The sequence below is a fragment of the Rana temporaria genome, chromosome 3, assembly GCF_905171775.1.
Source record: "Rana temporaria chromosome 3, aRanTem1.1, whole genome shotgun sequence".
In the NCBI taxonomy this organism is placed as follows: Eukaryota; Metazoa; Chordata; class Amphibia; order Anura; family Ranidae; genus Rana; species Rana temporaria.
The window spans coordinates 378,067,395-378,211,573 of NC_053491.1; the positions used below are offsets into that span (position 1 = coordinate 378,067,395).

Below are 144,179 nucleotides of genomic sequence, written 5' to 3' on the forward strand. Positions count from 1 at the left end.
ACAAAAGGTGAACTTAGCCTTTCAAGATAAACATATGTACCACTTTATAAAAAAAATTGTCCAGATTCACGTAGAGCCGCGTATCTTTTCGCCGGCGTAGCGCATCCCATTTGCACTACGCCGACGTAACATAGTGAGGCTAGGCCAGTATTCACAAAGCACTTGCTCCGTAAGTTACGTCGGCATAGCGCAAATGGGCCGGCGTAACCCCACCTAATTCAAAGTAGGCATGTAGTGGGCGGGCTGCATTTAAATGAACCGTGACCCCATGTAAATGAAGGCCGTTCGTACGGCGCATGCGCGCGCATGCTCAGAATCACGTCGCAAATACTCAATGCTTTCGACGTGAACGTCACCTACGCCCAGCCCCATTCACCTACGGCTTACGCAAACGACGTAAAATACGACGGCACTTCCGACGTCCATACCTTGCATGGTCTGTGGCATCTTTTTGATGGTTTATCTTTACGCCGGAAAAACGACTTTAGCGTAAAAAAACGACTTTAGCCAGCGTAAATAGGCAGCCAAGATACGACGGCGTAGGAGACTTACGTCGGTCGTATCTTGGCCAAATTCAGGCGTATCTGGTTTCCAGAATACGCCTAAAGATACGACGGCGCACATTCAGACTTATGACGGCGTATCTACTGATACGCCGTCGTAAGTCTACGTGAATCTGGCAAATAGTGTTTTCCTTTAGCTGCAGAATTCATGGTTCCTTGAATAGCATGCACCCAGAATCCAGGGGATCACCAGATGCACAAAGTTCATTTAGAAGGTTGTTTGAGGGTACTTGCAGTTCAGTTTTTACTTCTATTTAGTGTTCATGGAGTACCTTAGAAAAATCTTACCATGGAAAGAGCTAGCAAACGTTTCTAAAAACAAAAGGCAAACATTAAATAAATGACACACTATTTTGAATTATTTTTACTTTATTTTTTTGCAAGCACGTTTAAAAATATATAACATTTCAAAGAGTGTTAAAAGGATTAAATCACAGTTTTGTTACCAATGCAGTGCAGAGAGGGATATCAGCCTTATGTTCATATTCCTTTAACAATACAGCAAATTAAGGTTTCCAGAAAAAATACAATGAAACACATCAGTAGAGTAATGGGTGGAGTATATCTTTAAGGATCACCAGGGGTAAGCGAGGTCATGCAATTTCAAAATATGGCCCTTCAATACTCATCGTGGAAAGGACATTTCGGGTGGTCAGGCCATCTACGAAGCAATTTAACAGCTTAGATAAAAAAATAAATCCTTTAGAAATTTCATTTTGTGCAGGGACAGTTCTAAACATGGGGAAAATGCGCCACTTTACAGGCATACTATAGACACCCCCCAGGTATGTAAATTTTATTGTTTCACTTTAAGCATTATTAAAATCCCTGCTCCCGAAAAAAATTATGTTTTTAAAACTTTTTTTGCATTGATACATGTCCCCAAAACACTTTTTATGACAATAACTTACATATTAACCTTTAAAATTAGCACTTTTGATTTTTCACATTCGTGTCCCATAGACTTTAACGGTGTTCGCATGTTTGAACACATTTTTTGCCTGTTCGCATGTTCTGCTGCGAACCGAACCGAGGGGTGTTCGGCTCATCCTTATTGCCCACATCCAAAGACCTGGGATTCATTTCTGCTCGAGAGATCTTTTGGTTTCATGGGCAACCTAAGGTTATCATCTCTGACAGGGGTACCCAGTTTGTCTCTAGGTTTTGGCGAACCTTTTGTGCACAGTTAGGGATTCAGCTTACCTTCTCTGCGTATCACCCGCTGTCCAATGGGGACGCAGAACAAGCCAACCAAGCCTTGGAGCAGTTTCCACGCTGCTATATTTCTGACCACCAGAACAACTGGTCAGACCTCCTACCTTGGGTGGAATTTGCTCACAACTGTGCCGTCAATAACACTTCCCAATTGTCTCCGCTTATGGCGAATTATGGTTTTTAATCATCCATGTTACCTGACTCATTTGTTCCTCAAAAAATTCCTGTGTTAGAGGAGCATCTCCACGATCTTCGTTGCACTTGGGTGCAGGTCCAAGAGTCCTTGCAACGTGCCAGTGAGAGGTACAGACTCCATGCAGACCACTGACACCTACCTGCGCCTTCCTACCAGGTTGGGGAGAGGGTCTGGCTGTCATCTCTCCTCCTGAACCGTACCAGGCCACATGCGCTCAACAAGGGAAGGATGTCCCCATGTTGATGGGAACAAGGGCCTCATCCCTACAACCCTTGCCCGGTGGTTGTGGGGGTCTGCGGGTGGGGGGCTTATCAGAATCTGGAAGCCCCCTTTAACAAAGGGTACCCTCAGATCCCGCCCCCCTATGTGAATTGGTAACGGGGTACATTGTACCATTTCACAAAAAAGCGTCACAAATGGTAAAAAAACACACATACACAGCTTGGGACAAGTCCTTTTTAAAAAAAAAAAAAAATTCCAGTGATGTAATCCATTCTCGAGCGGAGGATACAGAGAAAAAGAAACTCTGACACAATCCGCCTCCATGGAAGGCGCCCACCCAATTACACTAGCCCCAACGGGAAACCCCTGTTGCTTCAGAGGGGGGTGGGGTCCCCCGTACATGTCACTGGGTAACCCTGCAGCGTTTCCCCGTTGCATCAGAGGGGGCGGGGTCACCCAGGCATGTGACGGGTGGCTCCGCCCTCAGCTATTTAAGAGCTGTCACGGCGGGGGCTAGCATCATTCGGTGGGCCCCTCCCATGGAGGAGGATCGTGTCAGCGTTTTTTTTCTCTCCGTATCCTCCGCTCGAGAATGGATTACATTGCTGGAATTTTTGCTTGTCCCAAGCTGTCTACTGTGTTTTTTAAAAATGTTGACACTTTTTTGTGAAATGGTAGGGGTACAATGTACCCCGTTACCAATTCACACAGGGGGGCCGGGATCTGGGGGTCCCCTTTGTGAAAGGGGGCTTCCAGATTCCGATAAGTCCCCCGCCCACAGACCCCCACAACCACCGGGCAAGGTTTGTGGGGATGAGGCCCCTGTCCCCATCAACATGGGCATGTGGCCTGGTACGGTTCAGGAGGGGGGGCGCTCTCTTGTCCCCCCTCTTTTCCTGCGGCCTGCCAGGATGTGTGCTCGGATAAGGGTCTGGTATGGATTTTTGGGGGATCCCCACGCCATTTTTGTTTTATTTTGATGCTGGGTTCCCCTTAAAATCCATACCAGACCTGAAGGGCCTGGTAATGGACTGGGGGGGAGCCCATGCAGTTTTCCGGGACCCGACAATTCATTATAGCCGCGAGTGGTTTTACATGACTTTTTTCCTTTAGAAATTTCATTTTGTGCAGGGACTGTTCTAAACACGGGAAACATGCGCCACTTTACAGGCATACTATAGACACCCCCCAGGTACAACATTTAAAGGAATAGCTCACTTTTATTGTTTCACTTTAAGCATTATTAAAATCGCTGCTCCAGAAAAAACGTCCGTTTTTAAAAAGTTTTTTTTTTGCATTGATACATGTCCACTGGGGCAGGACCCAGGTCCCCAAACATTTTTTTATGACAATAAATTGCATATTAACCTTTAAAATTAGCACTTTTGATTTCTCCCATAGACTTTTAAAGGGTGTTCCGCGGCTTTCGAATTTCCCTCGAACACCCAAATTTGTTCACTATTCAGCGAATAACCAGCGACTCAAACATCGGGCTCATCCCTAGTGGGCAACTTCTTTCATGGAATACAATGTGCCATTTTTGAGAACCGGTCGACCACCATAAGAATAACTGTGTTGCCCTGGGAGTTGGGCAATTCCACAATAAAATCCATAGACAGGTGGGTCCAAGGCTCCTCTCCATTGGGTATTGGTTGTAGGAGGCCCACTGGAAGGTGTCGTGGTGTCTTACTCTGCAACCCTAACCCTAGCCATAGCCCCAACCACTAACCCCCAACCCTAACTCCTAGCCATAACCCTAACCCCTAACCATCTAACCCTAACCCCAACCCTAACCCTAGCCCCAACTCGATTTTTCAAATTTTCGAGTTTGGAATTTTCGAATTTTGCAATTTGGAATTTTTGAAGCTCGAATAGTTTGAAATGTCCTATTTTCAATTTCCAAATTTCCAAATTTTTCAATTTCCCAATTTCCGAAATTCCGAATTTTTCAATTTCCGAAATGTGAAATTTCGGAAATTCGGAAATTAGAAATTTCGGAAATCCGAACATTTTGAAAAATTCAGAAATTTAAAAATTCAGAAATGTTTACATTTTTTGTAATAGTAATAAATGTGATAAAAAAAATTAATGTAAAAAAAAGTGTAAAAAAAATTAATAAAAGTATCTAAAACGCCCCTGTCCACGATAGCTCATGCTCAGAAGCGAACACACGCAAGTCCCACCCACACATGTAACCGCTGTTAAAACCACACATGTGAGGTATCGCCGCGTGCGTTAGAGCGCAATTCTAGCACTGGACCTCCTCTGTAACTTTAAACTGGTAACCTGTAACACAAATTTTAAAGTGTCGCCTATGGAGATTTTTAAGTACCGAAGTTTGGCACCATTCCATGAGTGTGCGCACAATTTTAAAGCGTGACATGTTGGGTATCTATTTACTCAGCGTAACATCATCTTTCACATTATACAAAAAAATTGAGCTAACTTTACTGTTTTGTTATTTTTTAATTCATGAAACCGGTTTTCCCCCCAAAAAATGCATTTGAAAAATTATTGCGCAAATACTGTGCAAGATAAAAAGTTGCGATGACCGCCATTTTTTCCATAGGGTGTCTGATAAAGAAACATATATAATGTTTGGGGGTTCTGAATAATTTTCTAGCAAAAAAAAATTAGGGCTGTGCAAATTACCTTTTAATTAATCGATTAATCTTTAATTTTTTTGATCGATCAAAATCTTTTTGATCGATTAAAATTCTTTTGAATGGTACTCACCTCTCAGCCAGGTTCTGGGCCTTCAGGGAGTTCCGTCGGAGATCCAGTAACGTCATGGACACCGGCGGGGCTTGCCGTGTCCATCTGAAGGGCTCCTTTGCTGTGCCTTCATATCTGCATGCCGGCGGGACCTTACTATCTGCCACACGCAAGGGCTGTTACACTTCCCTCTATCACTTCCCTCTATCAACCTGGGATTCTACAACCATCCACCCATCCACTGGGAATTGTGATAGTTCCCTTCATGGGACATCTACATGCCGACGGACTGATGTTAACCTCTCCTCATCTGGATTCAGCAGTGGTATCGTTATACACATTTTTATGCCAGTATCATACTTAGCTACATATTTGTATGACTGCTTTTGCTACCGTTTGGTATTGCTCACACCATTTTTACATTTTATGTAGCTACATCGATTTTATCTCCAGTGCAATATTTATTTTGTTACCTACTTGAAGACTATAAAATTTTTAATGCTATTCCCATTGAGTGTGTGTTTTTTGTATCCTGCTATCTATTTTTCCAGTTGTTGGTAGCTGCACTGGGAATCAGCCTGCAAAAAGATCAGCTAAAAGTAGTTGGATCTGTATGTGCGTTATAATTAATCGAAATTAGTCGATTAATCAATTAAAATAAAAAACGATTAATCGAACAGAAAATTTTTGATCAGTAACAGCACTAAAAAAAATATGATTTTTATTTTTTACATGTAGGAGAGAAGTGCCAGAATAGGCCCGGTATTTAAGTGGTTAAAGCCCACTCACCACAATGTGGATTTAGTTAAGATTTAAACATTATTATTTATTTTATATAATTAAATCACTGTATGTGGAGACTTGTAGACATGGGCGTCCGCTGAAATTTTTTCGGGGGGGGGGGGGGCGCTTCGGCAGCGGCGATACACAGTCGCATTTAACCCTTTCTTCGAACGCTAGCGGGGGGTTAAAAACGCGCCCCCCACATTAAAATGTAAAAACACCGGACTGTGCCCCCTGCATCTTTCAATATCTCTTTGTCATTACTGTGTACCCCTCTCCACAACTGCACCTCTGGACTCCTTTACATTACACAGCTCTGGACCCCTTTACATTACACAACCCCCTGCACCTCTGGACTCCTTTACATTACACAACCCCCTGCACCTCTGGACTCCTTTACATTACACAACCCCCTGCACCTCTGGACCCCTTTACATTACACAGCACCCTGCACCTCTGGACTCCTTTACATTACACAGCACCCTGCACCTCTGGACTCCTTTACATTACACAGCTCTGGACCCCTTTACATTACACAACCCCCTGCACCTCTGGACCCCTTTACATTACACAGCACTCTGCACCTCTGGAACCCTTTACATTACACAGCACCCTGCACCTCTGGACTCCTTTACATTACACAGCACCCTACACCTCTGGACTCCTTTACATTACACAGCACCCTACACCTCTGGACTCCTTTACATTACACAACCCCCTGCACCTCTGGACTCCTTTACATTACACAGCACCCTGCACCTCTGGACTCCTTTACATTACACAGCACCCTACACCTCTGGACGCCTTCACATTACACAGCATCCTGAAGCCTTTGGGTTCACATTGGTGTCCTGGAGTTTGTCGCAGTGTATATGCAGTTTTCTGCATTTAATCCCTACTTGTATTAGCTTGTGTAATTTTACTGTGTTTTCTGAAAGCAAAGATTCAGTATAGAGAACATTTGGTGCGCTTTCAGAAAATGTTGCAAAAATGTGTAATCTAATAGAAGTCTGTGGGACTGTAGTGAAAATGGAGATAAATGCAGGAAATATGTGTATACACCGGCACTGCAACTGAACCACAGTACATCAGTGTAAACCCACTTGAGTCCTAGTTCCCATATATGCGATGCAGGAATCGTCGCGATTCCAGTGCGATTCCTGCATTGCATGTTGCTTGTCGGCCATTCACGCAGCCCTTTGCAAACTGTTATGGGTGTCAATGTAAAATTAATGACACCCCCATATCAGTTTGCAGATTGCAGTGAGAACTGTGAAATTGTGCAGGAATTGGATTGCATAGGTGTAGAGAAATTACACAAGCTAATACAAGTAGGGATTAAATGCAGAAAAACTGCATATACACTGCGACAAACTCCAGGACACCAGTGTGAACCCAAAGGCTTCAGGATGCTGTGTAATGTGAAGGCGTCCAGAGGTGTAGGGTGCTGTGTAAAAACCCATCCACTCCAAAAAAAAGGGTCCTGCACAGTTTTGGTGCAAATGCCATTTCAGCCATACAGTTTGCATTGCACAGACATCCCATGTGATTTAGACAGCAATGCGGTGCAAATCACATACAATGTCTATGATCACACAAGTGAAAACCCTGGCTAAAGGAACATGATGGGGCCAACTATCAGCATAGGGTTAATGAAAGACTGCTGGAGGACAACAGAGGAAAGAGGGGGAGTGAAAGATTTGGGAGAGAGAGGGCAGAGTACACAGTGACAATGCTGATAACTCACTTGATGTTCCCAGGATGCTCACAGTAGTAGTTTAAGGGAGGGAGGGGGCAGAGCCGATGCTGCCTCTTCCATTTCTGTGGAAGGGGGGTGGTTGTACTTACTGGGATGTTACAATCTAACAGAGTGAGACACACAGCAATGGGTCAGTCCACCTGAGCTCTCCCTGCGCTGTCAGCATGTCTCATTGCTGCTGCACTGCCAAGCCTGTCCTGCTCTCACTGTTTCAAGTGTCTTCTCTTACGATCTTAGGGGGGGTCAAATGCCCCCCCTTGCCCTATGGAGCGGACGCCCATGCTTGTAGAGTAACCACTATTGGCAGAAAGGATTAAAAACTGCAATTACTCTATTTCTCTCTACAAAGTAAAATTTCCACCTAAACCTAACAAGCCCTAACATTTGTTGACTGCACCCTTCTAACACCTATGCTGACTTAGTGTAAAAAAGACACACACACAATATATATATATATATATATATATATATATATATATATATATATATATATATATACCCATTTTCATTCTGCTCCAGTTCAGTCACATGATCTGACTACCCTCTGTCAGCCAGCACGACAATGGATGGGATATGGGAGCCCATGGGTGGTTCTGCTATGGGTGGTTATGGGTGAATTCTGCTCCAGGAATTCCACCCACTATACAGCATGCTCCTCTCCCCCTGCAGCCAATTCTAGCTGACACAGGGGGATCAGCTGACCAGGTTCTGAAGTGGGCTGAAAATTTGTAAATATACATCTCAATTTTTTAGACTAGTTAGGTGGAATTTGGAATGAAAATTCTTAGGAAAAAAAAAGTTCTAAAAAAGTTTGTTTTTCTAATTATTTTGATTTTTTGCTTTCAAAAAATGAATGGTTTACTTCCACTCTGGACCAGAAGTGACGTCATGACGTTGCTCTGGTCCTCGAATGCCATAGAGGCAATCAAAGACGATCTAGTGTTTTATTGTCTCTGACCAGCCAGCTGTCTCGGGTGCGCCACTAAAAACTGTAAGCCAGAGAAACACCAAAGGGGGGGAGGGGGCAGATGGAGGCGTTGTATCCTGAAAGCATTCAACCGGCCATAACCGCAATAAACCAATTGCAAACTGCAACATATATATACATATTCCAGGTCGACAAGTGGTAAAAGCTAACCTCAGATGAACACAGATTTACTATTAGCATACTAAAAGTGATCAGACCTTTTTACTGAGGTAATCTTCAAGGCCATCTATACTGGGACATATACAGGACTAACTAATTATATACTCACTTGTTTCCATTGCAATAGCGCATGTTTCTGTCAAGCTCATTCAGCGTTTTCATGTCTTCATCACTTAACTCAAAGTCAAATACCTGTAAAGCAAAATGAAAAGTAACATGGCATGCTGGAAGCAAAATAATTATACAATAATAAGCTGTTCCTATAAAGTATGCCTATGGAGGTATACCAATGGTGCTTTAGGTATTTTAAATAATCCTCATTAATTTCTCTGAAAGCAAAAGGCCTCAACTTCTGCCCAACCTAAGGCCAAACTATACCTCCTCCTGGAAAGGGATGAGGTTCAGGTTTGCAGTTACCATTGGATAGTGGTGAATCCTATATTTTTGAGGTCTGCAGGTCCAGCAAAGTGAAATGGAAATTTAAAACAGTAACCAAGAAAAAGAATGCGTTAATTCAAACTAGTAACCATAATGCACTTTAAACCAAAGTCAATTGGATTAGAAGGGCTAAAAATGCAACTTTTGGCTAAGCCAGCAACCTCACCATGAATGTGTAAGGTCACAGCAGACATATTGACAAGATTTATTATCTGTGCAGCACTACTCTCAGGCCCCGTACACACGACCGAGTTTCTCGGCAGAATTCAGCCAGAAACTCGGTTCAGAGCTGAATTCTGCTGAGAAACCCGGCCGTGTGTACACTTTCGGCCGAGGAAGCCGACGAGGACCTCGGCGAGGAACTAGAGAACATTTATTATCTATTTCCTCGTTGTTCAATTGCAAAAGTCGGTCCGCCGAGTTCCTCGGCGGCTTCCACACTGAATTTGACGAGGAACTCGATGTGTTTGGCACGTCGAGTTCCGCGGTCGTGTGTACGGGGCCTCAGAGAAGCGGCTTGGTTTAAATGGGTCCTCTGTTCTGCCATGACTCCTTAAACTGCTTAGTCCCCACTGACACACCTGCTTAAAGCAGAGCTTCACCCAAAAGGGGAAGTTTCTGCTTTAAGGCCTCCTCCCCGAGCTCCTTTTTAAGAAATGGCACTTTTTTAAGGGGGGGGGGGTAGTACCTGGTTTTGACAGGAACCCGCCCCCACTTCCACCCACCACTAGGCGAGCCAAGCAGAAGTTCTCCTATCCCCCTCCCCACAGTCTTCTGGGACATGTCACAGGTCCTAGAAGACTGAGGGACCATTCACAATGCACAGTCCAGCTCACGCATTCGCAGTGAGCAGCCAGCTGTGGAAAAAACGGCTTGGGTAGGTTTTTTTCATATGATCACTGAAAATTGGGGGGTGGGGAATGGTTTCTACCATTTTCCATCCTTTGTTATATCTCAGTGCAGCAGATGTACAGTACTGCAGCCTCCTTACAGCCTGTACCTGTCCACATGCACTACAGTGACAAAAGATTGCGTGTGTTTTTTTTCACAGGGCTTAGTTCCTTATTAAGTATATAAACTAAAAAGCGCCTTTGGATATGAATGAGTACACAAAGTACCTGATATCAGCTGCAAAATAAACTTGCTGCTATGTACCAACAGAGCAATATAGATTGAAAGAAAGAAAAATCCGCTAGAAATCAACTACTAGGATATATAACAAAATGGTAGACAAATATATGTATATGCAACATAAATGATAACATATGATGATCCCATATGGTGCTCGTGCTCTTTATTGAGCACGAGCACCATATGGGATCATCATATGTTATCATTTATGTTGCATATACGTATATTTGTCTACCAGTTTGTTATATATCCTAGTAGTTGATTTCTTTCTTTCAACTTAGTTCCTTATTGTTGATGTGAAAAAAATATATTTACTTTAGCATAGCTTCCCACACTTATGGGACTGGAAGATGATATAATCATGCCCTATCCCTACCTTCTATGAAAACTGGGTGCTAGCAAATATGCGAGAATGCACATCAGCCCAATGCAGGGGCATATTGTTACAGGGTTTTGGTCGCCAAACAGTCCCTATTTTTAAGTTAAAATTAAGGAGATAGGGGTGCACTGCTGTATTTAAGCCAAACTAAATATAACAAAAAATACACATTTGAAATATGTCATTGCAGAATAAGGGTCCATGAAAACTGTACTGTTTTGCAACACCTCCACTGTTCCTTTGCATCTCCCAAGCATGTCAATTTAAGAATAGTCCCTCCCCCATGTTGCCCATTTATAAAAATGGTTTTGCTTTGTTAAAATGTCCCTCATGACAGTACCAAGCTCCCCATGTCTATTATCCTTGAAAAATCGCTAGAGTTTAGTATGAAGATTCGTCCCACATATAAACTTTAATGGGGTTCGCAGTGAAGTTTCGTTTTTACAGAATTTAGCTTGTGGGTGGAGGCTTGCCTTTGAGTCAGGCAGGAGTTCACTGTCTGCTCCAGGGACATCAGAGTACAGACATACAGTAAATTATTATTGAAGTTACTTGTAGGCACCACTTAAGGCAGTACTTTTAGTTGAACACATTGAGGTACACCATAGGTTCACTTTAAACATCAGCAGTATTAGGCGTTAGCTCTTCAGGCCTGTGTAGACCAAACAGCTCTAGTGACCTCCATGTTATATAAAACTTAGTACATGTAAGAGAATTTTTTTTTACAATACAAATAGGCTTTTGGAGCAAAATAGAGCTGCTGCAGGGTTGAACAAAATTGTATCCAATCAGAATATGAAAGTTAAGACTCTTGACCAAACTTTTTTCCTTAAAAGATCTAAAAAGCATACTACTTACAGCTGGTTACTGAGGTTTTGATGCCTTGTGACTAAAGGTTGTCACTCTCATCCTCTATTGTCTACCTAGTGAGTCATCAACCTGGAACAAGCACACTCCCAGTGAAGTCTGAAATCCCGTCCTGCATGCTTGCCTAGGTCAAAATATTCATTAGGCAGTGAAGTCAGAATTGGGATGAGGGTCCCTTATTGTACAGCTTAAAACAATAAATCAAATTCAGAAATCACAGCCTCCATTATTTCTTTCCTCAGAGACATTTAGGGAACACACACAGTACCTGAAAGTTCTCTTTAATCCTCTCTGGGTTAAAGCTCTTAGCAAGGACTACAGTTTCCCTCTGAAGGAGGTGCCTCATGGCCACTTGAGCTGGAGTTCGGCTATATTTCTTAGCCACAGCAATCAAGGTGGGGTCTTTCAGAATATATGGGCTATCTTGATCGACCCTGGAACAGAAACTCAGGTTAGTTTTGAACAACATTCATAATCTGAATGAGCGAAATTAAGTAGGACATTAAAATGTGCAAAGATTCTCCAAATGGGGGGGAACCTCCTGCTGTAATTAATGTGGGCTCACTGCTCCTCTTATAGTCCCCCCCCCACCACACCTCTATCATCGTAGTGATCACGTATCATATTGTGGTGCAGGCCCACACGAGACAAAAAGGTGAAAAGTGCTCCTATCCAGTCTGTTAGCCCTCAAATGCTTAGAGCAGCTGCAGATAACATACAGTCATACGTGAATGGCACAGATACATATACTTTAAATAAATAAAATCATTTAAATTCAAAACATAGTAGTTCTGCATACCCAAATACCTAGCAAAAGGACATCCAAATATACCTAAGGAATACAGAATAGGTATTCTGTATACTGCTATGCCATATCTGGATAAAGACAGTCCATAAAAAAATCCATAAAGAGGGTGGTAGATCAAATGAAGGGTATGTAACCAATGGCTCATTTAAACCAGGGACTTGAGTTGCTTTTAAAGATTGTATCCAACAGCTTCATTCCCAATGATTTAATTTGTTAAATTTCTTGCCTCTTGGGTCCTCATCCATACAATCCAAAGCCGCAAAACGAATCCACAGTGTGTTGTAATTGTGGCATATTCCTACTGGAATTGAATTATTTCTAATTTTCGATCAAATAGATCTTATATACAATGACTCGGTTTCCTACATAAAAAGCACTGCAACAGCAGTGCATCAAATAAACAAAAACTTGTAGGTTTACAATTAACATAATGTAATTTATATTCAAATCCATTTCTCAAAATAGTCATTTCACTTTGTTTATCCAGGGACACTGCCTACACATTCACATTCATATTCATTCAAATGTGCTATTATTATTGGTGAAAGAATTGCCCCTATTCTAACCCTGGTAATTATTCTGTACTATCTGTCTTCAATCAAAGTTCATTGCATAAATACTATATTTGGACTAACTCTGTACACAAATTAAATTTCTTGATTTTTTGGAGACATATAGAGCTTTCTTTTGGTGGTGTTTAATTACCACTGGGTTTTTCATTTTTTTGCTAAACAAACGTAAAAAAAAAAGTTCTTAGTTTCCGTTTTAAAATTTTGCACATAAATAATTTTTGTTCTTCACTGATATGCGATAATGAGGCTGCGCTGATGGCCACTGATGAGGCTGCACTGATGAGGCGGGACTGATGGATAAGCTGTACTGATGGTCACTGATGGGGCTGCACTGATTATCTCTCCTCATTGGCTAAATTACTTTTATTGATAGCAGCGGGTACACTTCTTGAATGCAAAAGAGGTTTTATTTCTTTTAACAGTCCTTTTTGTATTTTTGGGGGGAGAGAGGGTTGGGGCCAGGACACCCTTAGGTAGTTGCAAGATTAATTGGCAGACTCAGAAACTTCGATAGAAAGACAGCCATGCAGGGAAAGGCATCCAGCAAGACGCCACATCTGCATGTGCAGAAATGCTGTCTCCTATGGCAACAGTCTTTAACAGTTCCTAACACCGAGCGAAAAAACGAAAACACACAGACAGGTGTAGCGCCCCCTTGCTTTCAGCATGGGCACTATGCTAAAGTTAGTGGTAATGGGAGAGTTATTTTGCTCCCATTCACAATTTGTTTAAATTGTGACTTCTGTAATTTCAGAAAATGTCCACTGGGTCAGTCTGTATTCCAGGGATGTGATACCATCCCTGGCCAGCAGTTGGCGCCAGAGGGGTTCTGGCAGAGCAAGTCCTCCCCAGCAGCCAATTAGAGGAGCTTTTCCCTCACGGGGCATGCTGGGGAGGGGTATATCTGTGACAGGGTTCATGTGTTCTAAAATCTTCGCAGGGTCCCTGTTCCAGGTGCGGCATCCACCTTCAGGGTGCGCGCATCCATGGACCCCACCGGCGCGGCCCACCTGGCCAAAGTTGCAGACTACTTAGAATCTCAACCGGAGGCACAAGGGGATCCCAGTGACTTACTGGGTTTCCGGTTCTATTGAAAGGATCCCAGGCTGGGTGCTGTTCGATTGGGGAGTCAGTTTGAGGAGGACCCCGGAGGCAGGTTGTCCAACAGAGCCTAAACGAACCAATTGGGGATCTGGTGACCAGAGTACTGACAGGTATGCTTGCTGTCATCTGGTAACAAATGCAGAAAATCTACTGGGAGGATTCGCTCCATTTGTCCATCTAGCTCAGTTATTGTAATTGGCCCGTGGCGGGGGCCCTAGAGCCAGGTCTGTGAGAGAGGCCTGTTCCTCCCAGAAATCCTAAGTGACATCTCGGCTGCCAGGCTCTTGAGAGGGGTCTGTCCGGGGGCACTTTACCCACTCCAACTGGAGTGGCGACGAGTTACAACTTGGTACTATACAGAGCAGTATTGACTGTTCCATTCAATATCCAAGCCTGATACTGCAAGGTTCTCTCTCTCTCTCTCTCTCTTGTCGTCAACCTTGTCCTTCCCAATTAATGTTGATGTTGGCCATGCTAGCCTGGAAAATAAAGCATTGGAAAAACCCTTTATTCACTGTCTGGACATTCGCTCACTGTTTTGACTCACTGCTATCACCCCTAGACATACTGCAGGGTAACTTAATACGCCGATCCCAAAACAAATCAGCGGCTCCTGCGGGGGTAGCGATACACAGGAAATACAGGAACACAGCCCCTTTGTAGGAACCTATCTACACATCTCTGATTTCTGGGATTCAGCCTGGGACAAGGACATATTGAAAATGCAGGACAGTTGGCAACTAAGCAACAGCAAACAGTTACCCATTTCCTGCTCTGAGTTGTATCTCTTTTCTAAGTTCTAAATTTGAAAAGTGTGACTGCTGGTGCATTAGAACTTAGAGTGGTTGTTAACCCTTAAAAAAAAAAAAAAAAAACCTGCTAGACAAAGACATAATGAGCTAGTATGCATAGCATACTGCAGAGCATACTAGCTCAATATGTATTACTTACCTTAGATCGAAGCTTCCGCAGCTGTCCTCGACCCCCCCTCCGCACACAAACATCTCTCCCGGAGCTTACTTCTGGGTATCGCGGGTCCGGCGCTGTGATTGGCCGGAGCCACGATGATGTCACTGCTGCGCATGCATGCGCGGGAGCCGCCGGTAATGGCACATCTAACTGAAGCAACGGCACGGCCTGCCATTGCTTCAGTGCGCATGTGCCAATCCCTTTGGCACATGCAGATACAGGGGGATATCTCCTAAACCGTACAGGTAAGCCTTAATATAGGCTTACCTGTAGCATAAAGTTGTTAAAATGGGTTTACAACCACTTTAAAGTTTCTGAACTGCTGGTAGCACAGTAGCTGGTAAAAGCCTGCTCTGGGTTCTGTTGTGAACAGCTGAGCTAACACTTTCATAAATATTACATACTGGATTTGTGTCTATATGGTAGACCAAGGAATCAAACGCTACACAAACACCCTAGCTATAAAAGAACACAAGAAATATAATAGTTTGGTACAGTATAGTATAATTCTACCAACAATATTTACCAGCCCTTATCCCGACTGGATCCCAAGACAGCGAACGCCACCAATACAATGTCATGTGACTTGCAGAATCCTAACAGTTTTGTCTGGTTGAAGTAGATGTGGCACTCCACCTGCAGAGGACATTAAAAAGGGGAAGTATAACATTACTTTTTACAACAGGTAAATTTCATCAGTTGATCTTCTATAATTTAATCATTTAGGGCCAGATTCTTGTAGATCGCTGCATCTTTGCGGCGGCGTAACGTATCTCATTTACGTTACGCCGCCGCAAGTTTTACGGGCAAGTGCGCATTGCGCCGTCCCTAAAATTTCCCGACGTGCATTGCGCTAAATGACGTCGCAAGGACGTCATTGGTTTCGACGTAAATGGCGTCCAACGCCATTCACGGACGACTTACGCAAACAACGTAAATTTACAAATTTCGATGCGGGAACGACGGCCATACTTAACATTGACTGCACCTCATATACCCAGGGACAACTTTACGTGTCGCAAATCTTACGTAAACGTGGTAACTTCACTGCGTCGGTCGGGCGTACGTTCGGGAATTTGCGTATTTTGCTAATTTGCATACTCGATCGGAAAAACGACGTCGGCGACACCTAGCGCCGAAAAAAAATTGAATTTAAGATCCGACAGCGTAAGAGCCTTACGCCTGTCGGATCTAATGCTTATCTATGCGTAACTGATTCTATGAATCAGGCGCATAGATACGACGGGCAGAGGGTGTCTAGGGTCACCCTGTGCCCCTTTTGGGCATAGGGTGACTGGGAAATATTAATTATAAATTACATGAGATGGGACATTACTGTTAATTCATGTATTGCAGGAGATCTGGACATATTACAGGTGATTTCATTCTGACCCCCAACCGGTCAATAAGAGTGTCTCCTTCAATGTGAGGACACATGCTTTTGAGGTGTTAATTGGTTCTGCTCCAAGACCTTTCATTATGTATGCTAATAACAATGTTTGTGTGAAGATGCTATGGATGATAGATATGTGTTATGAGTTAGCATTCTAAGGGTCAGATGTCTCCTTTCAGGGGTAGGGAATTAGCATGTCAATTATGTTTAGTAAAGGAATGTGACTTCTCAGCTGTAGTAAGTATGTCATGTTAAATCAGTGCCAAAACGTCTGACATAGAAATGTGTATTATGCAGGTGAATCACTTAGTATCGGAGCCCGGACGTCTGGGGAATAATTAGCTCAACTGGATGTCATTGTCTAAAATAATGTGATTGAAACCCCATTGTGTGATGTGTGGGTGGAGAGTTCTTTGTTCCTTTGATTACTGTAACATGTTGTACTGTATTTAAGCAAGCTAAGATACCATTAACCCCCCTGGCGGTATCCCCGAGCGTGACTCGGGGTTGATTTTTTCTACCAAAATCGGTAACCCCGAGTCACGCTCGGGGTAGATATGCAGAGCCTGCAGCGCGCGCTGGCTTACCTTCTCCTGGATCCAGCGATGTCACCACGCTGTGTGAGCGAGCGGGACCTCGCTCGATTCACACAGCGTCCTCCTGTGCCGCCGATCTCCGTTCCCTGCGACGTTACGACGCACGGGAGCGGAGATCGGCGCCAAATTCAAAAAAGTAAACAAACACTATACATACAGTATACTGTAATCTTATAGATTACAGTACTGTATGTAAAAAAAAACACACACCCTTTGTCCCTAGTGGTCTGCCCAGTGCCCTACATGTCATTTTATATAATAAAAACCTTTCTTTCTGCCTGAAAACTGTAGATTGTCCATAGCAACCAAAAGTGTCTTTTTATGTCAAAAATGGTTTTAGATCAGCTAGAAAACAGCGATAATAAATTATAATCACTTGCAGAATTGTGCGATAGCGATTTGCGGGGAAATTCGTCATAAAAAAAAAAAAATAATGACAGCGACAATTCTGCAACTGAGCAAATTTCAGTGATTTTGAGTTGATTACATTATTGAATAATTTTTATTTTTATTATATTATTACTTGCTATAATTATTTATAATTATTTATTATATTATAATTTAAAATTTTGTTTTTAAAAAAATGTCATACCCGGGATGCCTATTAGATTCTTGTTTGGTCAGATTTAAGTGAGTTATTCCTAAAAATCACGGGCCAAATTCTCAAAAAGTCTGCCTAACTTAAATTTCAGCAGTTAAGTTACACTGACTTAAAATTTCTACCTAAGTGCCCGATCGTCAAAGCACTTAGGTAGAAATTTCAGGCTGTGTAACTTAAGTGCCGCCGTCGTAAGGCGGTCCTCCTCTCCTGGGGGCGTTTAAAATTTAAATGAGGCGCGCTCCCGCGCCGGCCGTAGTGCGCATGCGTGTGACGTAATTTTCCCGACGTGCAGCGCGCGAACGTAATTAACGCCGGGCGGCTTTGAGAATTTCGACGGGACACTAAAGTTGCGACGGGTGAAAAAAAAAGACGCGCCGGGAAAACAAATAATTATAAAAAAAAATGACAGTGTCGCTCAGCATGCATTCCTGAGAGGGAGAACTCCATGCCAATTTTCAAAGAAAAAAACGGCATGGGTTCCCCCCCAGGAGCATACCAGGCCCTTAGGTCTGGTATGGGTTGTAAGGAGACCCCCCCACGCCAAAAAATTGACGTAGGGGGTCCCCCTACAATCCATACCAGACCCGTATCCAAAGCACGCTACCCGGCCGGTCAGGAATGGGAGTGGGGACGAGCGAGCGTCCCCCCCCTCCTGAGCCGTGCCAGGCCGCATGCCCTCAACATGGGGGGGTTGGGTGCTCTGGGGCAGGGGGGCGCACTGCGGGCCCCCCCACCCCAGAGCACCCTGTCCCCATGTTGATGAGGACAGGACCTCTTCCCGACAACCCTTGCCATTGGTTGTCGGGGTCTGCGGGCGGGGTGCTTATCGGAATCTGGGAGTCCCCTTTAATAAGGGGGCCCCCAGATACCGGCCCCCCACCCTAAGTGAATGGATATGGGGTACATCGTACCCCTATCCATTCACCTGGAGGCAAAAAGTAAAAGTTAGTAAACACACAACACAAGGCTTTTTAAAATAATTTATTATTCTGCTCCGGATGCCCCCCCTGTCTTCGTTATTAGCTCAATTACCAGGGGGGGCTTCTTCTTCCACACTCCGGGGGTCTTCTTCCACTCTCCGGGGGTCTTCTCCGCTCTCCGGGGGGGGTTTCTTCTTCCGCTCTCCGGGGGGGGGGCTTCTCCGGACTCCGGGGGGCTTCTTCCATCTTCTCCCCTCTTCCGCTGTTGACTCGGCGAACCCCGGTTCTTCTGCAGCTGTCCGGTGCCTTCTTCTTCAGCGCTGGCTGCCTGCTATGTTTGTGTGTTAGCTCAATTAGTAACAGGCAGCCGGCGCGGTCTTCTGTGACGTCAGGGTCTTCTGTTCTTCTCCCCTCTTCCGATGTTGACTCGTCGCCTGTTGTCGCTGTAATGATGGAAGCGCGCCTTGCATCCCATTTATATAGGCACCACCGTCCCATCATGCTCCGGTAGGTTCCCACGTGGTGGGTGCCTACCCACGTGCACCCACCACGTGGGTACCTGCCGGAGCATGATGGGACGGTGATGCCTATATAAATGGGATGCAAGGCGCGCTTCCATCATTACAGCGACAACAGGCGACGAGTCAACATCGGAAGAGGGGAGAAGAACAGAAGACCCTGACGTCACAGAAGACCGCGCCGGCTGCCTGTTACTAATTGAGCTAACACACAAACATAGCAGGCAGCCAGCGCTGAAGAAGAAGGCACCGGACAGCTGCAGAAGAACCGGGGTTCGCCGAGTCAACAGCGGAAGAGGGGAGAAGATGGAAGAAGCCCCCCAGAGTCCGGAGAAGCCCCCCCCCGGAGAGCGGAAGAAGAAACCCCCCCCGGAGAGCGGAGAAGACCCCCGGAGAGTGGAAGAAGACCCCCGGAGAGTGGAAGAAGAAGCCCCCCCTGGTAATTGAGCTAATAACGAAGACAGGGGGGGCATCCGGAGCAGAATAATAAATTATTTTAAAAAGCCTTGTGTTGTGTGTTTACTAACTTTTACTTTTTGCCTCCAGGTGAATGGATAGGGGTACGATGTACCCCATATCCATTCACTTAGGGTGGGGGGCCGGTATCTGGGGGCCCCCTTATTAAAGGGGACTCCCAGATTCCGATAAGCACCCCGCCCGCAGACCCCGACAACCAATGGCAAGGGTTGTCGGGAAGAGGTCCTGTCCTCATCAACATGGGGACAGGGTGCTCTGGGGTGGGGGGGCCCGCAGTGCGCCCCCCTGCCCCAGAGCACCCAACCCCCCCATGTTGAGGGCATGCGGCCTGGCACGGCTCAGGAGGGGGAGGGGCGCTCGCTCGTCCCCACTCCCTTCCTGACCGGCCGGGTAGCGTGCTTTGGATACGGGTCTGGTATGGATTGTAGGGGGACCCCCTACGTCAATTTTTCGGCGTGGGGGGGGTCTCCTTACAACCCATACCAGACCTAAGGGCCTGGTATGCTCCTGGGGGGGAACCCATGCCGGTTTTGAATTTTAAAATTGCCGTGGAGTTCTCCCTCGGGAATGCATACCAAATGCCGTCGCTGGAATGGGCCTTTACAATGTGTGACTAACTTTCCACATTATAAAACCAGCCCTAGTTTTGCGCAGGCAAATTCGGAACTTAGGCAGAAATCACAGTGATGAAATGCTTTGAAAATCTGCTTAAGTCCTCATTTGCATACGCAAAGCTGCATTTCAATGAGAAATGCCCCCAGTGGCGGATGCGGTACTGCATCCTAAAATCTGACCGTGTAAGTGTCTTACACATGTCAGATTTTCTGCCTAACTTTGGAAAAAGCCTTTTGAAAATCGTTTCCAAAGTTAGGTACAGGGATACGCAGGCTGAACAGCAGTTAAGTCTGCGTATCTCTTTTGAGAATCAGGCCCCACAGGCCTACAGTATAAAACACCAAATTTCCTTGCAAATAATTGTACCGCTTTCAGCATGTTTTTTCAGAAAGAATCATACCGCCAGGGAGGTTAAAAGTGTTCATACATTTTGACTCAGAGAACGGAGCTTGTCTCGTTTATTCTGGGGAAATCCATATGGATCGTGTCTGTTGGATTGTTGTAGTGTCAGATAAGCTGTCGTGGGTTGATGGAATGGGAATATCGTAAACGGTGGTGACCGTTACAGTTGTAAAGGTTCATGTTTTTTTAACTTAATACATCCTATGCATTAAGGTCAAAAAACATCTGACATTACCACCCCCCCCAGCCCCCCCTCCCCCATTTTACTTACCTGAGCCCTGGAAAGTCCCGCGTCGCGAACGATCTTTCATTTCTCAGATCTTCATTGGATAGATTGATAGCAGCGCAGCCATTGGCTTGCGCTGCTGTCAATCAATTCCAATGACGTGGGTCCTGGGGGGGAGGGTGACTATGGACGCCGAATGTATAATACAGGAGCGCGCCAACAAGGTAACCCCCTTGGGAGAGAGCTTCCAGGGGGGGTAGCTATTTCAGGGAGGAGCTGACAGAGTCGCCGAGGGACCCCAGAAGACGGCGTTTGGGGCCACTCTGTGCAAAACGAGCTGCACAGTGGAGGCAAGTATAACATGTTTGTTATTTTTAAATAATAACATTTGAACCTTTAGTGCCGGTTCACACTGGGGCGGAACAACTTGCCGCGCGATTTGGCAGGGCGATCTGCAGACGACTTCAGAGGCGACTTGCAAAATTACTTCTGTATTGAAGTCAATGGAAGTCGCCTCCAAAGTAATACAGGAACCTTTTTCTAAGTCGGAGCGACTTGAGTCGCTCCCATTAGAATGGTTCCATTGTACAGAACGGGACGTGACTTGTCAGGCGGCTGAGTTGCCTGACGAGTTTGCCCCTGTGTGAACCGGCTCTTAGTATAACTTTTAGGCCTCATTCACACTTGGCGGACTCCGTCGCTATGGAGTCCGCCTGCTCCCGTCGGCTCAGCGGGAGATCAGTCCGCAGATCTCCGCTGAGCCGACGGATGACAAGCTTCTCTCTGCTCACTGAGCGGGGAGGGGCTTGTTGGGCACCGCTGTGTCCTATGGAGCGATCTGATGAAAATGGACAGCATGTCCGTTTTCATCAGATCTTACCCGATCCGATCCGCATGGACGGATGGGGACATGGCCCCCATACGTCTGTTTTCAGCAGATCGGATCGGGTCGGATGTCAGCGGACATGTCTCCGCTGACATCCGACGCTCCATAGGAATGCATGGAGCGGCCGTTCAGGTCCGTGACAGACGGACTCGAACGGCCCGTAGTGTGAACGAGGCCTAAGAAAACATGATCTCCCTTTAACCTTTTTTTTTTTTTATCAGTCATAAGGGAATTCTCATATTTACACAAAGCCTCTATAAAGGTTATGAGAAAACTTTATATCTTTCACCCTTTTGCGAAATTTTTAGTCCTCTCGGTTTTGCCCCACCCTTAATACCTCACCCTTCTGACTACATGTCTGACCTGGACTGACTTAGGATCAACATACCCTGTGATGACTGACTGGCATGAGACAAGAGCACAGGCAAAACTTGAATTACTTGTTTGTTTCTGGTTTTTGTGGTGTCACATGCTGTTGTAGAATATACGTTATTTGTGTCAGTTACCTGGTTACAGACTGGTTTGTATCGCAGATCAGGCATATTAAGTATGAGTTCTAGCTGCCGTCGGTTAAAGCTTGATACTCCAATTGATTTGGTTAGACCGGCTGCCTTACAGTCCTCCATCACCTCAAATGAAAAAGACATACAATATACACATTAATAGATGTGAGTGGCCGTATCGCTTTTTAATACTATGGTAGTCGATCACAGCTGAAGGTATCACATGCTGGTAATCAGTAGGGGCCCGTCCATACATTTATGTGCCTGGCCACTAATCTACATGCGGGGCACTGGACGTATGGATTCCAATGGGGCTTTTTTTTTAAGCACTTCATTAGAGCCGGAGGCTCTAATTGGCCTCAAAAAAGGGTGGGCGCGGGGTGCAGAGCACTGTGCCCCAAGTTTGACAATAGTGAACTAATATTTGCTATTGTCTTCCTGATTCTCCTCCTGGCCAATCAGGAACCAGCTCCTGAGACCAGATTGGCCAGGGAGTCTTAGGACTCCTAATCAGGTCTCAGGACACACTGGCCAATCGTGACACTTCCTGTTCAGCCCGGAGTAGAACGGAAAGGAGAATGGTTTGGCTCTTAATTTCCCCTGCCTCCTATGTTAAGGTTAGTCTCTGCCAACGTCTTCTTGTCTGTCTCATGCTGACACTGCATGACATGTAATATTGGTAATTGTTTGTTGTGTTTTGTATGAGTAATTTATTTGCACAATTTTAAATCGGTCCTTGAAGCTAAAGTCCAGGCAAACAGCTATATATTATACACTGTATATTAGTGAGGTAAGACGTTTCTTGTAGACTCAGATTTTGGTCCACTCTTTACAGATCCTCTCTAAATCTGTAAGGTTTCTTGGCTATCGCTTGACATCTTGAAGTTTTAGTTCTATTCATACATTTTCTATAGGATTAAAGGGGTTGTAAAGGCAGTAGATTATTTTATCTTAATGCATTAAGATAAAGAAAAAGCCTTCTGTGTGCAGCAGCCCCCCTAACACTTATCTGAGGTCCCTCTCTGTCCAGCGATGTCCATACGAGTCTCAGTCATTCGCGATTATCCCTACTGATTGGCTGAGACACAGCAGCGGCGCCATTGGCTCCCACTGCTGTCAAAGTCCACTAGCCAATCAGGATAGGGAGGGGGTGGGGCCGGGCCTCCGTGTCTGAATGGACGCACAGAGTGGTGACTCGGCTCGCTGTGGGGGGCGCTAAATGGGAGGGAGGGGCCAGGATCACAAAAGAGGGACCCGAGAAGAGGAGGATCCGGACTGCTCTTTGAGCAGGTAAGTTCAAAATGTTTGTTATTTTTATAGAAACAAAAAACAACACTTTACAATCACTTTAAGGTTTGGAGACTGGCTAGGTCACTCCATGACCTTAAAGAGGAAGTAAACCTATCGCAATAATAAAAAAAAAAACCTGCAGGAGAAAGGCATAATGAGCTAGTATGCACAGCATACTAGCTCATTATGTGTCACTTACCTGAGAACGAAGCCCCTGAAGTCCGCCTCGGTCCCGTCCACCACCGCCTCCATGTCCCCTGGAGCTTCTTCCTTGTTTTCGCCGCTCCGGTGTGATTGGCCGGAGCGGCGATGACGTCACTCCCACGCATGCGCGTGGGATCCGCAGATCCCAGTGCATGCACGAAAACACGGCATTGACCCCATTAACAAAAACGGCACCGCTACGTTGCGTTTTTGTGAAAATATCTCCTTAACCGTGTAGGTTAAGGAGATATTTCTTCTACCTACAGGTAAGCCTTAATCTAGGCTTACCTGTAGGTGCAAGTTGGAACAGTGGGTTTACAACCATTTTAATGTGTTTCTTCTTGAGCCACTCCTTTCTTGCCTTGGCGGTATGTTTTGTGTCATTATCATGCTGGAGGCTCCAACCACGACCCATCTTCAGTGTTCTGGCCGAGGGAAGAAAGTTCTTATCGAAGATTTTACAATACATGGTCCCTTCTATTGGCCCCTCAATGCGGAAAAGTCGGCCTGTACCTTTACCAGAGAAACAACCCCAAAGCATAATTCTTCCACCTCCATGCTTGACTGTATGGATGTGTTCTTAGGGTCATAGTCAGCATTTTTCTTCCTCCAAACATGGAGAGTTGAGTTAATATCAAATAGCTCAACTTTTGGTCTCATCTGACCACAACAATTTCTGCCAATACTTCTCGGAATCATTTAGATTTTCATTAGCAAACTTCAGACGGGCCTGTACATTTGCCTTCTTGAGGAGAGGGAACTTGCGGGCGCTGCAGGATTTCAATCCATGGCAGCTTTTTGTAGCGGCTTTTTGTGTTAACAATGGTTTGGCGACTGTGGCTCCAACTGCCTTGAGATCATGATTTCTTTCTGCTACAGTTCAGAAACACTTATGCCGTGTACACACGATCGGTTCAACCGATTAAAACAGTCCGATGGACTTTTTTCATTGGACAAACCGATTGTGTGTGGGCCCCATCGGTCTTTTTTCTATCGGTGTAAAAAAATAGAACATGTTTTAAATTTTTCCAATGGGTAAAAAAACGATAGGAAATTACGATTGTCTGTGTGGAACTCCATCGGAGAAAAATCCATGCATGCTCAGAATCGAGTCGACGCATCCTAGGAAGCATTGAACTTCATTTTCTTCGGCTCGTCGTAGTGTTGTAAGTCACCGCGTTTTGGGACGGTCAGAATTTAGTCTGATAGTGTGTATGCAAGACTGATAAAAGTCAGCTTCATCGGATATCCGACGAAAAAATCTATTGGATCTTATACTATCAGAAATCCGATCGTGTGTACGCGGCATAACAGGTTTTGCCCTTCCCCCAGCCTGTAAATGGACAGTAAAAGGAGTTTCAGCTCCATGTTAGAAGCCAATCATAGGAAACACTGCTCTTAAAGCAGAGTTCCACCCATATAAAAGTCTGTCAGTACTTTGATAAGTTAATCTCCATATCACATTGCTCTCAGCTCCTTTAATCGTGTTCCTTATCGTGTTCCTTATTAGCACTGCAGCATGCTTAGTTTGTCTTTGTGCTGCTTCTTCCTTCCTCCCTCAATCTGAACTCTGCTGTACAGATATTGTAAGCGACAGATACCATTTCAAATTCAGGTACTTACAGTTAGCTAGATTCACATAGAGCTAGGCCGGCGTATCAGTAGATACGCCGACGTAACTCGGAATCGGCGCCGACCTAAGTTTAAGTGTATTCTCAAACAGAGATACACTTAAACCTATCTAAGATACGACGGCTTGTGCCGTCCTATCTTAGGGTGCAATATTTAGGCTGGCCGCTAGGTGGCGCTTCCATTGCGGTCGGCGTAGAATATGTAAATTACTAGATACGCCTATTCACGAACGTACGCCTGGCCGACGCAGTACAGATACGCCGTTTACATAACACATTATCAGGCCTAAAGTTATTTCAACAAATAGTTGGAATAGTAATGTTAAAGTATGGCCGCCGTTCCCGCGTCGAAATTCGAAAATTTTACGTTGTTTACGTAAGTCGTCCGTGAATAGGGATTTACGTCATTTACGTCCACGTCAAAACCAATAGGCCCGTGCGGCGTACGTTGCCGCAATACACACTGGGATATGTAGGCGGACGGCGCATGCGCCGTTCCAAAAAAAACGTCAATCACGTCAGGTCAAGCCCCATTAACATAAAAAATGCCCCCTCAGCTAAATTTGAATTAGGCGCCGTTACGCCCGCCCGATTTATGCTACGCCGCCGTAACTTAGCAGGCAAGTACTTTGTGAATCATGTACTTGCCTCGCGATCTTACGGCGGCGTAGTGTAAACACGCTAAGCTACGCCGCCGCAAAGTTAGGACACCCTCTCTGAATCTAGCTAAGTGTGTGTTAGAAAAAAATAAATACAAATACAATAAAAAACACACACTACAACAATACATGTAATTATGGATTAATGGATACAGAGCTGCAATAATGTATCTGTTCTGTCCTGAGTTCAGCAATACCTGCCAGCTTGTATTGAGCGGTGATTTTAAAATCTACTTGTGAGAAGTAAGAATAAGAAGGATAAATAAAAGTAAAGTATTTCACTTGCTTAGCATAGTAGAACTTTCCTGAAACAGTATCTTAGAACTGAATGTTCTGGACGTCCTGTTCCAGGGACAATGTCACATGGTTCATCCAGAGCGACTAGTTCACGGCACAGATACAGCTTATTATAGGGCCATTTATTCCAAACTGCATAAAGCTGTTTCATCATCCGTGTAGTTTAAAAAACTAGGCCATGTTTTCTATACATTACGCTGATGATGGCCCAACAAGTCTGAAACAGGTTTATGCAGTTTGCTTCATTGTTTATTGTAAACTTCCCCCAGTTCCTGAACTAGCTTTGTACCTTCCAAGTGTCACGAATGTCTGTGTTGTGATAGATGACTTTTCCATTCTCATCAATTGGATTAGGGTCATCGCCAGGCTGTTATGTGGAAGAAACAAAACAGATTTAGTAGTGATATGGAAAACGTTCATATGGGTAGTGTGTAAAATCTATCATGACTAGGGCAGTCAGATAACTTAGGCCCCATTCACTCCTGAGCGTAGCGTGTTTGAACGTTTTTCCGGCTGTTTGTCGCACGTTCTGTCGCTCATATTCGCATGTATTTGCACGTTTGCATACAGCATTGTCCGACGTTTTTGAACTTCGTCGTTTTTTATTTTAGCCAATAGGAAAAATTATCATCTCTTTCATCATTTGTTGCTATGTTTGTAGATTTTTTTTATCCTCTTCCTGGGTGAATATTCTATTTCACAGCACAGATTAAAGAGACAAAACACCAGTAGAAATGCTCGCTGACGCGCTAGTCGCTTGAATGGAGCGTTTCCATTAGTTTCTATGGGAATACAAACGTTCAAAAAAGCCCAAATCAGCCCAATTCGAGCGACAAAAAAGGGTCCAGAACTTGTTTGAGCTTCAGGCGTTCGGCTTCAGGCGTTTTGGAGTGGAGATGTGAACCATCTCCATTGAGAATAATGGATTTTTTCCCCTCTAGCGTTTTGTAGCTTCAGGCTTCAGGCTACAAAACGCTCAGGTGTGAATGGGCCCTTACTGTGCCTAAACACCCATGTATATAACCTTTTCTACCTACAAATAAAACGCTGACACCTGCTGGATTGAAATGGCCTATTCAGCCTTTTATTTACCAAACAACCAAAATAAAACATATATAATAATATATATATAATATATAATATATATATAATAATATATAATATATTAGGGCTGTTACTGATCAAAAATGTTCTGTTCGATTAATCGTTTTTTTATTTTAATCGATTAATCGACTAATTTCGATTAATTATAACGCACATACAGATTCAACTACTTTCAGCTGATCTTTTTGCAGGCTGATTCCCAGTGCAGCTACCAACAACTGGAAAAATGGATAGCAGGATACAAAAAACACACGCTCAATGGGAATAGCATTAAAACTTTTATAGTCTTCAAGTAGGTAACAAAATAAATATTGCACTGGAGATAAAATCAATGTAGCTGCATAAAATGTAAAAAGGGTGTGAGCAATACCAAACAGTAGCAAAAGCAGTCATAAAAATATGTAGCTAAGTATGATACTGGCATAAAAATGTGTACAACGATACCACTGCTGAATCCAGATGAGGAGAGGTTAACATCAGTACGTCGGCATGTAGAGAACTATCACAACTCCCAGTGGATGGTTGTAGAATCCCAGGTTGATAGAGGGAAGTGATAGAGGGAAGTGTAACAGCCCTTGCGTGTGGCAGATAGTAAGGTCCCGCCGGCATGCAGATATGAAGGCACAGGAAAGGAGCCCTTCAGATGGACACGGCAAGCCCTGCCGGTGTCCGTGACGTTACTAGATCTCCGACGGAACTCCCTGAAGGCCCAGAAGCCGGCGGAGAGGTGAGTACCATTCAAAAGAATTTTAATCGATCAAAAAGATTTAAGATTAATCGATTAATTAAAAGGTAATTTTCACAGCCCTAATATATATATATATATATATATATATATATATATATATATATATATATATATATATAAAAATGTATATATATATATATATATATATACATTAATTCAATATTTTAATAATACCTTTTAGTTAGCATCCGGTCCCCAGCTGCCAAAATCGCCTCAAGGACCACTAACTGACCACAGATCCACCAACTTATCACCAGTGGTCCAGACTAACACCAGACCAACTGGGAGGACTCCATACCAAAGATGGGTCCCACTGTTTTTCACATACCTCCCGCTTTCCACCAAAATCAGGGACCCAACCGCCACTGCAGCACAAGTGTGACACCTCCCACTTGTGCCCTCAGCCACACTAGAAAAGCCTTGCGGATCCCTTCCTGCAAGCCCAGGGCCCAAAGGTCAATCCCCACCGAGTTGAGATGAACCCCATCCCCTCTCAAATACCTCCAAGTGACCAGTTCCAGCTCAAGGTGACTGACCACCACCCAGTAGTGTATTTAGGTTTTGTGCTGCCCTAGACCAGACTAAACTCATGCACCCCCTAATTTAAATATGACCCACCCCTTCCTGTCAAGGCCACACCCTTTCTGTTTAAGACCCGTCCTGACATTTTCGAGTGGGAACACTAGTTCTGAGGGTCTGGGGGTGGCAATGGATTCCCTTAATTTGCAGCGATTTCCTCTCACTTCCTGTTTGGCTATGTGGCAGGAAGTGAAGGGAAATCTCTGCAATGGGACAGGGATGGCAAAAAAATAAACTGACAGGGGCTATAACCCTCCCTTACTCTATCCAAAATGAAAAAAAAAAGAAAAAAATGTTGCCTATAGTTCTACTTTAAATTTCTGAAAATGTTATGGAGAGGACTAAGAAGATATAACAATGCCAATGGTACATCAGAAAACATATAGCACAGTGAGGAAGGTTTGTGGTCCAGGATGATAAGACAGTCAAAATTAGAAGCAGCACAGACTTCTCACCTCGCTTCTCACTCCAACTGCTTGCCCCCACCCCTTCCTCTCCTTGTGATAACTCTGCCACTCCTCCCATAACTTCTCCTCCTTCCAATCCTGTACACACAAACCTTTCTAGGACACCCCCCTCTATTCCTTAACCTCTTCCTCTCCTGTCCATTCCTTCCACCCCGTCATGTCTATACTCCAACTACATTAAATTACAGCTCTGTACATGTCTTCTGTTTAAATATACATACAGAGATTCTTTAACATGTAGCACCTTACGTTTGCCCTGCCCTTCCATAAAGATGAACTCCACCCAAAAGGGGATGTGCCGTTTGTTTTTTGCCCTCCCCCTTCACTGCCACATTTGGCACTTTTTGTTTGGCTGATTTTTTTTCCGAGCGGGTACCTGGTTTTGACAGGTACCCGCTCCCACTTCCTGGTTAGATCATCGCACAGCGATCTATGTGATTTCTGGCCCCTCCTCCTTCCCTCCTACTTTCTGGGGGACACACACAGAGGTCCCAGAAGATGGGGGGACCATTCAGAAAGCACAGCGTGATTAGTGCATACGTAGTAGAAAACAGGCTGTGAAGCCTGCACCTGAAGCTGATTGATGAATCGACTAGGGGTGCTGACATCGCAGGATCCCTGGACAGGTGAGTGTCCTTATATTAAAAAAGACTCTAAGCTGTTATCAAAGATCTGTACAATTGCTTGGTTTACATTCAGTCTGTCTGCGTTTTCAGTAAAGAGACACAAACCCACAGACGAGGAAAGTTCCAGACTGGCCGCCTGAGGTTAGGGGTGGCAGTACTTACCAAAATAAGCAAATGATTACACAAGTGCACTGCAGCACCGAAATCATCCATTTCTGGCTTCGGACAGTGAAGACATTGGGGTTATTTAAGAAAGGCAAATCCACTTGGCACTACAAGTGAAAACTACAAGTGCAAAGTGCACTTGAAATTGCAGTCACTGTAAATCTGAGGGGTAGATCTGAAACAAGGGGAAGCTCTGCTGATTTTATTATCCAATCCTGTGCAAGCTAAAATGCTGTTTTTTAATTTTCCTTGCATTTCCCCCTCGGATCTACAGCAACTGCAGTTCCAAGTGCACTTTCAGTTTAATTTCAAGTGCACTTTGCACTTGTAGTTTGCACTTGTAGTGCAAAATGGATTTGCCTTTCGTAAATAACCCCCATTGATTGAAACAGGTACATAGAGGAGATGTCATCCATATTGTTCTTAGTAGTCCTTGTCTACAGTCACAGTGAAGACCGCAGACAGGGTAAATGGTTACAGACCAATAAGCTTTAGCCATTTCTCAAAGCACAGGGAAAGAAGAAGCAGAGATAAGAATCTTTTAAGCCTCGTACACACAACCGGTTTTCTCAGCAAAAACCAGCAAGAAAACTGCTTCTTGCCGAGAAAACCGTTCGTGTGTACGAGGTTTTCAGGTTTCTCGTCTGGAAATCTGGCCAGAATCTTGACGAGAAAAAAAGAGAACCTGCTCTCTTTTTTCTCGTCGAGATTCTCGTCTGCCTGTTTCCAGACGAGAAACCCGATAGTGTGTATACTTACCTGTCGCCATGGAAACCCACACATGCTCGAAATGACTTTGACGCATGCGTGGTAGCTTCCACAGCATAGGTAGGATGAAGCAAGATGGCGGCATCGAATGTGACAAGCGCATGCTCGTCGTACCACGATGACGTCACCGCGTTCTTGCCTTTCAAGAGAACCGCGGTTCTTTTAAAAGGTGAGTGTGTACACTCGGGCAGCAAGAGATTCTTGCCAAGAATCTCGTCAGGGAAAACAACGTTTTTTTCCTGATGAGATTCTTGCCCGTGTGTACGAGGCTTAAGCTGAAGAAACTTCAATTGGAAATACTTAAAGCGGAGTTCCAACCACAATTAGCATTTTTTAAATGTATGTCCTTTCATCCTGCGTTTTTAGAATATAAATCCGGTCACTTACTATTTTACAATCCGCCGCCGATCTGCATAGATATTCAAAAAAGATAGTTTATAAAACTATGTCTACACCATTGTCATTTTGCTTGTGGGCATTGTGAAGCCTACAAGCACTTACTTCCTGGAAGTCTTGGATGGGGAGTGATAATTGGACAGCGCACTGCATCCTGGGAAATGATGACACACGTTTCCCAGGAGCATTAGAGGGAGATGATGTCAGAGTCCTAGGTGGTTTCAAAGGCAGATTTCGTGGGAACGCATAGCAACAGGCATTTCCAGATGAGTAAAAAAAAAAGTTTTTTTTTTTTACTTTTTGAGGTCTAATGAGCACAATAATGAAAAAAAAAATTTGGGATGGAAACTCCACTTTAAATTGGTTCTACGAAAAGGGATGCTGGATTTACTGCCATTGTTTTTGACAACAACGGACCGATGGACATGCTTTATCGGACAATCCGACCGTGTGTATGCTCGGACAATTGTTTTCAGTTTTTCAGCGGACAAATGTTCGCTGTGAATGCTTTTAAACTTTTTGAAAATAAATGTCCGATGGAACATAATCCGATCTTGTGTACACAAGTCCATCGGACTAAAGTCAGATGGAAGTCTAATCTTGTGTATGAGGCTTTAGTGTATCTTCACGAATGACTGCTTTTGCCACCCTCCAAAAAATAGACTTCAATGGGGTTCTAAATATTTGCGCGAATGTTCGGTCCGTTCGAAAGTTCTGGTGCGAACCGAACGCGGGTATGTTCGGCTCATCCCTAGTAGCTAGCAGTACAATTATACACAATGAATGACAAAAGGAAACCATCCATTGTTTACAATTGTCATGTGATCTGCTGTGATTTTTAATCTTTACGCATTTTTAATTTTCGAAATTTCGAATTTATGAATTTTCGAAATTTCGAACTTTCGAAATTTCTAATTTTCAAAATTCCGAATTTTCGAATTTTCGAAATTCCGAATTTTCGAAATCCCGAATTTTCTAATTTTCGAAATTCCGAATTTTCTAATTTTCGAAATTTAGAATTTTCTAATTTTTGAATTTTTCATTTTCAAATTTTCGAAATTTTTCATTTTCTAAATTTCAAATTTTTCATTTTGGAATTTTTCATTTCCGAATTTTCTAATTTTCGAAATTCTGACTTTTCTTGTAAGATCGGTCAGTTCACAGGGAAGTATCTGTTAGACGATTTACACCAGACATTCAAAATAAATAAATGCTAAAATCAGGAGGAAAATATAAACCTTAAAAAAAAAAAAAAAAGGTAAGCCTGGACAGATACAATGAAAGACTGAGGGGCAGATCCACAGAGAGAGTACGCCGGCGTATCTACTGATACGCCGGCGTACTTTCAAATTTCCCGCGTCGTATCTTTAGTTTGAATCCTCAAACCAAGATACGGTGGCATCTGGGTTTGATCCGACAGGCGTACGGCTTCGTACGCCTTCGGATCGTAGATGCAATACTTCGGCGTCCGCTGGGTGGAGTTTGCATCGTTTTCTGCGTCGGGTATGCAAATTAGCTATTTCAGACGATCCACGAACGTACGCGCGGCCGTCGCATTCTCTTACGTTGTCTCTAGTCGGCTTTTTGCGGCGTATAGTTAAAGCTGCTTTTTTTGCGGCGTATAGTTAGATTTGCCATGTTAAGTATGGCCGTCGTTCCCGCGCCGAAATTTGAATATTTTCTTTTTTTTGCGTAAGTCGTCCGTGAATCAGGATGGACGTAAGTCACGTCTAAGTTTAAAAAATGACGTCCTTGCGACGTCATTTTGCGCAATGCACGGCGGGAAATTTGGGGACGGCGCATGTGCAGTTTATTCGGCACGGGGACGCGCTTCATTCAAATGAAACACACTCCCTACTCGCCGATTTGAATTAGGCGCCCTTACGCCGCGAGAGATAGACTACGCCGCCGTAACTTACGGCGCAAATTATTTGAGGATTCAAAGTTTAAACATGTAAGTTACAGCGGCGTAGCGTATCTACCATACGCTGCGCCCGTGCAGATCTCTGTGGATCTGCCCCTGAATATTTACATCTTTGCAGATGTCCAGTAATCATAAAGTTATACAAAAAAAAAAATTCATATGTTAGTAATAATTCAATGTTAGTTTACAGCAGTGTTTTTCAACCTTTTTTTTAACAAAGGCACCCTTTAAAATCTGTCAGAATCTCAAGGCACACCAAACCTGTGATACCTCACATGTGTGGTGCAAATACTGTTTACATATGCGTGTGCAACTTGCGCATCAACTTGCATAGGGATGGGGCGGGTGCTTAAAAAAAATGTTGTCTTATTTATAATTTTTTTTTTCCTTTTCACTTGTTACACTTTTACATTGACTCATTCCATTGCAGACATGGTGATTTAATATTTTTTTTATATATTACAGATGGGTTATGTGGGTTATTATTGATAATGCAAAAACAGGAAGCAGATCGCGATCTGCTTCCTGTTTTTGTATTTGTCTGGTGTGGTATAACACTTTTTGATCGCAGCTTTTTTATTTAATTTTCTACATTTAGAACCAGCGCAATAATTTTTTCCATTTATTATTGATAATGATAACTGTATACTTCAATACTGCAGTTTGGCCGCAGCGCAGGTGTAGCGGTTTTCATGTGGTTTCTCATAAACTTCTATTATGTCTATTAATTTTTGGTACATTTTCTGAAAGCACACCAAAAATGAGGGACATAATATAAGTCTGAGAAACCACATGAAAACCACAGGTACACTGCGCTACACCTGCACTGCGGCCAAACTGCAGTATTGAAGTATACAGTTATCATTATCAATAATAACCCACATAGCCCATGTAAATATATTACATTTAAAATAAATCACCATGCCTGTAATGAAGTGAGTCACTGTGAAAGTGCCAAGTGTTATGTAGTTTTTTTTTTTATATACACACCATGCCTGCAATAAAACTATTCACATTCACATTCATAGTGACAGGTACAAATACTTTCACCTCTATTACTCTCTCGTTCTTCTTCCCCCCCCAGGGAAAAGCGTGCCAGGCAGAGTCTGATCCCGGAACCCGCGGCTCTCACGTCACACGTAACAGTGCGTGCGCCCGAGCCTCCCATAGCAACTGATGACGTATTCGGTTGGGAAGACGCGGTCGGGAGGCCCGCACAGCTAGCACAGCTTCCCGAGTGTCGGGAAGTGAGTTTTACACAGCGGATTGGCACCGCTGTAAAGGCGAATAATAACGAAGTGCCCAGCAGTAGCTGTTACATCAGATAGCAGCCATAGCTGCCTATATTGGGGGTCATTTTGCCGCGGCACACCAGGGGACTCTTCACGGCACACCAGTGTGTCGCGGCACACTGGTTGAGAAACGTTGGTTTACAACATCATATACAGAAAAAGATGTGATCAGATGGAAGAATCTTACACCCCAAACATTTTTGGAGTCCTAGAAGAGGGAACATAAAAGTTGTGTTTTGGATCATTTTTTTTGTTTTTAAATAGTACCTTGAGTTCCATGGGATTGTGGATAAGGAAAAGATCCATATAATCTAGCTGAAGATCTCGCAGGGATCTTTCAATTGCGGGTCGTACTCTCTCAGGCGCTTGGTCAGTCAGCCAGAGCTAAAGAAAAAAAAAAACGTTGCAGATATATAATAAAAGTAATATAATAGAATTAACATAACTTTTCCAATAATTAGGGTGCTTTGGGAGTTTTTGGATGTTCCCGTCCACCTTTGTGTGTCCCAGCTCCTCCTGCTACATTCCTCATAACACAAAATAAATTAAAACCCAAGAGGGAACAGCTGTTGTGCAAACCTCGGAACTCAATGCAAGGATTATAGGAGTCCTCATAATGGGCACAGCAAGTGTTAAGACCACAGGGCTTAGTACAGGATTAGTGAATGCCCCACATAATGGGCAGAGCCTGTGTGCAGGCCCAGAATTTCAGCACAGGGATCATCGGAACCCCTCATAATGGGCAGAGCTGGTGTACAGAACCAGAATTCAGCAGGAGCAATCTCAAGAGACAGAAGAGACTTTTAGGGAGTTTAAAGGGGTTGTAAAGGTAAAAATGTTTTCCCTTTACCTTAGTGCAGTCCTCCTTCACTTACCTTATCCTTCCATTTTGCTTTTAAATGTCCTTATTTCTTCTGAGAAATCCTCACTTCCTGTTCTTCTGTCTGTAACTACACTCCGTAATGTGAGGCTTTCTCCCTGGTGTGGAGAAAGCCTCTTGAGGGGGGAGGGGGCGAGCAGGAGTGTCAGGACACTCTCTACTTTGCAGATAGAGAAAGGAACTGTGTGTTAGTGGGCGTCCTCACACTCCTGCTCGCCCCCTCAAAAGGCTTTTTCCACACCAGGGAGAAAGCCTTGCATCACTGTGTGTAGTTACAGACAGAAGAACAGGAAGTGAGGATTTCTCAGAAGAAATAAGGACATTTAAAAGCAAATTCGAAGGATGAGGTAAGTGAAGGAGGACTGAACCAAGGTAAACAAAGCTATTTAGGGGGGAAAAAACATTCTTTTACAACCCCTTTAACTCTCCGGCATCCACCACAACACGAAACATAGGTATTGGGTGGATCAGCTCTTTTGGTTATACTTCTTCTAGGGATTACATGAATGCAGTTCTTTCTGCATTCCAGAGGCCTGCTAAATCCCGCTGTCGGCCATGGTCACAGAGCTGGTCCAGGCTCTGAAAAGATCCTGACCATATGGTTGGGATCCCCTAGAAACCTGGACCGGCAGTTGGCTTAGCTTTTCAGAGAGCCTTCGAGAGCCTGAGCCAGCTGCTCCCTTCACAGCTCAGCGATCAGCAGTCTTGGACCGCTCAGTTCACAGTCTTTGAGCAAGCGGGGAAGAGATGCAGCATTCTGATGAATTCATCCACCTAGGTCAGTGTACTTTTTTTTGTAAACCCATACTTCTCTTGTGATACACACTTGTATCTACACAAGCCTTTTGGTCCTTGTGGAGTACCCTCTTCTCAGCTCTGCAGGATCGTCGATTCAATTTGGCTTCACCTGCTTGCTGCTATTGGGTTAGAGGCTTAGCCCCACAGGGAATGAGTTTGTGATCTACCCCCTTGCATTACCACCTTTGGGTGGTAGACGCTAAAGAGCCTCTGTAACGGCTGTAAAAAAGTAAAGACCCAGATGATGGGAATCAAGAAGTAAGCCGCCGATAACTCTTGGAAGCAACTTCTGGCAAAGCTCCTCAACATGGGGAAAAGCAAGACCAAGAAGAACCCTACACCCACCACTTCCACCAAGACATCGGATCAAGTCCCCTTCTCAAACCGTCCATAGATGGGCTTCCCCGCATTAGAGCCCTGGATGAAGCAGACAATCATGCTGAAGTTGAAAGGGGTGGAAGGCCGAGATCCCGACATGACCCTAGAAGTCTTTGGGAAGAGTATACCGGACCAGGGCTTCAGCAAGGCGGAGATGCTGTCTGTGAAGACCTTACAAGACAGATACAAGGTATATTTTATGTTACCTTTGTATTGTTAGAGGTCTGCAGGAGATACTGGGAGTTGGTTAAAAACTGCACCATTGTTAACCACTTCAATACCAGACACTTTTCCCCCTTACTGCCTATGGCAATTTTCAGCTTTCAGCGCTGTCACTTTTTAAACAATGACAATTGCGCGGCCATGCAACACTGTACCCAAACAAAATGTTTATAATTTTGTTCCCACAAATAGAGCTTTCTTTTGGTGGCATTTGATCACCTCTTGGGTTTTCATTTTTTTCTAAACAAATAAAAGACCAAAAATTTAAAATAAATAAATACTGTACATTTTTCTTTATTTCTGTTATAAAATTTAGTAAATAAGTGAGTTTTCTCCTTCACTGATGGGCACTGATAAGGCGGTACAGAGGAAGTGGCACTGATAATGGGCACTGATATGTGGCACTAAAGGGCATCACTGTACAGGAGGCACTGGCAGGCATTACTGATGGGCACTGATTGGCATTGCTGGGTATCTCTGGTGGCCATGGGTGGCATACTTGGTGGTCATCAGTGGTGGGCATCCCTGGTGGTCCTGGGTGGGCATCCTCAGGGAGGGGGCTGCGCTATATATCAATCAGCGCAGACCCCCCAGTCAGGAAAGCATCTGATCGGCTCTCCTCTACTCGCGTCTGACGCAAGTGAGGAAAAGCCGATACACGGCTCTTCCTCTTTTTTTTTTAATTCATATATTCTTTATTTGTTTTCTTCAATACAAAAAAATCTATTTAAGTTACATACATCTTTATATATAAAACACATCATATACCCCTTGAAGTGCACATTGTACCCATACCCCAACTCCCCCTCCCCTTCCCCCTATCATCTTATTTGTACCTCACGTACACACTCTCTCTACTACAATTTAAACTTTTCCCTCATCTCACTCTAGGTGAATTTATCCACATTATCTATAAAGTGCCTCTCTCTTTCTCTATTTCCTCTCTCTCGAAGGCTACTCTCTTGCTGCCAGTCTCAGTTCTTCTCCCCTTTCTAAGGTGGACACCCAATTCTACTCAACCAGGGCTCCCACAACGTTTTAAATTTGTTAAAATGGCCCTGTCTAGTTAGAGCTACTTTTTTCTTCCATACTGTAGTGTTTATCACATTGACCCATTCCGCTGATGTAGGCTCTTTCTCTGATTGCCAATTTTGTGCTATTAGTTTTCTGGCCTGGAACAGGCACCTTATAACTACTACTGTAATGCCCCTTTGCTCATGCCCCTCCTCTATACACCCCAATAAGCATACTCTGGCCTTCAGCTCCAGAGCAATCCCAAAGGTTGTATTTATAATCTCTAAAACCTTAACCCAGTATCTATGCAATTTCGGGCATTTCCACATCATGTGTATAAGGTCTCCTGTATTTTGACACCTAGGGCATTTGTCATCTAATTTCCCTCCAAATTTATATAGCCTCTTTGGGGTGTAATAAACTCTATGTAGTAAAAATAGATGAGATACTCTCTGTGACGGGGCGAGTGACACCGATGTCCCTAGCTCCAGTATCCGTTCCCATTGCTCAGTTGTTATGTGGCCTATATCCTCCTCCCACCTTTGTTTATTTTTTCCCAATCTCTCTCCCCCCCCATAGACCCATCACTAATCTGTGCATATAAGCTATGTTACCTGATTATCTATTTGTTAATGAAATTGTTAAATGGATCATATTGTACTTTGTTGATGTGTATTAATGACGTATAATTTTATGTCACACACAGACCACCATATCTATAAAGAAAAGAATGAATTGCAAGCCCTGACGAAGCACAACAGTGTGAAACTAGTTGGCAGTCTGCATTTATAATTCTCTTTTTTTCATCGTTTGTAATGTATTGTGGTCATATTATGTAAACTCTTTTTACATGGACATTTTTTATATTAAAATTAAATCCTTTTTTGATATTTTTCTAAAAACCTTGTGTTTTGTGCGCTTACCTTAAATACAACGAACAACACCTCACTTCAAAAATCCCTATATATGGAGGAGATCTCCTCTCTTCCGTATAATTTTGTTCTTTCTTTTCTGTGCATATAAGATACACGGCTCTTCCTGTTTATACTGTGATCAGCTGTGATTGGACACGATCATGTGGTAAAAAGTCTCCGGCAGATCTCTTTACCGAGATCGGTGTTGCGGTGTGTCAGACAGGATAACGGAACCACCGCCCGGCCATCATTTTTCTATAGGCCGGGCGGGAAGTGGTTAAAGACCCAGTCTGGATCCTCAATGCCAATGGATTTTGGACAGGTAGGTGGGCTGTCATTTGTAGGGTGAGGAGAGACCCTTTCTCGGGAGACCTCCAGCACCTGCAGCCCTGCTTCTCTCTGGGAGCATACGTGGGAATACTAAACTGCAATGTGGACAGCAAGGTCACGTAGGTAAGGACGGCAGTGAATCTGCTTGCAGGTTCTGCTGGGTTGCAAGCCACAAGACCAAGGACTGCCCGAGGTCAAAAGCCTACAACCTCTGCGGATTGGTAGAGCACCTCTACAGGGACTGCTCCAAAAGAACATGGTCCTATACTGGAGCCCTGATTCAAAAAAGTTTCCAATGGAATCCCGGAAGGCCACTGGTGGGAAAAAGGCCCCTCCCCTTCCCACTCTGCAGGTCCCCACTTCCATCCCTGCCTCTCTAGCAGGAAGCAAAAGACGGAGATCAGCCTGGGGGCAGAGGACACCACCACCACCAAGCAGCAGTTAGTGATCCAGGGACCTTCAGTCTGTGGGGGGGGGGGGGTAATGGCCAGGCAATAGAAGCAGTGGAAGAATCACCCCCTTCCCAGTTGAGGTAGGTTTGGCCCCTGCTGACTAGCCCTTCATCTCCTTTACATGATGACCGAGATCTCTATCTTTTCTGTTAATGTGAGGAACATCAAGGACGCATCCAGGAGGCAGGCTGTGCAGCTTGACTTTCACAAACTCCCATTAGTTGCTCACCTTCCCGAAAAATCTTTTCTCCTCCTGCTAGGTGATGTAGGCCTCCCTGAGTTCCTCCAGCAGTTCCTCATTTTCCAGCAGGGTGCAGTTAAACTTCCAGGAGCCTCGGCCAGGAGCGAACCCTTTGTCTAGGTTACCCTTAAAGTGAATGGACCTGTGGTCAAAAAAAAAAGCAAAAAAGCAAGGGACCATGGAGTGTCTGTGATGTTCGACTGTCCTGGAAGCGAAAACAAAGTTAATCCTGGAATGCAAAGATACATCTGGTTAGCACCAAGATAAGTCCAGGGCACTGAGTTGGAACCGCAGGGTCTAGAAAAGCTCAAGCCATACACTCTTCTCAGGGGAGGCACACATGTTGCTACTAATCAGCTCTCCTGCCCATGAACAATCTATGACCTAATGTTGGCCACAGACAAGCTCCTGGACAGAGGCAACCGTGAGACATCCACACCTCACAAAAAAATGGCTACCCCTTCAGACTTACAGTCCCCACCCCCAGACCAGTAGGAGAACCATGGGTCCACTGGGAGGACAAATGAGTGTATGCACAGTCCTAAAGCATGTAGACATCACACTGCTGGAAAGAAAGGTCAGCACAGCTTTATTTAGGCAAGGGGATGCCAGCAAGTGTGTGCTAGGAGGAGGGAACTCAGACTGAAGCGTCAGTTGCAGTCCATGCAGGATCTTCAACAATGTGGCCGGGACATAAGGCAGGACCTGGAGGACACAAATATGTGCCTGAAAGGAAACTGGGGAGGAATCCAGGCACAATCGCCCTCCATTCCAAGGTGGAGAATCTGGGAAAGGGTCAGAAGTGTAATTCTCTCACTCAGGGCATACACCCTTGTCAGAGTAAGCACTATGAGATTTGAACACTCTGGAAGGGGAAGGAGGCTATGATGCGAATGGTTAGCGAATACTAGACCAACCTCTATTCCCCAAAAGAAACAGACACTGCAGCAGCCAACAGGTTCTTGTCATGTATTACTAATATGTAGCGCTACCCCCGGAGGAGCCGCTGGTTAAATTTGGGATCAGCGTATTTAAGTTACCTCTGGGATGTGTCTAGGAATGATGACGGCAATGAGAGCAGTAATAGAATGTCCAGGCTGTTGGTTGACGTTTTCAATGCTTTATTTTCCCGGTCAACACGACCAACATGTCAACTTGAAGTAGACAGGACAGGTTGGTGAAAGAAGAATTAACTTTGCAGAATCAGGCTATGGATAAGTAAAAGCAGTCCTGCTTTTACAGCAACTCTTTCCTCGTCGCCACTTCAGCCGAAGTGGGTAAAGTGCCCCAGGACAGGTCCCCCTCACGAACCTGGCAGCCAGAGCCCCACTTAGAACTTCTGGGAAGGAACAAGTCTCTGCCACAGACTTGGCTCTAATTAAATTTTGGGTTTAAAGATGAGACCTCTGCCACAGGCCTAGTACTTGAAAGTTTGAGCGGTAGAGCAAATCCTCCCAGTGTATCTTTTTTTGGGGTCACTGACTGACAGTCTGAATACAACCTGTCAGTGTCCGGTCACCCAGATCCCCGATGGTTCGTTCAAGCCCTATTGGATCACCTGCCTCCGGGTTCTCCTCAGACCCATCCCCCACCGAACAGCACCCAGCTTGGGATCTTCTTAATAAAGATGGGGAATCCAGTAAGTCACTGGGCCCCCCTTTGTAGCACCAGTTTCTCCGGGCCTTTGGAGCCCAGAGTCAGGAACTCCACGTAGCACGTGCACCCCAGCCTGGTAGGCCATAACGCCGGGGCTTGTGATGTGCGCACACCCTAAAGGTGGGTGCCGCACCTGGAACTAGGAACCCGCGAAGAACCCAAAACAACGGCCTCCGCCACAGAAATACCCCTCCCCAGCATGCACAGCGAGGTCCAACTCCTCTCATTGGCTGCTGGGAAGAAGTGGCTCCGCCCGGACCCCTCTGGCGCCATCTGCCGTCCAGAGATGAAACTGCCTCCCTGGACGCATAGACTGACCCACAGGACAATCCAGGATTGGCGACAGCCAAATTTAGATAAATCAACACAGGTGAGAGCAAATAAGTCTCTCATCCTACTAAATTTAACCATAGCACCTGTACTGATAAGCACACAGGCGCTACACACACTTAAATCACAATATAATATAAAGGCAGCGCTGCAAAAGTGTATACACCAATAAATAAGTGCAATACAAAATTAATAAAAATATAAGTGAAAATATGAATATATGAATATATGAGAGTCCAAAGATCTGAGAGAAGTCCAAGAAAACACAAGAAAAAATCCCAGCTGATTAAAAACCAATTCCATTCATGTTTTGCGGTAATCTGCCACCAACACCACCACTCGTGAAAATTGCGGGGAGAATATGAAACCACCCCTGTTGAAATTGCTCTTACCAGACAGAGCTGAACAACAACAGGGGTGGTTTCATAGGGCGCGGTAGCAGCTACAGTCGTCATTTGGCATTAGTCTACTAGTTGGAGGGAGTTGTATTGCAGTCCCACCCTCTGACTGTACAACTCACCATAGTCTCACTGCTCCTATAAGCGCTTAGATTTAGCAAGGGCCACTGATTTTTTTGAACCACTATTACTAACACTATTGATCCTGCAGGTTCGTCAGCCAACATATCTCCCTTGACGTTGGAGGAGCTGCACTCTGCCATCAGATCCTTTAGGCAGGGCATAACCATGAACTGCATCAATCTCTCAGTGGAGCTCTATGTAGCACTGTGAGATCCCAGGCATGCTCAAGCTGTATGAGGAGATGGCAGTGGAGGTCAGAATGTTTCCTTCGCTCAGGGAGGGTATAATCAAGATCTTGTATAAACGGAAGGGGAGAGACGGGAGTTAAAAAATTGGCGTCCCATCTCTCTCTTGAACATGGACTACTCACCAAGGTACTGGTCAACAGACTGAAGGCTGTCATCGAACAGATCATCTACCCGGATCAGACTTGTAGCATTGCAGATCGCAGAGTTGTGGAAAGGCATGCGCTTATGCAGAAAACTGCCCAATACATCAAGGAGCGTCGTGTGCATGCTGCCCTGCTCAGTCTTGAAAAAGGCCTTTGACAGTGTCTCCCATTGGTTTACCATGACAATTGTAGTACATTGTTGGTGAATGGCTGGAAAACTGGTACCTTGCCATTTCTCCCTGGGGTCAGACAAGGCTGCACACTTTTACCTCTGCTTTTTGTATCCAGAGATCAGGGGGGATTACTGCACCGGGACCAGACAGAAGGAAAGTTAAGTGCTCACTCTACATGAATGGTGTGACAGTGTTCTGTGCTGATCGGCGCTCAATCAACTTACTCGTCCAGATCTGCAAGGACTTTGAACAAGCTTAAAGCGAAGTTCCAGCCTTTTTTGATGTTTATTAAAAGTCAGCATCTACAAAAAGCATAGCTGCTGGCTTTTAATAAACATACACTTACCTGCTCCACTGTCCAGCGACGCATGGAGCTCCGCTCCTCTCCCCACTCTCCGCCGGCGCCTCCATCCTAACTGTGGGTACCCGGCCGTGACAGCTTTTGGCTTCACGGCCGGGCTCTCACTGCGCATGCGCGAGCGGTGCTGCTCTACCTGGTTGGACATCGCCTACAGGGAGGGGCCGCCAAAAGGCGATATGACGTATCCCCTTAGCGGTCCCTGGGAGGAAGGAGGAAATGGGACAGAAAGTCCCACTCCTCCTGAAGCCCCCAACCCCACCCCCCCAAAAAAAAATGACATGCCAAATGTGGCATGTAAGGGGGTGAGGAGTGGATTAAGCGGAAGTTCCACTTTTTTCCGCTTTAAAGTGGTTGTAAAGCCACTATGTTATGTTATTTATATCTAAAGAGAGTGCACAAAGGGCATCAACAAAGGGGAAAACACAGTGCACTTCCCGACGCCAGAGAAAATATTTACTTGATAAAGAGATACTTAATGGGTAGAGGAAATAAATAAAATAAATGTGATAAAATATATATAACAATATCAGAAATTTGTAAAAACTATGCTGAAAAAATGGGATGATATATATATTAGCAGCTGTTTAAAAATAGATGAAATTCATCTATTCAAAAATGTAAAAAGGTATCAAAATATATATAGCCTAAAACAAATAGTTATAAAATGATAAAACAGCGCTTATGATGAATAAATCGTCCTGATCAGACTTCCAACCTCATTCCAGAAGCAGCAAGTTTTTTTTTTAAAAAACTCCAAATCACGGATCATAGAAAAAACAGAGGCACCAAAATAGTGTAATACTGCTTTAATTATTTAAAAACCTGTGTAAAAACACCCCGCTTCCTATCTACGTACATTAAAACAATTGTAAATGAGCATAAAAGAGTTTAGTCACTGCTCTCCTCCGCACACAGGGGGTCGCGCTTGTGCTGAATGCACGCTGTTGGAGGCGCCTGTCCTGGTAGCGATGGTACAGCGGTGGAACACACTTCTAATAGTTTGTGGATACGCCGTCGTAGCCACCCCCTTACAGCGGGGTGTTTTTACACAGGTTTTTTAAATAATTAAAGCAGGTTTACACTATTTTGGTGCCTCTGTTCTTTCTATGATCCGTGATTTGGAGTTTTTTTAAAAAAACCTTGCTGCTTCTGGAATGAGGTTGGAAGTCTGATCAGGACGATTTATTCTCAAGGCTTGATTTTGTTTGCCTTCTGGTGAGTTTGAACCCCAGAGGGGAGTGTGTCTCACGTTTTGGTGGAGATTGGAAGTTGGTGGAGGGTGTACTACCATTCCTTGAAGCATTTCTTACATCACTTTGAACTTTGCCTGATTTACTTAGCTATGGACTTTTTCAACATCTTGTATCTACATTGGACTATCCATCTTAAGCGCTGTTTTATCATTTGTTTTAGGCTATGTATATTTTGATACCTTTTTACATATATGTTATTTATATGATAGGGATTACTGGTGCGCAAACCACAACGGGTATACAAATCATATGCTCACACTAGTAGCAGCCACAACAAAAAGGTGTTCACGCACTAAATAAAGTTAATAAAAGAGGGGGTGAAGTGGCGCTTACTGGAATTAATCTAATATAAATAATTAATATATAACCAATGTTCATGTGTGAATAAACAATTCTAATAGTGCATGGAATCAAATGCAAATATCGTGCAAATAAACAATACCCTTAGAGCCGGTTCACACTTCCGCGGCACGACGACTTCAGAGGCGACCTGCAAAACGACTTCTGTATAGAAGTCAATGCAGGTCGCCCCGAGCCCCCGAAGTCGTGCAAGAACCTTTTTCGTCGCTCCTATTAGAATGGTTCCATTGCATTGAATGGGACACGACTCGTCAGGCGACGAGTCGCCCCAGGGTGAACCGTCTTAGTGTATGTAAACAAATGCAAATAAAGTGCAAATGAACAATACTCCTTCAGTTCCTTCCGTGCAAATAAGCAAATGCAAATGATGGTGCTAAAAACAAGCAAAAAAAAATGAGCAGCAATACTGTGCAAAATAAAAATAAAATTAGATATATATGTGCAAAAAAACGTTCAGTGTAAAACTGTCTTATGTGCAAACAGGCAATTTCCAAAAAACTTGCCAAAAAAGATCTATGTGCTGGTAAATTTAAGAAACAGTCCAAACGATGTGAATAAAGAATCCAAGTGCAAAATACAAAAATCCACTTTAACCACTTGCCGCCCGTCAATGACATATTGACGTCGGCAAAGTGGTTGTAGAATCCTGAGTGGACGTCATACGACGTCCTCAGGATTTTGAGCCGATGCGCGCCCCCGGGGGCGCGCATCGCGGCGATCGTTGTTGCAGGGTGTCAGTCTGACACCCCGCAACACCGATCAAGGTAAAGAGTATTTCATGGAGATGCTTTACCACGTGATCAGCCGTGTCCAATCACGGCTGATCACGATGTAAACAGGAAAAGCCGGTAATCGGCTTTCCCTCACTCGCGTCTGTCAGACGCGAGTAGAGGAGAGCCGATCGGCTGCTCCTGTGACAGGGGGGTTTGTGCTGATTGATTATCAGCACAGCCCCCCCGAGGATGCCCACTGGACCACCAGGGATGCCCACTAGACCACCAGGGATGCAAAATAAAAATAAAAAAGGTATGCCACCCTAGACCACCAGGGATGAGAAGGACACAAAAAATGGATGCCAATCAGTGCTGCAATGGATTCCAATCAGTGCCCACAATGGACATCACTGATTGGCAGGCATTGTTTGGCACTGATTGGCATCCATTAGTACAACACATACGATAGTGCCCATCTATGCCCATCCGTGCCACCTATCAGTGCCCATCCATGCCGCTTATCAGTGCCCATCCATGCCGCCTATCAGTGCCCATCCATGCTGCCTATCAGTGCCCATCCGTGAAGCCTATCCGTGCCCATCCGTGCCGTCTATCTGTGCTCATCTGTGCCACCTATCCGTGCCCATCCGTGCCGCCTATCCAATTCGACGCATGCGTGGGATTTCGGTCCGCTGATTAGACGTACTAACCAGCGGACATGTCCGACGAACAGGTTTCCACCGGACAAGTTTCTAAGCATGCTAAGAAACTTTTGTCCGCTGGAAAACGGTCTGATAGGCCGTACACACGACCGAACATGTCCGATGAAACTGGTCCGCGGACCAGTTTCATCGGACATGTTCGGTCGTGTGTACGGGGCCTGATAGAAGTGACAAGACTGCTGATGAAAGGTATTTAGCAGTTTATATTTACTAAAAGGATTGCATTTTCATGTTCTGTGTACAGTGGGAGACCAGATTTAGTGAACACAGAGTCTTGGGTTTAGTAACACTTTAAGGGGCAACAATCAACTGCAGGAACTCCATTCCATTCAGCATCAAGGTATACTTCATCAAAATTCTGGAAGTCTGGTTTGGAGCTGGGGGTTCAGCCCTAAAGTCTTGGAAGGAGAGACTAAGATGAAATAGAAGTTTGGACTATGGAGCCTCAGAACTTACCTCCAAAGAAAAGACAATGGTACTCTGAAGCGAGATTGTTGTGTTGCAGTACCTCACCCAGGCCTGCCTACTCCCCCTTTGGGTCAACGCCTGCAAGGCCATCACCAAGGCAGTGTATTTCTTCATCCAGGACTCCAAAATTGACAGGGTAAAGTGGGCAGTCATGTTCAAGGAGCCCCTCATAGGTGGTAAGGGAGTGCCTGAAATCACTACTAAAGGGTGTATGCAGGGTGTTCTTTGCCTGCAACTGCATTCACAACTTTGCTTGAACGAACAATGGACTCCATGTCCCATTTTTTCCTCCTGCCTCTTTTGAGGTCCATCAGATGGGACAATTTTATACCCTACATCTGGGGCACTCCTTGGTATTACTTTTAAGCTTATCAAGCAGAAGCTACATGGAGTCAAGCCCAACTTTTGGAAGCCAAAGACTATCTACGAGTTAATTAGAGCCAGGGACACTGGAAATGGTTCCAGGCCTACCCCTAGCCAATTGCAAGGTGGTCTGGAGGAATGTTTCTTCAAATAGACTCAAACACAGGCACAAAGATTTGGCATGGAAGGCAATCCAAGGGGGGTTGCCACGAAGGACATTTATGCATGCCAGAAACCTGTGCAGATACAGGCACTGCCCCTTTTTCATCATCAAGGTGTGTCATAGAATAATTAATAACGCACTTACATAATTAATAATCAGAGAAATATTAATATCGCACGTAAATAATTAAAATAAGCTATAAAAACCTTTTTGTCTATATAAAAATTAAAACAAAGAATAGCGCTGCGAAAAAGAGAAAAATATTACATTTATTGATACAGAGAAGAAACTTGTATTACTCCAATATTTCCAACCATAACATAAAGGATATCACTTGTTAAAACAGAGAGGATATTGCTGAATACTGATACAACATACATGATAATATGGCTATAGAGGAGTCAACAATAAGTAATGCTAAGTTGTAGAGAGAGACAGAGAGACAGAGGGCGAGAGAGAGAGAGACACACACAGAGAGAGACAGAGAGAGAGAGAGAGATAGAGAGACAGACAGAGAGACAGACAGATAGAGAGACAGACAGAGAGACAGACAGAGAGACAGACAGAGAGAGAGACAGAGAGAGACAGAGAGAGGGAGATAGAGAGGTTACATCACCACGCCTGGGTCAGCTCATCCATCATGCTTAAGTCTGCTTGGTCAAGGCATCATACACTGCTCTGTGTCAAGCTAGGACTGTCTTTTTATACCCTTCAGATGTAATTTTTCCCGCTCTAAGAATAAAAAAAAACCCTCTAATATGATTGGTTGACTATGTGTCTTTTCAGAATGACAGTTAAGGACCCACACCCAGTATTCCCCTGTAGGTAATGTCCTATTGTGGCCTGTAATCAGACAAGAGATGAATGTGGTTTTCAAACAGGAGATGGCAGGAAATTCTTGTACTTCAATGAGGGGACACTTCTTATCAGATCTCCCTCCCTTTGAGATAACCTCCCGATGCTACTATAGGTTCAAAAGCCTTTTGTTAGGTGAACTCTAACATCGAAAAACAGGACAGTCAACTAATGATATATCCCAGTCACATTATTAAGAAAAAAGCCTTGTAAAAGAATTACATATACATCTTCATACAACTCTTAGGCCTCGTACACACGACAGAGTTTCTCGGCAGAATTCACAAAGAAACTCGGTCAAAACCCGGATTCTGCCGAGAAACTCTGTCGTGTGTACACTTTTGGCTCGATGGAGCCGCCGAGGAGCTCGTCGAGAAAATAGAGAACATGTTCTCTATTTTCTCGTTGTTCTATGGGAGAAGGCGGCCCGCCGAGCTCCTCGGCGGCTTCATCCCAGAACTCGACGAGGAACTCGACGTGCTTGGCACGTCGAGTTCCTCGGCCGTGTGTACGGGGCCTTAGAAATATGGATTTGAAAAATCTCTACTACAGGTGGAAACTGCTCTGCATGTTTTCGGGGAGTGCCCTTTTGCACAGGAACCGTTGAGGGCCATGGAACCAGACCTCAAAGACTTTGTACCACAGACAGCCATCACACACTTGGTGTGCTGAATGGACTATTCTGTGGGACATTTACACAGGAGGACATTGATGGTGCTGGCAGGCGATTTGTTGCTTTAAAGCGGTTGTATAGTCTTTTATTTAACTTTTACCTACAGGTAAGCCTATACTAAGGCTAAAATCTCTTAAACCTTTATGGTTTATGAGATATTCCCCTCGCAATGCGCCGGTGCATGTGCACAGGGGAATCTAAGCTGAAGCCCCGGCAGAGGCCGGACCTTGCTGGAAATAAGTCTCCCGCACGCATGTGCGGGAGTGACGACATCGCGGCTCCAGCCACTCGCAGCGCTGGAGCCGAGATACCCCGAAGACACGTCGAGGCAAAATGTCAGCTGCCTCAGCATGGACCGGGAGGGACACCAACGCCTCGTTCTAAGGTAAGTATTTCATAATGAGTTAGTATGCAGTGCATACTAGCTCATTATGCCTTTTCCCTTAAAGGTGTAAAAAAAAGTCAGCGGGTTTACTACTGCTTTAAGGATGCTGTATGGTGTGCAGGGCTGGACTGGGACAAAAACATGGCCCTGGACTTCATCCAGACCGGCCCACTCTAATTTTGCAAATACGCCTAAAAACAGTATCCTGTGCACTTCCACGAGAGGGACGTCATCACGGCCCAGCTAGCCACACAGCAAGAGCACGCAAACCCAGAAGGAAGACCGGATGAAGGGGTAAGCCCCCCGTCAGCAGTCACCTGCCCCCTAGGACTAGGCCCGAAGCCTGGCTTTGCATTATATATTTTAAAATACACAACTAATGCGCAACATCAAACAGGTTACCACAAACCCACAGATAAATTGAATATATAGCAAAGGATAACTAAAATAACATAAAAAATCAATTTGGTGCAAATAATGATTCAAACAATATGCAAAATCCAACATAGCTAAAAATTCACCAAAAGTGTCAATTAATATTGAAATGTGCAAAAAATAAGTGGATAACAATATCTTCAGCAAAAAATCCATATATAAAACATTTTTTGCACTCTTTTTGCACTTTAATACCATGGACATAGATTGGATATAATGGTTTTAATATGCATGGTTTATATATGTTTTTTTGCTGAAAATATTTTTATGTATGTAGCGCCTGGTTACTTAAAAGTACCAGTGCTGTTTAAATTTAGAGGGGGATCAGAGTGTAAATTTACTCTGATCCAATTTAATGTGTTTAAAACAGGGTCTCTGTCTCAGCTTGGCTGTGCTGTGGGCTCATTCTGTTCTTCCTGGGGTGCTGTTTTACCCCAGAACACCAGGTGGCAGCAGTGGAGTCGAGACTTGGGTGCCTTTCCCCAGCAGCCAATCAGGAGGGGGTTTCCTCTCTGGGTATGGTGGGGGAGGGTATTTATGAGGCAGACACCATTGAGTCTGGGTCTTCTTCCAGTGTGGCACCCACCTTTAGGGTGACCACATCACGGCGCCCCGGCACTATGGTCTACCTGGCCCGTGTTCCTGGTTCCCGGGACCATGTTGGTCTGGAAGATTTGAGTTGTGGCGGGAGCCCAGTGGTCGACTAGGTTCCCATTCTTGAAGATCCCAATCGGTATAGCTGTTCGGTTGGGAGTCCATCTGAGGAGAGCCAATAAGAGGCTGGCGATCCAAAAGGATCTCGACAAACCACCGGGGGTCAAGGTACCTGGACACTGAAGGATTGATCACCTGTCAGTCGGTACCTGAGCGACTAGTTGAAGGAGATCCAGGCGTAATTCTTTCAAGGAGGATCATCTCCGCAATTACAATCAGTGAGGGCTTGTGGCAGAGGTTTCTCCGTGAAGTCCATTCTAGAGGGTCTGTGGTAGAGACTTTACCTCAAGCTCAAGTTCATTCCAGGAGGGTCTGTGGTTGGGACTTTTCCTCAAAAAAAGGTTTGAGTGATACTCCGGCTGCCAGGTCAGTGAGAGAGGCCTGTCCGGGTACACTAAGCCCACTCAGGCAGGAATGGCACAGAAAGTGTTACATGTGGGAGCAGGACTGTTTACCAATATTACGCCTGAATCTGCTGTTCTCCTTCTTCCTTCAACTCTATCCTTTCACCACAAGTTTATTGTTTTTACCCGGCAGGGTAATAAAGAGCACAGAAAAGACACTTGTCGCGGACATTCCATTACTATTGCTATATGCACCATACACCCCTAGGAATTCGGAGAGCCACAAGGTGAATGTGCCACCCAAAACAAACCAGCAGCTCCTCCAGGGGTAGTTCTACATGTACATTTCAATATTAATTGACACTTTTGATGAACTTTTAGCTATGTTGGATTTTGCATATTGTTTGAATAATTTTTTGCACCAAAATGTTTTTTTTATATTTATTTTAGTTAGCGCCACATCCTTTGCCATCTACAGTATGCAATGGCTGTTCCGGGCCGGCCGGTTACCTGGACGGGTTCCTGCAGCACCGTCATCCTCTGGCCTCCCTTGTCTGCTCTGAGGACCCCTCTGCCTGTCGGCACGTCACACGGGCGGCTCCGACTCATTTAAACTTACAGCGACCATTAACGTGGGGCGCGGGGACCGCTGGAGATAGCCGAGTAATGCTGGAGTGGGCAAGGTTGAAGAGCTGTCAGAAAGAAGGGGGCGGGGGAAGTCAAGGGGTGACGAAAAATTACGAGTGTGGGCCAGGAGGTGGCCGAAGATGTGTGCAGTTCTGAGCGGGGTGGAAAAGAAAAAGTGTGGGCCAGAGGTGGCCGAAGATGTGTGCATTGTTTTGAAAGAGCCGAGCGGGGGCAGAAGGGGCTGAAGTGCACCGGCTCTTTCTGAAGCTCGATACCTAGCCATGGGCAGCACAGCGGTGCTCAAATTAATGGCTGCGCGAGTAGCGCAGCCATTAATTTGACAGACTGTCACTAAAACTGGCCCACTGAGCCATCGGTCCACCGGGAAACTCCCGGTAGTCCCAATGACCAGTCCATCCCTGATGGTGTGCCAGAAAGTGCCTCATCCACCAGCGGGAGAGGATGTCCATTGTCACAGACTGGTCCACAGTCTGCTCAGAGATTATAACCTTGTGGACTTTGAAGGAAGAGGATGCCTGAAGATTTCCCCTTCTCACACTTTCCCTTGTGTGTCTTTGTCCTTTCAATATAGCTTTGGGTTTGTAAATTATTTTCCCCTCTGTTATCCCCAATCACACCCATTGCTTATTAAATTGTTTTTGAAACAGGGTAGACTGGGGATTTATGATGGACACGCTCCAATATCTGGGAATGGGACCTAAGATTAGACACTGGATACAAAGTCTGTACAGTGGACCAGCGGCAATGGTCAAGGTTAATGGTAAAATGTCAGTGCCCTTTGAAATGCATAATGGGACTAGACAAGGGTGCCCGCTCTCGCCACTATATGTACTAACGCTGGAACTTTTTCTGGCATCTCTGCGAAATAACCAAAATATAGAAGGGGCGAAAATAGGCAAAGAAGAACACAAGGTAGCGGCTTACGCCGATGATATTTTAATGTATATAACTAACCCAAGCGTGTCCTTGCCAAACATAGCTAAGGAAATAAAAAAGTATGGAGAACTTCAAAATAAATCCTATAAAAACAGAAATTTTAAATATAGGGGTGGAGAAGAAAGAAGAACTTGTGTTGAAAAAACAGTATCCATTTACGTGGGTAAGAGGAGAGTTGACCTATCTTGAGGTTAAACTGACATCTACGGTAGAGGGCCTGTACCGGGCTAACTATATCCCCCTCCTAAATGAGATAAAAACAGACTTAACCCAAAAATAACATACAAATTCCAGATGTTACCCATAGACATTCCCCGGAGTTTTTTTAATACTATTAACCACTTAAGCCCCGGACCTTTAAGCAGCTAAATGCCCAGGCCAGGTTTTGCGATTCGGCACTGCGTCGCTTTAACAGACAATTGCGCGGTTGTGCGACGTGGCTCCCAAACAAAATTGGCGTCCTTTTTTCCCCACAAATAGAGCTTTCTTTTGGTGGTATTTGATCACCTCTGCGGTTTTTATTTTTTGCGCTATAAACAAAAATAGAGCGGCAATTTTGAAAAAAATGCAATATTTTTTACTTTTTGCTATAATAAATATCCCCCAAAAACATATATAAAAAAAAATTTCCCTCAGTTTAGGCCGATACATATTCTTCTACCTATTTTTGGTAAAAAAAAATCGCAATAAGCGTTTATCGATTGGTTTTGCGCAAAATTTATAGCGTTTACAAAATAGGGGATAGTTTTATTGCATTTTTATAAAAAATATGTTTTTTTACTACTATTGGCGGCGATCATTATGGCGGACACTTCGGACAATTTTGACACATTTTTGGGACCATTGTCATTTTCACAGCAAAAAATGCATTTAAATTGCATTGTTTATTGTGAAAATGACAGTTGCAGTTTGGGAGTTAACCACAGGGGGCGCTGTAGGAGTTAGGGTTCACCTAGTGTGTGTTTACAACTGTAGGGGGGTGTGGCTGTAGGACTGACGTCATCGATCGAGTCTCCCTTATAAAAAGGATCACTCGATCGATACGCTGCCACAGTGAAGCAAGGGGAAGCCGTGCTTACATACGGCTCTCCCCGTTCTTCAGCTCCGGGGAGCGATCGCGACGGAGCGGCTATAAACGAATAGCCGCGCCGTCGTCCCGGATCGCTCCCCGAGGGAATCCGCCCGATGGCACGCAGCGGACGGGGTCCCGATCGGACCCCCCACCCGCTAGAAGGCAAGGACGTATATATACGTCCTTCTGCCTGTACGTGCCATTCTGTGGATGTAAATAGTCGTGCGGCGGGCGTTAAGGGGTTAAATCAATGCTGATAAAATACATATGGAAAAATAAAAAGCCGAGAGTAAATTTTGCCACAGTAACAAGAGGGAAAAAAACATGGAGGATTAGCAGCACCGGATATAAATATATATTACAAAGCCACGATTATTGCACGAATGGTAGAATGGGGGAATAAAGACAAAAAGAAAGAAAAAAAATGGATCCGAATAGAAAATATCATAAGTAAAACAGCACTGCACAAAAATGTATGGATACCACGAAAGTATAGAGTGTTGGATGAAGATACACACGGATTAACATTTTTTTTTTCAAAGTTTGGGATTTAATTTATAGACAGAATAAATGGACTTATAATTCACCTTTAATTTCACTCACGGAAACAAATTTTTTTATCCCTGGGAAAGGGACTCGGCTGGGAAATAAAATGGGAACAGCACAAATAAAGGACATCACAGAACAAGGAAAGAAAAAAACACACGGGATATTAGTGAATGGGAATATCTACAACTAAAACATCTGGTAAACTCAGTACCCTCGCCTATAAGAGACGAAAAGTAATTAACAGCTCTAGAAAAACTATGCTCTACACAAACCCCATTAAGGCATGTGATATCAAGAGTATATCAAACATTGACAGAATTAGATGTACAAGGAAACCCCTATTTTATAGGGAAATGGGAAAAAGAAATAAACAAGAAATTTGAGGAGCAACAAGTAGAAAGAATAATAGCATCCGTACATAACACCGCAACTGATATGAATACAATTGAAATGAACTATAAATGCATTTAGAGATGGCAACAGGACACCTAAAGTGATTCATAAATTCAGTAAAGATAAAACCCCATTGTGCTGGAGGGAATGTGGACAGCTAGGAAATATACACATATGGTGGGACTGTCCAAAAATAAAGGAATATTGGCAGGAAATCCTTGAATACATTGAAGTGATAATTGGGAAAAAGGTACCCAATACCATACAAGCTTGCCTGTTTCACAAATCAAAAGAATCAAATATTAGTTATAAGAAAACATTTCCACCATTGATAAATGCTGCAAAAGGTCTGATACCAAAAAACTGGCTAAGTACAAGGAACCAGACATAAAAAAAATGGTTAGAAAGGGTGGAAAACTATAATAAATTGGAATACCTATGTAGTTGTGATGAGGGCCAACTCAATATACACAATAAGAGATGGAGACAGTGGAAAGATTTTAAATTAATGGAGCAATATTTGGGAAAAATAATAGTAGACAGTGGGTAATTAAAGAAGACTAAAAGTAAAACAAGGGACAAACAATTAGGGCATGGGGGTGAGTATGGTTTATATTTTGAATTAAATTAGATATGTAAAATAATTAATACAATTTAGCAAATGATAAATACATAAAATAACATTTGGAATACCACAAATGATGTGAAACCAAAGTAGAGATGGAAATAATGAATAAAATTATGAGCAAGTCTCTTGCTGTGGTTGAGTCTGAAGTGGTTGAAAAAACATAAAAAACATAAACATAAAAAAAAAAGAAAGAAAAAAAAAATGTTTTTGAAATGTTACATGGTTTGTTTTAGTTGTGGTGCCATGTAGCAGTTGTGGGACAGGGGTTTAACTCCAGCACTGTATACCCGATACTGTGCCGCTAGGTATTTCGGTGGTACCTTAGGGGCCACATAATGCTTTCGGGGTAAGCAGCATCATGCATGACTTGATGGTTCAGGGAACTTTGCTCCTAACAACATGTAAGGCCCCTTTCACATGGGGCTGATCAGTAATGATCCGCCCCGTGAACCTCCGCTTGCTCAGCGGGGATCGCTCCGTTGATCCCCGCTGAGCCGGCGGATGACAGGGCGGTCCCCGCACACTGTGCAGGGACCTCCCTGTCTTTTCTCTGCTCTCCCCTATGTGGGGATCGGATGAACACGGACTGTCTGTCCGTGTTCACCCGATTCGATCCGCCAGATGGATGGAAAAGTAGGTTTTTCCTCTGTCACACTTTGGCGGATCGGAGCGGGTCGGATGTCAGTGGGCATGTCACCGCTGACATCCACGGCTCCATAGAGGAGCACGAAGCGCCCGTTCAGGTCTGCAAAAAAACTGTCAGGCGGACCTGAACGGGCCGCCCATATGAATGAGCCCTTAGACTTCATACCGCAGAGTCAATGTAATATTTGTGTGATTGGAACTGTATTTTAATGTAGTGTATTCAGGTGCTGCAGTGCCCCAATAAAGTATCTTGTTTATTTATTCTTTTATTTATAATTATATAAAATAAAAAAATAAAAATGTTTATTGGTTTAAATGTGTGGGCACCCCACTCCTAGCTTGATTTCTGATGTGCAGAGGACTATATAAGAAGGTATAAATATTTAGTTTGGAAAAACCCCATAATAAATGTACAGTCACCTTCCCGGTGTAGAAGATGTCCTCTCTTTTCAGTGTTCCTCCTGCAATCTTTTCTCTGATGGCTCGGCCCACCTCTACCTCATTACCATATATAAATGCACAGTCAATGTGACGATAGCCAACTTCAAGGGCAATTCTTACACTTTCTTCTGCCAAGCTCTTAGGAACCTGAGGAGTAAAAAAATATACAGTATATATAGTTGTCAAAATAAAGTATTTCATGGTTTTGTCAGCCATGTCCAATGTCAGTGAACCACCGTTGTTGTTTTTTAAGTGCCAGTACACCATTGCTACAGTATCCTATCAGGTACAGTACTCCAGTGTCATTATGCCTTTAACTCTGGACCCAGCCTTAAAATTTTGCCAGCTGGTCACTGGCCTGAGACGTAAATTGTCAGATTCATAGTTATCATTCTGTTGTGGAAAATGTTATATATGTGGACATTTTATTCTAGGATGTGTGTTTTATAGATTGTCATCTGTCTCCCTGTGTCGGATGTTTAATCGAGGATCGCTCTAGCAGAGCGCACTTGGGTTTGAATCGAGACCAGCAGTAAAACGGTCAGTATGAAAACCTTCTTATGGTATTGAAATGTGTTCTCTGTGTGTGTGTGGGCATTTATTGGTTTGTAGATATCAAGCGCAATGCGCTGGACTGCTTGCTTTCCAATGACTATACACATTAGAGAAGCGAAGTCCACATAACGAGAGAAACCTATTATATCTCTCTTGCAGACTTCGTTATCCCCTTATGGATACATATCTGTGTGAGAGGACATTGATATCTGCCTTGTTGGTGTACTTGTACCGTATATTGACAACAGCAGTAGCAATGTCCCCGCAGATTGTTTCAAGCCTGTAAGAACAAGTAGAATGATCTTAATTCAGATATTGTTTTACTTTGAACAGTGTCTGAATGGGATCCAAGCTGACTAAGATGGGGTGTGTGCACTTCCTCCCCCTGCCTTTCTTTGAGTGCCCTCCCCTTTTCTGTTTGTCATTTCCTGTCATGTGATTTTGGGAAGTGATTGGCTGTTGGGGCCATCACTTCCTGCTTTGTTATTCTTTTGTTTCATCCGACGCATCGTGGCTATTTTTGTAGGAACGGTAAAAGTAAGGGTTACAGAGGGTTTTTGTTTGAATTGGTTTTGAAGGAATGTCACTGACCATTAACAATGTACAGGAATGTCATTTTTGTTTGCCATTCTTTACAGGTTAAATATGAAGGATAGAGTAATGATTTTTGCTTATAAGTATTTTTCAGGTCCAAGGAGTTTATGAGTCTAAGGAGGTGAAAGTATCATAGGCTATTTCATTGTTTCTTTTTTCCTGCACCACACATTTCTTCCTTCAGTCTGTAATGAGGAAGAAAATGGGGGGATACATTTTAAGGGGGGATGAGAGAGTTATTAGCTCTCATCCATTTGATTTGGCTAAATTGGGCTTCTGCTTTAGCTGGGCTGGGCTGTGCTGTGGGTCCATTCTGTTGTTTCTGGGGTGCTATACCACCCCGGAGCGACAGGTGACGCCGGTGGTGTCCAGGCTAGGGTGCCTATTGCCAGCAGCCAATCAGGAGGGTTTTTCCCTCGCGGGGCATGCTGGGGGAGGGTACTTCTGGAGCAGACGCCAATGGACGGGAGTCGTTCGTTCTTCTGGTGCTAGTTCCGGGTGCGGCACCCACCTTCAGGGTGACCGCACATCACGGCCCCCGGCGAGATAGCCTACCAGGCTGGGGTGCGCGTGCCACGCGATGTTCCAGGCTGGGGTGCGCGTGCCATGCGATGTTCCTGGTTCCGGGACCACATTGGCCCGGAACATTTAAAGCTGTGGCGGGGCCCCAGTGTTCGACTGGGTCCCCAAGTTTTGAGGAGAGGATCCCAAGCGAGATAGCTGTTCGATGGGGAGTCAGCCTGAGGAGAGCCAAGAGAGGCAGGCAATCCAACAGGGCCTAGACAATCCATCAGGGATCAAGGTAACCGGACATTGAGAGGTTGGATGTCAGCAACCTGTCAGTCGGTAACCTGAGGGGAAAACTACCTGAGGAAAATTCAAGTGCAAATTCTACTAAGGAGGATTGTCTCCATGATCTAAGTTCTAGGGAGGGTCTGTGGCAGAGATCCTTTCCCTCGAAGTTCCGAGTGATACTCTGGCTGCCAGGTCGGTGTGAGAGGCCTGTCCAGGTACACTATACCCACTCCGGCTGGAGTGGCGATGAAAATAGAAGTGTCGTTGGAAGCAGGATTGCTTCTGTGTTGTTGGGCCTGAGTCTGCTATTTCTTCTCCTCATGCATCTCTACTGTCTACCTCAAGTTTGTCGTTTACCGTGTTGGGTAAAAATAAACCACAAGAAAAGACACTTGCTGTTTGAACATTCCATCATTGCTGCTCTCCTCGTCTACCCCTAGACGCTCACAGAGGTAACACGCCATCCCAATCTATAACCAGCGGCTCTTTCGGGGGTGAGCGCTACATATATATGCACTGCATTTGCTCCTCGACGCGCAGTAATGTGAACCAAGCCTTAAAATGGGTGCCTCAAGACTTAAAATACTTCTCAATGAGTAACAGTAAGTGGAGAAACACTGTCCTATAGTCTCCACTCAAGTTCAGGTACAGACAATAATGCATTAAAAATAGTATTCTAAAACCATGAAAATGCACACTCACATTCATCGTTGCACAGCCTTGCATCAGGATAACAGCGCTTAATCACACACACACACAAAAAACAATCCACCTAAAACTTTATGAAACAAAAAAAAAAAAAAACAATCCACAGAGCGAATGATGCTGTTCTCACAGATATTGCTCACCACAGTTTGCATCAGTGGGATAACGTCTCTTCCTATCCAGCATGCACAGAATTTCATCATGCTGCTGTCTTCAGGGGGTGTTACGGGAGGGGCATGCATCTCCCGCATCTTAATATGCACAATTCTTAACCCCTACTCTCCCATGATATATAGCAATCTTTCCTTCCACTATTTTCAGCCCCTCTCCCAGCTCATATGCTCACAGCAGATATGGCCAAATCAAAACGGCTACCTCCTGTGATTGCAATTAATTCAGAGTGTGATACAACAGATTAAGTCACTTTCCCCTGCAAGTTAGTCCAACATCCATACAGTCTCTTACCGTGTATGGGTCTTATATCAGGAAAAAAAGAATCAATCCAACCCATAATTTGTTGTGTCTGACAAAAAAAATAATAATAAAATATACACTTATAGGGATTGGTGTATATTCATCTGCTGCATGTTATATATGTCGCATAGGGTTGATACTAAAGGTATTATGTTGAATAGTTCATTGTTTCTTAAGTAAAGGTTTGGCTCCCTCTAGTGACTGCTGAAACTCTATCAGGATCTTTCTTTCATTTAAGTAGCAGACAGTTATGCATTGTGGGATATATAGTATAATGAGGAAGTGACTCATGTTGTTAAATCAGTCTGAGAACTACTGGACCCAAAATGCTAAGTCACAGACCCACAATGCCAAGTCACAGAACAGCCTGCTGGGTAAACAGATAAAAGGATAGGCGTTGCCTGCTTTGGGCCTCTCTGGACGCCATTCAACAGCCAGCAGGAGGTCTGTGTGTGTGACCAGGGCTGAGAGCCTGTGGCCTACAGCGAAGAGCAGATCGCCCGCCCCAGAGGGATCCTTGTGAACAGCCATGCTGATCCAGAAGGAGGATCAGCCTGCGCTTCGGAGCATTTGAAGCCATCTGCCTTCCAACACACCGGGAGGAGCAGCATGGCATGACAGCGCCATCTACACTGACGGAGACACCTGCAGGAGGTTCCGGACGGAGTCTGCAGCCAGCTGGGATCCATAGTGGTGAGAGGGCACCTGCATATCCAAATAGTGACTGCAGTATTGCTGAGTGAGTTTCTTCCATACAGACTGCCACTAAGACCTGAAGTTCCACTGCTGTGGCTCTGCTGCACCTGAGCATCTTACAACCAGACTTTGGGGCCTTGCTTTCCTTTCCCCCACGCTGTAAGGTTAGTACTGTATTACTCACACATAGAAGGAATTACAAGTGGGAATAGTTCTTCAGCTAAGGAATCCATAGCATCCTATTCCACAGTTATTGCTTTTTTCTGTCCTTGTGGATTACAATTAACCACACAACTCAACACTGCAGTATAAAATAAGCTAGCTGAAGACAGAACTGGAACTTGAGAGACATTCATCGCTGTATTCCTTTACAAAGTTCTAGATTGAAGAATTGCTGTGAACTGAAACCTAGAGGGAGCCATTTAGTGGAATATCATTAGGACTTGCATTGTATTATTGTATTCGCTGTTTGTGCATTCTTTTTATGCATTGGTCTGTGTGCTGAGGCCTCAGTGGGAAGGTATTCAATACATGTGTTAAAAGTATTGAGGATCTCTGTGCACCTGTTCACATATACCCCCATTAACTTGTTACTGGGTACAGGTGTATGATATTACTGCATTGAACAAATACCTCCTACCAATCATAACCTGTGTTTATTCATCGGTTACTGATATAATTTCCTTGTGTTATTCTTTAACATAGTAAACATTTACAAGCGGTTCATTGATATTTTGTGTGACTCTCTATTCACTAACACAGCTGGTGATGAACCACTAAGCACTGTTTTTGTCAGGGAACTCTACTTTGGTCTAGTTTATACATAATGAACATGTAAGTGGTCGTTTGCCCCTAGGTATAATTCCATCCTCTCCCCTCTTTGATATGTTCTTTTTTTGTTGGTTTATACGGTCAGGTTACTAATTAAGGGCTCTCTCTTTATACATATATAGTATTGGTTCCACCTAGAGCATTTGAAAAGGATCTCATTCCTTCACTCCTCTATACGCTGCAATACCCATTTTGACCATCCTAACGACCTCTGCCCACATTGTTTTTCCTTACTTTTCCTAATTGGAATGTAAGTAACCCTACAAACATCTTGATTGCCAACCTCACCTTGCTGTTACTGCATTTCAGCTTTATTTCATTTCATCGCATTTTATTGATTTACAAATTTCTTTTCACCTCTTCACTCTCTCTCTCCACTTTTGCTTCACTATTATGCTTTGTCCCAAGCACTTTTTCTTTGGACCCTCCTGGGGCCCACTTGGGGCAACTATATAGGTACATGTGAGAGCTTCATAATGTTTATTTTGTGGTTATTTATTGTCTGTTTATTACAAAACGTATTGTCATTATTATATCATTCTGTAGAATTTACTGTAAGCTCCTGAAGAAGCGTTCTTTCAACGCGCAAAACATGTCGGGCTAAACACCATGTGACACCCCACCTCCTGAGAACTCAACTGGTCTTCAAACTCTACAAATCAGTGGCTGCGAGTCTCCCACTCTTTGTCGATCCTTTGTATATGTATTTCTAGTTAGTAGGTGGTCTGTCACACCAATTTATTTATAATTTCAGGCCGTATCTATGGCACTTTTTTATGTAATCCTTGTTTCTTATCAATTTTGTATTTTATTTTTATATTAAATATCCATATTTTTAACTATACTACGCCTCCAAAGTCCATTATCCACCCTATGCACATGTGTATTTCTTTTCATACATATGTGTGTATATATTTTTTCTTACAGCTGGTGATGTGATGGAACCCAGGGCCTTGGGAAATATACTTCATGGTTTATCATTACTGTGTCTTCTCTCTGTTGCGGGGTTCCACACTAATATTATCAAGCAGGTGTGCCAGAGGGGTTGAGACCGTTCTTGGGGTTGAGAGTACAGAACCAAACATACATTAAGCGGCTCCTCCGGGGGTATCGCTCCATATAGCAATCTTTTTCTTCTACTGTTTTCAGACCCTCTCCCAGCTCTCTTTGCCTACAGCAGATACAAACAAATGGTAAACGGCTACCTCCTGTGATTGTAATGAATTCAGGGTGTGGTACATCAGATTAAGTAACTATCCCCTGCAAATTAGTCCAATCTCCATACAATCTTGTGCCATGTATGAGTCGTATACCAGGAAAAAACCCAACCCAAAATGTGTTCAATCAGTCTGAGTTACATCATCAGTGGCCACTTATTTGCCTAAGAAAAAATAAATAAAAAAACAAAAAACCCTTTCTATGAACATGGTAATAAGTGCAAACTCAGCAGGCTCGCTCATTTATCCCTGAACTACTGCACTTCAGCCAGCACAAAGTTCATGCTGCCTTTGTTATGCCCCAGTTGAAGAGCTCTTTTGCTCGAAACATGTCGGGTACATAGCCCATACGCTACCTGCTCAAGACGCCATTTTTAAATACGTGATCACTTGTACTTGCCCTTGATCCGGCTTGTACTATTTTTTATCTACCAATTTTTTATATGTTTTGTATCCAGTTTTCTGTTTTATTTGCTTGCCTTCCATGCCTAAATAAAAGGCTTTTTTAAGGATTTACTGCACCATGTGAGTCACTTTTTTCTTTACATGATTCCGTGACGGCTTCGCTCACTGCATATTTATGCTTGTGAACTTCTCCTGCAAGATTTGTTTTTCTGCCGCTCGGATTCTACCGACTCCCGGGGATTAAAGTTTGACATATTGGAACGTTTCCCATCAACACCACCTTTTCCTAGGAGTTCGTGCATGCCTGATCGACATACCGTCGCTGACGTGTATGTCCACATATTCTGGTAAGAGTATCCATTTATTTATCTTTTTGGATATCACTGTGAATCGTTGCTGAGGTTTTCACCATCCACACTGATCGTCTGATCGGCATACCAGAGAGGACAATCTTACATCAGTTCTTTTTGAGTGGCCGTTTTGTTTTTCCTTCATAAGAATTTCCGACCAATTCCATCTCTCAAAGACTGTACATATCGGTCCAATATCGGATTGCTATATATATATACATTTTTTGCTTGGACTTTGTGATTGGTTCACCCCATTTGTTATCACCTACAGGTGTCACATCACCCACTCTAGTGTGTTGCACACATTTCCTACAGGAACACCACCTCCTAGTGGCTTTCCACACTATTACATTGTTTCAGTTATATATTTTTTTTTTTTCACTCACCATATCATCTGGTGAGTGTCTCCTGGGTCCAATTCTAATTGAATTGTTTCACCGAATTGTACTACTTACCGTATTGTTTGAATTCCTTCACTCAATATTTAGTGCTGCACTTTTTCTTTCTCGCCTTTGTAATAGCTAATGTCTTCCAACACTTTTACGAGTCCCTCTATAATATTAAATCTGCAAAGTCGATGACCCAGAGTCTCATCTATTCGGGCATATTCATTCTTATCTCCAAGAGTCAGGGTTGTCCCCCTTCCTGCTTCCAAACTTACTGACCTGGATGCTCCACTGACAAAAGAGGAACTAGCAATTGCTAGTTTGTCTATATCATGGCCGGATATAGCCTGTCTGATGTGGGAGTGCAGTAAAAAAATGTCAGGCGGGCAGAGGATGAGAGGTCAGCAGGGTAGTGTAGAGTGAGATCCACTGTCAGCAAGGAAGTGTACAGGGAGTCAGCAGGGGAAAGCATAGGATGTCAGCAGGGAAGTGGGGGGCACACCACCCCAGCCCCCCCTAGATTCAGCCATGGTCTATATCCCTGACATTCACTTGGACAAAGTGAGATTTGTGCCCACTAGGCAAGCAAGGGATAATGCCAACAAGGCCCTCGCTATCCTTTATGTGGCCCATTCCAAAGGGGATTACTCTTACACCTATTCACAGATGCAGACACAGAGAAAGCATTTGATAGGGGGAGTTGGGTCTTCCTGGATGGGACCCTACGGAACGTGGTCATGGGACAAAGGGTGATGCATTGAATTAACACAATCTACTCTTTACCTTCCACCCAAATGAAAGTAAATGGAGATCTCTCTGCCCGGTTTCTATTCCAAATGGGACTCGACAAGGTTGCTGTCTGTCAGAATGTTAATATTTATATTGACGCTGGAGCTCCTCCTCCACCAAATTAGGGACAACCCAAATATTACCAGTCCTTTCATAGGGACTACTTTTCTTTTGAAAGTCACAGCATTGGTTTTATATTGTGAACCCAGTAATGTTGCTTTCGCAACCTCCTGGCAGGTTTGGAAAAATGTGTATATCTCCAACTTTTGCATGCATTTTAGAATTTTGATAAACATCTTATTATCTACATCTACCATGGTCAGAACATCTTCCAATTCAAAATGGGCTTCATCACACAGATACCTGGGCACCAACCTTCCCAGGAACCTAGGTGAGACTTTTGGGCTTAAATTTTCCCCTACTTTTCCCAGTAATCAAAAACGATTTGGATGTCTGGCACAGAGGCAATTAACACTATGCCTAGCTTTCTATACCTATTACAGGCACTTCCAGTTTGTATCCCAGGATCTTTTTTGAAGGCCATCAATAAAACATTTATGCAATTCCAACCTGCTCACATGCCACTATGAATGCCCCAGTCAATTTTATGTCTACCTAAAATACAGGATGATATGGCAATTCCAGATATTACTTCCTACTGGTTTGTGGGCAGGGTCTATTGTGCCCAGGCACATGGGGTAACACTTGAGCAAAGCACACTTCTCAATGCCCAGGACCAGGCAGAGACTGTGGTCATGTGAAGAATCCAACATTAAGGCAGTTCCCTGCCTTAGAGATGAGCTTTTACTGTGCGCAGCAGTTAAAGCACAGGGTTCCTCTGAAAAATTGTCCCATGTCACTACACACTGTAACTTGTAGGTTTGCATTAAGAGGGACAGGCTGAGCCTGCGCCCACTCCACCAACGTTCCTCTGTTACCTCCCAGTAACAGAATGGGTTCCACCGAGTACCGAACGTGGACCCTATGCATGCTCTCACTTAAATCTCTCCTTCCCATACCTTGTGACCAGGCCATAGATCTCCGTAAAGCAGTAAGTCTGCTCCCAGTTACCATAAGAGATAGACTGCTCGGGAGGGAGCCAGAACATCGACCCCTCACTATTGGAGGGCCTGTCACCTTATCCAGTACCACACATAATGACTGGTTGCTTGTTCTGTCACTTGGTTACCCATGGCAACTACACTGCTCTTTCTTGTCAAGTAAACCTTCTGTAGTAGTGTTACTCCATAACCCCATAGTGCAATTACAGACCCTGGTTCTTTGTAATTCCCCAGAACCAACATGCACCCCTTCGAATAACTTCAGGTCAGGCTTAGAATGGTTAATATAACTTTACTGTAGAAAGGCATCATGGCAATACAATATGAATAACGTCCTGCCTCTAAATCTATCTAAATTAGTGTAGAGTCCCAGGCATACCTCCATGTGAGGTGAGAGTCCATATAGACATTGTCCATGACTCAAGGTAACTCCAGCGCTATTGTCATGGATCTGCCACTTAAGGGTTAATGGTGCAGACTGATTTCAGTGATTAACAGCAGGCTGGCCTATTTAAACACCTCAGCAGCACAGTGTCTTTGCTGCCTGATCTGCAGTTCTGACGTGGATCCTATCTGAGACCTGTTTGCTATCTGAAACCTGATTTGAACACTGAACTTGGCTTGTTTTGACTACTCTACCTGAAACCTGATTTGAACACCGAACCCGGCTTGTCTGACTCCTCTCATCTCTCCTATCCTGACCCGGCTCCGTTTGACCATCCGCCTGCTTGACTTCACTGCTGCCAGATCCACCTGCTTGTTTACCGACCATTCTTCAGTCATCTTTCTGCACGATCACCTGTTATGACCCGGCTTGTTTGACCCTGCTTTCCCGGTATACCTGAACTATTACTAACTTGTGCCGCTGTAGTCGCAGCTTCTGTGCGGGTCGCTGACCCATCCTCCGCTGTACGTTCAGCATCTACTTGCCAGAGGTATTCGTCCACCTGCTTCTACACATCACCACCCGGCACTCCTACCCCTCTGTGCTCCGAGCCCGCTGTCCCATATCCAGTGGCTCGCGAACCAGAGTCGTAAGAGAGGCTACCCTGCATCAGACTCTGGAAACCAGGTACGTAACAGTATCAGGCAGCCATGACAGAGTCTGCAGGTGTAGTTCCGGCTATGGAAGAGGTGTGCAAACACTTAGCATCACTTACCCAGGCCGTTTAAAACCTACAAGATGGCTACCTGAGATTGGAGGGGCAGGTTCAGAACTTATCAGCTTCTGGGGACGCAACTTCAGCATCCACTGCTAGATCATCGTCATCTGCGGGTCCGTCAGTTGTGATGTTGCCACCTGAACCCAGGGTTCCCATGCCCGAACGATTCTCCGGGGATCGAACCAAGTTCCGGGACTTCCGAAACGCATGTCAGTTATACTTTGCTTTGCAACCCCGAACCTTTTCTTTGGAAGCCACTAAAGTGGGATTTGTCGTTTCCCTACTCCAAGGGGAACCCCAAAATTGGGCACATCGCTTGTTAGAGGAGAACGGTGTCCAGACAGAGACTTTGCTAAACTTCTTCCAGACTATGGCACAGCTCTACGACGACCCGCAAAGGACTGCTACTGCTGAAGCTGCTTTACTCGCTCTCCAACAGATGCGTAGAGCAGTGGAGGACTATGTTACTGATTTCCGCCGCTGGAGTGCGGACACCCAGTGGAATAGCGCAGCCTTGCGCCACCAATTTCGCTTAGGTCTGTCTGAAGCCTTAAAGGATGAATTGGCCCGTATTGGGGTACCTGACACCCTGGATGATCTGATTGACAAATCCGTTAAGATCGACCGACGACTACGGGAACGCCGAGCGGAACGATCCTCTCAACAGAGTCGCCCAGTCTGGGTCACCACCCGGGCTCCCTTGCCTCCTTCTCGTTTTCCACCACCTGTTTCTTCCAATTCTGCTGGTCCACCCATGGATACTTCAGAACCCATGCAAATAGGCGTGATGCGACCCACCTTGCCACCTGAAGAACGCACACGCCGCCGTCAGCTAAACCTGTGTCTATATTGCGGTGAGGCCGGTCACTACGTACACAATTGTCCCGTCAATATACGTAAGTTCCGTTCTTCAGTTCCTGATAACATCTCTGCTATTACTACCAACCCCAACCATCTTGCTCTCTTCCTTTCCTTACAGCGTCCGGGAAAGACGGTGTCGGTCAACGCTATCGTTGATTCAGGGGCATGCAGTTGTTTCATCGATTCCTCATTTGCCGATCTGCATAACATTCCCGTCCGCACAAAGGACTTTAGACTTTCCGTTTTTTTGGCTGATGGCTCACACATCAAGTCTGGGCAAGTGACCCATGAGACCCTTCCTTTACCTGCTATTACTTCATCCAATCATAAGGAACGTTTAATTTTGGACGTCATTTCATCTCCTTTGTTTCCAGTAATCCTGGGTATACCCTGGCTTCAGGTACACAATCCTCAGATTGACTGGACATCTAAAAATCTTTCGTTCCCATCTCATTACTGTCAGGAACACTGTTTTCCCGAACGTCCTAAACCATCTTCTGCCCTGCTGTGCTTAAACACTGACCCAAGTTTGATTCAATCCATCCCCAAACCCTACCATGGATTTCTGGATGTCTTCAGTAAGAAAGGGGCAGATTCCCTTCCACCTCATCGGCCGTACGATTGTCCGATTGATCTTCTTCCAGGGGCCGAGATCCCTTTCGGACGAATTTTCCCACTTTCTGAAAAAGAACAAGACGCATTAAAAATCTACCTTGACGAGAATTTGGAAAAGGGATTTATCCGCCCGTCCACTTCACCAGCAGGTGCCGGAATATTTTTCGTCACAAAGAAGGACCAAACTCTTCGTCCCTGTATTGACTACCGGGAACTCAACAAAGTCACCGTGAAAAATCGTTACCCTCTACCTTTAATACCTGAACTTTTCCAAAAATTAAGATTTGCCGTTATCTTTACAAAATTAGACCTAAGGGGAGCGTATAATTTAATACGTATCAAGGATGGACATGAGTGGAAAACAGCATTCCGTACCCGCTATGGCCATTACGAATATTTGGTCATGCCCTTCGGGCTATGTAACGCGCCCGCTACTTTTCAGCACTTCGTCAACGACGTATTCCGAGATTTTTTGGACATTTTTGTAATCGTGTATCTAGATGACATACTGATTTTCTCCCGTTCCTTGGAGGAGCACCGAGGACATGTCTGTAAGGTTCTGGATCGCCTCCGTCAGCACAGTTTATATGCGAAAGCTGAAAAATGCGAGTTTGAACAGCAAACCATCCAATTCTTAGGCCTGGTAATTTCCCCTACAGGAATTGAGATGGATCAAAAGAAGGTATCTGCAATCTTAGACTGGCCAACACCCTTGGATAAAAAAGGGGTGCAGCGTTTCATTGGATTCGCAAACTTCTATAGAAAATTTATTAGAGGGTTTTCGGCTATTGTGGCCCCTATCACACAACTCACGAAACAAAATCTTCGTTTCTGTTGGAACCCTGAAGCGCAGAAGGCCTTTGACATTTTAAAAAGACTCTTTACTTCAGCTCCGATCCTTAGACATCCCAATCCAACGTTACCTTTCCTTCTTGAGGTCGATGCCTCCGAAGTTGCGGTAGGAGCCGTTCTCTCTCAGCGCTTGGGGGGCAAAGATTTAATGCACCCAGTGGGATTCTTCTCTCGAAAGCTTTCCCCCACAGAAAAGAACTATGATGTAGGAGATCGAGAACTACTGGCCATTAAGACAGCTCTAGAGGAATGGAGATATCTATTGGAGGGCGCCATTCATCCTGTACTGATCTACACAGATCATAAGAATTTGGAGTATTTGAAATCTGCCAGACGTCTTAAACCTCGACAAGCCCGTTGAGCTCTTTTCTTTTCTCGTTTTTGTTTCCATATTACCTTCCGACCAGGATCCAAAAACATTAAACCGGATGCATTATCCCGAATGTACGATAACCCAAAGGATACTTCTATTCCCGATACCATCCTGTCGGATGGCAACTTCCTGCTCCTACACACTGACCTAATCTCCATGATCCGAGGAGCATCTTCCGATTCGTCCAAACCCTCTAATGTCTCACTAACTTCCAGAAACGGGCTGTTTTGGAGAGGAAGTCAGGTTTTTGTCCCAGAAAACATTAGAGTGGAAGTCTTGAAACTTCTTCATGATCACCCACTTGCAGGTCACTTTGGAGTTAATAAGACTCTAGAATTGGTACGACGCACCTTCTGGTGGCCCAATTTGGAGGAATTTTGCAAGTCTTACATCAGTTCTTGTCCGATATGCAACCGAAATAAAACACCCCGAAAACTAGCCTGGGGTTTACTAAAACCCTTACCAGTACCTAACCGACCATGGGAGATGATCGCAATGGATTTTATTGTTGAACTTCCTCGTTCCGAGGGATGTACCGCAATTTTTGTTGTCGTGGACCGTTTTACTAAAATGGCTCATTTCCTGCCTTTAAAAAACACACCTTCTGCTGCAGAAACGGCCCGCGTGTTTATCAAGGAAATCATTAGACTACATGGGGTACCTTCCAACATCGTTTCGGACAGGGGAGTCCAATTTACTTCTCGTTTCTGGAGAGCCCTCTGTGAAACACTACAGATTCAACTTTCCTTGTCCTCAGCCTACCACCCCCAGTCTAATGGGCAAACAGAGAGGACGAATCAAACCCTGGAACAATATATTAGGTGTTTCACAGCCTTCTCTCAAGACGACTGGGTCTCTCTGCTGCCTTTGGCAGAATTTGCATATAATAACACCAATCACTCAGCTACTGGGCAATCCCCTTTTTTCTCTAATTATGGCTTTAATTTAACATTTTTACCAGATTTCTTTTCAGAGTCAGCAGTTCCAGCTGTGCAGAGTACTATGGACTTTCTCCAACGCAACAATCAGTTATTGCACGACGCAGTAACTAAAGCCCAGGCCGATAGCAAGAGATTTTTTGACAAGAAAAGAAGGGGTGACTTGGACCTGAAACCAGACGATCAGGTATGGCTGTCTACAAGTAATCTCAAATTACCTTGCCCATCCAAAAAGTTGGCACCTAGGTTTTTGGGTCCATTTTCAGTTAAAAGAAAAATCAACTTAGCTTCTTACGAACTGTTTTTGCCTGACTCATTGAAAATTCACCCTGTGTTCCACGTTTCTCTACTCAAGCCTGCAGTGGCCGATCCTTTTCCCAACAGAGGATCCAGACCTCCTGAACCCATCCAGGTTGACGGTTGGGAAGAATACGTGGTGGAAGCTATCTTGGACTGTAGGAAGCGACAAGGCCAGAATCAATTCCTAGTCAAATGGAAGGGGTACGGCCCAGAGGATAATTCTTGGGAGCCAGAAGGTAATATACATGCCAAGAGGTTGTTACGTGCTTTTTTCCTTGCTCATCCTGACAAAGAAGCCCGACTGGGCATCCGGAGGCTGCCCCTTGGGGGGGGGGCAATGTCATGGATCTGCCACTTAAGGGTTAATGGTGCAGACTGATTTCAGTGATTAACAGCAGGCTGGCCTATTTAAACACCTCAGCAGCACAGTGTCTTTGCTGCCTGATCTGCAGTTCTGACGTGGATCCTATCTGAGACCTGTTTGCTATCTGAAACCTGATTTGAACACTGAACTTGGCTTGTTTTGACTACTCTACCTGAAACCTGATTTGAACACAGAACCCGGCTTGTCTGACTCCTCTCATCTCTCCTATCCTGACCCGGCTCCGTTTGACCATCCGCCTGCTTGACTTCACTGCTGCCAGATCCACCTGCTTGTTTACCGACCATTCTTCAGTCATCTTTCTGCACGATCACCTGTTATGACCCGGCTTGTTTGACCCTGCTTTCCCGGTATACCTGAACTATTACTAACTTGTGCCGCTGTAGTCGCAGCTTCTGTGCGGGTCGCTGACCCATCCTCCGCTGTACGTTCAGCATCTACTTGCCAGAGGTATTCGTCCACCTGCTTCTACACATCACCACCCGGCACTCCTACCCCTCTGTGCTCCGAGCCCGCTGTCCCATATCCAGTGGCTCGCGAACCAGAGTCGTAAGAGAGGCTACCCTGCATCAGACTCTGGAAACCAGGTACGTAACAGCTATCCTTGTGCTCATAGGTGTCTTTACTCAACCCTCCAGGTACCAACCAACCCACTGCTGGAGATGACGACCCTTGGTCTCAGCTGGCCCCCCATTTCTTTATATACTAATATACTAGGTGGACCTGTCAAAACCAAAAGCCTGGGAACTAAGCTGAAAATGTTTAACCCTTTCCAACAGCTTGGGCCTGGCTGCTAATATGTATCCTTTAACCTGCATACAGGTCCACATGTCACCTAAGTAGGATTATGGACAGTGGCGGTGCGTCCATAAAGGGTGCAGGAGAAACGCCCTCTCTCTCCTGTCACCCCTCTATCACCATAGATAGATTCATGCATTGCATATGTTCACCTCTGCCGCCCCCTATTCAGGTGTCCAATCATAGCAGAGGACGGGAAGAGGACACTGGCGGCAATTGTTGGGGCACACTGGGGGCAATTGATGGGGCATACTGGCAGCAATTGATGGGGCACAGTAGCACCAATTGATGGGGCACAGTAGTGCCAATTGATGGGCACACTGACAGCAATTGATGGGGCACAGTGGCAGCAAATGATGGGGCACAGTGGCAGCAATTGATGGGGCAGAGTAGCGCCAATTGATGGGCACAGTGGCGCAAATTGGTGGCAGAAAATTATGGGTACAGTGGCTGCGTTTGATGGCACAGTGGCTGCATTTGATGGGCACAGTGGTTTCGGCTTGATGGGCACAGTGGCTGCAATTGATGTTTTTTTTTTCTCAGTTTGTTTGCGCCCCCCCAAAAAAATTGGAGCACCAGCCACCACTGGTCATAGACTGGTGGCTCTAGGCTCTTTAAGCAATCGGTGGCCATTGAGCTAGCAGCCTCGAACCCTCTTTCCATCCTTCTTTCAACACGGATTCCACCAACCATTATATCTCATTCTACCATTGGTGAAACCTGGTGTATCTTCTCAAAGGCATTTCAGGAAAAACTGATATTTCCACACCCCTTCCCTTCCTTCAGCCCAGGATTTCTGGAACCAAGCTTTATTGCACTAAAACAAGGAAGCATATTTCAACCTGGGCATTTCTTATGCTCCGAAGTATGGCTTTCTAGGGAGCAATTGGCATCACACCCTGAACTCTCCACAATGTCTTTTTGGAATACAATACAGCTTTCTTAGCCTCCCTTACCTCTACATCTTCCTTCACCCACAATCTTACACAACTTTAACAATTCTGTGATGACGGGACACCTCTTACTCATGCCATATCCCTGACATATAGTCTATGCAACTTACCCACAACAGATTTCAAACCGTCTTATATTACCAAATGGGAATGGGACTTCGGCATCTCTTTCTACAGAAAACAGATTGAGAAACTACTCCTCTTCACTTATAAAACATCAGTGTGCTCCAAAATGAAGATTTAGGGTTTAAACTCTGAACAGGAAAGTATTAAACCCCCAACAAGTTACACAAAACATTTCCACATTGTACAGAGAGTTACTGGAGGTGTGGAAAAGCAGAGGGAGACATAGTTGTGGGCCAGGCTTAGGCACCCTAATGGGGAACCATTGGAACTGCACTCGCTAATGCCTGAACTTCAGTCTGGGAGCTGCGATCATGTGACAGTCAACATTAAGACAGGTCTCTCAGACACAGAAGCGAGCTGCAATGACACCAACTCCTTGTTCTCTGTGCTGACACTTATACACTTCAAACACTCTCATTTTTGGAGGACACCACTTCCCAGGTGTGCAGCATTTTGAGGCTGGTACCACTGAGCATGTACTGGGCGCCACCAATCCAGCAGTTCATGTCACCTCTCTCAAAGTGACTGATTCCATGGTTTCTATAGGAAACACTCTCCTTTTCAACCTTGGTAACTTTACTGAAGAAAACATACAGGAACAGTTCTTGTACAGCAGCTTCTCACACAGTCCATAGCAATAGAGTCCAGGAATGGCAGTGATCCACAAAGGGTGTCCACAGGTGGCAGTTAAGAGTCCATAGAGTCCTCAGGTTCCCAGCCCCTCTGGGAACCCCGACTGCTCCCCATAAAGGAGAACAGACCGACAAAGTAACAGCCTACATCTTTGGCTCCCAGCAGCTCTCAATTTCAATGTAGATCTCTGGAAAGTTGATAGGAAAATATAGCCAATAAATTTCTCAGATCCACTGCACAACTACATTGTAACAATTTTCACTTGGCTGGCTCAGTTAACGGAGGTCATCATGAGCCCAGACAGGAAAAACAGAACAGCTTGAGATAGATAGCTGCAAAACAAGTCGCAACAGCAGAAAATCAATAACCCCTTGTGGGCACCTGCCTACATACCCCATATTTTCTTATCCTGCAGTAAACTCAATGATTTATGGGCAGAAGTTTATCACATTACCCATACATTTACAGATTACGATATTCCAAGTGACCCTACCTTTTGTTTACATTATCATAAGATCCTGGGAAAAACCTATAGTCGCTCTATTGTCTCAGTCCTCATGAGTGCCGCAAGAACCTGTTTTCCAGTTTTCTGGAAACAACGCCAAACTCCTTCAATCACTTTCTGGCTAGCAAAAATTTAGCAAGTCAATGAACTGGAGGACCTGAGTACGACGAAGGGTACACAGGAGAAATGCCTTAGGAAATTGGCATGATTGTGTATTCACCTGCTCATAAAACTCTTTTAAACACGACCTGAGTTTGCAGGTTGGTCTGGTTTTAAAAGAAAAGGGGGGGGGGGGCAGAAAAAGACACCATGACCACCTCCCAATGAAGTTTCTGTTTAAGGCTGGCTCCACACCTAAACATGCACATGCTGGTTGATGCACATTATTATCACATACTGTGCAGGTAAGTATGGAGGAATCTCTTGAATAAGTCCTAATGTAGAACAGCACAGCAAACAAGGCACCAGACTGTTCAATGCCCCAAAATGCATTCACGTTAACATGCATGCTCTGTGTTGTAGTGTCTTGGCCTAAAATGTGTCAGGCAGGTTTTTAGTGCATTAAAGCTTGTAGAGGTTCTGATCCTTCATATTAGAGCAGTAATGGCAAGTAGAACTACAGCACTCAGCATATAAAGAAGGTGTCAGCCCAACACATATGGCAGCATAGGATCTGAAAGATTTGAGCAGCCAGTCTAGCTCTGTCACAGAAAATGCAAATCACATTCACCAGCAGTGAAACAGATAAGTATTATTAAGCTTCTTTTACAGAAGCCACCGAATGACGATAAGAGCCCATTTCACCGAACCATTGCATTAACATATTGCTAACTCAACATTCATTCTCAAAAGGGTGGAAGTGCACCTAACCTTTTTTTAAGTGGGGGTCTCTTATGTGCGTTGCCCACTACTGTAAAGGTGTGTATTGGTGAAATTAGTTTGAGATGGCATTTGCGCACCCTCTCTGATGACTCACTGACGCCTATGCATCACTGCCCGTACATGAGGCTGGTGGCGTAGCTTTCGGCCCTTGTGGGCATATCTGGACTTCAGCACGGCTGGGACTCTGATTCACAATTTGACGGTTGGATAGAGCGGTCACATCTCTAAGAACAAACTGACAACCATTGGATATTTTTCACTTCACTGAGATATTTTCTAGACATGATTTTAGGGGACTAAGTGAAGACCGCAGTGAGAAATACCCCTATCCAGACCGTGCTGATCCTCCGGATGTTCCCCTGTTGTGGCTTTTGTTTGCTCCCCTTTCTCAGCTCCCGAGCTGGATGCACTACACGGCTGCCATCTTGATATCCAGCGTTTGGCTATTTATCTCAGCCCATCGATACAACATTCATGCATCCGCCCCTGAAGAAGCGAGCAGGGTCTCGCAAAACACGTGGGGCTTTATTGATGCTTGTTTTATGCCAGTGCATGCTGGGTATTATTGATGTTTGCATTATGTTTACATACTTCTCTGTCTGTATGTATGTACATTTTATTTTCTTATTGTGTATGTGAATCTACTGGCCCAGGAACTTTCAAGTTTTACTGTTGCTCATTATTGTATAACATTTGTAATAAATCTTTACATATTTACTTTCATCTGTGTTGTGTACATTGGTTATTATGCCGGGTAACTCACACTCATTGTTGTTGCCGCCCCGTTACATAACATTATGAGACAAATAAATAGATTTTGTCTCATTATTCACTGTGAACATTGGCTAAACCTCTCTCACCTCTTCTAAAGTCCGAGGGCTACCTCTTTTTTTTTTGTGTACTACTACTTTATTTTTATTTTTCATTAGTTTGAGATGCTTCTAAGATCATTCAGAATTTTTTGAAAAGGTGCATATAACACCATACTGACACGGGTAGGATAATGCTTGGCGTCAAAAGCAAAAATTAAAAAAAAAAATAATAATAAAGCTCCAGCCTGCCCATGAGTATAAAACATATTGAAATGTGTGGAAAGTATAAAAGCATTGACCCCTAGTTTTTTTTGTTGCTGCCTGTGTCCCGGCTATTAGAAAATGAATATGAAATTATTAGAAAATGTTTGAATTTTGGATGAAAACATTAATAAATAGAGCACTGCAATAAAACGTCTCATCTACCTGTTCACAATCTTTCTTGGAATGTACATCATCATGACCCAGCTAATTAAGATGACCAAGGATCCTGAACTCAGACAGAAGGCCAAGCAAATGCCAGTGTTTTTGAAGGAGAGATGAGAAGTAGTTACACTTGAGGGCTGGGTTCACACTCATGCGGCTGCGGGTCCCAGCAGGGGGTCCTGTGCATCCCTGTACACCGATTTAGGTGTGAATCGGGTCTGAATGTTTGCCTGAATTTGCATATGAAACAGAAACAAAGACGCACAGAACCCTTTTCCAATGCAGACCGCGGCTGCCCCGGAGCTGTGTGAATCGGCTCCATTGAGAGCAGGTCACAGTCTCCTGTCATGTGAATTGGATGTGGGGAAACCCATATATAATTTGCATAAGTTTGAACCCAGTCTAAGGGCTTGTTTACATTTACAGTTGGGGGCGGTAATATATGCAAATGAGATGCAGATTTACTTCTCCCTCTAAGCTGCAAATGGAGCAGGAGGAGGTTGTACACAACACAGTGGCAAAACTGATACCCCCTGTCATCAGTGTTGCCAACCTACCAGATTGAAATTTACTGACAAAACACCCAAAATTTACTGGCACAGTCAAGTTTTTACTGGCATTTCCAAAAGTTACAAAATTACAATCTTAAGTGCAAATTTCAGTATTTAGGCTACAAACAAGTACAATATGCAATTAGCAATGTGATTTAAGGTAGACGTTAAGGCAAAAAACATATTTCTTATTTTACTTTCAATTTAGTAAGTACCGTATTTATTGGCGTATAAGGCCCCATACTCACGACCAAACATGTCTGCTGAAACTGGCCCGCAGGCCAGTTTCAGCAGACATGTTTGGTCGTGTGTGGGCGCGAGCGGGCCGAATTCCAGCAAACATTTGCCCGCCGGGCCTTTTCCCAGCGGGCAAATATTCCTGGACTTGTTTTAAAACAGCCCGCTGGAATTCAGCCCGCTCGGACATGTACGGTCGTCAGTACAGACCTACCGTACATGTCCAGGCGCCCGCCGTCCCTCGCATGCGTCGAATGACTTCGACGCATGCGTGGAAGCATTTTAAAGGCGGGCCGCCCACGTCGCCGCGTCATTGTCGCGGCGACACCGCGGACACGCCCCGCGTATTGTTTACGCGCGGACTTCTGTACGATGGTGTGTACAACCATCGTACAGAAGCCCTCTGGCAGACATGTATGGTGAAAACGGTCCGACGGACCGCTTTCACCATACATGTTTGTCCGTGTGTACCCGGCCTAACACGCACAGGCGTATAACACGCACCCTAACTTTAAGAAGGAAGTTTTAGGAAAAAAACATTCCACAGCCCCCTGCGTATAACACACAGGCACAGTTTACCCTCTATTTTCAGGGTAAAAAAGTGAGTGTTATACGCCAATAAATACAGATAGTGGCTCAGGGACAGGACTCAGGAAATTATAATGGTCGGCAACCACACATGAAATGGACTCTCACAGTGACACTGACAGCAGTATGCAGCAGCACAGATCACCGACACATTCCCTCCTGAGTCACAGTGACAATCTCTCTCCATGCAAGGTGGTCCTTCCCTTCCAAACAGCACTGACAGTCCCACTCCCATCCTGCAGACCTGCACATGAGGCTCTGGCCTCCCTGCTTGGCTCCCTAGCACCATGACATCACATGACAAGCTCAGGCACCCCCTCCGCCCCCCCGTGGGTACAACCCGATCACACTGTAGCAGGCACTTGGATGGTCTCAGTCGGCTCCGGACCCAAGCTGCGCATGCGCAGTTCTGAGCCACATGTCACAGCCATATTTTTTACTGGCAATTTTTTCCTCTTACTGGCATTTACTGGCAGGAGAAAAGTGCCCGTTTTTTTACTGGCTGCCAGTAAAAATACTGACGGTTGGCAAAACTGTCATATCCTACATTCAGGTCCCAGCAACAAACTTGACTCAGTCAATTTTAAAGATCCACTGCAGATTGCTCTTCAGAGAGCAACACAGATGTGAACTAAATCTAACTACTTTTGCAGGAGATCTGTGGTACCATTAACTCATAATGGCACCCACATTCTATCAGAAACATCACATATAATTTTATGCTAGAGTTTGTGAATAAGCAAGTCAATCATTTGTAGAGCTGACTACAAATTCTGAACACTTTTGGTAGTTATATAGTAAAAAATGTATAAAAAGCTGTACATGAGAAGAAAATACTCCCAGGAATATTATACCCACCTCTTGGGGTGCATAGGTGCCATATCCAATGACTGGCATTTTGTGGCCATCATTCAGGAGTATGCAGGAATCAGGGGCCAGTTCCATAGTTTGGGCTTCTTCTGGCAGATCCTTACACCTGTCACCTGCAGGGACTTTGACTTGCTGTAAGACGACACTGCATTTTTATTTTGTCCATGACGAAGTAGGCTGATTGAAGTACAGCCTCCCTGCTGCTGAGTGCATAGAGAACACCTATTTGCATTTAGTTTGGTGTTCTGCCACTAGGACACACCTGAGTTACTTATAGAGCAACTACAAAGGTTCACTAGGCAGCAGCTGAAGGACTGAGAGAGATTCAAAGCTGTTGACTCATCTTTAAAATGAATGTGAAATCTCACACAAGCTTCAACATTCATTTTAAAAGTTATTTTTAAATCTACAGCTTTAAATAAAATAATAGTTGCTGATCCTGTCTTGATGTTCCTTGTTTGGCATTTTCTGGTATAGGGTGACAATGCTCTGCCTCTGTCCCCCAGTTGTGCTCCTGTGTTGTCACCCTGTCACATGGGTTGTTTCAACACACGCTATGTGGACAATGTCCACCATTGTTACCATCAGAAAACCTGCCCTGAGAAATGCAATGCAGCCATTAAATTGTGTAAGATTTTTTGCTCTTCAAAGGGTTCATCTGGATCATGTAAGAGGAGACAACACATCCTCCAAAAGGAAGCCAGGTGGATACATCAACTGGCAGCAATTCAACTTTCAGGGTTAAATGATGCCTTAAAGGGTCACTAAAGGAATTTTTTTTTTTAGCTAAATAGCTTCCTTTACCTTACTGCAGTCCTGGTTTCATGTCCTCATTGTTCTTTTTTGCTCTGATGTTGCTGTAATTCTCCTCTGTTTTGGACACTTCCTGGTTGTCTGTTTCCTGATCACCACAGTACTGCTCTATGGCACTGTCCAGCACAGATACAGCATAACATGCTAAAACGAAACTAAATGCAAAAACGAAACTAAAAAACTACAGGTACATTATATGATTGATTTGTATCTATTTTTAATCGTTTTAAAAAGGAATCAGTTAACTTATGTCTCTATACCCTGTAAACAGTAATTTCAGCAAAAAAAAATTTTTCCTTTAGTGACCCTTTAAGTTTCAAACCTTTTTTAACTCAAAGTGGTTGTAAAGGCACAAGGTTTTTTACCTTCATGTATTCTGTGCACAAAGGTAATAAACCTGTGTGCAGCAGCCCTCTAATACTTACCTGAGCCCCCTCTTGATCCAGCGATGTCCATGAGAGCCTTGCCTCTCCGGGGGCTCGCACTCCTGATTGACTTTCGGCAGCGGCTCCCGCTGCTGTCAATCACAGCCAGTGAGCCAATCACAAAATGGAGCTGGCAGGGCCGAGCTGTAGCTCCTTGTGTGAATAAACACATGGAGCCGGGGCTCAGGAGTGTGTCAGCTTGGGTTCCCCCCACAGTGAGCTGTTTACTGTGGGGGCATCCAGCAGGAGGTAGGGGGCTAGGAGTGGCGGCGTGGGATCTGAGAAGAGGAGGATACGGGCTGCTCTGTGCAAAACCATTGCACAGAGCAGGTAAATATAACATGTTTGTTATTAAAAAAACAAACAAAAAACAAGGCTTTAATATCAGTTTAATGATATGCAGGTTTATCATACCGCAGAAGGTTGATGCCGGTTTTATATTGTTTGGCTTTAAAGATTTGTTCATAAGTGACACAGTGGTGTTCTGCACTCTGGTAGAAAATATCATCACATATGGAATACCAAAATATTTGTTCAGTATATACTGTAGGTTAGGAATCTATAGATAATATTGTTTATGTATTTGGAATGTTGTTTTATATATAATGACTAAATTATGTATACAAATCAATTGGGTACTCTTTGTGACTCTTTGGCAGCATTGATCCCAGTGAACCGTGACCGCTACAGAATTCAGATTCATGCCCCTGAGATCATATTTGAGATTATGATCTATTAATTTGATTTAAAAAAAATACTTTTATTAAAGGAGTTGTAAAGCATTGTATACATTAAGATAAAAAGCCTTCTGTGTGTAGCGGCCTCCGCAGCACCCCCTAATTACTTAACTGAGCACCATCTATCTCCATCGATGTCCACAAATGTCTAAGCTGTCCGGGACACTCCTCCTGATTGGCTGAGACACAGCAGCGGCGCCATTGGCACTCGTGGATGTCAATCAAAGTCAATCAGCCAATCAGGGGAGAGAGGGGGCGGGGCCTGGTCAGGGCTCCGTGTCTGAATGGACACAGGGAGCTGAGACTCAGCTCAGGTGCCCCCATAGCAAGCTTCTGACTGTGGGGGCACTCAATAGGAGGGGGGGGCAGTAGCATCAAAGAGGGATCCAAAAAGAGGAAGATCCGGGCTGCTCTGTGCAAATCCAACTACACAGAGGAGGTAAGTACAATTTTTTTTTGTTTTTTTTTTACTTTACAATCATTTTCAGCTGCCCTTGTTGGTGATTGTTAAACATTTATCCCTTTTGTTTGTCTTTTCTTTCTTTCCCCTTTCCTTTTTTATCTGTCTTTCTGTCCCTATTTCTTTTTGACTTTTGACGACAATGGCAGTGGAATTACCTAGATGATTCCAGTTGATGGCTTCTCCTTTTTCCCTTATTGAGAGAAAGGACTACAGTGGTGGCAGTGCCCATTACATGCTGTTCCCCATTGGTGTATATAAAAGGGAGTTCCAATATGGAGACGGTGTCATGACTTCATCATGTGACGCCATGCATGATGACGCCATCATGTACATGCACAGTACCTTGAGAACACTGCTTTTGGAACCATCTTTAAACTATTTAATCCCCTGCACAGTTTATTATATTATATGCGCTTGATCCATCAGCATGTTACTTGGGACCACCTATACCTTAACATCTAGAAGATTCTAAGGAATTTAACCATGGACTATGGCAGCCCTCAAAATTTACACTCGCCTGCTCGCATTTTGCGAGTAAATTTTGAGGGCTGGCGAGTGTGGGCTGCCTGGGAGCAGGGGGGGGGCGAGCGAGGAGAGAAGAGTCGCCGCTGCTGTTACCGCCACGTTGTTCAGAGCGCAGGGAACATAACAGCTTTCAATTCAATAGCTGTGTTCCCCGCTGTGAGTCGTCATATACAGCCCCTCTCCCTTGTCTGGGCACTTTGATAGACAGATCAGATCACCCGTCCGGCTCCACTCCTCTCCTCTCCCTTACCCAACACAGGTAGGCTGCAATGAGGACACTGGCTGCTAGGGGGGAAACTGGCTGCTATGGGGACACTGGCTGCTATGGGGACACTGGCTCCACTGGGGACACTGGCTCCACTGGGGACATTTTGGTGCATTGGGGACACTGGCTCCACTGGGGACATTTTGCTGCATTGGGGACCCGTGGCTGCACTGGGGACATTTTGCTGCATTGGGGACCCGTGGCTGCACTGGGGACCCGTGGCTGCACTGGGGACCCGTGGCTGCACTGGGGACACATGCTGCATTGGTAGACATGGGAAGGCTGCATTTTATGGGCACGGATAAAGTTGTTGTTAATATTTATTTGTATAACTTAATTCTGCATAAAACATTTAAGTGTAATTTCATGAGATAATTTAAGGGCGTGTCTAGGGGCGGGATTAGGGGGTGGGACATGGCAGGGGTTGGGCGGGGCAACTGGTGGCGAGTACATCTTGAGGCCTGGCTAGTAGCTCAGGACTTGAAATTTTGAGCCCTGGACTATGGGGAGTACTTGTGATGGTGGATACACTCCCTCCTTTTTTACAGCGTTCTTAAAAGTTTTAGGAAAGATACATATTTATTTTGCATGAATACTGTAACTATGCATAGGATATATGTGAAATATCTACAGTATCTTACAAAAGTGAGTACACTCCTCACATTTATGTAAATATTTTATTATATCTTTTTCATGTGACAACACTGTAAAGTACTGAGTGTACAGCTTATACAACAGTGTAAATTTGCTGTTCCCTCAAAAATAACTCAACACACAGCCATTAATGTCTAAACTGCTGGCAACAAAAGTGAGTACGTGAAAATGTCTAAATTTGTCCCAATTAGCCATTTTCCCTCCCTGGTGTCATGTGACTTGTTAGTGTTATAAGGTCTCAGGTGTGAATGGGATGCAGGTGTGTTATCGCTCTCACTCTCTCATACTGGTCACTGGAAGTTCAACATGGCACCTCATGACAAAGCTCTCTCTGAGGATCTGAAAAAAGAATTGTTGCTCTACATAAAGATGGTCTAGGCTATAAGAAGATTGTCAAGACCCTGAAACTGAGCTGCAGCGCGGTGGCCAAGACCATACAGTGGTTTACAAGGAAAGGTCCCACTCGGAACAGGCCTCCCCATGGTCGACCAAAGAAGTTGAGTGCACGTGCTCAGCGTTTGATTCAGAGGTTGTCTTTGGGAAATAGACGTATGAGTGCTTTCAGAATTTCTGCTGAGGTTGAAGGGGTGGGGGGTCAGTCTGTCAGTGCTCAGACCATATGCTGCACACTGCATCAAATTGTTCTGCATGGCTGTCATCCCAGAAGTAAGCCTCTTCTAAAGATGATACACAAGAAAGCCTGAAAACAGTTTTCTGAAGACAAGCAGACTAAGGAAATGGGTTACTGGAACCATGTCCTGTGGTCTGAAGAGACCAAGATAAATGTATTTGGTTCAGATGGTGTCAAGCGTGTGTAGCGGCAACCAGTATAAAGACAAGTGTGTCTTACCTACAGTCAACATGGTGGTGGGAGTGTCATGGTCTGGGGCTGCATGAGTGCTGCCAGCACTGGGGAGCTACAATTCATTGAGGGAACCATAAATGCCAACATGCACTGTGACATACTGAAGCAGAGCATGATCCCCTCCCTTTGTAGACTGGGCCACAGGGCAGTATTCGAAAATAATAATGACCCCAAATACACCTCCAAGACGACCACTGCCTTGCTAAAGAAGCTGAGGGTAAAGGTGATGGACTGGCCAAGGATGTCTTTAGGATGACCTAAACCCTATTAAGCATCTGTGGGGCATCATCAAACTGAAGGTAGAGGAGCGCATGGTCTCTAACTTCCTCCAGCTCCATGATGTCACCATGGAGGAATGGAAGAGGACTGCAGTGGCAAACTGTAAAGCTCTGGTGAACTACTTGCCCAAGAGGGTTAAGGCAGTACTGGAAAATAATGGTGGCCACACAAAATATTGACACTTTGGGCTCAATTTGGAAATTTTCACTTAGGGGTTTACTTTTGTTGCCAGCGATTTGGACATTAATGGCTGTGTGTTGAGCTATTTTGAGGGGACAGCAGATTTACACTGTTATACAAGCTGTACACTCACTACTTTACATTGTAGCAAGGTGTAATTTCTTCAGTGTTGTCACATGAAAAGATATAATAAAATATTTACAAAAATGTGAGGGGTGTACTCACTTTTGTGAGATACTGTGTGTATATATATATATATATATATATATATATATATATATATACACACACACACCATACACACACCATAGTTTGTAGAATCTATAACTTTCACAGAGACGAAATAGCATACAGTGATTTGGGTTACTTTTACCAAAGAAATTTAGCAGAATACATTCTGGGCATAAATTTATGAAGACATTTATTTGCAACATTTTATAACAAAATCTAAGAAAACATTTTTGGTATTTTCTTTAGTTGTATAGCAAAAATAAATGAAATACCACCAAAAGAAAGCTTCAATTTAATTTTGGTACAGTGTTGCATGCCTGAGTATATGTCATTCAAAGTGTGATAGTGCTGAAAGCTAAAATTAAAGTTACATGCTACATTTTCTCAGTTTAAACATTTGATGTGTTTTCCATTTTCTATTGTGAATAAAATCTGGGTTTATGAGATTTGCAAATCATTGCATTCTGTTTTTATGTAGATTTTACACAGCATCCCAACTTTTTTGTCCTTGGGGTTGTATGCAAATGCAAAACATTTATTTTAGGTTTGGATAGAGTTGAGAGGGATTAGAACACCTATCAATTGTATTGCTGTATGTTTCCTATTAAAGAGATTCATCCTCTCTATTTGTCCTACTGTCATCATTAAAAATAAAAGAAAGTCACAAATTTTGGGTTGACACCAGAACAGTCAGGCCTCGTACCCACAATAGGTTAACCAGAGGACAACGGTCTGATGTTTTTTTTGAAAGCCAGATCTCCAAAATAATGTTTTGTACTCCACATAATTTTATTTTATTTTTTTTGGAGAAATTTATTTTTTTCTTCTCAAGTTATCACAACAATGTTTTTTTTTTTTTTTTTTTTAGATTTTTTTTTCTCACGTTATCACAACAATGTTTATTTTTTATTTTTTGGAGAAATTTCATTTTTTTTCTCAAGTTTTCACAACAATGTCCCCCCCCCCCCCCTCAAGGAGGTTGTGTCCTTTGTTAATTGCACATTGTATTTTGGAAATGTTTGATGGCTATTCACCAGAAAAACACAATAGACAAGTATTTAACTTAAATTAAATCTCCATTTATTCTGGCTAAAAAAAAAAGAAACATGAAGGGCAACAATTTCCCAATCAGCCAATATATGCAGACTTTGGACACCAAAGGCACATTCCACCATGATCAACAACAAAATCAATAACATCTGGAGTCCCTCTAATTTGGGTCACAATGTGCTCCCCAAATCCCAGAAATCAGAAGCAGCAGCAGATGTCATACATGACCCCAAGCTGTGGTACTACAACAACCTCAGTTTTCTGGCAAATCATCTTGAAGCCAGGGAATCACTTTCTGGTCTTCCTCACAGCCTTCCTTCCATGGCTCCCTGCAGCGTTCCTTCCACGGCTCCCTCCATGGCCCCTTGCAGGTGGGGAAAATGTGGCAGCAGGAGGAGGAGACTGGGCCGGGTCACTGAATTTTGTGGTCTCAGTCAGCAGGCCCCTTCTTCCCCACTGTATCACAGATGCAATGAGAACCTGGGCCAGGCCCCGTTGTTGCTACTGCATTTCTAGCAGTTCGTGAGAAATTTATGAGGCAAAGCTCTCAACAGGGTTAAGGGGGGCCGCATGATTTCTACTGCCTTCTTAATGACTCGCAGTGACTCCTCCTCCAGCTGGGTCATGCGCCTCGTTTTTTTGGTGGGCGCATCTGGAGGGGAGGCACCTGTGATACAGTGCTGCCACTGGGCCTGGGCACCTGCTGACTGCCACTCGGCCCAGCCTCCTCCTGGCTGCCACTCACCCCTTCCTCCTCCTGGCTGACACATTCCTCCTCCTCCTCCTCCTCCTCCTGACTGATCTCTTCCTGTGTAGAAAAAAGGGACATGGTTTTATTTTTGGCTTCATCAATCACACACATCAAGCTCTTGACTCTTTTTTTTTTCAGGAAAATTGAACAGACTCTCATTCTGACCCCTGCAGTTGGCATCCCTGACACAATGATTTCTGCCCACGACTTTTGTTTGTGTTTCCAAGCTTTAATTTTGGTTCAAAAATCATCTTGTTAAACCAACAATAATTTGCGGCCAAGAAATATGTTGTAAACTACTATACCTGACTGAAGATGTGCAGATCTGGCTCCTCAATGTCAGCCAGCTCCTCGGCACACTCTGCAGGGGTGGGGGGAACAGTGGAAGGAACGCTGGAGGGAACGCTGGAAGGAAGGGTAGAAGGAAGACTGGATAGTGATTCCCGGGCCTCGATCTGATCCTTCAAAAAACGGAGGTGTTTATAGTACCACAGCTTGGGCTCCTTTCCTTCACCTGCTGCTGCTCCTGACCTCTGAGCAGCACGGATTTTTTTTAAACACTTATTGTAAGCGTTCCTGATGTTATTGATTTTGTTGGTAAACATGGTGGAAGTGACCTCTGGTATCCAGGTCTGCATATAAGTGGTCAATTGGGCAATCGTTGCCCTTCGGACATTCTGATTGGGATAACTTGGGCATCTGATGTTCCATAGGCACTCGAGCTCCCTATACTTATCAATGAAGCGCATCAGGTTGTCTGGGTCATTACATTTTTGCATCTTCAATATATTTCTAGAAGAGAAAACCAAAAACATATAAACACTAGGGTCAGCTTTTACATTGACAGAATCTTAGCACAATCTTTTGACCTTTAAACACAGTGGGCCAGATCCACAAAGAGCCGGCGTAACGTAAAAATTCCCATTTAAGTTACACTGCCTTAAAATTTCTACCTAAGTGCCCGATCCACAAAGCACTTACCTAGAAATTTTCGGCTGAGTAACTTAAATTCCGCCGGCGCAAGGCGTTCCTCTTCAAATGGGGGCGATTCCCATTTAAATTAGGCGCGCTCCCGCGCCGGCCATACTGCGCATGCTCGTGACGTCATTTTCCCGACGTGCATAGCGCAAAATTACGTTACGCCGAGCTTTGTGGATCGCGCCGGGTCAATAAAGTTGCGTCGGGAAAAAAAAAGATACGGCGAAAAAAAAAATTTAAAACAAAAAAAAACGCGTCGCTGGACAGAAGGGTCTGCTTTTACAAGGTGTAAACAGTTTACACTTTGTAAAAGCAGCCCTAATTTTACGATTGCAAACTAAAACTTACGGAGAAAAAACTAAGCTGAAAAGCTTTGTGGATCTCCGTAAGTGCTAATTTGCATACCCGAGGCGGCATTTTGACGCAAAATGCCCCCAGCGGCGGATGCGGTACTGCATCCTAAGATCTGGCAGTGTAAGTCCCTTACACATGCCGGATCTTCTGTCTATCTCTTGGAAACTGATTCTGTGGATCAGTTCCAAAGATAGAAACAGGGATACGACGGCGTATCAGTAGATACGCCGGCGTATCCCTTTTGAGGATCTGGCCCTGTGTCTCCTGCCGCCACTAAAAAGCTGCCCAGGTCTGCCCCATTGTTGTGTAATGATGAATTAACTGCAGACCCTGTGTTTACATTTAAATAAATAAGTGGCATAAAAATATGCAAAAGTAATGAGAGAATTCATCAAGGCAACATTCATGTGTAGATATCATGCCCCTCAGCATTGATGAGATGATACACTGCTTAATTACCTCTGTCCAACAATCACAATCATTGCCTGATCTGATACACAGTAAAATAAAGATGTTTTGCAGTCTCACATATATATATATTGGAGATGTCTCCGAGCAGATGGAGAGCAAAATTGCATGGGGGGCCCCAAGATTAAATTGCTCAAGGGTCCAATCAACAGATAAACTCCCCATCCCATGACTCAAGTCTATATAGGCCTCTGCTGGCCCCATTTTCAGTTTTACCTTAGTTTCTGACGGTTGTCACTTCCTCTCGTCAAGACTCCGCGTAACCAACGTAGTCACGTCGTTCTCCTTATATACCCCGCGCATGCGTGAAACGCCGCCCTCTTCACCTGCCCATGACGGACCTTTCCTCTATTCCACGCCCCCAAATCATTGTGAAACGACAATATGGCGGTGTCACAGGTGCATAGTATACCCCGTCCCGACGAGAAAGCCCGGAGGCGGGAACGTCACGATCCAGGCCCAGACGCTACAAAGCGACAAATATGTCACTTGAAGAGATGGCGGAGATGGCGGACATACGGCGGAGGAAAGATTATGATGGAGATCATGGCCCATATCACACCTCTAATCGGAGGAAGGCCCAAATAATGGACAAAGTGGCGAGGAGACTTTATGAGAATTTTGGGGTCAGGAGGTCCAAGGAGCAGCTCCGTAAAAGGTGGTCTGACTTGAAATTGCGGGAGCCAGAGCAATATAGGAAGATCAAGAAAATTATTGATAAAAGTAGGTATTTTTCATGTGTTTGTTGCAATTATCTTTATTTATTTTTTGGCATGTTTTTCTCTATGTGCTTGTTTGGCCTGGTTGTACTTTTGAACAAGGCTACTTTCAGGTTATAAGTTGGCAAAGTGTAGTATTTTCCGTTCGTAGTAAACATCGTTCCTCCAAAATCCGATGTTTTCCGCAGATCCTGGAAAAGCACACGTGGTCATGCCTATTTGGCGTAAAACAACGTTTCTAAACATTGTTGTCAAGATGATGTGTTTGTTCATTCCTTACTAGAATGTGACAGGCAAACCGGATTCATTCCCACAGTGATAATAAGCAGCTGTTTACACATCTGGACTCATGAGCACCTGTGTGTCCCCCATAACTAACCTTTTTATTAGGGTCTCCCACAAATGATACTTTTGGGGTGCCTCCATGTTGTCACTTTGCCAAAAAGCGTCAGTATTCCAGTTTGGGGTAACTCAGAAAAACAAAAGTGATGTTTTTAGGAATGATCCCAAACAGACAATTGTACCCCACTTCCAAGCAATGTTTTATATTTCTGCCCTCCAATATCTGTGTGCTGAGTATACCTTTTGTTTTATTTTATTAGGGGAAAGAAGAGGACACCATTTGGAGGAGACAGGAAAAACCCCACCAACCTCAGCATGTGGAGGAGGTGGATGTGGAAGAAGTTGGTGTGAAAGAAAGAGAGGTGGAAGAAGGAGGTGTGGAAGAAATAGAGGTGGAAGAAGGAGGTGTGGAAGAAACAGAGGTGGAAGAAGGAGGTGTGGAAGAAAGAGAAGTGGAATAAGGAGAGGTGGAAGATGGGGAGGTGGAGATTATCAGCACAGCAGGTCAGTGTCTGTCACCCCAGCTTCACAGGTATTAAGAGATGTAGGTACCGTGTTTCCCCGAAAGTAAGCCCTACCCCGAAAGTAAGCCCTAGCGTGATTATCGGGGCGGGCTGCAATATAAGCCCTACCCCGAAAGTAAGCCCTAGTCAAAGTTCATTAAAAATCAATTTTTTTCAAACCTATACATTGCTGCAGTGTTTCCGTTTATTACTGTGTTAAAAAATATGGTACCGTTATGTTTATAGCCACTGCTGATCCGTCCTCTTCTCGCCTCGTCTGCATCCCGTCCCTCTTTACTGTAAGCAGTGGGCCGGCTCTTTTCGTTCCTCCTCTCCTCCCCCCTGAAATCTTCAGCCCGTCCTTTTCTTACTGCATGGAGCGAGCGAGCGGATGACAGGTGACCTCTGCTCCTCTCTCTCCTTCTCTCCTCCAGCCTGACGTCTTCACCCCTGTTCCTCCTCAGCGCGCGGAGCGGGCTGACGTCAGCGGGATCTCTTCTCTCTCACTCTCTCCTCCTGGATGACGAAAGAAGAGCAGGTGAATATCGGTACACCAGGGAGCTGTATACCCTACGGTAAAAGGTATTTTCTATGGTACTGCACCTTATACAGTGCCAAGATGTCTTTCTCAAAATACCGTAATGACTCCTGACCTGACAGTTGGGGGGGGTGACAGGGGGACACAGAATCTTTGTAAAATTTGTACATACCGTAAATAAATAAGCCCTACCCCGAAAGTAAGTCCTAGTATGTTTTTTGTGGACAAAATTAATATAAGACCCGGTCTTACTTTCGGGGAAACACGGTAGGCCTGCACATTTCTAATAAACCCTTTTGTATTTTTTTAGGGGATGAACATGGTGGTATCACAGCATCTACTAGGACACCTTTCTCCAGTGCTAGTGCCCAAATCATGATACAAGAAACAATGGAATGCAGTACTGAAATGGACATTATGAGGAATAGGATGAATGTCATTGAGCATAAATATAAGAACATCCTTGACATGATGAGCCGTATAGTAGATTAAACCTCCCCCCCCCCAAACTATTTTTGATGTTATGTTTTGCACACCAATTCGCATTGGATAATCCACAAGCCAAAATTTGAAGATGCACACAGTGGGCCAGATTCTCAAAGAGATTCGACGGTGTATCTCCTGATACACCGTCGTATCTCTGAGTTGGGAGTTGGGATTCATAGAATCAGTTACGCATAGATATGCCTAAGATCTGACAGGTGTAACTGTGTTACACCGTCGGATCTTAACTGCAATTTTAAAATGGCCGCTGGGGGCGTTCTCGCTGATTTACGGCGACAATATGTAAATCAGCGAGATATGCCAATTCACGAATGTACGCGGGCCCGACGCAGTCACTTTACGTCATTTACGTAAGCGTTTTCCCGGCGTATACTTACCCCTGCTTCTATGAGGCGCAGCCAATGTTAAGTATGGCCGTTGTTCCCGTGTCGAATTTTTTTTTTTACGTCGTTTGCGTACGTCGATTCACAAAAGCGCTGGACGCAAGTTACGCTCACGCCAAAACCAATGACGTCCTAGCGACGTCATTGGGAGCAATGCACGCCGGGAAAATTCGCAGACGGCGCATGCACATTTAAATCGGCGCGGGGACGCGCCTGATTTAAATACTACACTCCCCCTAGCCGCGGAATTTGAATTCCGCCGGGGGATTTACGATCCGCCGCCGCAAGTTTGGAGGTAAGTGTTTTGTGAATTACCCACTTGCCTCTAAAACTTGCGGCGGCGGATCTTAAATCAGATAGATTACACGGATCTAAAGATCCGCTGATCTATCTGAATCTGGCCCAGTGTGTCAACATGTGCTATCTGCCATCACAGGATATCGATTGTCTGTGTTTTGTGGGTGCAACCCCTTCCTCGCTACTGAAGTACGTGAGAGGAAGGGTTTGCACCCCCAAAACACATCCATTGATCACCCATGATGGCAGATAGCACATGTTGACATTTGGCATGGGATCAGGATACAAATCCCCATTTTGCCGCTGAAAATGTGTGCATCTTCAAATTTTGGCTTGTTCCGGGGTGACATCACCTAATAAGGTTGAACTTTGTAAGTTCCATTGTATGTAGATATTTGCTTGTTTGAAATAAGCCTGGTTTTCGTACAAAAAAAAAAACAACAAATCTGTAGAAGAAGAAGCCATAGAGGAAGAAGAAGCAGAGGGGGTGGAGGAGAGAGCTGTGGCAGAATCACCACTACTAGCATTTTGAAGACGTGGTGGCAGAACAAGCTCCAACAATACTGCATCCTGTCCTGCATCCTTCCCAGCTGCCAGCAGAGTTACCCAGTGAGCCGTAAAAGAAAAGTAACATCCCTGTCTATGCCTGCTGGACCATCAGTCAGTGGTAATATGCATCTTACCGCTAACCGCCCTGTCCAACGAGGCCAAGACATTGCCTTCCACATGGCGGTAGAGAGCCGGAATGACTTTCCATGAAAAAAAATGCATGGGGGGTCGACATATGTCTGGTCAAGCTTGTGGTGCCAACTGCCCAAGCGGCTGCTGTTTTTGCCATGCTTGATATGCTTCAGACATATGTTGCAAACAGCAACGATGCGATCTGCTGCAAACGTGTCAAAAAAGCCCACACCAAAGAACTTTTCAAAATACGCGGGGAGTCAGCAGCACCCTGCACATGCATAGCTTGCACATGCGTAGTGTGATGCAGTCAGGTGCCTGCTCTTAAGCTGGCCCCTGGAGGGCATCCTGCCTCGTTGGAGATGTGCCTCACCCTCCTCTCTTCTATTAGGCACCCACGTATAGTCAGTGACCTCATCATCCTCTCCCTCCTCGTCACTGGAGCAAACTTAGCAGTATGTTGCAGCTGGGGGAACATGAATGCCAGTTTTTTGTCCTTCTTCATCCTCAACCTGGGTACCATCATCGGAGCCTTCAAAACGCCTTGCATCCTCATGTACCGAACACTGTTATCGAACAGTTCGGGGGACTTCACCGTGCATGATGGTGGGGCTAAGGAAGGAGTGACTGATGACATTGAGCCAATGGATAAGGCCACTTTGGCAGCTATATTGCCAGGCAAAGTACTCTGAGCCCGGGTGAGAGGATGAGGAGGATGAGGACGGCTTTGTTATCCACTCCACCAACTCTTCTGCATGTTGTGGCTCAATAACACGGCCAGCTGCAGAAAAAAAGGACAAGCATGCCCCACGTCCACGTGCAGAGGATGCACCGTGTCCATGACCAGCACTGTTGGCTGTAGACACAGAGCCTGCTTGCCCTTTTTTAGTGACCTGTGAGCATCTGCTTCTCCTTGGTGGCCTTCCAGACCTGCTGTAGAATATGATTAGCAAAACACTGCCTTAAGTTTACTAGAAAATGTACACCAGGAATGGCCTGCAGTCAGATATAGGCTTGGCAAGACTGGATGCAGTGGATGTAGTAGACTGTATATATATTTAATGCACTGCAGCTCACTGAATAACCTGCCTGCCTGAAGCTATATTAGAAAACGTACACCAGGAATGGCCTGCAGTCAGATATAGGCTTGGCGAGACTGGATTCAGTGGATATATGTAGCACTACCCCCTGAAGGAGCTGCTGGTTTAATTTTGGGCCTGCCGTTACCTTACTGTTCACCACACTCGATCTAGGGGTCCCTCCTAAAGAGTTATTCAAAAAGAATGTCCACACCAACACTTCAGTTTCTTTTGCTTCAAGTTTTATTAAAAAGGTTCTCCAACAGAGGGGGTAGAGTAAGGTGACCAGATTGTTAAAATGAAATCCGGGGACATATTTTTTCTTTACTAGTAATGGCAACAATCAGCGACTCTCTGCCCGTCGCCGCCCGCCTCATAGCCTGTCAAGTCTTACTCTTCGGGCCCCCACTACTACAGGGTGGGGAGCGGAGGAAGATCACTCCGCTAGGGAAGCCAAGGAGATAGGCAGGTGGCTGGCCAGGATTTGAGCCAAGGCAGAATAACATGTGAGCGGCGCTGAATGGGCATGCGCCCGAAACTGAAGAAATATTCCCACCGCTCCGACCAGCACATGATCATTAGAAAGGGGCACAGATAATGGAAAAAATACAACCCCCCTATGCTAGTAGGCACGGCGGAGCAGGGGTGTGTAATTCAAATTTTTTTATTTTAATTCTGCACTGACTTTCTTCGAAATTGCCCCTGCCCCCTATTAAATCCAATCTGGGGACAAAACCAGGGACAGACTTGGTCCGGGGACAGTGTCCTCAATCAGGGGACTGTCCCCTTAAACTGGGGATGTCTGGTCACCCTAGGGTAGAGGGATAGGGAAGACTCAGGTACCTTGCTTTGCAGATCACAGGTACAGTCTTAGATCCAGAGGACAAATTGGTTCCACGCTGGATTTAGCAACCACCAGATAGGCCCACTCTCACTGACGTAGCAGCCGGTACGAAGCTCATTCAAAGTCTCTGCCACAGACTTGATGAGTGTCGTTGGGTCGTTACACAGCCCTCTGCCACAGGATCGTGTAACCACGCATACATTTAGCAAAATTTCAAAGAAAGTACACAGCTCACGGTGCCAGGATCTTTCAGCCAGGCCGGCAGCACAGTGAGGCAAGTTGGTCCTCATGCGTCCTTCAAGTGGAGTTCCACCCATAAATATAACATTACATCAGTAGTTTTAAAAAAGTGTCATTAGTTCTTTAAGAAAAAATTTTTTTTTTTAGATGCCTTCAAAGTGTTGTTGCTAGGCAGAATAGTTAATCTTCCCTCTTCCTGCACCTAGGTGCTTAAGCTTCCTAACCTACACCGCACAGACTCCTGGGAATGTAGTGGGTGTAACTTTCCAGGAGTCTGTGCACTCCCCAGTCTCGAAGAATCATGTGACTTGGACAGTACAGGTGCTGAAACCTGATCTGAAACCTATTACACTGCTTGTGCAGCACTGAGCATGTGCGAGATCTGCAAGGCTGAAATCCAGGAAGTCATACAGTCTGGCTTCATGATGCCCACACTTAAGATGGCCCCAGTCAATTTCTATTTTATAAAGTGTCTAAATGCTGTAACAACCTAACGAAACGGACCTTAGTTTACAGACTAACTTTACTAGAATACATTAAGCCTGTGTATTACAGGGGTATTTATATTTAAAAAGTGAAATTGTGGCTGGAGCTCCGCTTTCAATTGAGTCCCCAATTGCTCAGCTTCTTCCCACAGGCAAGACAGCACAGGACCACCCCTGGACCAGTAGGCCTCAGAAACTCCTGGGCCTACTCTCAGTTGCGGAGCCTCGGGCCAGCAGGCCCCGAGACCGGAAAAACACTGTCAGCACATCCCTGAGGCCAGGAGGGCCATCAGGTCAGGATCGGAAGACCCCGCCAGAATGGTGTCTGTCCCTTAAGTAGATATGAATAATGGGGGGAACTAATGCGCAAAAAACACACTAACTAGAGCAATAGGTAATAATGACTAATAAAAGCTAAAATAAAATACTAAGCAGCAGTCACGACAATATAGTGCTCACACACTGATAAAAATGATATATAGGAGGGGTAATGGCGCTTGCTAATAAGCAAAATTATATTAAATACATATATTAACAATCTAAAATACTGCTTCAATCCTAATCCAAGTCCAAATGAGACGAGCCAAGTAAGCCAAAAAAAGGGGGGTGTATCACTCCTAGTCAGTCACAACCCACCATCAAACAACGGGATGATGAGGGGGGTACACTGAGTGATGTTTTTATATATATGAACCAATTGGTGGTGTATACGAGTACCACCACCTGGCTAATAAAATTACAATACTCCAAGTAAGCGAAAAAATATGTAACAATTACAAATTATGTAAATAAATATAAAAAGCATAAAGTGGCAAACAATAGCCAATAGTGATTAAAGTGCATAAAAAATGTACGTATCAACACGTGCAAATAAATAATATAAATAAGAAATAAAAATGAGTCTCTGTGCACACTCCACACTCCAAGATATGTGCTGAAAGCCATCTACCCTGAGAGCTGGTTGCTGGGACCTGGGGATCACTAACCAGAGGGATTGGTCATAGTGCATGCTTTGGCCAATCATCATCCAGCGACATTGCTGGAACTGGCAGCAGAAGAGGTTACATCTACTGTTGATTCCTGTTTGATATTGGACGAGAGTTACAGCTTAAAGATCCGATTTGCTGTGGCTGTTCTCTGGAGTGAGAATCCTGATTACATGCACATAGTGATCCTCCGTCATAGGGGATCATAGCAAGCTGGTAAGAAGTAATTTCTGATGATTGGTGGAGGATTCATCACGTTTTAGGACACGATAGTTTATCAACATATGGACTTTTTTTGCACTGAGCACTGGTGTTCATTGCTTGGTGTTTATTATCATTAATTATCTATGGACTTTACACAATTTTAGGAATCCTTTTGAATTATATTTAATACTAGCTGAATACCCGGCGTTGCCCGGTCTTCCTATCTTAACCTTTTGGGGAGGAAAATCATAGTAATATAAATATACCCATCTTTTATATAAGGGTGTAGGTAAGGGTTAATTTAACTGTGATATATTTTTATTTGGCATATAAGTAATATGTGTACCAGGTATTATTGAAATATCTCCAGGCGTACAGAAGTTATGTGGGAACATACATTTCCCATTGATTTGCATGGGACTTTTAACAAAAACCCCGACCCTCACAAATGGGGGTAGTTAAGGGATAAATTAACTATCCTATAGTTTAAGTGGACATATAAGTAACATGTGACCAAGTGTTATCGAAATATGTACAGCCGTTTGGAAGTTATGAAGTAACATGTATTTCCCATAGAGTTGAATGGGACTTTAAAGAAAAACCCTGACCATGGCAAATGGGGGTGGGTAAGGGTTAAACCACCTATCCTATGTTTGTTGCTGACATATAAGTAACATGTGTGCCAAGTTTCATGTTAATATCTTTAGCCGTTTGGACGTGATGCTGGAACATACATACATACATACATACATACACACACACACACGTTGGGCCAGATTCACAAAGAGATACGACGGTGTATCTACAGATACACCATCGTATCTCTGACTTACACTGGTCCTATCTATGCGCCTGATTCATAGAATCAGATATGCATAGATAGGGCTAAGATCTGACAGTGTTACACTGTTACACTGTCGGATCTTTTTTTCCATTTAAAAATGGCGCCGGGGGCGTTCTCGCTGATTTACGATAAATAATATGTAAATCAGCGAGATACGCAAATTCACGAACGTACGCGGACCCGACGCAGTCTTCTTACGACGTTTCCGTAGCGGCGTACCCGTCGTATACTTACCCCTTCTTTTATCAGGCGCAGCCAATGTTAAGTATAGCCGGCGTTCCCGCGTCGAATTTGAATTTTTTAACGTCGTTTGCGTAAGTCGTTCTCGAATACGGACGGACGTCGTTTACGTAAGCGTCGAAACCACTGACGTCCTAGCGACGTCAGTGGGAGCAATGCACGCCGGGAAATTTCGCGGACGGCGCATGCGCATTTAAATCGGCGCGGGAATAAAATAGTACACTCCCCTAGCCGCGGAATTTGAATTCCGCCGGGGGATTTAGGATCCGCCGTCGCAAGTTTGGAGGTAAGTGGTTTGTGAATTAGCCACTTGCCTCCTAAACTTGCGGGAGCGGATCTTAATTCACGTAGATCGAGCTACGTGAATCTGGCCCGTTGAGTTTTATATATATAGATTAATATGATAATTTTAGTTTCACGTTCATAATCTTTTGAATTAAGGGAATTATTCATTTATGTCAATTGACACAAGTTTATTATTATTTATCATTAACCTGGTTTTGGGGATACATAATTTTTGGGTGATTCATTTATCTTTCCAATTTATTAATTATATCACAGGGTTAGGGGGTCAGCGCGATTTATTTTTCTTTCCACATTATATCAGTTGATATCATTACAGCTGCTTGGTGTTTTTTTTTTCAAAATTATTTGGTAAGCGCAGATATTTTTGGTTTATATTTATTTAAAAAACGGCATCTCCAGGTGCATGCATGACATTAGATAATTTGGAAAATAACTTACTATTTTCGAGAAGCCAGGTTTTGTTGGGGAAGCATTAACCACAGCTGTGAGTTGTGGCCTCCCCATCTCACTCCCATTCAGCGCTAGCTGTAACAAAACAACGAAGATTTTTGAGATGTGCAATTTAAAGTGAAAAACAAAATTGGCGTCCTTTTTTTCCCACAAATAGAGCTTTCTTTTGGTGGTATTTGATCACCTCTTTTATTTTTTGCGCTATAAACAAAAATAGAGCAACAATTTTGAAAAAAAATGAATATTTTTTACTTTTTGCTATAATAAATATCCCCCAAAAAGATATAAAAAAACATTTTTTTTCCTCAGTTTAGGCCGATACGTATTCTTCTATAATAAGCGTTTATTGATTGGTTTGCACAAAAGTTATAGCGTCTACAAAATAGGGGATAGTTTTATGGCATTTTTAATAATATATTTCTTTTTTACTAGTAATGGCGGCGATCAGCAATTTTTATCGGTACTTCAACCTTATGGTGGACACTTTTGACACATTTTTGGGACCATTGGCGATCAGTGCTATAAAAATGCATTGATTAATGTAAACATTTCACTGGCAGGGAATGGGTTAACACTAGGGGGGCGAGGAAGGGATTAATTATGTTCCCTAGTTGTGTTCTAACTGAAGGGGGGGTGGGACTGACATGGGGAAATGACAGATCGCTGTTCATACATTGTATGTCATTTCTCCCCTTGAAAGGACCGGGATCCGATGGCGCACGCCCCTGGTGGCTGAAATGCAAAATCACGTAATATTACGCGATTTTGCGCAGCCGAGCCAACCTGCCGCCGTAAAACTGTGGCGGCTGGTCGGCAAGCAGTTAAAAAAATAAAATAATGAAATGCCCCCTTTGTTAAAAAATTTTTAAATGCTAAATAAAATATGGAGTTTTATATACTGAAAAATGTCAATGCCTGTAAGAGTATTATGCCGCGTACACATGATCGGTTAAACTGATGAGAATGGTCTGATGGACCGTTTTCATCGGTCAAAACCGATCGTGTGTGGGCGCCATCGGTTAAAAAAAAGCCAACTTGTTTTAAATTTAACCGATGGATTCCTAACCGATAGGACAAAACTGATCGTTAGTATGCACGACCATCGGTTAAAAATCCACGCATGCTCAGACTAAATTTGGGACGGGAGCGCTCGTTCTGGTAAAACTAGCATTCGTTTTGGAAATGGCACATTCTACATTTTTAAAATTAGTGCCTCGTATATTGCAACACATTTTTTTCTTCGTTCTATTGCTAGAATAAAGACGTTGTTTTGCTGATGGTATTAAGACAGAGTTCTCCCATACTGACTTCTTTTCTTTTTGGCTTGTGATCTCATGAAAAATCCCTTTTTTTTTTTTAAATAAGCCAGATCTCCCAAATATTTTTTTTTACTCCACATCTTTTTTTTGTTGTTCTTATTTATTTTTTTATCAAGTTATCCCAACTTTTTTTTTTTGGCAAGTTATCACAACAAATTTTGTTCCCCCCCCCCCCTCCCTCGCAAAGGAGGTTGTGTCTTTTGTTAATTACACATTGTATTTCTGAAATGTTTTATGGCTATTCACCAGAAAAACACAATAGACAAGTATTTAACTTAAATTAAATCTCCATTTTTTCTGGACCAAACAATTAAACATGAGGGGCAACAATTGAGCACTCAGCCAAATCTATGCAGACTTTGGAGCCCAAAGGCACATTCCACCATGATCAACAACAAAATCAATAACATGAGGAGTCCCTCTAATTTGGGTCACAATGTGCTCCCCAAATCCCAGAAATCAGAAGCAGCAGCAGATGTCATACATGACCCCAAGCTGTGGTACTACAACAACAACCTCCGTTTTCTGGCAGATCAGCTTGAAGTCACAGATTCATTTTCTGGTCTTCCTTGCAGCCTTCCTTCCACGGCTCCCTCCACGGCCCCTTGCAGGTGGTGAGAATGTGGCAGCAGGAGGAGGCTGGGCCGGGTCACTGAGTTGTGTGTTCTCAGTCAGCAGGCCCCTTCTTACCCTCTGAATCACAGAGGCAAAAATATCCTTTGCCAGGGCCCGTTGTCGCTCATCCATTCTTTGCAGCTGGTCAGCAAGGTAGGTGCTGTAGCCCTCAACAGGGTTAAGGGGGGCCCTCATGATGAAAGCTGCCTCCCTAATGACCTGCAGACACTCCTCCTCCAGCTGGGACATGCGCCTCGTATTTTTTTTTTTTTTTGGAAAAGTAATATGGTCTAGCATAGCAATGGCCCCCCTACCGGTGAAGTACTCAACATATCTATCACGGGCATCTCGAGCAGTTCGGGGGGCCAAGCCAGTAAGGCCAGTGTCTAGGCCAGTCAGGTTCACAGATGATTGTCTGGTCTCAGGCTCAATGTTTTAAAGGTAGGTCTCTGAATGCCTGCGCTAATAATTATGAAAAATGCAGCAGGTAAAAATGACAGTGTTCAAATTTTATTCCGCTATGTGTATGGCTGTCTGGAACAGGCGGAACCGGCTGGCCATTATCCCGAAGGCATTCTCGACAACCCTCCGGGCTCTGGCCAGCCGGAAATTAAAAACCCTCCTCTCCGGGGTGAGTGTCCTCTGGGGAAACGGCCTCATGAGGTGTGGTCCCAGGCCGAAAGATTCATCCGCGACAAACACGAAAGGGAGTCCCTCCACATTGTCTTCATCCCGTGGCAGTGCCAGGCCACCAGTCTGGAGACGTTGGGCAAACTCCGTCTGCGCAAATACTCCGCTGTTGGACATCCGGCCGTTCTTCCCCACGTCCACATACAAAAACTTGTACTGTGCCAACACCACCACCATCAACACAATACTATGAAAACCTTTGTAGTTGAAATAGTATGACCCAGAACGAGGTGGCGGCACTATGCAGACGTGTTTTTCATCTCTTGCCCCTTCGCAGTTCGGGAAGTCCCAGCGCTGGGCCAATTGGGAAGCCACAGTCTGCCTTTCCTGTGGCGTGGAAGGAAACTGTGGAGTCAAACAAAAATTAAAATTAGTACTTTGGCACATAAACATTGCAATTACAATACAAAAGACATCCTTGTCCAACATCAGTATAACATTTATTAGTAGAGTGAGAATTTCATGCCAAAACTAAAATAGGCCCACTTATCAGACTCCTCACCCTCTTATGGGCCACTAAACATTTTAAGGGGTGGTTGTTCTAGCTGAGTTTGGGTCCAGAAAAAAAAACCTCTAGCACTCGGCCTAAATTGAATGTGGAAAATAAAATGGGACACATTTTAAGGGGGGGGGGGGGGGGGGGGGGCAGAACTACAATGGAGCAGACAAAAAACAAGTTGGAAACAGACTAGGCTAGGTGTGTTTGGGCTTAGGATAGCATGCTGGACAGGTTAGTGAAGGGAAATATGCATGTAGGCCAAAAAAGGTGCAAGGAAAGCTTAGAACATGCATGGGGACAAAGGGGACATTCACAGCATATTACAATCATGGTAATTATGGAATGATGCAAGAAATACAAGACATTCGCATACATTAAAGACATAGATTGTGATGTGAAAGGAGACAACTTACCTTAATATAGACCTTAGGCATCACTTGTATGATGGAAGAACACTTAAAACAGAAAGCAACCAAGTACAGCAAGGCCTGTAAAGAACGAACTGAAAAACAGAAATCGAGCGGACAGGAACCCACAAGCACAAACTGAACCCAAAAAAACGATCTGCAAAGCACGGAGACTGAAAAGCGCGAACCGACTCTAACCAAACTTTTACTAACACGCGGTAACACGGAATCAGCAAAAGCAGCCCCAAGGGTGGCGCCCTTTATAGTGCCGTCGTACTTGGTTTACATGACCGCGTTCTGACACGATTGGTTTTTTAACGATGGTGTGTAGGCGCGATGGACCATCAGTCAGCTTCATCGGTTAACCAATGAAAACGGTTCATCGGTCCACTCTCATCAGATGGACTGATCGTGTATACGCGGCATCAGACTATTGTAGGATTTGACTATCATTAAGAGAATGGATCATTCAAAGTTATCACTTATATAAGTGCCTACCTATCATTTTAAAAGTGATGGGTAAAATTAACAGTTGTTCTCGATTAAAGGATCTTGACCCTATGGAATACATACATTGATATCCCCTCAGAAATTTGGCAACATTTTACACAGTTATGGCCAGGGCAGGACTTAGGGTGGTGGGGGCCCCTGGGCTTGAGTCACTTTCAGGCCCTACCTTCTATACATTATCTTAAATAGAACAAAATTATACATACACAAGCTATGTATTAGAGCTACACAATTCTAGATAAACTGAGAATAAAAATAGAGATCAAAATTCTGAAGTAAACCCTGGCCGATTTTTGCAGTTTTTCAATTATTAAGTTATATCAGCTCATCGCAATGCAATACATATATATATATATATGTATATATATATATATATATATATATCCCCCAAAAACGAGGCCTGCAAATAACTTTTTTAGGATGGTTTCGTTCTCTGTATTTCCGGGTATCTCAAGCGTCATTCGTACTGCTGTTATGTGATTCAAATTATGACGTAGCTTCCGCCCTTACTGTGTCCCTGTCGGTAATCCCGCGCATGCGCTGTTGCGCCGTAACCATTCGTTGCTGTGTCTGCGGCTGCTGTTTTCTTTCACTCCCCTTTTGTGACATCTTCTATAGTCACACAGGGGAGTATCAGGAAGAGTGGAAGGAGCTAAACACCGCAAGACTTCTCCTCAGAGGGGAAGTTCTCAGAGACTGCAGCTTTAAATGCCGGTTTAGAGGGGCTAATGTGCGCAAGCGCGGTGACGTCATGCACATGAGCAGCTGCCTGTGTTTTGGGCTATTTTTGAAGACAATGTTGTGTCTGAGGGTTTACATTACAATCACTTTAAATGACTGGCATATTATTGAAAAAACGTAAAGGTACAGTAAGGGGCCCCCTATTGGGCGGGGCCCATGGGCTTGAGCCTAGTCAAGCCCAATGGTAAGTCCGGCCCTGCTTAAGGCCCATACACACGATAGGACTTTTTGACAAAAAAATTCAAAATGACTATCTTTCTAAAAATCTGTCCGTGTGTACGCTCCATCGGACAAACTTTTTCTGTTTTTATCGGGCAAATGTTCCCTCTGCAAACAGTCAAACTTTCTGGCAACAAAAGTCCTAAGGTGCAAAGTCTTGCCGTGTGTACAGAAATCCATCAGACCTAAGTCCAAAGTACAAACACGCTTGCTCAGAACCAATGCAAAAGATCAGCCCAACAATACAGAAGTTGACCAAAGGGTGGCGGTAAAGAGCTGAAAAACCACGTGATTTTGGGAAAGTTTGCTGAAAAAGTCCTGCCGCGTGTATGCATACCAAGTTCATGGCCAACGTCCTTCGAAAAAAAATCCACAGAAAAATGTATTTGAAGTCCGATTGTGTGTATGAGGCTTTAGGGTTGCCACCCTTATCCCTTTAAACCCTAAAGGCGGCTCATACACACAGTCAGACATCCAACAAAATTTCCCTTGGATTTTTTTCCTAATTGATTTGTCCGGCCACACCCATAGCATACACACAGTCAGACTTTTCTGCAAACTTTTCTAAAACTTTCCTAACATCACGTGTTTTTTTTGCTATTTTCTGCTCTTTACCGCCACCCTTTGGTTAACTTCTTCTATTGTTTGTTGCTTTTAACATTGGTTCTGAGCATTCGTATTTGCACTTTGTCCAAAAGTTGGTTGGATTGCTGTACACACAGTCAGACAAGGCACCATCGGACTTTTGTTGCCGAAAAGTTGGTCCGTTTGCAGACCCAACTTTTTGTTGGATGAAACCCGAAAAAGTTGGTCCGATGGAGCGTACACACGGTCAGACAAATTAGAAAACTTGCAGATTTTGAAGTTGGTTGGCAAAAAGTGTGACCGTGTGTATGGGGCTTAACACATATGAATTACACAGGTTCCGAGGCTAATTGAATCCCGATAAGGCACCAAGTGAGTTTAATTACCACCTTAATCAGCCACAGAACCTGTGTAATTAATATGTGTTTGGTTTTAAAGGGATGAGGTGGCAACCATCCACACCACAACAACCAAAGAATGAAAGGTGTTACCTTATTCTACAATCTTCTATCCCCTTCTCTTAGGCCGGATTCACACCAATGTGAATTGGCTGCGGCTTAAACCGCATCCAATTCGCATAACATTATAAAATACATTGATTTCAATGAGGCTGGTTCACATATGTGCGATGCATTCGCACTGCGCATTGCCGAAAAAACGTGTGCGTTTTCTAGGTATTGCGGTGCGGCTCAGGTGCGAATTCAGGCCCGTTATCTTCGATGGGCATGCTTCTAATTCGCAGATGTGTTCATTTCTCTTCAGGATTTCTCTCATTCACCTCAATACACTTCCCCCCCTCCCCTCTCCCAGGTCTCCAAATTTGCAGCTAAAACGAAGCTGATCTGCTGAACAGTTCTCTCATCTCTCTGCTATATGTTGGAGGTGTAATGAACAAACAGGTAATTTATACCATACCTTATAGTCCTGCATAAACCTACTCAGTTTTTGGATTTTTTTTTCCTCTTTTATTCTTGTGCAACATGTATTCTAGATCTTCTTCCTCCTTCTTCAATGTTGGCTAACCGCTTGCCGACCGCCGCACGAATTTATACGCCGACAGAATGGCACGGACAGGCAAATGGGCGAACAGGTATGTCACTTTAAATTTGCCGCCGCGCGTGATCTTGCCCGCAGGACCTGCGGACTCGATGTCCACCGGTGTCCCGAGATTGCGTCACGGAGCTGAAGAACGGGGCAAAGTCAGTGTAAACACATCCCCCCGTTCTTCCTATTGACAGGTCACTGATTGTCTGTCCCCTGTCATCGGGAGCAGCGATCAGTGACGTGTCACTCGTAGCCACGCCGCCTAACAGTTAGAATCACTCCCTAGGACACACTTAACCCCTTCCTAGCCCCCTAGTGGTTAACCCCCTTCACTGCCAGTCACATTTACACAGTAATCAGTGCATTTTTATAGCACTGATCGCTGTATAAATGTGAATAGTCCCAAAATAGCGCCAAAAGTGTCCGATGTGTCCGCCATAATGTCGCAGTCATGATAAAAATCGCTGATCACCGCCATTACTAATAAAAAATAAATATTAATACAAATGCCATAAAACTATCCCCTATTTTGTAGACGCTATAACTTTTGCGAAAACCAATCAATAAACGCTTATTGCGATTGTTTTTTACCAAAAAAATCTAGAAGAATACGTATCGGCCAAACTGAGGAAAACATTTTTTTTATATATATTTTATGGGGATATTTATTATAGCAAAAACTAAAAAATATTGCTTTTTTTCAAAATTGTCGCTATATTTTCGTTTATAGCGCAAAAAATAAAAACCGCAGAGGTGATCAAATACCACCAAAAGAAAGCTCTATTTGTGGGAAAAAAAAGGATGTCAATTTTGTTTGGGAGCCATGTCGCACGACCGCGCAATTGTCAGTTAAAATGTAGCAGTGTCAAATCGCAAAAAGTGCTCTGGTCTTTGGCCAGCCAAATGGTCCGTGGCTGAAGTGGTTAAGATCTTGATGATCAATCTCTGCCTACAGTTAGTTCCCATTAGGTGTAGGTGGAAATTGATTAGCAAGAATACTGACACTACCTTTTACCTTATTTTACTTTGTTCTCTATTGATTGTTTAAACAATGGACTAAGCAATGTTTACAATGAGTTATACAAATACCCTAGGTCAACAATGTTGGAATTGGTCAATTTAAAACGTAATAAAAATGTAAAGTAAAAAAAAAGTAGTAAAATGCCCACTCAGTTAAAAAAAATAATAAAGCAGCTCAATGCTCACCTTCTTCCCTTCAGAATGTCTTTTAGTGCTAGTCATTTTTTAACCCACTACCTGTGAGTCCAGGTTGTCATAGACCCCACACCTGGGGTGGTACATCATCCCACCAGCCTTGGCTCACAAGGGGAGCTCTTCAGTATCTTGGACCTGATCACTACTGGAGAAAGAGGACCCCAGTGGCAGCCCGTCCATAGGGGCGCCCGGGCGCCGCCCCCCATCCCCCAGTCAGTAAAAAAAAAAAAAATTTTTTTTAAACCTGTCCCTTTAAAAAAAAAAATCCAAAAAAGGGCCTCATATGTGCACTGTGTCCGCGCGCCGGACGCCGGGCACAGTGCAGAAAGAGTAGCGCCACGTCTGTGCAATCACGGGATTGCAGACGCGGCGCTACTTTGATAGCCAAAATATCCCTTTGTGGCGTTCTCCATCGCGCCACTTGCTTCCGGCGCGATGGACATTATGGTTATCGCCGAGTGGGTGCACCCGCTTTCAGTGTGCACCCGCTCGTCTCTGTGCTCGTTCCAACATCACTGGCAAAACAGGAAGCGACGTCGGGACTGCTTGAGCTCAGTGCGCCCGACCGAGGAGAGAAGCAGGTAAGCTGAGCTATGCCTGCCAGACATCTCGTATGGAACAAAAAAACACCCCACACAACACCAGCGTCGGTGACAGCATTACAACCGACAGCCCCCCCCCCCCCCCCCCCCCCCCCCGCTTATTCAACAATTTTTTTTTTATTCGATGACCGGCACCCCCCCCCCCCCTGCTTATTCAAACAAGTTTTTAAAAAATAATATTTGGTTACTGGCATCCAACCTCCACCCCCCACCCCTGCTTCATACAATTTTTTTTTTTTAAATATTCAGTGAAAATAATGCCAGGCAACAACCGCCTCTATTTGTGCTGTAATAAAAAAAAAAATTTAATAACTGGGGGGGGGGGGGGGTGGTCTGGTGGGGTAGTGTTACTGGCCGCTATTTGTGCTGTAATGAATTTTTACATAGAAAATAAGTGTAACACTACCACACCAGACCACCCCCCCCCCCCAGTTCTTAAAAAAAAAACGCCGTCAACACCACACCACCCCCCGCTTGCAAATTGTCCTGCGACTTGGGACTGGAAAGTTGCAGGATAAGTTGGACCCGATGATTTCCAATGAGAACTGTTCATATCTGTGCAACTTTGAAGTAGTTCCTGCATTACTTTTGTCCCACTTTGATGTGACTTGAGGTCCATAGACCTCCAGAATACATAGGCATTGCTTCAAGTCGCTGCAAAATCGCACCAAAAAATTGTGGCAGAATCTTGCGACTTTCATGCTAATGCAGTCTGAAAGTTGCACAATTCTACTGCAATTTTGATGCGATTTAAAGCAATGCCTGTGTATTCTGGAGGTCTATGGACCTTAAGTTGCATCAAAGTGGGACCAAAGTAATGCAGGGACTACTTTGAAGTCGCACAGATATGAACGGTTCTCATTGGAAATCATGGGGTACGACTTGTCATGCAACGTTTAAGTCCCAAGTCGCAGGACAAGTAATGCCTGCAGTCTCTGGTAATCTTGTGCAGTATGTCCGCAGTCTGGTAATCTTGTGCAGTATGTCCTAAGTCTCTGGTAATCTTGTGCAGTATGTCTGCAGTCTCTGGTAATCTCCTGCAGTATGGCTGCAGTCTCTGGTAATCTCATGCAGTATGTCCGCAGTCTCTGGTAATCTCCTGCAGTATGTCCGCAGTCTCTGGTAATCTCCTGCAGTATGTCCGCAGTCTCTGGTAATCTCCTGCAGTATGTCCGCAGTCTCTGGTAATCTCCTGCAGTATGTCCGCAGTCTCTGGTAATCTCCTGCAGTATGTCTGCAGTCTCTGGTAATCTCCTGCAGTATGTCTGCAGTCTCTGGTAATCTCCTGCAGTATGTCTGCAGTTTCTGATAATCTCCTGCAGTATGTCCGCAGTCTCTGTTAATCTTTTGCAGTATGTCCGCAGTTTCTGATAATCTCGTGCAATATGTCCGCAGTCTCTGATAATCTCATGCAGTATGTCCGCAGTCTCTAGTAATCTCTTGCCCATTTTGAGTCCTTCATTACTAACAGTGTCATATTTTAGTTTGTTTGCACCGATCTGTAAGGCTGCGCTATATACCATGATTTGTGATGCTGGGGCTGTATACTCTGTGCTGTGACGCTGAGCTGTATATTCCTGACATTCAGTGGAAGCAAGTGGAATACAGGGGACGGAGCGGTGGATTCTATAAGGGGTGTGGCTTATGAGAAGTGGGAGGGACCAAATGTGGAAGGGCGGGGTATTGCGCCCCCCCATCCTAAAACTTCACCAGCCGCCACTGGAGGACCCATAATGCCATGTGACCAGACAAAAGATCTCTGGAAATAAAGGCATACAGTGGGGAAAAAAAGTATTTAGTCAGCCACCAATTGTGCAAGTTCTCCCACTTAAAAAGATGAGAGAGGCCTGTAATTGTCATCATAGGCAGGGCTTAAGTCCTGCGGGAACGCATGGGAACGGAGTCCCTGCACTTTTTTCACAGCAGGAACGCAGTTCCCTTTGCAGGACTAGAGCAGCCGAGAGCAGCCGAGCCGCCCGTGCCAATCCTTCACTAAGCAGCGATGCCCAGCTCGAGTCACTGTCAGGGGCAGGCGAACCTTAGTAATCCTTTGTTACTGGCCGCTTCCTGTAAATGGATTCATCGGGTAGTGTGCGGGTATTCCGTCACTTCCTCGATGCCGCAATGTCTCCTGGGAGCTTTTGTCATTGTTCCCAGGAGACATTGCGGAGGTCTGCCGCCAGTTATCGTGGAATTTAGAAAGAACTTGCTTCAAGTTCTTTCTAAATCCCACGATAACTCGTGGCAGACCTCCGCAATGTCTCCTGGGAACAATGACAAAAGCTCCCAGGAGACATTGCGGCATCGAGGAAGTGGCGGAATACCCGCACACTACCTGATGAATCCATATACAGGAAGCAGCCAGTAACATAAAGGATTACTAAGGTACAGTGAATCGAAAAAAAACAAAAAAAACATGCTTAGGTTTAGTAATTATGCATATGAGCGGATAATTCTTTTTTTTTTTTTTTTGGTGGGGGAGTGGATCTTGAGTGGGAGTTCCCACACTTTTTTCCGCAGGACTTGACCCCTGATCATAGGTATACCTCAACTATGAGAGACAAATGGAAACAAATCCAGACAATCGCATTGTCTGATTTGGAAAGAATTTATTTGCAAATTATGGTGGAAAATAAGTATTTGGTCACCTACAAACAACCAAGATTTCTGGCTCTCACAGACCTGTTGTCAGGAAAGGTTCCATCCGCTGGTAATATCTATCTTTTGGCATGCAGTACTGAGGTCCACCAGCAGGTATCTCCTGGCAGTTTTGAACTTTCAGGGGAAATTCTCCCTGCTGGTGTTATGTCATCCTTGGGCCGCAGTACTGGCGTTCACCAGCGGATGGATCCTGGCAGTGTGGAGCAGACAGCACCTTTTGCACTCAGGTGTGACTTGAGGCCAATTACAGGCATTCCTATAAATACCCGGCAAGTGCAAACATACCTTGCCCTGGTATCGTCCGTGCCCTGATCTGTACCTGCTGCCTGATTATCTGAACCTGTTCCTGAAATCTGCTACCTGAGTTCCTGATCCTGTCTCCCTGCCCCATCTGCTGATCTCCCTGTGTATGACCTTGGCCTGGCTAACGTTCATGTTTCTGGAATATCCCTCTGTCCATCTGCCGATCTGCTGTGTATGACCCTGGCCTGGCTATTGTTTATGATTCTGGCATTTCCCATTTATTGTAAATATCTGTCTGTTGTTATTTGTGGGTCCCTGTCTGTTGGTTGGTTTGTTGCACTGTGTCATATTGGAGGTGGTTGTATTCATATTATTCACTTACCTAAATAAATCATTATATTTTCACGTATAGGTGTTCCTCTGTTGCTAGCCACACAGTTCTGGTCACACCTGGTACATGACACCTTTATCTTCTTCTTTAAGACCCCTTTCACACTGAGGAGTTTTTCAGGCGGTACAGCGATAAAAATAGCGCTGCTATACCGCCTGAAAATCTCCTGCACTGCATACTCAATGTGAAAGCCCGAGGGCTTTCACACTAAGGCGATGCACTGGCGGGAGAGAAAAAAATCTCCTGCCAGCAGCATCTTTGGAGCGGTGAGAGGAGCGGCGTGTATACCAATGGGAAACCGCTGCAATACCGCCCGCAATGCGCCTCTGCAGAGGCACATTGCGGGCGGTATTAACCCTTTATCGGCCGCTAGTGGGGGTTAATACCGCACCATTAGCAGCCAAATCCTGCGGCAAATCCGACGGTATAGCGCCGCTACTTTTTAGCGGCGCTATACCGCCACCGCGCCTCCCGCCCCAGTGTGAAAGGGGCCTAAGAGGCACCTCTGTCCTACACTCATTATCTGTATTATTGGCACCTGTTTGAACTTGTAATCAGTATAAAAGACACCTGTTCACAACCTCAGTCACACTCCAAACTCCACTATGGTGAAGACCAAGGAGCTGTCGAAGGACACCAGAAACAAAATTGTAGACCTGCACCAGGCTGGGAAGACTGAATCTGCAATAGGCAAGCAGCTTGGTGTGAAGAAATCAACTGTGGGAGCAATAATTAGAAAATGGAAGACATACAACACCACTGATAATCCCCCTCGATCTGGGGCTCCACGCAAGATCTCACCCTATGGGGTCAAAATAATCACAAGAACGGTAAGCAAAAATCCCAGAACCACACGGGGGGACCTAGTGAATGACCTGCAGAGAGCTGGGACCAACGTAACAAAGGCTACCATCAGTAACACACTACGCCACCAGGGACTCAGATCCTGCAGTGCCTTACGTGTCCCCCTGCTTAAGCCAGTACATGTCCGGGCCCGTCTGAGGTTTGCTAGAGAGCATTTGGATGATCCAGAAGAGGATTGGGAGAATTTCATATGTTCAGATGAAACCAAAGTAGAACTGTTTGGTAGAAACACAACTCGTCGTGTTTGAAGGAGAGAGAATGATGAGTTGCAACCAAAGAACACCATACCTACTGTGAAGCATGGGGGTGGCAACATCATGCTTTGGGGCTGTTTCTCTGCAAAGGGAACAGGACGACTGATCCATGTACATGAAAGAATGAATGGGGCCATGTATCGTGAGATTTTGAGTTCAAACCTCCTCCCATCAGCAAGGGCATTGAAGATGAAACGTGGCTGGGTCTTTCAGCATGACAATACAATGAACCCAAACACACCACCCGGGCAACGAAGGAGTGGCTTTGTAAGAAGCATTTCAAGGTCCTGGAGGGGCCTAGCCAGTCTCCAGATCTCAAACCCATAGAAAACCTTTGGAGGGAGTTGAAAGTCCATGTTGCCCAGCGACAGCCCCAAAACATCACAGCTCTAGAGGAGATCTGCATGGAGGAATGGGCCAACATACCAGCAACAGTGTGTGACAACCTTGTGAAGACTTACAGAAAATGTTTGATCTCTGTCATTGCCAACAAAGGATATATAACAAAGTATTGAGATGAACTTTTGATATTGACCAAATACTTATTTTCCACCACAATTTGCAAATAAATTCTTTCCAAATCAGACAATGCGATTGTCTGAAATTGTTTCCACATTTTGTCTCTCATAGTTGAGGTATACCTATGATGACAATTACAGGCCTCTCTCATCTTTTTAAGTGGAAGAACTTGCACAATTGGTGGCTGACTAAATACTGTTTTGCCCCACTGTATATATTTAAAAAAAAATTAATGGTGCAAGGGGTGCTTCAAGAGGTGGGGCCTCTAGAATTGGTGGTGGGGCAAGCTACAGTTCCACTTTAACCAGGGCTTTTTTTTTCTCAGAGAATGGGTGCATTTACTCCCCCTTTCTGAGTTACACCTTGTCTCTGTCCCCTACCCACTGGTGAGCATCGTTCCTTGATTCCACCCCTTGCCCACCTCCCAGTACTGCCCCCTTTACAGAATACAGAGCCAAGTATCATTTTGTGGTGCTAAATAATTTGTATGGAATTTGTTAATGATAATAGAAAAGGAGTGAAACAGATCCCCTGCAGCCAGCAACAATAAACCTCCCCACAGCAACAATAGATCCCCATCAGCAATGATAGATCCCCAGATAACTTTAGATACCCCTGGCAACAATAGATGCCTCCGAAACAATAGCCCTCCCCTGCAACAATAGGCCCCGAGCAACAAAATCCCCTTCTGTAACAAAAGACCCCGAACAACAAAATTCCAAACAACAGATTCACTCCAGCATCAATAGATCTCCCAGCAGACAGCATCAATAGCCCCTGCCTTAACAGTAGATCCCTCCCACTAACATAAGACCCCCCCCCAACAACAATAGATCTTCACACCAACAATATACTCCCTCCCCCACAGGAATTGATCCCCCAGCAGCCAGCATCAATACTGTAGACCCTCCAGCACACCCCAGCACCTCTTGCCATTACATATATTCAGTGCTTGAGGTGCCCAAACTGCATTCCCCCATGTTTCCGCAAAAAAAAAGAAGCCCTGATTTAACAAAGGGGGGATGCCTTATCCATAACCCAGTAGTTATAGTATCTAGGGATTTGCTTTAAACCTATTTGCCACAGCACTGATCTCTAATTTCTAGCAGCTTGCATGCAAAGCCAAGCAATCATCTAGCAGACAGTGATGTTTAGCTAAACTGTCATGGCTACCAATGCATTTCCCCCCAAAATACATTTACTGCAATCATGAAATTGGACTGGTGGTCAACTGCAATCTACATTTTTTTGATGGTCAATTTATATGTAGGGATTTTAATTGTAAATAATTCTCCCACCACAATGCAAAATTATTCAGTTATCTAGCTGTAGTATTCCTGAGGTACAATCACGTCAAGTTGGTAATATTCCTGAAAGCTGTGTTGCAATGTTATCTGCTGTATACAGTACACACATAGTTCTTGCTCAAACACGTGTGGTTCGGTGCCAGTTGTGAATTAGGACAAACTGTTCTCGTAGTAATAGATTTGATCTAACCTGACAAACCAGGTGCAACTGGTCAGTTAACTATGAGAGCAACCAGGAAATGCACATGTTCTTCTCTCACAAATACTTTTATGACTCAAAGGTCATTAAAGTACAATGCCTACACAGCCAGCATTGTAGTAGATGAACAGTATGTCCTACAGAACAAATGACTGCACAGTATAAGATCTCAGTGTTTATAAAGCAACACGTTACATGTTATACCCTAAATATGAGTGTAATAAGTAACATGTTGAAAAGGTGGCGTTAGCCTTTAAGCGCTCACACAGCATTTTTTTTATAAAATAATTTTTTGAAGATGTATTTAATACTGTATGGCCCCATACACACGATAGAATCCATCCGCAGATAAATCCCAGCAAATGGGTTTCTGCGGATAGATTCTATGGTGTGTACACGCCAGCGGATCTCTTTCCGCGGAGAAATCTCCTCTGGGATGGATTCCAGCAGATCGAATATTTGTTGTGCTGCACAACGAATCCATCTGCTGGAATCCATTCCAACGGATGGATCCGCTCGTCTGTACAGACTTACCGGATCCATCCGTCCAAAGGGATTCCCCGCACGCGTCGTAATGATTTGACGCATGCGTGGAATTCCTTATATGACAGCGTCGCGCCCGTCGCCGCGTCATAATCGCGGCGACGGCGCGACACGTCATCGCCAGAGGATTTCCGCGCGGATTTCAATGGGATGGTGTGTACACTCCATCCCATCGAAATCAGCGGATATCTTTGAGAGGATTTTTCCGTGGAAACGGTCCGCTGGACCGTATTCGCGGATAAATTCTCCCGTGTGTATGGGGCCTAAGTATTGTCATAGTGTCACCCAGTGTTAGTACTTCCGTAACCCGCTCTAAAGAGCTGACTGGGGCAGTCTGAGACTGGTTGAATCCCGTCTGGTAGTGGAAAACGTTTTGAGGTTGGAGTGTGATGTTCGCGGCATGGGCATATGTCCGCCGACGAGGGGCTCTCTGTGCATTAGCGCGGACGATCGTTGAGGAGGGGATATGCTCGCTCCGCAAGAACATTAGTGGTTATAGGCGTATGTGCGCTCTTGTCTCTGCTGTGTCTGATCAGCATGGTTGGGATTCGTAGTGCACGCCTGTAGATAGCCTCCCTTCCTCCTCAAGCAATAATAGTATAATCTGAATATGCGTTATTCTATGGAATAGCGCAAAATAAGGATTCCTATCATCGGTAATATAAGAGCTTATGAGCGTTTTCAGAGTCAGGGAAGGCGTCCATGTTTTAAAAGCAATAGGGCTTTGTTTGCTAAGAGCATACACGCTTTCCCTGCCCGAACACGCCCATAAGACTTTAGCCATCATTGCATTGCATTGTATTCATGTATTGTATGTGTTTAAATAACCCTGTTGAAAGGGATATCCTTATATGGTCATCTGCTGGGTGGAGCTCACACCCTGTGAGCTCACTTCCTATGGAGGAGGTCACATGCTGTGGCATCACTTCCTGGGGGAATTTCTAATAAAAGGACCCTGTGAGGGCATCGGCAGGCAGTGATTGCTATGATGCCGAGTTCATGAGAACAGTCTGGTGATGTTTGGTTACTGAATGAATGGGAATCGAATGAAAGGTGAGTGAATTTTAGCTTAAGAAGCATTATTACATAAAGACGAAATGTGTGCTTTATTAGCACAAGGACAAATGGCTGTGTGCTCTGCACAGAACCGTTTCCTCCATGTCAGTAGACCATAGCTCCCAACTGTTCCTGATTTGGAGGGACTGTCTCTGATTTCGAACAAAGTCACTCTGTCCCTCTTTCCTCCTCATTTGTCCCTAATTTTGCTCTGATCTGTATAGTTATATATAAAATGCACTATTGTCAGAGAAACACATTATGAAGAGTCATGTTCTACTTCCATTTGAACGCTAGATGGCAGCAAAGTTGACAGTGAAACACTCACGCACCACATGACTTCCTGGCTGTCTATAAAAGCTCAGGAAGTGCTCACAGGAATTGCTGGTTTGTCTTCAGCTTCCTGTTTCCTGTAACTTGTTCCTGTGTTTGACTATCTGCTGTGACCCAGATTGCCTCTGACTCTGCTGATCTTCTCCTGGACCTGACCTTGGCGTGTACTATGGACTCCACTTGTCTCCTGTGTTTGACCCTCAGCCTGTGACCTGGACTTTGCCTCTTTTCTCCTTGCCTTGACCTTTTTGCCTGTGACCTGCACTTGCCTTGTGTGTTCCCTACACAGTACCTCCAGCTGTGTTGGGACTACCTTACCTGCCTGTGCTTGACCCTCAGCCTGGTTTTGGACTCTCTGGTTAAGTTCTTACAGCAAGCCACGCACCTGCCAGTTTGACACAGCTGCCCGACCATTTGAAAGCCCCTGATACAAGTCTACTTGAACCTGCTGGGTCGCCTGTGCCTCTTTGTGCCATTCCTCCCCTGTCTCATCTCCAGGGGTCGAAGTGCACTTAGTCGCAGCGGTGAACCGCTCTCGGCATCTCTGCCTCGGTAAGTACTAGTCTGCCCGTGATAACTATTTAGCTATCAAAAAAGAGTTTCTCAGTGCTAAACCTTTCATCCAGTTTCTAAATTGCTGCATTTGTAAATGTCAAAAGCCAGTATAAAGGAATAGAAATTGTAAAAAAAACAAAAAAAAACGTAAGGGTGTGTGTCGTATGCCTACATACTTTTGCTAATAGGTGTCCCTCATTCCCATCTCAAACAGTTGGGAGGTATGAAGTAAACCCCTAAGTAGAGAGGAACTTGATGTACCTAGACTGACTTGCTGTTGATACACTGGGTCATTGATGAATATTTTGCCCTAGGTTGAACTCCTGCAGTGTCTCCTTATCCCCATCTTGCATGTTACCATCAAATACAATATCACATCACCACCATAAACTCAATCTCTTGTATTGATATAAACTTTAAAATTAAAGTAGTTTCAACATTAATAGTTCATTCTTTTTAAATCTGCAGCTATTCCTAAAAAAATATATTCCCCTGTGATCCTGTATAAAAGGTCATGGTTCAGGCACTTCCTGTTGTAGGGTGAGGACACTATGGGCCAGATCCACAAAGAGTCGCCGTAACTTAAATATTCTGATTTAAGTTACACTGCCGCAAAATTTCTACCTTCCACAAAGCACTTACCTAGAAATTTTCGGCTGTGTAACTTAAATCCGGCCGGCGCAAGGCGTTCCCAATTCAAATGGGGCGAGTCCCATTTAAATTAGGCACGCTCCCGCGCCGGCCGTAATGCGCATGCTCGTGACGTAATTTTCCCGACGGGCATAGCGCGAAATTACGTTACGCCGTGTTTTGTGAATCGCGCCGGGTAAAAAAAGTTGCGTCGAAAAAAAAAAAGAAACGGCGGGAAAAAAAAAATTCAAAAAAAAAAAATCAGCGTCGCTGCAAAGAAGGGTCTACTTTTACAACGTGTAAACAGTTTACACTTTGTAAAAGCAGCCCTAATTTTACGATGGCAACGTAAGTATTTACGGAGATTTCACAAAGCTAAACCGCTTTGTGGATCTCCGTAAGTGCTCATTTGCATACGCGAAGCGGCATTTCGACTCGAAATGCCCCCAGCGGCGGATGCGGTACTGCATCCTAAGATCCGGCAGTGTAAGTCCCTTACAAATGCCGGATCTTCTGCCTATCTTTGGGAAACTGATTCTGTGGATCAGTTCCAAAGATAGAAACAGGGATACGACGGCGTATCAGTAGATACGCCGGCGTATCCCTTTTGAGGATCTGGCCCTATGTCCCTGTCTAACAGCTCTGCTCCTGCATTGTCACTCTGTTACATGGGCTTCGAGACAAGCATGCATATCAACACACAGGAGTTGCACAGGCATACCATCAAGGAACATAAGGAAGACAGTTTATGCACACCTGTGAGACATCATTTCTCACAACTGGATCACACTATAGAAGACTTCAATGTTTTAGTTCTTAAAGGGAATACCAGAACTATCCAGGAAAGGAAAACATTTGAACTAAGGATGATACTTCTTTTTGACACAAAAAACAATGGCCTAAATTTAGTTTCCTTACCCCCCTCTGTGACTATCATCCTCCCCCCCCCCCCTAGGGTGTTGCCAACTGTAACTGAATGGCCTGTGGGACCCAGAGGCTCTTGCAGGGTGTGGGGTACTCCTGTTTCAGCTTCACCGATGACTCTTGTGTCTAAAGTCATCCTATATCCACTAGGGGCATAGGATGACTAAGAAATTATATCTTAGATTACATGAGATGGGGCAGTAATGATAATTCACAATGTATTCCAGGATATCTTGAAATATTACAGGTTGTTGATTCTAAACGCAACCGTTCAATAGGAAGAGTGACTTATTCAATGTGGGAACACCGACTGTTAAGGTGTTAATGTCATCTGCTACTGTCATGTAAATGAATCTTAGTCTGGCTTCTAATAACCTGTCATTGTGTGAAGTTCTATTGATGATAAATGTGGATTGTGAGTTAACAAGACAGTCTAAAGGTCAGATGTCGGATTTATAAGCTGTAGCTAATTAGCTTATGTAGATTACCTCGGAGACAGAATGTCTGTCTACTAAAAGATGTGTATTGAGGGGGGGCTCGTTAGTAACCATTGTATGATGTTGTGGGTGGAGTGTGTCATTGTCCAATTGATTACTGCAAGTATTCTTTTTGGTGTATATAAGAGCCTGCCTTCTCAATAGCGATTGGCTATTCCTGTTGAACCAGAGAACAGAGCTGTGTCTCGTTTCTGGGGGGGAAATCCGTATGGGTCGTGTCGCCGGATTGTGGAGTGTCGATAAGCTGTCTTGGGTTCGGAATGGAATATCTTTAACGGATTTAACCCCTGTCCCATTTCGGGTTCCGTTACACCAACAGTCTGTAAAAACTGGCACTCCCCCCCACCCCGTTCGTAAATGTCCGTGGTTGCAGGAATGTGCAAGTAAAAATAGCCCAGATCGGTTCGGCTTGGAACTGCGCATGGAGATTGGAGGCAGGGGGTGATGGTGGCTGTGGTGGCACTGCAGAGGGGGTGGAGGCAGGGGGAGATTGGAGGCAGGGAGTGTTAGTGGCAGGGGGTGATTGGAGGCAGGGGGCCTGGGGGAGATTGGAGGCAGGGGGTGTTAGTGGCACCTCAGAGGGGGATGGTGGCATCGCAGAGGGGTTTTTGGTGGCACCGCAGAGGGGGATGGAGGCAGGGGACGATGGAGGCAGGGGGTGATTGGAGGCAGGGGGCCTGGGGGAAATTGGAGGCAGGGGGAGATTGTGGCACTGCAGAGGGGAGTGAAGGCAGGGGGTGTTTGTGGCAGAGGGGGATGAAGGCAGGGGGTGATGTGACTAAATAATTTTCCCTTATTATATCGAAAATAACAAAAAAGTTTTTTTTACCTTAAATCACATTGCTATTTGCCTAGTGTATTTGTTTGTAGCCTAAATACTGAATTTTACACCTAAAAATTTAATTTAGTAACTTTTGTGAAATGCCTGTAAAAACGTGGCTGCGCCAATAAATTTCGGGTGTCGTGCCAGTAAATTTCAATCTGGTAGGTTGGCAACACTGCCCCCTCCAGTCTATAGCTTGCCCTCTGTCTTATCTCACTTGCTGATAGCTTTATTATCATTGCCATAAACATTGACTTGTATGTGTTTGTTTTCCTTTTCCCTTTTCATCAGAGATTTTTATTTTTTTGTTCTGTTTTGTTGTAACAAGTTTTTCTCTGTCACAATTGCAATAATACGGCTACAATCACCTCAGGCAAAATTATGGAAACACTACATGATTTGCAGATGTGAAAGTGATGACATGTTTTGCATTGAAAGTGAAAGTGATGTAACATGGGATGGTTGACGGGATAAACTCACAGGGCCGGATTCAGATACATTGGCTTATCTGTCCGGCCCGCGTAACGTATCTCCGATACGTTACGCCGCTCTAACTTTGGGCGCGAGTTCTTTATTCACAAAGAACTTGCGCCCTTAGTTAGAGCGGCGTAGCGTATGTGATGCGGCGTAAGGCCGCGTAATTCAAATGGGGATGTAGGGGGCGTGTTTTATTAAAATTTCCCTTGACCCCGCGTTTTTTACGTTTTACTTGAACGGCGCATGCGCCGTTCGTAAAATCTCCCAGTGTGCATTGCTCTAAATGACGTCGCAAGGACGTCATTGCTTTCGACGTAAACGTAAATTACGTCCAGCCGTATTCGCGAAGGACTTACGCAAACAACGTAAAATTTCAAAACTCGGTGCGGGAACGACGGCCATACTTAACATTAGCTACCCCTCATATAGCAGGGGTAACTATACGCCAGAAAAAGCCGAACGCAAACAACGTAAAAAAAAAAGCTCCGGGCGGTCGTTTGTTTCTGAATCGGCGTAACTCCTCATTTGCATATTCCTTGCGTAAACAAACGGAAGCGCCACCTAGCGGCCAGCGTGAGATTGCAGCCTAAGATCCGACGGTGTAAGTCACTTACACCTGTCGGATCTTAGGGATATCTATGCGTAACCTGATTCTATGAATCAGGCGCATAGATACGACCGTCGGAACTCAGAGATACGACGGCGTATCAAGAGATACGCCGTCGTATCTCTTTCTGAATCTGGCCCCAAATATACAAAGAACACTGGGCACACCAAACTGAAATGAAAAAGGCTGCAACCTTGTTTATTGGTTTTCACAAATATAAACAATTAACAATTCACCCTTAGAGTCGGTTCACACGACTTTGCGAGGCGACTTAGACACGACTTGAGCGTGAATCACATCGCGACTTACAACGCAACTTGAAGTCGCCTCCAGGCCCTTAGGTCTGGTATGGATTTTAAGGGGAACCCCTACCCTGAGAAAAACGCGTGGGGGTCCCACCAAAATCCATACCAGAACCTTATCCAAACACGCAGCCCGGCCGGTCAGGAAAGGGGGTGGGGACTAGCGAGCACCCCCCCTCCTGAACCGTACCAGGCCGCATGCCCTCAACATGGGGGGTAGGTGATTTGGGCCGGGGGCAACCTGGAAGAACATAGCGGAGGTGCCTGGCAGAAGGCAGAAAGAACCGGAAAGCGGTAGAAGTGAGCGGAGAAGTCAGAAGAAGACCCCCAAAGTCGGAAGAAGGAAAAAGAAAGGCCACCACTAGTAAAAGAGCTGGAAGAAGATAGCGGAGGAGCCCGGCAGAAGGCAGAAAGAACCAGAGAGCGGAGAAGTCGGAAGAAGACCCCTGGAACTGACTAATAAATTACTTTAAAAACCTGTCTAGTGTTTTTTTTCTTGACACTTTCCCCCCCAGGTGAATGGGTAGGGGTACGATGTACCCCATACTCATTCACATAGGGTGGGGGACCGGGATCAGGGGGCCCCCTTATTAAAGGGGGCTCCCGGATTCTGATAAGCCCCCCGCTCGCAGACTCCGACAACCAACGGCCAGGGTTGTCGGGAAGAGGCCCTTGTCCCCATTAACATCGGGACAAGGTACTTTGGGGTGGGGGGGGCCACAGTGCTCCCCCCTGCCCCAAAACACCTACACCCCCATGTTGAGGGCATGCTGCCTGATACAGTTCAGGAGGGGGGGCGCTCGCTTGTCCCCACCCCCTTTTCTGACTGGACGGGCTGTGTGCTCGAATAAGGGTCTGGTATTGATTTTGGGGGGACCCCCACGCCGTTTTTTCGGCGTAGGGGGGTTCTACTTGAAATCCATACCAGACCTAAGGGCCTGGTATGCTCTTGGAGGGGGAACCCATGCCGGTTTTTTATTTAAAATTTGTCGTAGAGTTCCCCCTCATGATTCATACCAAATACCAGCTCTGTGGGAGGGAGGGGTTTGCCTTAGAGCCGGTTCAGATTGGGGCGACTTCCTGTAAAGTTGCTTCACTATGAAAGGGGATCCGACTTGGAGGTGATTTTCATTGAAATCAGTGGGTACAAGTCGGATTGAAGTAGTACAGGAACCTTTTTTGAAGTCGGAGCGACTGCAGTAGTGTGCATTAAGACGGCTCCATTCACTTACATTGATTTCTTCATGCAGTGCGACTTGGGGCGACTTGAAGTCGGATCCAAAGTTGGACCTGTGTGAATGGGCTCTAATTCTTTCTGTAAATACTTTAAAACTGTAAACAATCAGCCACAATCAGTGGGACGTTCTTCAAACATCCCTAATAGGGGTCCTGAGAATTTCTGGAATGTTCTGGGGGGTCCAATGACCTATCTTAGAGGACCTCCCCAGAACTTCCAGAACATTTCTAATTAGCTGACCCTTTTTGACCTATCCCCGAATCCTTCATTGAAATCAATCAATGGGGGGCTTAAAACTCCTACCACCACCATCCCACGAGGGAAAGGGGGCCTTAAAACAGGTTATTCCCCCTTTCCTTACATCCTTTTGTTTCAGCTGCCACTACAAAATTTGACTGACCATGTGCACCTCATGGTACAGACATTGTTTCCTGAAGACAGCGAAGAAAAAGAGATATATATATGACCTGCCAAACACCATAGTGACAGAACCTCCACCCCTATTATGTATATAGAACAGGAAAGGAAAATAAAGATATTGCAGAGATCATTTGTATATAAATGTTTTAATAATCAAATGCAAGTACAAATACATTGATAAATTCAATAATGAAATACATATTCTGGTCATAACATTGGTATACCATATGCAACAGAGCTGCAAAAACAAGGGAAGATAAACATACACATTGATAATCACATAGTACTTAATAAACTTTGAATAGTTATAGGTACGTTTGGGCCAATAAGAAGATAATGAGCCAGACTTGACTGAGCACCCCAAGAAAACTTGACGCATTTCATGGCTTATGCCATTTATCAGGAGTTGGGTACAGAAATAAACTGTACCGTATTTTCCGGCGTATAAGACGACTTTCTGGATGCAAAAACATGCATCCAAAGTCGGGGGTCGTCTTATACGCCGTGTACGGTCTTTGTGCTCACTTTTTCCAGCGGTGACAGTCTCCGTACTGCGAGCGCGAGCGTCAATGATTTAAAAGACGCTCCTTCTCAGAGTGTTCTGTGATAGGAGGAACACAAATCTTCCCAGCAGCGCCTCTGTTCTGTGTTCCTCCTATCACAGATGCCTTCTCATCCTCGGACGAAATGAGAAAACGTCAGTGATAGGCGGAACACAGAACAAAGGCGCTGCTGGGAAAATTTGTGTTCCGCCTATCACAGAACACTCTGAAGAGAAGGCGCGGCTTCCAAAATACGGTAAATACAAATGGGTATATAATATTAGTTAATATGTTCTACCCCTAAGGGGAGAAAAAACCTCATGGGTAGAAAGGGGGTCTATACTTACAGGTCGGCTAAAACACTGGGCTTGGCTAGCATTGAGGAAGATTAACCCCAAACTGATTGTCTATTCCGTAGCTGAGGCAAGGAACACCTCCCTAGCCGAGAAAAAATCCACATAGCATGCCCGATTGTCACAACACATTCCACATGTGTGGAGATGATTTCAAACATGGTGTTTCAAAAAAATATATAAAATATGTAAGAAATGTGTGAAAAAAAAATTGTGGAAAAAGAGTTGAAAAAAGTTGGAAAAGTGAAAAAAAACTGATAAATGATTGCAAAAGAATGCAAAAGAAAAATATATATAAATATTTAATATTAAATAAATAAGTGTGGACACAGAGTCTGAATATCGTCAGGTTGCAGAGCCAATGGCGTCCCTAGGGGGGGCCAGAGGGGGCCCTGGCCCCCCCAACATTATGCTGTGCCGCACCATGTGCCCCCCCAAAAAAAATGTTTTTTTGTTTTTTTTGTATTTTGCTCGGCTGTTAGGCTGTTAACAGATCGGCCTCTATAGGCTCTGATTTTCAACGCCAAAAATGGAGAGCAACTAAGCATATGCAGAGCAGTGAGACAGTTGTATTGCTGGATTTCAAACAGTATAGGCACTTATTTTTTATGTTTACATAGCTATACCTGCAAAAGGGGTCAGCATGAAGCGATCTAGCAGGACTTAATTTTCTGACCAAAGTTCCACTTTAATGTCTAAAGCGTAGATTAATTTTGTTTCTGCCTGGGAAATGGCTTGTTTTAAATCGACTGTAAAACTTTCCCTTCCCCAGAATTCTAGTCCCTTTGGGTCCATATTATGGTACCTTTTATCCACTTTAATACAGGACACTTTCACCCCCTTCCTGCCAAGACCAATTTTCAGCTTTAAATCATAATTGCGCGGCCAACACTGTACCCATATGAATTTTTTGTCATTTTTTTTAAACACAAATAGAGATTTCTTTTGGTGGTATTTAATCACCACTGGGGTTTTTTATTTTTAGCTAAATAAACGAAAAAATAATAAAACTTTGGAAAAAATTGTGTGTTTCTTTGTTTCTGTTATAATTTTTTTCTTTCTTCATATATTTAGGTCGAAATGTATGCTGCTGCATTTCTAAGATTAAAAAAATAAAAACACAAATTAGTGTATATTATTAAGTCTGTAGGAAAGTTAGAGTCCACAAACTATGGTATATATCTGACGACCTATGTAATTTCTTGAGGTCCAAAAATGCCAGAACAGTACAAATATCCCCCAAATTACCCCTTTTTGGAAATTGGACAGTCCAATGTGTTTAGTAAGAGGCATGGGGAGTTTTTTGAAGTTGCAATTTTTTGTCCCAATTTTTTGAAAATTAAGGAAATAAAAAAAAAACTTTTTTTCACATACTGTCACCAGTGCAGCACAACATCATCATATAACTGGTGTGGCTGTGATCAGGGACACTAACTGGTGACAGTATGTAAAAGGAAATAACAATTATATAAAAAAAATATATATATTTTTTTTAAAACACTGTGATTAGGGTGTTCCTATAAGAAACGTGATGAGGATTTTTTTTTTTTTTTTTTACATATTATGGTTTCCTTTTACCAGTGACTTTCACTGTTATAATAAACCATTTTTACTGCAATCAAAGCTAACATCGCAATTTTACGCAATGAATGGCACGAAAGGAAGCCACCCTTTGTGTACAAATATGAAGTGATCTGTCATTGACTGTGTACGGTGGACATAGCTGGTGACAGGTCACGCTTCAGCACGGCCTGTTCCGCAAAGGACATCATATGGCACCCCCCCCGGAACAACAAAGGTCCCGCTCAGCCGCCATTTGACAATAGGCTGGGCAGGAAGTGGTTAAAGTGTACTGAAACACTATAAGCTGTATTTATAAAATAATTGCAGCTATTCATCCTACAAAACTGTACTTTTTATACTGTCCAAACGATGGCAAAATGGAATGTCACTAGGCTATTTATTTTCCAAACTAGATTTTCTTCAGTGTTAAGAATTGCATGAATCAGGAAAATACTATAGTATGGTCAGTAGATGGAGCTGATGATTGGCGCAAAAAATACTTATTTGCTTATGATCATCATAGCTGTCAGCTTGAAACTCACAAGAAGTGCAGCCAATGGGTGCTGTATAAATTATAGCAAAAGGAAATACACTATAATACATGGTATTTTATCAGAAAAAGCACACCTTTTATTGCTAGATAAACAGAGAAAAACGATCTTTTCACATTTTTAAAAGATTCTAATTTCAATTTTATGTGTGGGTGTATAACCACAGTGTCACACTGCAGCTGCAGATATTGTGAAAGAGCACATTATCTGTTTTCTACAAGTCTTCTGAAAACGGGAATTTGGGATGACCCTTCCACCTGCAAGAACAAGAACAATAAATATTACCATGGGCCCCTTCATTAAACTTCACATGAAAATATACAGTATGTAGAAAAACTAACTGCATTACTAAATGCAGGATGCTCATGTGCCCCATAGGAGGAGGCTTGGTTATTGGGGGGACTCGGCAGAGGGAACGAGCCAGGACCACCATTGGGGGACCTAATAAGAAGAGGATTGGGGCTGCTCTGTACAAAACCATTACACAGAGCAGACAAGTATAACATTTTTTTTTATTATTCTTTCCTTTAGAATGACTTTAAACTTGTATGTAATATTTTCTCAGTATAGCCTTCATTCAGTGCCCTCTTTATTGGATACACCTGTCTATTACCCATAATATCGTGGAAAGGGCTCATCGTGTCCCAACAGGCGTGAGACCACCGGGAGCAAACCCTTGGCCATTATTTGAAAAGACTGCTTAACCACTTCAATACTGGGGAATTTTACCCCTTCGTGCCCAGGACAATTTTCAGCTTTCATCGCTGTCGCACTTTGAATAACAATTGCGCGATCATGCAACACTATACCCAAACAACATTTTTATAATTTTCTTCTCACAAATAGAACTTTCTTTTGGTGGTATTTGATCACCACCTGGGTTTTTATTTTTTTATTTTGCTAAACAAACTAAAAAATTGTGAAAAATATATGTTTTTCATTGTTTCTGTTAAACTTTTTGTTTTCTCCTTCACTGACGGGCACTGATGAGGCAGCACTGATGAGTTGGCACTGAAAGGTGGCACTGATGAGGAAGCACTGATATGTAGAATTGATGGGCACTAATAGGCAGAACTGATATGCAGCACTGATGGCCACCAATAGGCGGCACTAATGGACACTGATAGGTGGCACTGACAGGCACCACTGATGCCCACTGACAGGCAGTACTGATGAGCGGCACTGACAGGTGGCACTGATGGACACTAATAGATGGCACTGAAGATGAGGTACTGACAGATGTTACTGATTGCCACTGTGGTGGGCACTGGTTGGCACTGTTATGGGCACTGATTGGCACTTTGATGGGCACTGACAGGCATTTCTGATGGGGCACTGACTGGCAGCTAAAGGGCACTGATTGGTATTGTTGGTAACACATTTGATGGAGCTGCGCTGATTATCAGCACAGACCCCCCCCCCCCTGACAGGGAGAGAGCTCTCTCTAACAGTGCAAATCAAGCAAAGCTGTTTACCAGCACTTCTTGGTTCTGTGATTGGTCACAGCTGATTATCCTGAAAGACGTCATGTGACGTCCAGTCAGGTTAACCACTTAAGCCCCGGACCATTTTGCTGGTCAATGACCAGGCCACTTTTTGCGATTTGGCACTGCGTTGCTTTAACTGACAATTGTGCGGTCGTGCGACGTGGCTCCCAAACAAAATTGACGTCCTTTTTTCCCCACAAATATAGCTTTCTTTTGGTGGTATTTGATCACCTCTGCGGTTTTTATTTTTTGCGCTATAAACAAAAATAGAGCGATCATTTAAAAAAAATATATATAATAAATATCCCCCAAAAATATATAAAAACATTTTTTCCTCAGTTTAGGCCGCTACATATTCTTCTACATATTTTTGGTAAAAAAAATAGCAATAAGCGTATATTGATTGGTTTGCGCAAAAGGATGAGATGGATAAGCGGACGTTTCACTTTTGAGTGGAACTCCGCTTTAACTACAGAGACCTCATCTTATCCTTTTGCTCTGCAAGTGAATAGGTTTCTTTATTATTTTTCCAGCCATTGACCACTTTGGGTGATGGCTATATACCAGATACGCAGAAACATCACCTTTCCTCTTCCATGGTTACCACCACTTTATAGTCAGAACCCCAAATTGCACTTCTCTGTTGGGAATTTTGTACTACTGTGGAATGCAAAAATTCACCCAAAAGGTTCCCCCTTCCACCTTTGGACAGTTTATTTTTGGGGAGCGGGTACCTAGTTTAGAAAGTCTCCCCCCCCTTTGCCTGTAGCCTGGCAGATCCCAGAAGGCTGTGGACCAGTCCCACACTAAAGATGCGAACACCTGGGACTTGAAGACCAGTAAAGACCAGAAGCCCAGGTGAGGACGGCAATAGATTTTATTGACGTTTTAATAAACCCAGGACCCTGCATTCACTATATATGGTCTTCCACAGTACACCTAACATTGAAATGCAATTATTTTAGCAAATATAAACTGCTAAATACCTTTTTTTTTTATCAGCAGCATATAGCAGTCTTGTGACTTTTATCGGTGTCTGGTAAAAGCTTAAACAAGGAGTTTTAATTCTCCCACGATTGTGCAGTGAAAAGGCAGGACCCCTGACCCTCTGTCTGGACAGTGCTGATTGGCCTTGTGCTGATCACATGCACTCTCCCAAGAAAAAAAACTCTCTAGCAATACACACCAAGCTGAGGATGTGCAGCCTGTCCCCTGGCTCTGTAAATATCATTTTTTTTTTAAAGGCAGTGGAAGAAGGAGAGAATCAGAGGAGACAGGATCGAACAGCCTTTTTACACAAAGAAGATTCCATAGTGAGTATAACAACAAGCATGCGTTACATATGTAGACTGATTTTACTGTTGTGTGTTTAGTAACACTTTAAAGAGTTTTTTATTTTTTGTTCCTAGGGTGAGGAACTGCTTTAACCATTTACCTCCTAAATTACGTCATATGAGGTCCTAGACTTTGAGTCACCGGGATGATGCCTGCAGCTACAGGCATCATCCCAGTATGTTTTAAGCCACTGATGCTCTGTAATATGAAAGCATTCCTAGTGGCTAACTAGATGCTGGATTGATTTTACAAGTGCCGGGAGAAGAGGTGCCCCTTTCTGGGCTCTCCCGTTGAATAGGGGGAGTCTGAGACTGAAGCCGGCGCTATTGGCAGGTTATCATAGAGCTGAATGGGGACCCCCCATTCGATCATCCCTATGGTACATACTAAAGGAGTTATAAGAAGAAAAGTGCAACACTCAGAAAGATTCCTAATGGAGGTGGACTGATGATGATCCTGCTCAGAGTATCTTCCCAACACTAATGCCGCGTACACACCATCACTTTATGTGATGAAAAAAAATGACGTTTTTAAAAACGTCACTTTAATTGACTGTGTGTGGGGGAAAACGTCGTTTTATGTCTTCTAAAAAACGACCAAAAAAAATTGAAGCATGCTTCAATTTTATGTGTCGTTTTTCAAAAGTGCACTTTTTACTTCACAGAAATTGACCGTGTGTAGCAAAAAACGTCGTTTTCTAAGACGTTTTTTCATCCACGCATGCCCAGAAGCTACTTATGAAGCAAGCTTCAATGGTAAAACGTGGTGGAACGTAACCTCACTTTGCAAGATCATTGTGAGAAAACGATGGTGTGTAGGCAACTTCGTCTTTGAAAATTGAAGTTTCAAAAACGTCATTTTTTACTTCACAGAAAGTGTCGTTTTTTTTCATCACATAAAGTGATGGTGTGTACGCGGCATAATGAAACATGGAGGAATAAGGTAGAGAGATGACAACTTGTTTTTCCGGAAAAGCCATATTTATTACATCGAGTGAAGTGTGCAAAATACAGTGGCTTGCGCTTTTCGGCAATCAACCTTATTCATAGCCATAAAAAACATCTCCGGACACAACTTTTCTGTGCATTAAAGTAAAAGGAACACCCCCTCCCCCCTCTGTCAATAGCGCATAAAATTAATTAATCAAATTAGTTGGTCAATTCGCTGTGAAGAGGACTGTTCTATCTGGAAAGCTGAGCAGCGAAAACTAGCACTATCCACAAAAGAAAGAGTCAAAGCAGCCACAAAGGAAACTACAGACACATCATGGAGTGACACCTTTAAAGTGACAGAGCGGAAAGCGGCTGGTGCATAGACTCAGGTGCGACAAGCCACATGACTAGCGATGAGACCTTCTTTACAAACATTGAGTGAGATTATGGGGGTGGTGGCGCTGTCTAAATTCCCACCTTTTCCAACTACCCCTGAGATTGACATTTTCCAATTCTTTATCTGTCTACTGCATCTTTCAGGTGCCGCCTGTATTGTGGATCACGCATTCACACATACCGTCTGTTGCGTCAATGTAGTTTTTCGCCTACAGAGATATGTTACACATCGTTGCCGCCCCCTGTGCCAGCACACACCCCCCTAGCCTTTATATATGCGAGCCTCCGCTCAAGCGGTTTCTTTCCTGCTTTTTGTTCCCCCTTTTGCAGACTGCATGATTCACCTGAAGATTCGTCTTTTCCCTGTTCAAACAACTCTTTGAACGTGGACACCCTTTCATGACTGGCAAATTATCTCTCCTTGAAAACAGCCATAAGCACACAAATTGGTCAGTACTCAATAGTTATGAGATGCTACATTTTTGTTTAAATTTGTCACTTGCATGCTGTGGCTTGCTGGGGCTCTCCCCCCCCCCCCCTCTCCCCATGTACTTGAATACTGCACTATGTGCATTGAGAGCATTGGTGAGGGAATCTTTTGTATTTTTTGTATCTTATGACTACTATTTTTGTTTTCTTATTTTCTCTTCTTGTTTGCATTTTCTTTCCTTTTGGATATTTTTAGATTATGCTGCCAACACAAGTTGCATCACCCCACCCCTGAAGAAGAGGCCATACAAAATAAAGAAGCCTCGAAACGTTGGAATATCTGTCTCCACTGTACAGACAGTTTCTCTGGTTTTGCAATCCAAAATTTTTGTTGTTTATGTCTTATCATTTCTGATTGAATAATTTTGCCGCTGACAAGTGTATTTTCCATGGCCCAGATTCAGGTAGATTCGCGCAATATTTGCGTGGGCAAAGAGCAAATATTTTTCTCTGCGCCCACGCAAATATTGCGCTTTGCCCGCGATTCACGGAGCAATTGCTCCGTAAATTGCGCGGGCGATATGTTAATCAGCCGTGCGTAAGGCTGCCTAATGTAAATGATCCCGCCGGGGGCGGGAATCATTTAAATTAGGCGCGCTCCCGCGCCGAGCGAACAGCGCATGCTCCGTCGGGAAACTTTCCCGACGTGCATTGCGGCAAATGACGTCGCAAGGACGTCATTTGCTTCTAAGTGAACGTGAATGGCGTCCAGCGCCATTCACGGTTCACTTACGTAAACGACGTAAAATTTGAACGTCGCGAGCGGGAAGCGCAGCTATACTTTAGCATTGGTTGCGCCTGCTATTAGCAGGAGCAGCCTTATGCTAAAGTCGCCGTACGGAAACTCCGTACCTTGCGTGCGCAGGGCCGGCGCAACTTTTGTGAATCAGTGGTAGTATGCAATTTGCATACTATACGCCAATCACAAAGGCCGCGCCCCCTAGCGGCCAACGCAAGAATGCAGCCTGGGATGTGAAGGCATAAGGAGGCTTATGTCTGTCACATCCTAGGCTGCAGTCGGTGTAACGAGGTTCCTGAATCAGGAGCACTCGTTACACCGGAGCAAGTAAGCCCTTGCGCCGCGCAACCTATGGTTGCGCGGGCGCAAGTGCTTCTTGAATCTGGCCCCATGTTTATTCCCCTTGGTCACCTGGATGCTGTCTTTTATGTCAAGTCCTGGCCGTCATTTAATTTAATTAATACATTTATACAATTTTGATACCTTTTTGACCAATTTTTTGTCACTCAACAAACCCAGTCTACCAATTTAAAGTCCTGTTGAGGAAAACACACCACTCGTGGTGTACACACAGTTCTAGTTTAGGGATGTGGTAAGACTGGGGCGTTTCTCTTACTAATTTTGGACACCTTATCGTTCCTAAATTCCCACCTATAACAGGGGAAATGGCAATATAGGATGAGGGTGAAGTTAGGAGTACCTAGCCCGATTGCCACTAAGGTGAACTTGATGGTTAACAAAATAACCAGTGTGTGGTTGGAATGCCAGGTGTAAGTTGAAGCCTCCACTGAGTGGTACATCATAAATGGCTACTAGCGGACACCACAAGTGTTTAATATGTGATAAGGATATAAAGTGTGTATAAATTAGCATACCCTATGACAATGTATAGATATAGCCACAATAAGCATCAGCAACCTGATCAATCCTATGAGCAAGGGCTGAAGCCACTATATTACCTATACACATAAATAAATATATACCAGATTGTGATACCTTAATAGTGAAAATATAGTAGGATAAAACTTCCTACACCATATAACTACAAAACAAAATGTGATACCTTAATAGTGAGAGTATAGTAAATTGTTACCATTCCTATCCCATACAGTGATATATACAGGATCCCGACAACGGGAAAATATAAAAGTAGTGTAATTGCGCATATATATGCGCCAAACCCAAGTGCTGATTAACCAGTGTAAACCAAAAAAATATATAGAAAAAAAATATTTTTATATCTGAAAAATATATATATCAGAAAAAATCACCAAAGTCTGTAATAGTGTGTTAAATAGGTGCTCCTATATAACATTTAGTGTTTCCGAGGTGGTTCTGGTGCTCCCCCACCAGGGTCCCCACTCACCAGATAGCCACACCCCTGCAGGGGTATATTGCATATAATTCCGAACTCCCACACTTTGGCTGCTGCTGCGATTATCCACTTCTCACGCTCGCAATTCCACCAGATATGTATACCGGGGAATGCAGAGGGTAATATAAAACACAATTTCTGGCTACATATATTGCCAGTACAAAGATTTAAAAAATGGGGCCATCCAAAATAAATAAAATAAACAAATAAATAGATAATCTAAAAACAACAAGCTTCCGGGTAAAGTGCAGAGCCAAGCTGTGCGCCATCCAGCTGCTAACAAGCAGTCGTATTAGCTAGCTCAACCCGGGAAAGGCGTGCATGCGTGTGTGCGTGTCTCTGCCTTACGCCCGTTTCGTCATAACGTCTTCAGAGGTGCCTGTACAGTAATGGCAGTCTTCTTTTAGATGCAGAAATGCAATGATGCAGGGGGGCAGTGACAAACAGTGGCGTCTCCAGTTTTCATAGTTGATGCAGCCAGGTGGAGGGGAGGAGAGGGTGTGAGCAGCCAGGTGTAAGGGAGGGCAGAGTGGGAGCAGCCAGGTTGAAAGGAGGACATGGTGGGAGCAGCCAGGTGGAGGGGATGACAGAGTTGATGCAGCCATGTGGAGGTGAGGACAGGGTGGATGCAGCCAGGTGGAAAAGAACAAAGGGTAGAAGCAGACAGGTGGAGGAGAGGAAAGGGTGGATGCAGTCAGATGGAGGGGAGGACAGGGTGGGAGCAGCCAGGTGGAGGGGAGGACAGAGTGGGGGCAGCCAGGTGGAGGGGAGGACAGGGTGGAGCAGCCAGGTGGAGGGGAGGACAGGGTGGGAGCAGCCAGGTGGAGGGGAGGACAGGGTGGATGCAGCCAGTGATAAGGTCCTGTACCTCTATGGAAGCCTGCATCCCCTCATCCCCCTCGCTCCCCCCCACCTGGAGGTAAGTTCTTACCTTGGAGGATAATAATAGAATCACTGGCACTTTCTCTCTGCCTCGCTCCACCTGACAGACTCATGGTGCCTGTGGTACTCCCTTCACAGAGCTGGTCAGTTTTGGCGCTGCTTCCCTGTCCTGTGGCACAACGGCTGATGGGGGGTCTTGGCTTCAGCACAGCCTGCTCACTATTTTCTCGGGGGGGGGGACAATTAACCCATTGCCGCAATGTCTCCTGGGAGCTTTTAGCATTGTTCCCAGGAGACATTGCGGAGGTCTGCTGCAAGTTATCGCGGGATTTAGAAAGAACTTGTTCTAAGGTACAATGGATCGGAAAAAAAATATGTGATTTAGTAATTATTCATATGAGCGTATCATTTATTTTTTTCCCCAGGACTTGACCCCTGGTTGCCATGTCTAGCAACAAATTCATACGCAAACCAAGAATAATACGCACCCATAATGGGGGAGAATACATAAGCAAAGAAATGGCCTCATACCTGAAAAGACAAGGAATAGTACACCAGACAACAACACCATACACTCCTGAACAAAATGGTGTAGCAGAAAGAAAAAATTGCACTCTTGTAGAAATGGCCAGATGCATGTTGTCGGATGTCAACCTAGCTCATAAATACTGGGAGAAGCAGTGATGACTACAATGTACCTACAGAACAGACTACCCTCAAAAGCCATTCAAAGCACTCCATTCGAAATGTGGCATGGATCAAAGCCTAGCATAGGGCACATCAGAGTGTTTGAATGTAAAGCATATGCCTATATTCCTAGTGAAAAGCAATCCAAGCTGGAGTACAGAGCCATAGAGGGCAATCTATTGGGCTACAGTGAGCAAACTAAGGGTTTGCAGAATCCTACACCCAAAGACTGACAAAGTGACAATAAGCCATAGTGTTTATTTTTTTGAGAAACACAGATTCCTGAAAGCTGTGAAGTGAATATGCCCAGAAAACCAAAAGAAAAGGTCGACCAAAGCAAAACCTTTGCAGGAGTCAAAACAAAAGTGGGAACTCACAATGCCTAAATCAAGTTCTCCACCAGATCCTGCTGAAATGCCTGAAGTCAGAAGATCCACTTGGACTAAAGGGGATACCACCCCACAAGCTTTCATACACTGTCAAAACAAACAGCATACTTTAACCAACGTCCTGGGAAGACATAGAAAAACTGTTAAAATGTGAAGCCAATAAATGGAGAAAGGCAGCAGAAGAAGAATTAAAGCCACTTCAAAAAAATAAAACCTGGACACTCACAGAGCTCCCTCCTAACTGCAAAACTATAGGAAGTAAGTGGACTTTAAAGTCAGACACAGAAGGGAATAGCCACAAATACAAAGCCAGACTAGTTGCCAAGGGTTACTCCCAGAAACATTCGCTTTCGTCGTAAAGCACTCCACCATCAAATCGCTTCTTAGGCCTCGTACACACGACCGAGTTTCTCTGCAAAAACCAGCAAGAAACTTGCTGGGATTTTTTTTTTGCCGAGGAAACCGGTCGTGTGTACATTTTTCGACGAGGAAACTGTTGAGGATCCCGTCGAGCCAAAAAGAGAGCATGTCTTCTTTTTCCTCGATGGGAATGGAGAAACTTGCCTTGTTGAGTTCCTCGACAGCCTAACAAAGAACTCGACGAGGAAAACGATGTGTTTCGCCCGTCAAGTTCCTCGGTCGTGTGTACGAGGCTTTAGTGTTTTGCAGCCGGGAAGGGCATGCAAGTGAAACACCTAGGATGTTAAAACTGCTTTCCTATATAGAGACATTATGGAAGATCTCTACATGGAGCAACCAGCAGGGTTTGAGCAAGGGGACAACCTTGTGTGTAAACTTCAGAAGAGCATCTACAGTCTTAAAGTGGATGTAAACCCGATTTTTTTTGCTGTCACAATGTAGAGTATAAGATTTCCTATAATCTGTGCCCAGTCTTGCCACAAAGGATTAATCCAGCTCTGAGCAATCCTTTTTTCTTTTTTCAGTGAGATAAACCGACAAACAGGAGAAAACTTTTGTCCGTTCTTCCCCCCTGCTGTGAATGACAGGTTATTTACATATCTCATGCATTAGCCTGAGACAGGCATTATTTTTTAATTTCCACCTCCACTCCTTTTCTGAAGTCATGTGGTTACTTTTCTGGATTTTGACTGGATGTTAGTGATCATAGCAGAATTTAGTGTAAGGAATACACAGGAGAAAATGCATGTTGACAAGGGGAGTATAGAGGTGGGCGGGGAGTCTACTGACAACACTACTACACTCACTGAGCTCCAGACAACAGACCCACCCACAGAATATGCAGTTTTTCAGTTCTTATAACAGACAGAGGGGAGACATTTGACAGGTAAGGATAGATGCAGGAGGCATGTAGATCCTTATAGATCAGCACTATGGCAGTAGTTTAGAAAGGATGAGAGTAGGTTTACATCCACTTTAAGCAATCTGCAAGGATGTGGAATGAGAAAGTGAATAAAGTACTTACTAGAGAAGGATTCTCAAAAAGTAAAGCAGACCCCTGTCTCTACTCCAGTAATCAAGAAGACAGCTGGATATACATCCTTATCTATGTTGATGATATTATCACCTGTTTTGTACAAGAAGGGGATTATGATCAGATAGTTTACAAGCTGAAAGAAAAATTTGAAATCAAAGAGCTTGGGAGCTGCACGAATCTGGCCAAAATGAGAATCACGATTTTTTTGCTTAGAATAAAGATCACGATTCTCACGGTGTAACATCTTTAACATTATACAAAAAAAAATGGGCTAACTTTACTGATTAGTGTTTTTTTTTTTTTTAATTGCATTTGAAAGACCGCTGCGCAAATACAGTGTGACATAAAATATTGCAACAACCACCATTTTATTCTCTAGGGTCTCTACTAAATAAAATATATATAATGTTTGGGGGTTCTAAGTAATTTTCTAGCAAAAAAATATTATTTTAACTTGAAAACAACAACTGTCAGAAAAAAGGTTTAGGGCCAGATTCACAGCAGAAATACGCCGGAGTATCTACTGATACTCCGGCGTATTTTCAAATTTGTCACGTCGTATCTTAATTTGTGATTCACAAACAAGATACGATGGCATTTGGCTAAGATCTGACAGGCTTACGGCTTCGTACGCCTTCGGATCTTAGGCTGCAATACTTCGGCCGCCGCTGGGTGGAGTTCGCGTAATTTTCCAGCGTCGGGTATGCAAATTAACTTTTACGGCGATCCACGAAGCTACTCGCGTGCGTTACGTCGTGTTTTCCCGTCGCAAAGTTAAGACAGCTTTTTCATGGCTTAACTTTACACCAGCCATGTTAAAGTATGGCCGTCGTTCCCGCATCGAATTAAATTTTTTTCTTTTGGGCGTAAGTACGTTACGCACTTCGCCATTCACAAACACTTCAGGGCGCCGTAATTTCGCGCAAAGCACGTCGGGAAATTTCCTAACGGAGCATGCGCAGAACGTTCGGCGCGGGAGCGCGCCTAATTTAAATGGTACACGCCCCATTTGAATTAGGCGGGCTTGCGCCGGACGTCTTTACGTTACTCCGCCGCAAGTTTATACTCAAGTGCTTTGTGAATCAAGCACTTACGAGGAAAACTTGCGGCGGTGTAACGTAAAGACGATACGTCACGCCGCTGCATTTGTACCTGAATCTGGCCCTAAGTGTTTAAGTGGTTAAAAGTTCTTAATTTACATACAAAAGTCTATTCCTTTGATATAAAGGACAAATTAATAAAATGTTTAGACTTAACATTCCACTGATAGAATGTTTTAAAACTTGGCAGACTGCCCAGACTTTGACTTTTGAAGGCTGAGAGCAGAGAGAGAATTCTCTGCATAGCAAAGATCAAGAAACCCTTTGTCAAAATTGCAACTGGGAAAAAAATCGCCATAACGATTCTTGACGATTAATCATGCAGCTCTACTGTCTGGGAGTCCAGAAAGAGAAAAACATGGACGCTATCTTCTCAACCAATCTCAGAAAATCTCGAAAAAATTCCATATGCATGATGCAAAGGAAGTGAAAACTCCTATGGAACCAGGCAATCAAAAGAGCAATGAAGCAGAAAGCTTGCTACCCAACAATGATACGTATTACAAAGCAATTGGTAAGCTGTTGTATGTTTCCATTGTGACAAGACCAGACATAGTCACAGCAGTGGGCTTACTATGCAGGAAAGTTTCATCTCCCTGTCAGCGTGACTGGAACGCAGTAAAAAACGTGATGCAATACCTCAAAGGAACAATTCAGATGAAGCTATGGTTACCATCAACATCCAATCCAAAAATGGTCGGATATATAGATGCTGATTTGGCCGGGGACTGCACAGACCGCAAATCCACAAGTGAATTAATCTTTTTCAGTATGGGGAAGGAACCATAAGTTGGTCTAGTCGAAAGCAAGCCACTGTCGCTCTATCTTCAACTGAAGCAGAGTACATTGCAGCAGCACAGGCATGTCAAGACGTGATATAGATTTGTCAACTATTTGTGGACATTGGGATAGACATGTCAAAACCAATTCCCATTTTTGAAGACAGCCAGGGATGTATAAAGCTTACGCAATCAGAAAGGGTCAATCCTGGGACCAAACACATCAATGTCAAGTATCACCTACTGAGAGACAATCAACAGCAAGGAGTTATTGACATTCAATACTGCCCATCAGAGGAAATGACTGCTGATGTACTCACTAAGCCTTTTTTGAAGGAACGTCATAATTATATTCAGAAGAATATAATTTGACAAAGCACAGGCTGTTGAGAAGGGGTGTTGGAAGAACACCAGCATGTCATGTAAAGTACTGTGAACTATATATATGAATTATACCTATCTATGCAGTAGGCGGTGCTGTGGTATTATAGTGTGTATCTATGATATAATGTGTATATATAGCTCACAGTACTTTACATGACATGCTGTTGTCCTTCCAACATGAAGGAGGAATGACAAAAGGGTGAAAAAGAAAAAACTTGAATGTTAAAAAATTTACTGAAGGATAGAAAATAATAATAAAAAGAACAACAGAAAAAAGTGATCTGTACAGGAACATAGCCCAAAGAAATTAATGATATGTACAACCATCTAGACGGAAGTAATTTCCTGAATTGCAAAAGAGGGAAACATGTAAGAAAATTGGTTATTAAAAATGCAAAAGTGTGAAATAATTAAAAGGATATGAGTAGCATATATGAGTAATGTCATAACATATGCAAACCTCAAGTGTTGTTCAGAAAGAGTCATATGCAAATAACCCCAGCTGCCAAATGACTATTTGGAAGAAGTAACACGACCACACTTATAATGAGAATACATGGTGCATAACATGGGTCTTCAATCTATGGCCCTCCAGTTGTTTAGGAACTACAATTACCATCATGCCTAGTCATGTATGTGAATGTCAGAGTTTTACAATGCCTCGTGGGATGTGTAGTTTCGCAACAGCTGGAGGGCCGTAGTTTGAGGATCCCTGGTGTATAATGTCATCATACTGTCATCATACTGTTACCAACATCATTTTAAAAAGAAATCTATGTCCCACCTGTGATTGAGTCCTGAGGGGATTCTAGTCTACAGGTCAAAAATCCACTTGGCTTCCTTTTCCAAAGAATTCTAAGAATTGGGATTACCGGTATCATTGTATTGCTCAGCAATCTTGGCACATAATGGTCTAATTGTGCAACCAACATATTGCAGTGCACAGGCTGTACATTCTACTACATACACTACAAAATTCGATCCCCAATTGATGTATTCACGAATAGGATAAATTCTCCCTTTGGTTCTAGAAGTGATAGTTGTAAGTTTACAATGTGTGTCCCAGTAGCGACAGGTTCTTAAGCCACAACAATAAGAACCTGCAACCAAAAGCCACGATTTTTGTGGATTTTAGAGAAAAAGAGTCTGGGGACAATAGATTTCCTAGAGTCCGTGAACATCTATTAGAAAATCTACAACCCTCCTGCAGAATTGTTGCAAGATCTTTGTCAGCATATAATATGGGTAGACATTTCTTTACAATGGTAACAACTTGTTACTATTATTTTTCTTCTTCACACGTAGCAGGTCTCTCTGTAAGTTAGCAGGGGGCTAAAATCTACCCTAACCTTGCCCTGGGAGATCTCCAAGTAAGTCTGGTAGACTGGTGAAGAGTCAGTCAGGTAAATGTTGATTAAGCAGCCAGGTGGGCTGGCATTTCCTGCAGTTAGTAGAAATGGGATCAGTGTCTACAAGGGAGCTGGAGGCACACCAGGATACAGCTTACAAAATGTTGTGCTATTTTCTGAAGGTACTGAGAATTCCTAGTACTTAACCACATCCCTACCGCGTCATTGTGAAATGACGGTGGCAGGAACCCCTCCTCGATCCGGGTGGACGTCATATGACGTCCTGCGTTCCCGGCGATCTAGGGCGCGCGCGCCCGCGGCGACGCTCGTGACCCAGCGCGGGTGCCCAGCGGCCGCGATTGCCGCCGGGTGCCCGCGATTGTCGGTAATCACGGCAGGAGTGTGGATCTGTGTGTGTAAATACACAGATCCACCTCCTGTCAGCGGTGAGGAGACCAATGTGTGCTCCCCTTGAGAGTCCCCTCCCCCCTACAGTTATAACACATCTTAGGGCACATATTAACCCCTTCCAACGCCCCCTAGTGGTTAACCCCTTCCCTGCCAGTCTCATTTACACAGTAATCAATGCATATTTATAGCATTAATCGCTGTATAAATGTGAATGGTCCCAAAAACGTGTCAAAAGTGTCCGATGTGTTCGCCGCAATGTCACGGTGACAGTAAGAAAAATCGCAAATCGCCGCCAATACTAGTAAAACAATTAATAAAATAAAAATGCCATAAATCTATCACCTATTTTGTAGACGCTATAACTTTTGCGCAAACCAATCAATATATGATTATTGTGATTTTTTTTTACCAAAAATATGTAGAAGAATATGTATCGGCCTAAACTGAGGAAAAAAAATGTTTTTTTTTTTTTTAAATTGTGATATTTATTAAATAAAAAAGTAAAAAATAGTGTTTTTTTTTTTAAATTGTCGGTCTTCTTTTGTTTATAGCGCAAAAAATAAAAACCGCAGAGATGATCAAATACCACCAAAAGAAAGCTGTGTTTGTGGGAACAAAATGATAAAAAAATTGTTTGGGTACAGTGTAGCACGACTGCGCAATTGTCATTCAAAGTGCGACAGTGCTGAAAGCTGAAAATTGGCTTGGGCAGGAAGGTGCGTAAGTGCCCGGTATGGAAGTGGTTAAGGGGTTGTTGCATCTTTTTCACTCTGAGACTGCCAGTGTCTGGGAAGAGAAGAATCAGAGTAAAGAAGAGGAATAAATTGGAGTTGTACATAAGAAGGAAGTTGTCCCTGCTATCAAGTTAGGCATCCCATAATTCCTTTTCACCATCCAAGTTATCACCCCTAATAAAACATAAAACCAAAGCTCAAAGACTGTTTTTGTGTCTGGATGGAAGCTGAAACTAGTACTTGCCTGGCTGTGTAGGAGTGGGGAACCCTGTCATCTGCAACCCCTACTGGGGTAGTGCTACACAAGTAATGTGGCTCCTTGTCTGGTAATGCGTTTACCTCTACTAATGTGTCAGCCTCTGTAACTCCTTCTCAAAGATTTCAGGAGAAGGGCAGTTTCTCTTTCAAGGTATCGCTTGAATAATGTGTTCTGGATGACAGCTAGAGGCCAGGGGAAAGAACATTTCCTGCACATGCTTTGCAAAAAGTGTAGAGACTCTTCCTGTTCCCACATCACCAAAGTCACATGTAAAAAATTAAGAGAAGTTTTCCCACTCTCGAGCAGGGCCGGACTGGGAGTAAAAACCAGCCCTGGAAAAAATGTCATACCAGCCCCATAGCGTTATTATACCGGCCCAACAGCAAACGTCATTATTTTCTTGTTCGTAAAAGGGAAAATCATGCATTTTAAAGCACAGTTGAAGAGTGTATTATACATAGATATGAAAGCACATAGGGCTAGCCCCATCCCAGCAGTGCTCCCACCGTTGACTCCTCTCCAGACTGCAGACATGATATAAAACAAGAGATGGTCAGAGGTTGCAGACATGATACAGGAGATGTCAGAGGTTGTGGGCATGGTACAGAAGATGTTAATATTTCAGAGGCTGTGGGCATGGTACAGGAGATGTCAGACTGTGGGCATGATACAGGAGATGTCAGAGGCTGTGGGCATGGTACATGAGATGTCAGAGGCTGTGGGCATGGTACATGAGATGTCAAGGTGGCAGAGGCTGTAGGCATGGTGCAGGAGATGTCAGAGGCTGTGGGCATGATACAGGAGATGTCAGAGGCTGTGGTCATGGTACAGGAGATGTCAGAGGCTGTGGGCATGGTACAGGAGATGTCAGAGGCTGTGGGCATGGTGCAGGAGATGTCAGAGGCTGTGGGCATAGTACAGGAGATGCCAGAGGCTGTGGGCATAGTACAGGAGATGTCAGAGGCTGTGGGCATAGTACAGGAGATGTCAGAGGCTGTGGGCATAGTACAGGAGATGTCAGAGGCTGTGGGCATGGTACAGGAGATGTCAGAGGCTGTGGGCATAGTACAGGAGATGTCAGAGGCTGTGGGCATAGTACAGGAGATGTCAGAGGCTGTGGGCATAGTACAGGAGATGTCAGAGGCTGTGGGCATAGTACAGGAGATGTCAGAGGATGTGGGCATGGTACATGAGGTGTCAGAGGCTGTGGGCATGGTACATGAGATGTCAAGGTGGCAGAGGCTGTAGGCATGGTGCAGGAGATGTCAGAGGCTGTGGGCATGATACAGGAGATGTCAGAGGCTGTGGTCATGGTACAGGAGATGTCAGAGGCTGTGGGCATGGTACAGGAGATGTCAGAGGCTGTGGGCATGGTGCAGGAGATGTCAGAGGCTGTGGGCATAGTACAGGAGATGCCAGAGGCTGTGGGCATAGTACAGGAGATGTCAGAGGCTGTGGGCATAGTACAGGAGATGTCAGAGGCTGTGGGCATAGTACAGGAGATGTCAGAGGCTGTGGGCATGGTACAGGAGATGTCAGAGGCTGTGGGCATAGTAAAGGAGATGTCAGAGGCTGTGGGCATAGTACAGGAGATGTCAGAGGCTGTGGGCATAGTACAGGAGATGTCAGAGGCTGTGGGCATAGTACAGGAGATGTCAGAGGATGTGGGCATGGTACAGGAGATGTCAGAGGCTGTGGGCATGGTACAGAAGATGTCAAAGGCTGTGGGCATTGTACAGAAGATGTCAAGATGTCAGAGGCTGTGGGCATGATACAGGAGATGTCAGAGGCTGTGGGCATGGTACAGATGTCAGGGGCTGTGGGCATGGTACAGGAGATGTCAGAGGCTGTGGGCATGATACAGGAGATGTCAGAGGCTGTGGGCATGATACAGGAGATGTCAGAGGCTGTGGGCATGGTACAGATGTCAGGGGCTGTGGGCATGGTACAGGAGATGTCAGAGGCTGTGGGCATGGTACAGGAGTTGTCAGAGGCTGTGGGCATGGTACAGGAGATGTCAGAGGCTGTGGGCATGGTACAGGAGATGTCAGAGGCTGTGGGCATGGTACAGGAGATGTCAGAGGCTGTGGGCATGGTACAGGAGAGGTCAGGGGCTGTGGGCATGGTACAGGAGAGGTCAGAGGCTGTGGGCATGGTACCGGAGATGTCAGAGGCTGTGGGCATGGTACCGGAGATGTCAGAGGCTGTGGGCATGGTACAGGAGATGTCAGAGGCTGTGGGCATGATACAGGAGATGTCAGAGGCTGTGGGCATGGTACAGATGTCAGGGGCTGTGGGCATGGTACAGGAGATGTCAGAGGCTGTGGGCATGATACAGCAGATGTCAGAGGCTGTGGGCATGGTACAGGAGATGTCAGAGGCTGTGGGCATGGTACAGGAGATGTCAGAGGCTGTGGGCATGGTACAGGAGATGTCAGGGGCTGTGGGCATGGTATATGAGAGGTCAGAGGCTGTGGGCATGGTACCGGAGATGTCAGAGGCTGTGGGCATGGTACAGGAGATGTCAGAGGCTGTGGGCATGGTACAGGAGATGTCAGAGGCTGTGGGCATGATACAGGAGATGTCAGAGGCTGTGGGCATGGTACAGATGTCAGGGGCTGTGGGCATGGTACAGGATATGTCAGAGGCTGTGGGCACGATACAGGATATGTCAGAGGCTGTGGGCACGATAAAGGATATGTCAGAGGCTGTGGGCACGATAAAGGATATGTCAGAGGCTGTGGGCATGGTACAGAAGATGTCAAGATGTCAGAGGCTGTGGGCATGATACAGGATATGTCAGAGGCTGTGGGCATGGTACAGGATATGTCAGAGGCTGTGGGCATGGTACAGGATATGTCAGAGGCTGTGGGCATGGTACAGGATATGTCAGAGGCCGTGGGCATGGTACAGGATATGTCAGAGGCTGTGGGCATGGTACAGGATATGTCAGAGGCTGTGGGCATGGTACAGGATATGTCAGAGGCTATTGGTATGGTACAGGATATGTCAGAGGCTGTGGGCATGATACAGGAGATGTCAGAGACTGTGGGCATGATACAGGAGATGTCAGAGACTGTGGGCATGATACAGGAGATGTCAGAGACTGTGGGCATGATACAGGAGATGTCAGAGACTGTGGGCATGATACAGGAGATGTCAGAGACTGTGGGCATGATACAGGAGATGTCAGAGGCTGTGGGCATGATACAGGAGATGTCAAGATGGCAGAGAATGTGGGCATGATACAGGATATGTCAGAGGCTGTGGGTATAGTACAGAAGATGTCAGAGGCTGGGGGCATGGTACAGAAGATGTCAAGATGTCAGAGGCTGTGGGCATGATACAGGAGATGTCAGAGACTGTGGGCATGATACAGGAGATGTCAGAGGCTGTGGGCATGATACAGGAGATGTCAAGATGGCAGAGAATGTGGGCATGATACAGGAGATGTCAGAGGCTGTGGGCATGATACAGGAGATGTCGGAGGCTGTGGGCATGATACAGGAGATGTCAGAGGCTGTGGGCATGATACAGGAGATGTCAGAGGCTGTGGGCATGATACAGAACATGTCAGAGGCTGTGGGCATAGTACAGAAGATGTCAAGATGGCAGAGGATGTAGGCATGATACAGGAGATGTCAGAGGCAGGGGGCATGGTACAGGAGATGTCAGGGGCTGCGGGCATGGTACAGGAGATGTCAGGGGCTGCGGGCATGGTACAGGAGATGTCAGGGGCTGCGGGCATGGTACAGGAGATCAATGCAGCCTCACTGTACCCATCATTGCAGCCTCACTGTGCCCATCACTGCAGCCTGACCGTGCCCATCATTGCAGCCTGTGGATTTGCTTGGCAGAGTCTGCCCATGTGAAAAGGCTCTAAGGGAGAGCTCTGTGGACTGTAATGTAAAGGGAAACTGATGTAAGGGCCAGTTCACACCAGACGCAGTTCCGTACAGTTTTGTGCGCTAAAAATGCATGCACAGTGTTTTCCATGTATTCCAATGGCTCTAGCTCACAACATGCAGTCAGTTTCCGGTGCAGAAACTGACTGGAAACTGACTGCATGGTGTGAACTAGAGCCATTGGAATACATGGAAAACACTGTGCCTGCATTTTTTGCATAAAAAAAAGCACATGAAACTGTGTCTGGAGTGAACTGGCCCGAAGAGGTACTCTTAGAATCCTGATGTAAAGGGGTCTGTGATCACCAAAGCCCCCACATACATCAGAGTCCCCCTTCACAGTCCACAGAGCTCTCCCTTACATAAGTGTGCTCAGAGGCTGGCGAGATGAGAGGGGGGAAATATTTCCCTTACCAAAGATGAAGGCTTGGGCCCTGGATTGGTCATCAAACAAGGCCTACTAGCCTGTGCCATACATAGGCTGGTAGAGCATGCTGGGGCTTGTAGTGCACCACACTAGTGGGCTTCTGTGTTGGTTGAGGGAGGTGACAACACACTCTGTACAGCCCCATCAATGACTGTCCCACCTGTGTGCTTCTTTCTTTTCATCATTGAGAAGTCTCATTAGGAAGCAAGGATTTTTAGCTGACCTGGAGAGCTGTGGATCCTCTGTGGGGGGTTGCAGGCAGCATCCATAATACAAGCTGTCCTTTCCCATTTTCACTATCTACCTGCTGCTGCTGGAGTTTCTTTGTGAAGCATGGAGGAGATGCCTTGGATTGGAATGTGGGAGGCTGTGGGACACACACGAGGGGGGTGAGAGAAGATCCTGCTATCTGTATCTTTTTTTTCTCTCTCCTGTCTGACGTCTGTGTGAGGAGGGGGGGTGTGGGCTGTCAGTGCAGGTCCGAGCAGTGTTGTGACAGAGAATGTAATAGACACTCTGCTCTGAAGCCACATTACTAGCTCCCCCCCCCCCCCCCCCCAGCAGACACGATCTGGTCTAGGAGGAGGAGGGGGGGGGGCTTTTCAAACAGCAGTACGGCCAAAGTTTTCACACTCGCAGCCACACAGCAGGAGATGCCTGCTGACTCTGTGTGACGTGGAGGGGGAAGGAGGGAGCGGAGCGCTGGCAGATCAAAAAAGGCCATTCACTGGCACAGCCCAGCACACTCACCTGCGGAGAGGAAATAGAAAGAATCATCCTTCCGGGGTGACCAGCAGACAGATGCGCGCGCATGCGCACTGCCGCAAGCAGGGCTGGATAGGAACTAGTGTGCGCCAGCCACAAACCCGGGGACACAAAACAACAGCGTAAACAGGAAATTACACAACACATAGGAGGGGCCAGGCTAACAGAGCGGAAATCGGACAAATCCAAACATACAGTTGTATGTCGGCCAGCCCCGACCGCAGCCATGTTTTTTTCGGGCGCCGCTGCCCTCACACCGGCCTCCAGGAGCAGCCAGGCAGCCGGCCCACCGGGATTTTTCCCGGTCTCCCGGTGGGCCAGTCCGGCCCTGCTCTCGAGTGAGAATTATAAGCTCAAGTTAAAACTGTTGGCAAACTGCATCAAAGAAGTACAAGTATTGGTTCAATTAGGGATCAGGTCATCAATATATCTGGTATATCAAAAAATATGTTGCTTATATGGTTTAAGGTGGAAGAACAAGAAGAGTTCCTCCCACCACCCCATATAAAGATTCGCCAATAAAGGCGAGAACTTGGCACCCATAGAGACTCCCTGGCATTGAAGATAATGCTATGGTGCTGGTATGACATTTTTCCCAGGGCTGGTTTTTATTCCCAGTCCGGTCCTGGTGAAGTCCATGTAAAGGGATGACCAATAGTGGTGGGTATTGGATGCCTTTTCGAGAGACATGGGGAATGGGTTCATCAGTACTTACAGCCTTTTGTTTTAAGACTACCTGGTTATGTGAAGGATACAGCATCCATTCTGACTCAGGTGCAGAATTTTAAGTGGCAGAAGAATTTTGTGTGGACTACTATGGATGTTGGATCCCTATACTCCATCATTCCCCACAATCTAGCTACTGAAGCACTGAAATACCACCTGCTTTATTATGCTAGATATGAACCAGCACTAAAAGAATATCTGGTACAAATTGTTTAATTTCTATTAGAACATAACTTTTTTGCTTTTGATATCTTTTTATTTTTTTTCAACACCAGGGAGTCTCAATGGGTGCCAAGTTCTCGCCTTTATTGTCAAACCTTTTTATGGGGTGGTGGAAGGAACTTGTTCTCCTACTTTAACCCTATATTAACCACTTGATCACCGGGCCTATTTTGGCACTTCTCTCCTTCATGTAAAAATAAACATTTTTTTGTTAGAAAATTAATCATAACACCCAAACATTATATATATTTTTTAGCAGACACCACAGGGAATAAAATGGCGGTCATTGCAACTTTTTTACTCGCACAGTATTTTGCTTAATCATTTTTCAAACGACTTTTTTTAGGGAAAAAAAAGTTTCATGAATAAAAAATAACAAAACAGTAAAGTTAGCCCAATTTTTTTGTATAATGTGAAAGACGATGTTACGCCGCGTAAATAGATACCTAACATGTCACTCTTTAAAATTGCGCACACTCATGGAATGGCGCCAAACTTTGGTACTTAAAAATCTCCATAGGCGACGCTTTAACATTTTTTACAGGTTACTATTTTCGAGTTACAGGAGGAGGTCTAGTGCTAGAATTGTTGCACGCGCTCTAACGCCCTCGACAATACCTCACATGTGGGGTTTGAACGGTGTTTACATATGTGGGCGGGACTTGCATGCGT

The 144,179-nt window shown here is 44.4% G+C and overlaps 1 protein-coding gene across 4 annotated transcripts; it reads right to left on the bottom strand.

The window, feature by feature from the left end:
* Nucleotides 1-912: 912 nt before the first annotated feature.
* On the bottom strand, nucleotides 913-77,555 carry LOC120932845 (aldo-keto reductase family 1 member C3-like). 4 transcript variants are annotated; one of them, XM_040345630.1, is made up of 9 exons: nucleotides 77,288-77,554; nucleotides 55,556-55,723; nucleotides 34,423-34,539; nucleotides 26,376-26,453; nucleotides 22,009-22,131; nucleotides 15,395-15,504; nucleotides 11,684-11,849; nucleotides 8,710-8,792; nucleotides 913-1,243 (listed from the first exon to the last, which is right to left on the bottom strand). In XM_040345630.1, exons 1-9 carry the CDS (start codon nucleotides 77,372-77,374, stop codon nucleotides 1,237-1,239), a joined length of 939 nt encoding a protein of 312 aa, XP_040201564.1. In that variant the 5' UTR covers nucleotides 77,375-77,554; the 3' UTR covers nucleotides 913-1,236. The 4 variants fall into 4 exon arrangements, 3 of the variants coding, with proteins under 3 accessions (XP_040201564.1, XP_040201563.1, XP_040201565.1); XM_040345629.1 differs by having other exon boundaries at nucleotides 914-1,224; nucleotides 77,288-77,550; XR_005748036.1 differs by lacking the exon at nucleotides 913-1,243 and adding an exon at nucleotides 11,407-11,539 and having other exon boundaries at nucleotides 8,705-8,792; nucleotides 77,288-77,555.
* Between the last annotated feature and the right edge of the window lie 66,624 nt (nucleotides 77,556-144,179).

Excerpts from the sequence above, each read along its gene's own strand:
- LOC120932845 (XM_040345629.1), bottom strand. The coding sequence starts at position 77,374 with ATGGAACTGGCCCCTGATTCCTGCATACTCCTGAATGATGGCCACAAA. Across the intron at positions 26,454-34,422 it reads ACAATCCCATGGAACTCAAG|CCTGGCGATGACCCTAATCC; the intron begins GTACTATTTAAA and ends TCCACATAACAG. Across the intron at positions 11,850-15,394 it reads TCCAGTCGGGATAAGGGCTG|GGTCGATCAAGATAGCCCAT; the intron begins GTAAATATTGTT and ends TTTCTGTTCCAG.